Source organism: Dipodomys merriami, unplaced genomic scaffold (assembly GCF_024711535.1).
Source record: "Dipodomys merriami isolate MVZ:Mamm:240054 unplaced genomic scaffold, mDipMer1.0.p SCAF_45, whole genome shotgun sequence".
NCBI lineage: Eukaryota > Metazoa > Chordata > Mammalia > Rodentia > Heteromyidae > Dipodomys > Dipodomys merriami.
Window position 1 is genome coordinate 6,772,972 of NW_027206013.1, and position 139,478 is coordinate 6,912,449.

Genomic DNA, 139,478 nt, shown 5'->3' on the forward strand with positions numbered 1-139,478 from the left:
GAGTCAGTAGGATTGAGAATTCAAACATAGCCTGGGCTACGAGACCTATCTCAGAAAACAAAAAATAAAGGTAAGATTTGAAGTTATCATTAACTCTACATGATTAGGAATATTTTAACTATGTTGTATTTTCAGGAGAGTGGGTATTTGACCAATTCTAGGTACGTCTGGGTCCTGCAGCTCTTGAAATATAGGACAAGGTAAACTTCTGTCACTACAAACTGCTATAGAAGACTGCTGTTGCCTTAAGTTCAGTTAAGCTGCTCCAGGGTTTCTTATCCCTGAGCTAAGTGATTAGATCAGATCTGGGCATGTGACCCTGTGCAAGAAGTTGAAACACCAGAGAATGTAGCCTCCTCTACCTGGAGTAGCCCCTGCCAAATGACTTGTGGCTGTGTGAAGAAAGATGTGAATCTCAGAACTGCTACATCATGAGGGTCCCCTTCCATGAATCTATACCAAGGGCACATTCCAGCATCCAGAAAGAGGGGCTCCAGTGAGTACCTTGGGATAAGACTGCAGGGTGGCACATTCCTGTAGCCCTAGTGAACCTCCTTCATGGCCAGAAGAATGTACCAGCAAGTACACCAGGATGTTTTGCAGCACTGCCTGAGGCCTCTTGTCCCTTGAACTGTAGTGAACCATGTGAGTGAGCATGTCTGTGTGTGTGTGAATGTACTCTGAACTCAGGCCTGCACATTCTTGCTTAAGCTTTTTTGCTCAAGGCTGGTACTGTACTGTTTTAGCCACGCCTCTACTTCCAGCTTTTTGCTGGTTAACTGGAGATAAGTGTCTCAGATTTGTCTGCTTAGGCTATCTTTGAACATTGATCTTCAAACCAGAACACAGATTCAGAATGCAGATTCCTGAGTAGCTAGGATTTCAGGAAAAGCCACAGGCACCCAGTTTGGGTTTTGGGGGTATTTTTTGTTTTGTTGGTTGTGGGGCTTGAACTCTGTGCCTGGGCACTGTTCCTCAGCTCTTCAGCTTAATAACCTTATGCTAAGGCTCTAGTGCTTGGGCCACAGTGCCACTTCTGGCTTTTTCTTCTTATGTGGTGCTGAGGAATGGAACCCAGGGCCTCATGCATGTGAGACAAGCACTCTACCACTGAGCCACCTTCCCAGCCCCTGCTTTTGTTTTTCTTCAAATAGACATCTTGCTATGTTGCCTAGGCTTGCCTCAAACTTTGGGCTCAGAGTGACCCATCTTGCCTCAGCCTTCTCAGTAGTGAGTACCACAAGCTTGCTCCACAGCACCCTTCTTGGGGGCTCTCCATTTTGATCATTTATCAAAATGATCACCCTGTCCTTGCCATCTCCAATCCAATGTGTTGAGCCTGTCTTCAAGGAGAAGCTTTCTACTCTCTGTCCTGGTTCTTGTGTGCTGTCCCCAGATTCCCACCGAGGAGGGCCGGTCTCATTTCCATCCACCTCCCCCCTCACCGCTGCCTCAGCATTCCCTCCACCTTATCTTTCCTGTGAAGTATTATATACTTAGTCACCATCTGCTTCCTATACTGGGCTATAAGCTCTGTTGGGCCAGGACTTGCTTTCATTTGTATGTGTTTTTTCTTCATATTTTTGTGCCAGTCCTGGGGCTTGAACTTGGCTTGGGCACTGTCCCTGAGCTTTTGTGGCATTCTACCACTTGTGCCACAGCCCCACTTCTGAATCCTTACTTCTGAATCCTCTTTCCCCCGCTTCCTCCCCCCCTCACCGTGTGTGTGTGTGTGTGTGTGTGTGTGTGTGTGTGTGTGTGTGTGTGTGTGTGTGTGTGTGTGTGTGTGTGTGTGTGTGTGTGTGTGTAATGGGAGATGTGTCTGTATGTGTGTGTGTGTGTGTGTGTGTGTGTGTGTGTGTGTGTAATGGGAGATAAGAGTCTCATGGACTTTTCCTGCCCCAAATGGCTTTGAATAGGATCCTCAAATCTCAGCCTCCTGAGTAGCTACCATTACAAGCATGATTGGTAGGATTCTTTTTTCTCCCTTCCCCTTCTCTTTTCTTTCTCTCTGTCCCTGACTCAGGGCTAGACCTTCGCCCTCCCCCCCCCCCGCTTTTTTTTTGACAGTCTAGGGGCTTTAACTCTGGGTCTGGGTGCTGTCCCTGAGCCTCTTATTGAACCACAGTATCATTTTCAACTTGTTCTGAGTAGTTTATTGGAGATAAGAGTCTCACAGGCTTTCCTGTCTGGACTGGCTTCTAACTATGATCTTCAGATATCACCCTCCTGAGTAGCTAGGTGTGAGCCACCAGCACCCGGCTTCCTTCACCCTTTCTATTCCTTCCACTACAGTTAGAAGTATATTAAAGAAAAAGCACTTTGAAGTTTGAAAAAGTAAAGAAACTTAAGAGATTGACTGCTATGCCCTGCAGGCTTCAGAGACAGGACTTTCTGACTCACCATGTAATTATTGGCATTTCTGCATTTTGAAGAAGGCAAATAAAATTCTTAAAAGTTAAGCAATTTTGTGCAAGAACACCCAGTTTGTAGAGGATACAGAGATGTGGCAAAGTCTTGGGAGCTATGTGCTCTTGAGTAAATTAGGTTAACGCCCTACTTCAGCCACAGGCTGTGGTGGAAAACAATAATGAATATGCAAATCATAAATCTGTCACTCCTAGTCTCTGTTTACTGGATGTCTTCTTGGGCCACAGGCTTAGCACACAGTGTCACACCAAATCTCAGAGCAAGTCCTCCAAAGGGTGTTTTTGTTTTGAAGATTTCTATTTCACAGATGAGAAAATTACCTCAGAGAAGCTGAGCACACATGCTTATAGGCCAGCTACTCGGGAGCACGAAGCAGGAGGATAGGATCACTTAAGCCTAGGCCTTTGAGCCTGAACAAGACCCTATCTATAAATAAAAATAAAGACCCAGCTCCTGTAGCTCACACCTGTAATCTTACCTACGGAGATTCTTATTGTGGTTGGAAGCAAGCTGGAACAAGAAAAGTAAGATTTGGAGCTGTGACTTAACTTTGAGCAAAAAAGCTTAAGGACAGCACCCAGGCCATAAATTCAAGCCCCACCATTGGCACAAAACAAAAAAGCCTCACAGCAATTTGAATGATTCAGTGTAAGACAAAGCTAGAGCATCAGGCCTGAAATGGAGTAATGTTGCCCTGAGCCAGTGGCTCACTCCATAATTCTAGCTACTCAAGAGGCTGAGATCTGAGGATCACATTCAGAGCTACCCTGTGTAGGAAAGTCAGTGAGATTCTTATCTCCAATTAACCACCAAAAAACTGGAAGTGGAGCTCTGGTGCAAGTGGTAAAGCATTTAGCTTGAACAAAAAGGCTAAGGGACAGTGCTTAGGCCCTAAGGTCAAAAACCCCAGTGCTGGCACACAGAGAAATGGAGTACTCTCTATCTAGTTTTCCAAAGATGGACAGACAGACACCTAAGTGCCCTTTGGTGTGTCCCTAGCCCAGCCCAAACACTCCTGGGGTATCCAGGCCCTTTGGGAGCTTGGACCTAAAAGCCTACCGTTTTCTTGAGCCACAACAGATTTCAATCATCGTCCCAGACTAAGGATTTGAGTTCAGAATAGCGTGTTGCCCCACTCCCATCTGTCACTGCTGTTTGTGGCAAGCCAGAAGCCTACGGAATGTGAAGACTACAGTGAAATCTGCAAGAATTTCTGAGCCACGTGGCATCAAGGAAACAGCTGGTGAATCATTCAAGGCTTAGGCTCCCTCTTAGAGCTTGTGTTGAATTCTTTGAATCCTGTCTCAGGCTCTGCAGCTGTGACCCATCCCTTCCAGTCTCTCCTTTTTGGGCTTGTCTACTTCAGGTCTGTAGGGGAGTGTCAGATGATACCAAGAGTGTATGTAATATATTATGTAAATCATAGTGTACTGAAGTGAGGAACTATCATTATAACTATAAGATTGGACAATCCCCAGGATCAGAAGTTGGCTGGTGGGGGCTAAATTCATGTAGATAAAATTGGTCTAGGCTTCTCAACATAAGTAGTTGGTGAGAGCTAGATTCAACTACTGGCTCTACCATAAGCTAGTTATAAGACCTTCAGCAACTGACTTTGCTCTTCGTTCCCATGCCTATAAAATGGGAAGAATAAGCCAGGCACCCTTGGCTGTTACACCTGTAATCCTAGCTCAGAAGACTGAGATCTGAGAATCACAATTTGAAGCCAGCCTGGGCAGGCTGCTATCTCCAATTAACACTCAAAAACTGGAAGTGGCATTGCAGCTCAAATGGTAGAGCAAAAGAGCTCAGGGGCAAGCTGGGAGTAGGTGGCTCACACTTGTAAACCTAGCTACTCAGGAGGCTAAGATCTGAGGATCATGGTTCAAAGCCAGCTCCTGCAGGAAAGTCCATAAGACTATTATCTCCAATAAACCACTCAGAAAACCGGAAGTGGCACTGTGGCTCAGGTAGTAGAGCATTCACTTTGAGCTGAAGAGCTCAGGGACAGTGCCCAGGCCCAGAGTTCAAGCCTCAAAAAAAAAAAAAAAAAAAAGGCTCAGGGACAGAACCTAGCCCCTGAGTTCAAGCCCCACAATGGACAAAAGAGAAGTGGGGGGTGAGGGGGGAGGGAGGGTAGATACAAAAGCTACATCACTCTCTATATGAAATATCCAGAAAAGGCAAATCTACAGACAAAAAGTAGATTAGCAATTACCAAGGATGGAGGTAGGAAAGTGGTGGTGGTGTGGAGTAACTGCTAATGAGTATGAGTGTCTTCTTGGGGTGATAAACATGTTCCAAAATTAGATTGTGATTAAACAATCCTGAAATTATGCTAAGACCCATTACTTACATGTTCTGCTTATTGAGACAAGCTCTAAGTAGCACAGGTTAGCATTGACATTGCAATCTTCCTAGCTCAGTCTCCTGAGGATTCAAGTTACAACATATGCCATTATGCTGACATTATTAGTAGTAGTAGTAGTAGTAGTAGCAGTAGTGCTTGTATAGACACTAATGCTCAGCTTTCTTGGTCACTCACAGCTAGTGCTCTACTACTTAAGCCACACCTCCACTTCCCTCTGTGGTGTGTGTGTGTGTGTGTGTGTGTGTGTGTGTGTGTGTGTGTGTTAGTACTGGGGCTTGAACTCAGGGCCTGGGCACTGTCCCTTCAGCTTTTTCGCTGAAGGTTGACACTATCACTTGAGCCACACAGCTCCACTTCTGGTTTTGTGGTGGTTAATTATGGAGACGAGCACTTCAGACTTTTCTTCCCAGGCTGGTTTTAAACTGTGATCCTCAGACCTCAGCCTCTTTAGTAGCTATTTCAAGTATAAGACACTAGCACTGAAATCCATCCCAGTTTTTTGCTGGTTAATTGGAGATAAGAGTCTCCTAGTCTTGTTCACCAGGATTAGTTTTGAACTGAAATTCTCTAGGTTTCACACTTTTGAATGGCTAGGATTACAGATGTGGGTCACTAGTGCCTGGCTATTATTATTTTTAACTTATTTTGCAGTGCTAGAGATCATACCCAAGCATTGTACACTTTGAACTAGTGAATTTGGGATATGTTTATTATATGTCAATAACTTTGTTGGGAAAACAAATGACTTTGGTCAACTTCATGTTTGCAGGGCTGGTACTCTACTAGTTGAGTTCAAGTTTCCAGCTGAAGGTCATTATTTTTATTATTATTTTGTTGTTGGTTATGGAGCTTGAATTTGGGGCCTGAGCACTGTCCCTTAGCTCTTGAGCTCAAGTGAGTGCTCTACCACTTGGGCCACAGCGCCACTTCCAGTTTTCTGGTAGTTTATTGGAGATAAGAGTTTCACGAATTTTCCCACCTGGGCTGGCTTTTGAACTGAGATCCTCAGATGAGTCTCCTGAGTAGCAAGAATTACAGGCATGAGCCACTGGCGCTCAGCTTTTTTCTCTTTTTTCTTTTCTTCTCCCTCCTTCCTTCCTTCCTAGACTTGAAATTTGGTATCCAATGCTTTTTGCTCATTGGCCACTGGCCAGTGCATTGCCATCTGAGCCATGCCTCCATCCCTGTCATTATTCCTTTTTTGTTGTTGATTGTGGGGCTTGAACTCAGGGCCTGGGTGCTGTCCCTGAGCTCTTTTGCTCCAGGCTAGTGCTGTACTACTTTGAGCCACAGCTCTACTTGCGGTTTTTGAGTGGTTAATTGGAGATAAGAGTATCAAGGGGGGCTGGGAAGGTGGCTCATTGGTAGAGCGCTTGCCTTGCATGCATGAGGCCCTGGGTTCGATTCCTCAGCACCACATAAGCAAAGAGAAAAAAGCCGGAAGTGGTGCTGTGGCTCAAGTGGTAGAGTGCTAGCCTTGAGCTGAAGAGCTGAGGGACAGCGCCCAGGCCCAGAGTTCAGGCCCCATGACCGGACCCCCCCCCCCCCAAAAAAAAAAATTCGGCGTAGGTGGTTCACATCTGTGATCCTGGCTCCTCTGGAAGCAGAGATCCTGAGGATCATGGGTTCAAGCCAGTCAGGGCAGAAAAGTCCAGGCAGCCAAAGAGCTGTGCTAGAGACAGGGCTCAAGTGACAGAGCACTAGCCCTACAAGCATCAGACTCTGAGTTCAAATTCTTCACCCTTTTCCCACCCCCAAAGTCTTCCAACATGCTAATTTAAAGTTCCAAAGTCGTGAAGAAGGGGGATGGGGGAGCTGCCAAACCTCTAGCTCAGGCCCTGTCTAGATGATGTTCAGTATCCTAGGGAGAATTCCTGAACTCTTGTCTCAGAATTCTCCGAAAGAACGGAGGAACAATCCCCACCCACGCCCTGGGGTACAGTGGAGGCCGGGTCCCCAGCAAGCTGAATCCCCGGGGAAAGCCCTAGGCCTTTACCTGAAAACCACTAGGGTGACAGGCGGGGCCCTGGCCAACCCGGAAAGGCCAGAAGAGCAAGTCCAGGTGAATTCTCAGGTGATCGGCAGCCCGGGGTGGGGCGGGGGAGGAGGGGTCCTGATGACGGCTGTCCCGCCCCCTCACGTCGGGCCGGTTGGCGCCAGCTTAGAAGTGGGCGGGGCATGGAGTTCGCGGCGCCCATTGAGCGTAAAAGAGGGAGCTCCCCGTTGGGCCTAGAGCTCCGCCCCCCTTTGCGATGGCCAATGGTCGCGGCGCGTGGGCGGGGCGTCGGCGTCGGCGTCGGCGGAGGCCCGGGAGCTGGAGCGTCTGAGGTGGCTGAGGTGGCCGCTGGGGCTCGGGCGGCGGGCGCGGCCAGGATGGCGAAGAGCAGCGGAGAGAATGGGCCGCGCGCGCCCGCGGCCGGGGGAAGTCTGTCGGGGACTCGGGAAAGCCTGGCCCAGGGCCCCGACGCCACAACCACTGACGAGCTCAGCTCTCTCGGTTCCGACTCAGAGGTCAACGGCTTCGCCGAGCGCCGCATCGACAAGTTCGGCTTCATCGTGGGCTCGCAGGGCGCCGAGGGCGCGTGAGTAGCGCTCGGGGGGTCGAGGCCTGGGTCTGGGCCGGCAGCGCGGGACCTGCGCCGGGGTGGGTGGGCCTGGAAACGGACCTAGCCTCGGTCAGGACCGACCAACATGTCCCGGTCCCCCCCCCCCCCCGCAAGCCAGGGCCACAACCCCTTCCCTCCCCACGGACCCGCCCTGGTCGGTCGATCGGCACCCCTGCTTCCGATCTGGGGACCCGCAGGCCAACCCCGCCTCCTTCCTTCCCCATCCCCGTTTCCCCCACCTCCCCCAGACAGACTGTCCCGAAAAGGACTGACAGTGCCCTCCTCCCGACACAAGACACTAGCCCCAAACTCAGGCGCCGCCACTCGAGCCTTAGGGATCACAGATGGCTGCCCCCTCCCCAGCTCGCCTAGAGAATTCAACATCTGTCTCCTCCCCCACAGACCCACTGCCTCCCTGTGTTCTCGTCCACCCGGGAACCCTAGCAGACTTAAAAAAGGATCCACTGCTGGGCCCTGTTCCCGTCCCCCACATCAGATCTCTAATTGGGCTGCCACTGATCAGGTCCCCAACAGACAGTCCCCTCCTGGCTTTTCCCCCTCGCATCCCTCAAAGGCAGATCTCTCCATCCTCACAGGCAACAGGTAGACAGACACTCCCCCTTTCCAGTAGCTACTCAACCTCCTCCAACTCCAGGACACACTGTCAGCCACTTAAGCCACTGGAGTCAATTGGCACACTACGGGGATGCTGGGGGGCGGGAGGGAATATACTTCCTCCTCAAAACCCAGATCTGGGCGGGGAGGGGTGCGGGTCAGTAGGAGGGGAGAAAACAAGGTCCCTAATTTGGGTAGCACTTTCAGATCCTCCACCCTTGAGCACCCAAGCACTTAGTTGGCCCGTGGAGAAAGATGAGGAACCTTTCTCAAGCTGGGCAGGACGGAGCTCAGTCCTGAGCACAGTACTCCCAGGTGTGAACTGGTAGTCCCCTTAGGGAAGATAGTTCCTAGACCCCATTCCCATCCCAACTGTCTTGTCACATGTGACAAGTATGCACAGAACTGACACTGGCGCCCATTCAGCAGAGACAGCCCCCACAGTTAACAGTGGGACCCTATTCCAGCCATGACCCCACCCAGAAGCTCCCATTCCTCCCTTCTCAGACTAGGCATGACTGCCCAAGAGTTCCCCAATCTTTCTCATGACTTATGGAAATGCTTTGACTAAGAATCCAGTCCCACACAAGCCACCCCAAGGATTCATTCACCAGGCCTCCTCCCTAGGAGAAATCTAAGCCCCTCCCCTCAGGGGAGTTGCTTCTGGTCTCCTGGATCTGTCTCCTCTAGCACTCTTTCTTCCCCACTTGTTCACAGCAGGCTAAGCTCATCCAATCCCAATCCAGACTCAAGAGAGCACCCCTTATTCTTATCCTTCCCCCTGATTTGAGGTTTTGTCTCAGTTTCTTGGAATGAACTTGTGAGAACCAATAGGGGACTTAGGATGTAGTACCATGTAACCAGGAACCAAGGACTAGGGAGGGGTGGGATCTTGAAAACTGAAAGGAATTCCCAGTTTCTTTTGGGAGGTCTTGGAAGTAAAAGCTCAGATTTGTTGAATTGTAAGGTATGAGATTTCCTCCTGCATATTTCCCAGGCAATTGACAGATCCCAGGGTACAGAGCATGGTGGTATAGTTGGGAACTGGCCAGCTTAGGAATCACACTTGTTGGCTATGCCACGTTGGGCAAGATCCTGAACCTGTTTACCCACTGGAAAGGGCAACAGTCACACCTACATTCACCAGTAGTGAAGGGATTAAGTGAGAATCAGGAGTGTGAGGGCACCTGCAGAGTGACTGGTACAAGTAGTGGCCCAGAAAAGGTTTGTTTCTTTCCTTTTCCTTTTAAGGGTCTGAGGAATGAGAAGAAAAATGAGGGCGTACCTCTGGTATTTCTGAGCAGAGAGGCCCCAATGGCAGCACCTCCCTTTGGCTGTAGTCTTCCCCAACCAGTCAGCCAGACATCTGTGTCTCCCCCTCCTCCACACCATAAACTCAGGATGTGGCTCTGCAGATACCCTTTAAGTTCCTGGTGTCTGTAGGCTGGGGCTGAAATGGCCCACAACTGTCCCTGCCTCACTTGAAGCCTGTCAGCAGAGTCTCTGATATTGGAAAGCTTAGATCTTCCTTGATTAGTTTATGTTGTGGTTCTGAAGAAGCCAAGAGTAAGTTGTGGGAAGTTTCAGGGTGACCGCCCTGAACCCAGTCTCGTGGTTGAGGGCTAGGAGTCCATGTGCTGGCCCACAGAAGTGAAACATTAGCACTGATGGGTATGGTGGAGATGGTGGAGACTCTGGCACCAGATTAAAGATCCACTTTAGTCACCCTGGGTCAAAGGTTGTCTCAAGACAAAACTGTTTTGATAGTTGCAACGGGCTAAAAATGGGGAAGAAAAACAGGCTGTTTTGCTCACATGTCTGTTACCTGGCAGGAATAGATGATAAAATCATAGATTGGATGAGCTGGAAGAAATCTTAAGAGATTGACCAGTTTCACCCTGCTTTGTTAGACAGAAGAAACTGAGGCCTAGAGAGGAGGAACAGAGCCTTGTAGTGACAGAACGCCCAGGTTAGGACTCATATGCCTTTACCATCCATAAATGTGGCCCTTTGGCTCCAGCAAAATGGGTATCGGACAGACAGGTGAAACTGAAGGTACCCCATAGGAACCTGCCTGCCCTCACCTTTGCTGGTTCAGCACTTTTTTTTTTTTTTTTAATCCCTTCAGCAGTGTAGGAGGTTGACCAGGTGGTTGGTGGAGTAAGAATGTGTTGTCATGATCAGCCTGATTGGCTGGGTGTAGGAGCCAGGCTTATTCACCTTGCTATTGTCATTAACTCCTGCCTGGGAGTAACACTCAGTGTTTATTTACTGCATCCCGAGTTAGAAAGCCAAAAGGTCTTTCTCATCCTACAGGTAGCTTTAAGAGTAGTGCTAAGCCACTTTAATCAGTTAGGAGCAAAGCTTGGAGTTAACCCCAAAATTTCTGATGCCAGGCTTATGCCTTCCTGCTTCAGCTTCATCTAGACACCTTGCTAATCTGCTCTGCTGGAAACCTCTGGTGGGACTGAAATGTTCCCTGCTTGCTTTTTTGAACAGTAGCCAGAGGCCAGAAAACAGCCAGTCACAGAAAGAGGAGCTGGCCACAATAAGTTCTCTTGGCTTAGCTGGAGAAAATCCTAAGAAGACCAGGTGTTCTCAGCTGAGAAGCTTGGGAGGATCAATGTTCTCTTTCCTATCAGGTGGGAGTAGGAAGAACAAACCTGTGTGAGGAGGAGATAGTAAGGAAGGGAAAGAGGGATATACAGTGGATACCAGGTCTTCTGGTATCCTGGTGATGGAAGAGGCGAGCTCCTCTCCTCTGCTCCTCTGCTTTTTCCTGCTTGATTATGAAGACTGGCTGCCTGGGTCTGCAGCCTCCCTCCCAGCCTCCCTCTGCTCAGTCTGTAGGCCAGATGAGGTGAGGAGCTTTGCTCTCTGGGATCCTGTGGGCGTTGGCTTCCTGTTATGGGAGCAAAGGATCTGAGCTGGGCCGAGGGAGAAACATCTGGAACAGCAGTGTTGGCTTCGTCAAGTCTCCTGCTCTCTGGGCTTTCTATTTTTCTAGCTGATTAAGGCAGCCCTACAACTTTGGAAATCATAAAACAGGCTTAATTGGCATCTCTGTAAATTGGTCTGAGGCCAGAGCCCTCCTGGCAAGCTGGAACCTGCCTCCTTCGCTTTCCTGCCACTTTTCTAGTCTGTAAGCTTAGGACATTCACTTTTCTTGGGTGCTTACAGATCCCAGGAGAGCCTGGAGCTGGTAGTGAGTCCTTGGGTGGCCCATCTGGAAAGAGGCAGCCCCACATGGCAGTGGGGGGCCTGGCCGGTGAATCTAGACCACAGGCCCTCCAATTTTCTCTCCCCTTTGCTTTCTTCCAACCTCAATAGACAAGCCAGTTTCGTAGCCCTGTGGGTGTTCTAGGCCTCAGACAAGACCTGACTTGGTGTAGGAGGGGGGCCAGTATACCAGCTGCTGTTGCCCTGGGAAGGTGCCTGTATGTCCGCTTGCTAGGAAACCCTAAGCTGTGGGAAAGAGATAAGGTGGTGGAGACTGCTTGATGTTTTGTCCTCTCAGCATCTGGTCTGAAACAGGACCTCTGGGGGGCAGTGAGGCCTAGCATAGATCCAGTCACTCAATCTGTTTCCACTGGGGTGCCGGAAAAAAGATGCCATATGCTCCCTCCTTATGAGCTCTGGAGTCCGGCTGTCTGTGTGATCTTGGATGATGTGTTACTTCACTCGTGTCTTCAGTTTCTCATCTTTGAAATAGTTATAAGTATTCACTTAGGCCAGGTGCTTGTGGCTCATGCCTATAATCCTAGCTAGTCAGGAGGCTGAGATCTGAGGATCACAGTTCAAAGTCAGCCCGGGGAGGAAAGTCCATGAGACTCTTATTTCCAGTAAACCACTCAGAAAACTGGAAGTGGCACTGTGGCTCAAGTGGTAGAGCATTAGCCTTGAGCTGAAGAGCTGAGGGACAGCACCCAGGCTCAGAGTTCAAGCCCCAAGACCCTTCCAAAACAAACAAACAAAAAAAGTATTCACTTTGCAAGGTAGTTGTGAGGTTAGATAAAATGATGTTTGGAAAAAGCCGACATTCACAGAATTGTTCCTCTGAATGTCCTTGTCACCTCTGGTATAGCTAGGGATCTTGCCTTTTCATTTGCTTTCTATCTCTGGCCCTGATGATGAATATGGGAGACTCAGCCCCTGCGGGCAGCAGCGAGCCCTAACCCAGGTGATCTCGAATTTCCCTTGAGAAAGGGATGTCTTCTTTCTGTGCATGAGCATACTATAGACTGCACAGTGCCTCATATTTTCCCACTGCTAAATGGCAGAGCTAGGACTAGAACCTGTTTTTCCATCTTGAGATTTCAGTGACTGAATATAGCAGGCTGGGTCTTCATGATCCCCAAGGCCCTCATATCCCAGGAAGGAGTTAGCAGAAACCAAACTACATCCCCAGCCAAGCTGGAGGACGGGCAGGACTTAGTACAGTGGAAGTCCAAGGCTGTACTTGTCCAAGTGGGAGAAAGGTCCTTGGGGAAGTGCTGGAATCATGGCCTCCGCCTCCCAGCAGTCCGAGTGCACATTGCATTGATCTTAACCCCCAAATACTGCAAAGTGGTTGTCTGACTTGGATATCCAGTCTGGGCTCTTTGAAAGAAGTCTTTACATAGACAAGGCAGGCACTGTAATAACTCAAGAAAAGCAAATGTTCTGAGCTTATCCAAATTAGAAAAGTGGCAGGAAGGAGGGAGCCAGGACTTGTACCAGTGAGGTGTCTGTTTAAATGTGGAGTCAGATCAGAACAGGGTTCTAATGCTCTTCCAGTTACATGGCACTACCCATTTGAGCCCCCAAGCCCAGAAGGCATTTCCTACTTGAGTGGGACAGTCCATCATTCACCTGGCAGTGTCCTAGCCAATCACTTTCTTTATCTTGCAAACAGCATACTTTGAGGACTAGGAGACCTTCTTTAGCAGATTAGTCTGCCTTTTGCAAATCCGTTACTATTCTGGGCTCAGAGATCTTCTTCCCTGGACGGGGAGAAAACTGCTACACCAACACTCCTGTTACTTTATCTGCTTAGAAGCCCCCTATGCAGGATTTAGGGGGCAAGGCCAAGTTTGATTTTGTCTTACCATCATCTTTTCCAGTCTGCTCTACCCCATTCTGTTTCACTGTGGCCTGTCCAGTTCCTCAGAGGCGATCACAGCTTAGCTTCTCACTTCTGCTCAAGTAGGCGAAGCCGACTGGGAGAGCAAGGCAAGGCTTTATACCCTTCCTCACTTAACCACTTTAGCAGTGAGCTTATTTCCCAGACAATCTGTGTGCCCTTTTCTCTGTCAGACCCCGTGATAGGAACAAGGAACACAACTGTAACAAGCTGCCTCTGACTCATTGCCCTCAGACTGCTTAGAAAACAGAACCACAAACAAATCTTTACAATGTTGAGCCATGCAGGCTGTAATTGAGGTGTGTGGCTGCTCTCTAGGAGGAAGCAGCCAGCTCTTCCTACAGGAGCCTAGAAAGAAGTGGCCTTTTATCTAGGACTCAGAAGGGGCAAGCAAGCACATTCCATTGGATAGAAGGAGACCCACATGCAGGCTTCCACCCAAAAGCTAGCTATTCAAGTCTGGAGTGTAGTGAGAGCTAAGATGATGAGAATAGGGTAGGCTGAGGAAGGAGGTTGAACCTTGAATGCCAGGCTGAGGCCTTTTGATGTTCAGAAAGACTAGTCATGAAAGATAGAGCCAGATCACAAGTGGTAAGGCTGTTGGGAAAAACCAGAATAGGTCAGAAAAGTTTCGGTGAGATCTGGAAATGGTCAAGAATTATGAGCAGAAATGGGGCTTGGCTGTGTGACTGGCTATGTGGATTCATGGGCAGTTGGTAGGTTTCTCACAGAGCCCTATCCTGAACTTCTGGTTACAGGAAGGCAAGGCTGGCTGTGCCTTCCTCTGCAGAGGGCAGTGGGCTGCTGTTAAATCAGTCTTGTCCTGGCACTGGGCTTCCCAAGGTGCCTGGTCTGGCCAGGGCATGTCAAGGAGCTCTTTGTCTCTCTCCAGCAGGCCAGTGGGTTGGCTGACCCAGTTGGGGAGGGAATGGGGAGAGTAATACTGTTCTGTAGACTCTGCCTGGTAAACATATTGGATGGCAAGGAAGGTGCAAGGAGAGCCAAGCTCCTTTCCAAGGAAGGAAGAGTGAAGCCTGAGGACAGGGAACACCTACCTTAGGGTGATATGAGATTTGGGCCTTTGAGCATAGCAAAGAGAGTCTGGTGACAGCTGAGGGCCAGCTTGACCTCACCTGGTATGTTTATTCTGTTCTTGGATCAGGTGCAGTGGCTGGAACAGGAGGAAGTGAGGCAAACTCCTCAGCACTGAAGGGTACCACCAGTGGTTCTTGGAGAGGAGAGATTCTGCCTAGAAGTGTGGATTGAGGCTTTGTGTGAGCACAGGAGTAAGGGTGTTGGAGCCAGCGCCACCCCCTCTCCCCCTACCCATGTGGTTTGTGACTTAGGCTTGACCTGTAGGCTCTGTTTTTCATCTAGAACTTACTATTTGTGCAGCCTGTGCAAGCCTGAGAATAGAGACCAGTCCTACCTGCACAAGACTTCCAACCTAGCAGGAAAGTTGGATTAAACAAGTAGTTACAGGTGTGACTGTGTACAAAGGATTGTACAGCTCAAACAAGATAACTAGGTTAGGAGCAGAGAGTAAACAAGAGATGGCTGAGCAGGAATCAGGAGACCCTAGTCTTGGGTCTCACTGAGCTACTCATTGGCTATGTGACCTTGAGAAAGTTGCTTTGTGTGTGTGTGTATGTGTATGTGTATGTGTATGTGTATGTGTATGCGTACGCGTGCGCCCGCGTGCACATGCACGTAACACACACATGAGTTCTAGGGCTTGAACTCAGCCCTGGACACTGTCCCTAATGTTTTTTGCTCAAGGCTAGTGCTCTACCGCTTGAGCCATACCTCTACGTTTGGCTTTTTGGGGATGGCTAGAGATAAGAATCTCATAGATTTTCCTGCCTGGGCTGGCTTCAAGCCTCATTTCTCAGATCTCAGCCTCCTGAGTACCTAGGATTACAGGTGTGAACCACTGGCACTTGGTCTGAGAGGTACTTCTTGTGGGGCTCTTCAATGTAAGGGGTCACCATAGCACACCTCCCATAAGCCATGCTTCCAGCGTGTACTGCCCTTGTGTGAGGGTCCCGCTGAGTGCAGGACAAACCTCCCTCATATCTCTGCCAGTGCGATCCGGTTGAAGGACACTTTTATTTGTTTAGCTCTTCAGTCTGAAGAAGCTCTTTAGCAATGGAAAAACGGTTGAATTTAGATTATTCTACTTTGTTTATGGATGAGGAAACCTGCTGAGCAAATAATAGAAATGGACCTAGCACCTGAAATTTCACTCCCAAGTTTCCATCTCATAGAAGCAGGTGGCCACTAATATGTCCTTTACATATGTCCTATCACCCAGCCTCAACTTCTTTTTTTTTTTTTTTTTTTTTTTTTTTTTGGTCGGCCGTGGGGCTTGAACTCTGGGCCTGGGCGCTGTCCCTCAGCTCTTCAGCTCAAGGCGAGCGCTCTACCACTTGAGCTGCAGCGCCACTTCCGGTTTTCTGGTGGTTTATTGGAGATAGGAGTCTCACGGTCTCTCCTGCCCGGGCTGGCTTTGAACCGCGATCCTCAGATCTCAGCCTCCTGAGTAGCTAGGATTACAGGCGTGAGCCACCAGCGCCCGGCTCAGCCTCAACTTCTAACAGGCTTCTTGAGTTGTTTTTGTACTGAGGTTATTTTGTTGTTGTTGTTTTGGCTTCCCCTCAGGTTCTGGGGCTTGATTCTGTTCCTGAGCTTTTTTTCTTCTTCTTTTTTTGGGTCTGGTCATGGGGCCTGAACTCTGGGCCTGGGCGCTGTCCCTCAGCTCTTCAGCTCAAGGCTAGTGCTCTACCACTTGAGCCACAGCGCCACTTCCGGCTTTTTTTTTCTGCTTATGTGGTGCTGAGGAATTGAACCCAGGGCCTTAAGCATGCAAGGCAAGCGCTCTACCACTGAGCCACCTTCCCAGCCTCTGTTCCTGAGCTTTTTTGCTCACAGCTAGCACTCTACCACTTGAGCCACAGCTTCACTTCCTATTTCCTTTTTTTCTTTTTTTGATCAGTTGTGGGGCCTGAACTCTGGGCCTGGGTGTTGTCCCTGAGCTCTTCAGCTCAAGACAAGTGCGCGCTACCACTTTGAGCCACGGTGCCACTTCTGGTTTTCTGGTGGTTAATTGAGATGAGTCTCACGGACTTTGCTGCACAGGCTGGCTTTACCCCTGATCCTCAGATCTCAGCTTCCTAAGTAGCTAGGATTACAGGTGTGAGCCACTGGCACCCAGCTTGTTTTTTTTTTTGGTCAGTCTTGGGGCTTGAACTCTGGGCTTGGGCGCTGTCCCTGTGCTCTTCAGCTCAAGGCAAGTGCTCTGCCACTTGAGCCACAGTGTCCGGAAGTGTCCGGTTTTCTAGTGGTTTATTGGAGATAAGAGTCTCACAGACTTTCCTGCTCAGGCTGGCTTTGAACTGTGATCCTCAGATCTCAACCTCCTGAGTAGCTAAGATTACAGGCATAAGCCACCAGCACCTGGCTTTTTTTTTTTTTTTTTAAGTGAGGGATGTTACAGCTTCTATCTACACACAGTCCCTTACATGTACCCCAAGACATGGTTAGCTCCTTACCGGGAGCCCAGGGAGGCAGTGAGAGCCTGTGGAACTTCTATTCTTCTGTGTGCTGTGGCTCTGGATGCTGTGTGTGGAGAGTGATCCTTCCTAGGCCTCCTTTGCTTCTTTCCTTTTCCTCTGTCTTTTTTTTTTTTTTTGTACCCATACTGGGGCATGACCTCAGGACCTGTGCTGTATCTTTTTCACTCAAGGTTACTGCATTAGTGCTTGAGCCATAGCACTTCCAGTGTCTATTGGTGGTTAATTAGAGATAAAAGTGTCACAAACTTTTTTGTCCAGGCTGGTTTTTGTCAGGCTGGCTCTGTAGTCCTCAGATCTCAGCCTCCTGAGTAACTAGAAGTAACTACAGGCATGAACCACTGGCACCTGGCTCCTCTCTGTCTTGACCTAAACTTGGGTCTAACAGAGCATATTAGTAGACCTAGCTTCAAGTCCAGCATCTGACACTTTCCATACATGTGACTATTCTGAATCAGGGGTATGATTGGGATAGGAAGATGTTATGAGGATTAAAGGTGATGGACATGGTGTTGGAAAGGCACCCAGCACAGCATAAGAGCTCTGGGTCTGTGGTCTGTGGCCTGTGGTGCTCTCACTTGTGCATTACTCTCTGCCTTCAGTGTAATCGTGAGAAGCAAGTCTGCATGGGTGTGATGATCTGGCTTTTCTCATATGCTTTGTCCACCCAACCTAGGGTCTTGAGGGGGGAGAGTAGCACGAGCCAGTCCCCCACTCAACTTGAGATCAGAAGCTTCCTGGCCCTCTAGGGCAGGTTGAAAATCCCCTCCCCCCCCAATTGGTTCCTCATTGAGTCATTTGCAGCTGGGCCCTCACACAGCCATGACTGAGAGCTTGCTCTTCTCTCTCCTTGGCTGGTGAACAGAAGCAGAAGTAAGAGCAGAGGTGGGGCCTATAGAAAGCTTCAAGCCAGCATTTGGCCAAAGACCTGCCTGGGGCCTCTGCCCTGCTGGGTAGTAACACTCACCTAGGAAAGAATCCAAGTTTGCTTCATAATTATCACCACCCTCCTCCTGTGTGGATTTAGACTTTCCTCAGGGACTTTCTGTCCCACCTCTGGATAACTCCTCCAACCTCCCAGAATTCTCATGGTAAATGCCATTCACAGAGGAACGTGTATGTTGGGTAAAGCTTTCACCTACCCTCACCTCATTTAATCGTGTGAGATGTCTCCTCCAATCCCCATTTTATTGAGTCAGAAGTCAAACCCCAGAGAGAAAATTGACTTACCAGGCATCACACAGTTTGTGGCTCTGAGTCCACTGAGCTCCAAGCTCAGGCAGACCAAAGCCAGAGGCCAGGGCCTGGACTCATTCTTAGTACTGTCCACACTTGCTTAGAGAAAACCTAAGTTTTCTCTTTTATAAAAAGGGATCATTGCCTGATGCTGATGGCTCATGCCTATTAGTAATCCTAGCTACTCAGAAGGCAGAGATCTAAGAATCACAGTTCGAATCTAGCTCTGGCAGGAAAGCCCATGAGACCCTTATTTTCCAATTAACCACCAAAAAGCCAGAATAGGGTGGTAGCACAAGTGGCCGAGTGGTAGCCTTGGGTACAAAATCTCAGGGACAGTGCCCTGACCCTGAGTTCAAGCCCTAGGACCAGCCAAAAAGAAAAAGCAAAAAAAAGGGCTGGAAATGTGGCTCAGTGATAAAATGCTTGCCTTGCATGCATGAAGCCCTGGATTCGATTCCTCAGTACCATATACACAGAAAAAGCTGGAAATGGCACTGTGGCTCAAGTGGTAGAGTGCTGGTCTTGAGCAAAAAGAAGCTCAGGGACAAGCCGAGTTCAAGCCCCAGAATTGGCAAAAGAAAAAAAAAAAAAGTGGGGGTGGGGAGAAGGCAGGATTAAATGAAATTATATCAGTTAAGTGCTGAGTGGTGCCTGGTACGCCACAAGTGCCTGGTAAATGTTACAACAGACATTCAATTAAGCTAATTGACTATTAGAACTATAATGTTGTAAAAAGCCATTGATAAGCAGATCTGTGCTGGGCCCTGTGCAGGCTTTTGAGCAAGACCTGGAGCTAGGAATGGCCTTTATCAAGCTCTTGCTATGGATAAAAGCTTGGTCTCCCTGGATTACAGGTGGAGATTTGTATTCCCAGCCCACTGCTGAGAACACCAAAACTAAAGAGGCCTGAAGTCCCAAAGCTAAGAAATTGGTCACCACACATTTAAGTGTCAGCCAGGAACCTGGATACACTGTAGAGATAGAGCTGGCAGAGCCTCTGCCCTGCAAGAGTACCTCCTTGTGGAATGCTGCCTCAGCAGAGCGGAGGTCTGGTAGGGGAGCTGGACCCGCTCTGCAGGGCAGCTCACATTCCCTAGGCAAGCCATGCCCTTCCTATTAACTTACACTTTGCACATACTGGGCCTTCTGCCTGGTGTGCCCTTTTCCCTTTCTCAGCCAGTCACTTCCTGTTACCCTTCAAACTCCAGTTTGTTACCTTTGAAGGGATCTCTAAATACCTGTTCCCCACCTCCCTCCCAGGGACTTCTTGTAGGCTTCTGACACCTTTCATGTGCTCCGTGCTCTTTTACTTTTTTTCTTTCTTTCTTTCTTTTTTTTTTTTTTTTTTTTTTTGGGTCCGGTCATGGGGCCTGAACTCTGGGCCTGGGCGCTGTCCCTCAGCTCTTCAGCTCAAGGCTAGCGCTCTACCACTTGAGCCACAGCACCACTTCCAGCTTCTTTCTTTTTGCTTATGTGGTGCTGAGGAATCGAACCCAGGGCCTCATGCATGCAAGGCAAGCGCTCTACCACTGAGCCACCTTCCCAGCCCCCTTTTACTTTTTCTTTATGTGTTAGCTATTTACTTACCTGTCTGTCTTCTTTGCCCAGTTGATTTCCTATATTCGTGGATTCAGGGTCTGGAGCACAGGCTCTAGAGATGTGTGTGGAATGTGATGAGGTGCTGATGGTGCTGCCCCTGGAGCACTTAGCAAAGGTGAGGCATCAGTGAGAAGTAGTTCTGAATAAGGCCTGTAGTGATCAAGTTAGAGATCAAGGGAGCGGGATGGTGGCTAAGGGAGGGAGACCTGTACATAGGACCAGGGGGTAAAGGAGTGATGTACAGAGGACAGGAAGACCAGACAGTCAGGGCCTATGGTTTCTGTTGGAGAAGAAAGGGCAGTAATGGGGACCACAAAGGAGTTTAGGCAAAGGAAGGGCCTTACAGAAGCAGTGAGCCAAGGCTAAATCTGATGAGATCTATCAATAAGACCTAATAATTTAATAAGTATGGGTGGGGTTGGAGGTTCATTTGGTAGAGCTAATGCCAATGAGCCAGTAAGCTAAAGTAGCAGGTACTGAGTTTGAGTCCTAGTCTCAGAACTAAAAGAAAAAAAAAAAGGAGAAGTGGAACTGTGGCTCAAGTGGTAGACTGCTCGCCTTGAGCTGGAGAGCTGAGGGACAGCACCCAGGCCCAGAGTTCAAGCCCCACGACCAAAAAAAAAAAAAAGAAAAAGAAAAGTAAGGATGGGTAAGGGGTTTCATACATAAGTCAGGGTCCTCTCGGGGTACTTTCGGTGAGATCATGACCTGAGGACCCGATCCCTGGCAGGGATTTCAAGCACCATTCTGCTGAGCAAGGGTCTGGGGTTTGGGGAAGGATTGTCTCCTGTTGAGAATGGTCTCTGTAGCTTCCTGCATCTATGCCCTGGGGATTGTTCTGGGCTCTCTCATACTTGAGTATGCCAGATGAAGGGGGATTCCTTGGCTTTTTGTTTTTCTGTCTTTTTTTTGTGCTAGTTCTGGGCTTGAGTTCAGGGCCTGGGCACTGTCCCTTAGTCTTTTTGTCCAGGCTAACACCCTACCACTGGAGCCACTCCTCCACTTCCAGCTTTTTGGTGGTTAATTATAGATAAGAGTCTCATAGGTTGGCTTTGAACTGTGTTCCTCAGATCTCAGTCCCCTTGAGGAGCTGGGATTATAGGCGTGAGGCACTGGCTCTTGGTGATTCCTTGCTTAGTTTTTGGAGGCAGCAAAGCTGGTGCCTAAATAAACCATTTCTTGGTCTCATGGAATGGGGTGGAGCTGAGCAAATGGAGAGCTGGGCAGAGGCCCAGGGCACCAAGGCCAGTGGAGGGTGGAGAGAACCTGTTTACCATTGTGCACTGACCCAGGCCGGAAGGACTAGAGCCAGGGAATGCCTCATGGGAAGGAGAGGCAGGACCAGCACTGGCCTGCACTGGGAAGGAGGAAGGGAGGGAGGGAAGAAGGGTGAAGCAAGCCAGATTCTTTCCCCTAGATGGGCGCCTTTCTCCCACCAGCCATTTCCAACACAGAGTGGCTAAGCTTCAAGAAGGAACACAGGCTGTGTGGACCATCACTTTTCTACACCACTTGCTGTGTGGCCTTGGGCAGGTCACTTATCCTCTGGGCCCCAGGCCTCTGCAGCTATCTGGGAAAGGATGGCTTACCAGGTGATCTCGCAGGCTTATTTGCCAGGTGTTTTCACACCAGCCTTTCTTCTGCACCCTGCTTTCCCATCATCATTTCTTATAGAACTGGCCTAAAAAAACAACTTATGCTTTTAATCATTACCATCTCTTAGGGTAATGAACTTGAGATGTTGTCGCCCAGTGTACAAAGTAGGTCAGTCTTCTGGTATCCTGGAGAAGATGCTCCCCCACCATTGCTAGCTCTGGGTCTGTGACTGGCTATGTGATCTCTGCATGTCCACTTTTTAATTTTGTTATTATTATAAAGGTGATATACAGAGGAGTTACAGTTACATACGTCAGGTATTGAGTACATTTTTTTTTTTGTAGGTGGTGGGGCTTGAACTCTGGGCTTGGGCACTGTCCTTGCGCTCTTCAGCTCAAGGTGAGCTCTCTACTGCTTGAGCCACAGCGGCACTTCCAGTTTTCTAGTGGTTTATTGGAGATAAGAGTCTCACGGACTTTCCTGCCCGGGCTGGCTTTTTTTTTTTTTTTTTTTTTTTTTTTTTTGTCGGTCGTGGGGCTTGAACTCTGGGCCTGGGCGCTGTCCCTCAGCTCTTCAGCTCAAGGCGAGCGCTCTACCACTTGAGCTACAGCGCCACTTCCGATTTTCTGGTGGTTTATTGGAGATAGGAGTCTCAGGGTCTCTCCTGCCCGGGCTGGCTTTGAACCGCGATCCTCAGATCTCAGCCTCCTGAGTAGCTAGGATTACAGGCGTGAGCCACCAGCGCCCGGCCCGGGCTGGCTTTGAACCTCGATTCTCAGATCTCAGACTCCTGAGTTGCTAGGATTACACAGGTGTGAGCCACTGGCGCCCGGCTTTGAGTACATTATTTTTTGGACATTGTCACCTCTTCCCTTACCCTCTCCCAGTTTTTTCCCTCCCATCCCCATCCACAAGTTGTATAGTTCATTTTCAACATAGTGTGTAGTGAATACTGCATGTCTACTTGTGTGTGTGTGCATGGGCTTGAACTCAGGGACTGAGCCCTATCCCTTACTTTTTTTCTTTACCGTCCCTCCTTCCCTCCCCCCTCCCTCCCCCCCTCACCCCTTCCTTCCTTTCTTTCTTTCTTTCTTTCTTTCTTTCTTTCTTTCTTTCTTTCTTTCTTTCTTTCTTTCTTTCTTTCTTTCTTTCTTTCTTTCTTTCTTTCTTTCTTTCTTTCTTTCTTTCTTTCTTTCTTTCTTTCTTTCGTCCTGGGGCTTGAGCTCAGGGCCTAGGCACTGTCCTTGCACTTCTTTCACTCAAGGACAACATTCTACCACTTGAGCCACAGCACCACTTCCTGCTTTTTCTTTTCTTTTTTTTTTTTTTCACTGTATTGCTTAATTTTTTGGGGGGGAGGGAGGTCGGTCATGGGGCCTGGGTGCTGTCCCTCAGCTCTTCAGCTCAAGGCTAGCATTCTACCACTTGAGCCACAGGGCCACTTCCAGCTTTTTCTGCTTATGTGGTGCTGAGGAATCGAACCCAGGGCCTCATGCATGCAAGGCAAGCGCTCTACCACTGAGCCACCTTCCCAGCCCTGCTTTTTCTATTCATGTGGCACTGAGGAATTGAACATAGGGCTTCATGCATGGAAGGCAAGCACTCTACCACCAAGTCACATTCCTAGCCACTCTCTTACCATTTTTGTTCAAGGCTGATGCTCTACTGGTTTCTTTTAAATAGTTAATTGGAGATAAAAAGTCTTACAGACTTCCCTTCCTGGGCTGGCTTTGAACTAGATCCTCAGAACTCAGCGTCCTGAGTTGGTAGGATTATAGGCATGAGCCACCAGCACCTGGCTTACATATCCTTACTGATTTTCTACACTTGGGGTGTGGACTTCCTCAGGCATCCTTTTCTGGACATACAGCTGTGAAAGAATACTATTCTTCATGCCTGTCCTTCCTCAACTTAGAGGGTGGTAAGAAGAGATGGGAATGTGACAATGTCTTACGTGTGGCACTTTATATATTCAGGTTGTGTACAGGTTGATGACTCAACCATACTGTACTGTAGTGTTCTTGACTCTTGAATGGAGGTAATACATGCTACTTCCTGGGGGAATTATGTGCCTGTATAGTACTTAGCAGAGTTGGCCCGTGGCCATGTCATCTTTATAGCTGCCTTCTCAGGGGGTGAGGGTAGCATGGCCCTGGTGTTACAGATGAGGAACTGGAAACACAGTGGAGAAGCCCTTCCCTGTTTCACACAGCTATAAAGTAGTGGAGCTGGGATCAGAAGCCAGCAATCATAGTTTGTTTATTTATTTATTTTGTTGGGGTCCAATCGTGGGGCCTGAATTCTGGGCCTGGGCGCTGTCTATCAGCTCTTCAGCTCAAGGCTAGCACTCTACCACTTGAGCCACAGAGCCACTTCCGGCTTTTTTCTTTTTGCTTATATGGTGCTGAGGAATGGAACCCAGGGCCTCATGCATGCAAGGCAAGCGCTCTACCACTGAGCCACCTTCCCAGCCCATAGTTTGTATATCATTGAGTAAATTACATAATTTCCCAGGCCCCAATTACTTCCTAGGGAAAAGTGCTCTGACTACCTCCAAAGGCTGTGTATACGGTGTGACTAGTCAGATGGAAAACATAGAAGTTCTAGTTATAAGTATCAGTCCCCTAACAGCTACCATTTGCTGGCTACCCACTAGGCTAGGCCCTTGTATGTACATCTCTTCTTTAAGCTGGGAGTGTGGATTATGGTAGAGTGCTTGTCTAACATGCATGAAGCCCTGGATTCGATTCCTCAGTGAAAAAGCCAGAAATGGTGCTGTGGCTCAAGTGGTAGAATGCTATCCTTGAGCAAAAGAAGCTCAGGGACAGTGCCCAGGCCCTGAGTTCAAGCCTCAGGACTGGCAAACAAAAAACAAAACAAAAAAACCCCCATCTATTCTTCAGTGCCAGCCTAGGTATACATTCTACCATTAAAGAAGAAATTAAAGCTTTAGGAGGCCTCCCAGCTAGCAGATGGAGGAACTCAAAATAGTTAACTTAGGGCTGGGTCTGGTGACTCATGCCTATAAATCCTAGCTACTCAGAAGGCCGAAATCTTAAGGATTGTGGTTTGAAGCCAGCCTAGGCTGAAAAGTCTCTGTGAGACTCTTAGCTCCAATTAACCACACAAAAACTGAAAATAGAGCTGTGGCTCAAAGTGGTACAAAGTGGTACAAAGTACTAGCCTTGAGCAAAAAAAAGAGCTCAGGGACAGCACCCAGGCTCTGGGTTCATGCTCCACAACCAACAAAACAAAAAAACAACAGCATGGGGGCTGGGAAGGTGGCTCAGTGGTAGAGCACTTGCCTTGTATGCATAAGGCCCTGGGTTCGATTCCTCAGCACCACATAAGCAAAAAGAAAAAAGCCAGAAGTGGCGCTGTGGCTTAAGTGGTAGAGTGCTAACCTTGAGCTGAAGAGCTGAGGGACAGTGCCCAGGCCCAGAGTTCAGGCCCACGACTGGACCCGCCATAAAACAACAACAACAACAAAAAATACAGCAGCATGGATCATTGACTTCAAGGTTCCTACTCTGGGTATTTTCCCCTTGACTTACTCTAAGAGTGAGATGAAGGTCATTAATCCTAGCTAGGTGTCGGTGGCTCACACCTGTAATCTTAGCTACTCAAGAGGCTGAGATCTGATGATCGCCATTCAAAGCCAGCTCCAGCAGAAAAGTCTGTAAGACTCTTGTCTCCAGTTAACTACCAAAATCTAGAAGTGGAGTTGTGGCTCTAGTGGTAGAGCACTAGCCTTGAGCTCAAAAGCTAAGGGATGGGTCTCAGGCCCTGAGATCAAGCCTCACTATGTCAGGTCTACACACAAAAAAAGCATAGCAATCTTAGCCAGGTACTGGTGGCTCAATGCTTGTAATCCTATCTACTCAGGAGGCTGAGATCTGAGGACTAGGTTCGAATCCAGCCTCAGTATGAAAGTCTGAGACTTTGCCAGCCGCTGGTAGCTCATGCCTGTAATCCTAGGCTGAGATATGAGGATCGTGGTTCAAAGCTAGCCAGGCAGGAAAGTCCATGAGACTTTTATCTCCATTTTTAACCACCAGAAAACCAGAAGTGGCTTTGTGGCTCAAGTGATAGAGCACTTGCCTTGAGCGAAGAGCTCAAGGACAGAGCCCAGGCATAGAGTTCACGACCCACAACTGACAAAAAGAAAGTCTGAGACTTTTATCTCCAATTAACACCAGAAAACCAAAAGCAGAGCTATAGCTCAAAGAGGTAGAGCATAAACTTTCAGCCAGAAAGCTGAAGGATAGCACCCAGGCCCTGAGTTCAAGCCCCACAACCAACCAAGGGAAAAAACAAAGAAAAGAAAAAGCATAACAATCTTGTGATCTGACTTCAAGGTTTCTGTTGGAGATGTTTTTGCCTTCATTTGGGTTGGATTAGGAAGTGAGACTTGGAGGAGGGGCTTAGATGGTTCTTTGGGACCAGAGGATACATGAGCATTGGTGCCATCCCTTGAGACTGTCAACCTAGAATGCTTGGAAGCAGGTATCTAGGAGGACAAGGAAAAGGAGAGACCAGTCTTGGGAAGCCTCTAGCCTCTGGGTTTTGGAAGGAAGCAGAGGAACTAGGAAATTGCACAGCATTGGGTCCATGAAATGTCACTGCTACCCTAGGCCATGGCACAGCACAGCTATGCCTTGCTCATCTGGGACCTTGGCAGGATCTGGGATCAAGTACCACCTTTGTCTTCTCTCAGCCTTTTCTACTTGGGAGTCAGGGGTCATGGCATACAGAAGATTGCTCAGGAATCCCATTTCCAGCCGTGGTGGTTCTAGCCAGCCATGTCCATCCAGCCTGTTGGCCACACTGAGTGTTGTTATGCAGAGGCAGGCCACTTTCTGGGCTTCCAGACACTGGAGTTAGGGGTTAGACTGTCTGAAGCCCCATCTGGACAAGGGCCTGATTTTCCCCACAGACTTCCCTTGGGGAATTGGAGTCAGCACACCAGTCACTGTGGCAGAGGGGAAGCCCTGGTTAGCTGCTTACTAGCTTGTGACTTTGCCCAAGTCATATAATCTTTCTGGTTAGGTCAAGTCTCCCATGGGCCAAATGGAAATAGGAGTTCATCTATGACGGCTCCCTCTCATTGGGCATTAGAGGAACAAATCAAATGGCTGTATGCAGAAGCTGCTTGTAGTCCTGAAAGCAATACACATGAAAGTAATAATATCATGCAGAAGACCAGGCCAGAATCTGTTGTACACCTACATGGTATACAGCGGGAATTTTGGCAAAAGAGGGAAACCTGGTCCAGTTGGGGAGGGACAGTGCTGAGTAATATGAGAAAGCTCATGTTTAATGAAGTATTTATTTCAGACTTCGTGCTTTGACCCATTCATGGATTGTTACTAGAATCAATTTTAGGAGATTGTGATCTGTATTTTTCTTTTTTTTTTTTTTTGGGTCCGGTCGTGGGGCCTGAACGCTGGGCCTGGGTGCTGTCCCTCAGCTCTTCAGCTCAAGGCTAGAGCTCTACCACTTGAGCCACAGAGCCACTTCCGGCTTTTTTCTTTTTGCTTATGTGGTGCTGAGGAATCGAACCCAGGGCCTCATGCATGCAAGGCAAGCACCCTACCACTGAGCCACCTTCCCAGCCCCTGATCTGTATTTTTCTTTAAAAAAAGAAAAAAATTAGTTATAATAAATTGAACTGAAAATATCATTGCATTGGTGCATGTGAAGACAACTTGTTTCATAAAACATATCTCAGTTATATGTTTGTATTATGCACTCAATATGAAGTAGGTCTCAGCTGAAAGTGTGACACATGGCTGGGCGCCAATGGCTCACATCTGTAATCCTAGCTACTCAAGGAGGCTGAGATCTGAGGATCACGGTTCAAAGCCAGTCTGGGTAGGGAAGTCCCTGAAATACTTATCTCCAATTAACCACCAGAAAACCAGAAGTGGTGCTGCGGCTCAAGTGGTAGAGGGCCCCCTTGAGCTGAAGAACTCAGGGACAGCACCCAGGCCCAGAGTTCAAGCCCCACAACTGACAAAAACAAAACAAAAACTTAAAAATATTACTAATAGCTGGGCACCTGTAATCCTAGCTACTCAGAAGGCTGAGATCTGAGGATCACAGTTCAAAGCCAGCCCAGGCAAGAAAGTCTGTGAGAGTCTTTTTTTTGGGGGTGGGGGGTCCGGTCATGGGGCCTGAACTCTGGGCCTGGGTGCTGTCCCCGAGCTCTTCAGCTCAAGGCTAGCGCTCTACCACTTGAGCCACAGTGCCACTTCCGGCTTTTTTCTTTTTGCTTATGTGGTGCTGAGGAATCGAACCCAGGTCCTCAGGTATGCATGACAAGCACTCTACCACTGAGCCACCTTCCCAGCCCTCTGTTAGAGTCTTATCTCCAATAAACCACCAGAAAACCAGAAGTGGCACTGTGGCTCAAATGGTAGAGCCCTCACCCTGAGCTGAAGAGCACGGGGACAGCGCCAAGGGCCAGAGTTCAAGCCCCACAACCAAAAAAAAAAAAAATCTTACTAAAGTTGTTTTGTACTAGGACTGGTACTTGGATTTGGGGCATGAACACTATTTCTTAGCTCTTTCATTCAAGGCTGATGCCCTTCCATTTGAGCCACAGTTCTACTTCTGGCTTTTGCTGCTTAATTAGAGATAATTCTCTCATGGACTTTCCTGCCCAGACTGGCTTCAAACTGCAATTCTCAGATCTTAGCCTCTTGAGTAGCTAGGATTATAGGTATAAGCCACTGGCACCCAGCTCCTTCTAAGTTTTGGATTCTATTATAAAATAAAGAAAATTATACTATGCTATTATTATTAGTGACATGTAATAAATGCACGTAAAGCATTGAACAGAAAATTAGTGAGCAATGTATAATGGGGTCCTGATGGGATAAAGAAAGAGCATTCTAGGTAGGGATTGGTAGGTGACAAGGCTAAGCATGACTGTACCCCATGTGAAAGGTCTAAGAATTGTGGGACCTGGGAAGGAGGTGTTGAGATAACACGTAGAAAATTCAACAATAATGAAGCCCTATCCCTGATGGAGTTCTAGTAGACCATAGGCCCATGAGAAGATTCTTAGGCTCTGTAGTTGCAGAAATTCAGGAAAGGAGTTTTCTGCAGAGTGAATGAAGCCTAGGACTTGTCCTCATGAGCCATTTGGTTGCCTACATGGGGTCATTTGCTCTTTCACACTAGCTCATGTCTTTCTGTACTGCTAGCAGGAAGCCACCTGAGGCCTTTACATCCTTATACTGTTTACAGGGGACACTCTGCCTGCCACCCCCACCCCCTCAGTCCTAGCTTTATTTATTTATTTTTCCTAGCTTTATTTTATATCTCTTCTTTGTGTATCATGTCAAGATGAATTCACAGGTGTAGACTAGGGATTTATATCTGCTTTCTTATAATTGGTAGTACAAACAAATAAGAAGACAAAAATTAATCAAGCTGTAGTGGCTCTCACCTGTAATCCTAGCTACTTGAGATCTAGCTACTAGCTATTGAGGATTGCAGCTCAAAGTGTATCCAGGCAGGAAAGTTTGTGAGACTCTTATCTCTAATTAATCACCAAAAAGCTGGAAGTGGAGCTGTGGCTCAAGAGGTAGCGAGCTAACCTTGAGTAGAAAGATCAAAGGGAATGTGTTTAGGCCCTGAGTTCAAGCACCAGTACCAGCATGTGAGCTGGTACACACACACACACACACACACACACACACACACACACACACACACACACACACACACACACACACACACACACACACACACACACACACACACACAAATGTATTGGTACATCTCTTACAGACTCATGTTTACCCCCTTTTCTTTTTTTTTTTTTCTTTTTTTTTGGTTCTAGTCATGGGGCCTGAACTCTGTGCCTAGGTGCTGTCCCTCAGCTCTTTAGCTCAAGGCTAGCGCTCTACCACTTGAGCCACAGCACCACTTCCGGCTTTTTTCTTTTTGCTTATGTGGTGCTGAGGAATGGAACCCAGGGCCTCATGCATGCAAGGCAAGCACTGTACCACTGAGCCACCTTCCCAGCCCCTACCCCCTCTTTTTTTTAACTTATTTCAAAGTAGTGGAGTATATATACTTACATTTCTTTGTTGTACTTTTTGTGGTTTAAAATTTTGTAGGTTTTCATGTAAGAAACTATTTGACAATATCTAAAAAAGTAAAAGATTAATGATAGCCAAGGAACCAGAGGCTCAGAGAGGAAAGAGACCTAAGGAGGGTATAAATCAAATAGAATACATACTTAAAACCAGCAGTATCTTAGAAACCAGGAAATATGGTCGTTTGTTTTGTACCCTGTTGAAATTCCGGTTTGAGGTTTGACATTGGGGCTGCCAAAGCTGTTATCAGGCATCATGAGAACAACTCTTGAGTGTTCCTCTATGTATCTGCAGATGGGAAACTGGGTGTCTCTGGGGCCCTGCAGGTCGATTTTACCAAAAAAAATCAGGCCCCAGGCTCGATGTATGAAACAGGCATGGATTTAATCAGGTGAGGATTCTTTCTGGAAACTGCCAATCTCAGCCGAAAGCCTCATCCTCTCTGAGCCTGTTACCTCATCTTCACAATATGGCAGGTGGGGTGAGGGGTAAGGATTATATCAGGCGTTATCAGATCATAACTGCCAAAGCTTCCTGTTGATGCTTGTGGGCACCCGATCCTTTAGTGAACAAAAAGATTCACCCCTGACTTGTTGCACAACCAAGTGCATTGTGGGTGGTGGAAGTCACCGTGGTGGGGGAGGGGCTTGGTTTCTATTTGTGGGTGTTTAGGGGTTGCCTGAACAGGCATGTCCCTTTGTAAATTACCTAAAGTCTTCGGCCTTGCTTTTCTCTTAACAAGAAGAAAAAGGAGCTGGGCACCAAGTACCTGTGGCTCTCGCCTGTAATCCTAGCTACTTTGGAGGCTGAGATCTGAGGATTACACAGTTGAAAGCCAGCCTAGGCAAGAAAGTCCATGAGACTCTTATCTCCAATAAACCATTCAGAAAACCGGAAGTGGCGCTGTGGCTCAAGTGGTAGAGTGCTCTGAGGGACAGCGCCCATGCTCAGAATTCAAGCGCCACAACTGACAAAAAAGAAAGAAAAAAAGATGTGTCTTTGCTCTCTTTAGATGGAGAGAAGGCAGCAGTATGAGGGAGGAGGTTGTCAGTGTGTTGAGGTCTTTTTTTGTCCCTGCTACAATTCCTCTATTGCTGTTGAGCTCTGAGGCAACTGTCAGGCCTAGGAAGTTCCCAGATAAACCACACTGAAAAAGAGGATCTGCCCTTTTGCGTCCCAAAGGCCTCGGTCCTGCCAGGATCCCTCCCTCTGCTCTTCCAACCAGTAAGAGCCAGAGCTGCACATTTCCTTCCGGCACAGAGAGAATCAGAAACTCCAGGCCTGGGCCAGGCTCCAGCTCCACCTAGTCCTGTTACACAGAACTCCTGACAGCTGCCTCAAAGTGCCTTCCACCCCATGCCTCTTTCTAGAAAGCCAGTTAGGGCCAGTTGGGCTAGGAACACCTGGAATTGAGATCCAAGTTTTCTTGGTTGGCTTTGAGCAAGACACCTTCCCTGGCTATCTTACCTCCCCTAACTGCTGTTTCAAGTCATTAATCTTTTATTTTTCTCAGTACTGTCAAGTACTTTATTTTTCTGTATGTGCTGGTACTGGTGCTTGAACTCAGAGTCTTAGGCTCTCTCACTTGGCTTTGTTGCTCAGAACTGACTCTTTTTTTTTCTGGTGATAAGAGTCTCACGGACTTTGTTGCCCAGGCTGGCTTTGAACAGTAATCCTCAGATCTCAGCTTCAAGAGTAGCTAGGATTACAGGTGTGAGCCACCAGCATCCAGCTCAAGACTGACTCTTTACACTTTAGCCACACCTCCACTTCCTCAAGTTCTTTCTTTTTCGTTTAAGGCCAGCGCTCTACCTTTTGAGCCACAGCTCTACTTCTGGCTTTTTAGTGGTTCACTGAAGATGAGATTCACAAACTTTCCTGCCTGGACTGACCTTGAACCTTGATCAGGTCTCCGCCTCTTGAGTATTTATGATTACAGGTGTATTCTTACTTGTTTTGTAAGAAGTAATGTTTGAATATGTAGGCTGTAAGATTTAAGTCTCCTTTTTCTGATTGCTTCTCAGAAGTCTTTGAACTTGAATTCTCAGTTTTACTCCTTAGAGTAAGCCTACTCAGCTGATGTACCCTCTGACTAGCCACCCTAGAGACTACCACCCTAGACCACCTCTGTCTGCTTTAATGCTGACCTGCCTGCCTGCCTCAGTGCCACCAGAACAACTCCATGAAGCTCAGGAGTCATAATCACGTGGGCATAGCCTTGCAGCCTTCTCTGGGCTGACACTGCTGTGCAGGCTGCTCAGTCAGTAGTTGTACAAATATAAGCAGTGGTGATGGAAAGGATTTTGAAATGTGTTACGACTTTCATAGGTGGAAACAACTCAAAGAACATTTTGGTGAAAGGACTGGCATGAGTAAAGGTTGAAGGGGGTGGAAAAGGCCAGGATGTAATTGAAGGAAACTCTGAGTAACTAGTTTGGCTCATATGCAGAGGTGAGCTGTTACTTCTGTACTTGTTTGGCTAGTTTTTGTATTCAGCTCAGCTCATAGCATGCAAGCCCTCTGAACAAGCTTATTTATTTACCAAGGCAGGCCCAAGACAGGAATGCTTGACTGGGCGCAGACACACACACACACACACACACGCACACACACACACAGACTGGGTGCAGACACACACACACACAGACTGGGTGCAGACACACACACACATACACACACACACACAGCTTCTGCCCCAGAGAGGCATGGTGTCGGATCTGATGTCTCTCTGGCCTGTGCCTTCCAGAGAGGGCTAGCATTCCATCCCATCTGTAATGAAGCATCATGAACTAGGTCATCCTGAGGGAAGTAAAGTCCAGAAGAGGATGCGAGACTGGCTAGGCTAGGAGCTGAAGCCAGGGCCTTTGCTTCTCTTGGCATGTGTGATGATTCTGCCCTTGACTCCACAGGCTGGAGGAAGTCCCCCTGGAGGTGCTGAGACAGAGGGAGTCCAAATGGCTGGATATGCTCAACAACTGGGACAAATGGATGGCCAAGAAGCATAAAAAGGTGAGAGGCGTGGCCTCGGGTTGTGGGCTGGGACTTGGCAGCTTGGGGATGGGGAGGAAGATGGAGGTACTTCATGAGCTCAGGTGAGCAGGGGCTTCTCCATCCACCAGAATGCCTTAGGTGGCCCGTATTGGCCAAATGGGAACAGAAGCTGATCAAAGGCAGAGGGTAGGTTGGGCCCTGGCAGGTGACTTCAGAGTCACATTGAACTTTGGGCTGGAGTTAAACTTTGAAACTACCCTTAGCCAGTAGCCCTGCTAATAGCTGCTTTTGCTCCAGTCCAGCTGGGAGAAGTCCAAAGTACTTGCAGTCCATTAGGGAAAACTTGCTACTACTGACAGCTAACCTGTGGGGAGCATTTTGTAGGGTGCTTGGTCTAGTAGTTAAGGTGCTTGACTGGATGATGTGAATAGTAGTGGCACCATCACTTTTTTGTTTGTTTTGGTCTGAACAAAAGCCTCTCACACTCAGCTTCAGTTTCTCTGGCCAAGTAGGAGGGATAAACCTGTTTCAGGACTCCACAGGGTGGCAACTGTGTTTTTGTAGACTACCATGGGGGACAGGTTTAAATTCAGAGCCTGTGCTTGAGGCAGATGGTCTTAAGCCAAGCCCCCAAGCCAGTACTAAGGCTTGAACTCATGTTCTTATCAGCTTGTTTTGCTCAAGACTTGTACTGTACCACTTGAGCCACACCTCTACTTCTGGCTTTTTGCTGGAGTTAGAGATAAGAGTTTTTTGGGCAGGGCACTGGTGGCTCACACCTGTAATCCTAGCTATTTGGGAGATTTAAGAGCTGAGGATCGGGGCTGGGAAAGTGGCTCAGTGGTAGAGCGCTTGCCTTGCATGCATGAGGCCCTGGGTTTGATTCCACAGCACCACATAAGCAAAAAGAAAAAAGCCAGAAGTGGTGTTGTGGCTCAAGTAGTAGAGTGCCTTGAGCTGAAGAGCTGAGGGACAGCGCCCAGGCCCAGAGTTCAGGCCCCATGACCGGACCCAAAAAAAAAAAAAAAAAAAGGATTTTATGTACCCTGGCTAGCTTTGAACTACAATTCTTAGCTCTCAGGATTAGCTAGGATTACAGGCTTGAGCTACCAGCACCACGTCTTTTGTGCTTTTAGTTATTTTTCAGATAGCATCTCATTGCTCTGGGCCAGCACCATACCAAAACCCTCCTACCTATAACTCCTACATAGCTAGGATTACAGATGTGCACCACTTTTATGAGCTTATGAAGATAAGATCCTGCTTGCTAACCTTTTGCCCAGACTGGCCTTGAACTGTGATCCTCCTGATCTTTCCCTCCCAAGTAACAAGTTGTAGGCATGAACCACTGCACCCATCTCTCATAAAAAAAATAGTTATATAGTTATATATGTATATAAATATTACACAGGGCTGGGAAGGTGGCTCAGTGGTAGAGTGCTTGCCTTGTATGCCTGAGGCCCTGGGTTCGATTCCTCAGCACCACATAAGCAAAAAGAAAAAAGCTGGAAGTGGTGCTGTGGCTCAAGTGGTATAGAGCTCTAGCCTTGAGCTGAAGAGCTGAGGGACAGCGCCCAGGCCCAGAGTTCAGGCTTCATGACCAGACCCCCCCAAAAAATATATTACACACACACACACACACACACACATTTGTTTGTTTGTTTGTTTATTTATTCATTTATTGTCGGTTGTGGGGCTTGAACTCTGGGCTTGGGCGCTGTTCTTGTGCTCTCCAGCTCAAGATAAGTGCTCTACAGCTTGAGCCACAGCGCCACTTCTGTTTTTCTAGTGGTTTACTGGAAATAAGAGTCTCATGGACTTTCCTGCCTGGGCTGGCTTTGAACTGTAATCCTCAGATCTCAACCTCCTGAGTAGCTAGGATTACAGTGTGAGCCACCAGCGCCAGGCTATATTTATATTTAAGGCAGTATTTTTTAACTGTTTTCTTACCTAACTTTGGGCCCTGACCGTTTTTCCTCAGGCTCTAACCTTGAGCTATAGCTTACTTCCAGCCTTCTCTTGTGCTCTCTGATATCTCTTTTTGTTCTTGCCTCCCTGACAAATGAGGATTCCTGAGGGCAGTTTTGAGGAGCTCCTCTCAGCAGACCATTCAGCAGCACTTCCTCTTTGTTTCTATTGTTGAGTCCAAAGGCTGCTATAGTCAAGCTTCAACCTATCCTCCCCAGAGTGCAGATCTAGATAACCATCACCCCAGGGTGCCCCTCCTGCTGCCTCAGCTGCAGCCCCCCCCCCAGGCCCTGCCCTGGGGGCCTTTCCTGCCTGGCTGTGGGGGTTTCCGTCTGCTCTGGAAGTCTTGGCACAGGAAGTACAGTACCTGTTTTAGAGGTGGGCTCAGACCCAGTACTTCTCTGGGACTCATCCTTAGTCCTGCTGGGAGGGTATCTTCCTCCCTGCTACCAGCTTGTGTCTAGGATAGACATCTGGGTCTGGAGAAAAGCGGGATAGTAGTTTTTCTCCCCTTGTTCAGCCCTGTCCTAGCCCCCTCCGGTGGGGGGGCCTGCCCTCCCAGAGTTTAGCAGGCAAAGGTGTAGCTTTGGTCAGCTATCATTAATGGCTTCCTTTTTCAGGGTGTTGCATTAGAGATTGGTAATGCCTTGCGCTTTTTCTGGGAGCACTTTGTCATAAGTTATCCTAACCTTCCCAAGGCAGGCTGGCTGGCATGACCATCTCCAGCACTATTGGGCTGAGAAGAGATGAAGGCCTGCTAGGAAATGTTGCCTGTGTTTCCATCTCTCCACCTCCAACCCCCAGCCCAGGCCTGCCTGTGGGTACAGCCACTTGGGGCACCTGGGATGGCCTGGGAGCATTTCATGGCTCCTCTGGAGTCTTCTGCCTGTGACAGGAGGCTGTGATGACCAGGCTGCCCCGTGCTGAATGAACTTGCTCAGTGTGTATAATGGAGGGCCTGTGGTGAGGGGCTGTCCCATGTTCCATGGCTAAAGCCTGTCTAAACTGGTTTCCTTAGGGTGACCCTTGTCCCACTGTAGCAGGAAACTGTTTCCACAATCCAGAACAGTTCCCTGGACTCCCTTCTCTCCCCTTTTCCCAGGCCGTCCCAGAAGCTCTCACTTGGCTCTTCCCACTGCCCACAGCCTTGCCTGCCTGTCTCCTTCCTGGTTCTTGACTCTCTCTGACCCTTGGAAAGTTTTCCCTTGTTTTTAATGGTCATCAGGAAAGCCAGGACCTCTGCGCTCTTCTCCTGAGTGCTGCTTGTAGAGTTGTGAGAGGGGCTTTCCAGGTGAGGGGGGAGGGGAACTGAAGCTCTAGGGCCTCTGGGATGAGGGAGGAGAGGAAGCCTTTACTTACTGAACATAGACTCCATCAGGCCCCTCACTGAGCAGGTTTTCCCCTGTCTAATGGGATTCTAGTAGTAGCTAACATTCTGATTTGAAGCTAATGAGAACTGATGGGGCTGAGATCAGAGAATTCAGCCCACATCAGCTATTCTTCTTATGACCCAAGCACCCCACTTCATCCCAAACCAGGCAACTTAATGCAGGGGGAGGCAGTGCCATTGGCCCCTATACACTCTCTACTAGCATCCTGCAAGCTGCAGGCCTCTGCCTTTGCCATCACCTACTAGGTCAGAGCTGCTGCCTTTAGAACTTCATTCTGGCTCAAGACCAGGGGGAGCCTACTTCCCCCATCCATCTCTTGAGAATCAGGGCTGGATTCCACCAGCCTTGTAGTACAGCCTGGGAGAGGCAGGGTTTCTTGGCTGTGTGACCTTAGTCATTCTCTACTCTAGGGAAATTTTCAGTTGTCTCATTTTTAAAAGGCATGGTAGATTTTCAAAGTGGGTTTTAACAGCTACCTGAAATAGGCAGTAGCCACCCAGGCAGCTAGCCCGATTGGTCATAGCTGCCTCAGGCATGCCCTCTGCCACTTCTCCCATTCTATGGGTGACAGGGAAGATCCAGGCCATTTTAGCAAGCACTAGGACCAGGGTTTACTGCCAACCGTCCCCCTTCCATGCCCCACCTCCTCCCCACAGGTGAGCTGCCTTTTCCCCAGGCTTTGGCTCTCAGGAGTTCAGGGTTTAGGAGAAGAGAGGAGATTCTCAATGCAAACAAAGGGGAGTCACTTGAGCAGCTCCTATGTTTCTTTTGAGTTCTGCTGAGATTTCTCTCTTCTGGGCTAGCTGTATCTTGCCACACAAATGTTTAAACCAACACCCTCTGGGCACATTCATTTATCCCGTGTGTGTGTGTGTGTGTGTGTGTGTGTGTGTCTGTGTGTGTCTGTGTGTCTGTGTGTTACTGGGGTTTGAACTCAGAGCCTCATACTTGCTAGGCTTGCATTACCACTTAGCCATCCGTGTGTGTGTGTGTGTGTGTGTGTGTGTGTGTGTGTGTGTGTGTGTGTGTGTGTGTGTGTGTGTGTGTGTGTGTGTGTGTGTGTGTGTGTGTGTGTTACTGGGGTTTGAACTCAGAGCCTCATACTTGCTAGGCTTGCATTACCACTTAGCCATGTCTTTAGCCCATTTTTTTGCTAGTTAGTTTGGATATGGAGACTAATGAACTTTTCTGCCTAGAACTGCTATCCTCCAGATGTCAGCCTCTTGAGTAGCTACGTTTACAGATGTAAGCCACTATTCCTACAAGGGTTTGTTCACAGTGCCTCCCAGAACCAATCTGTTAGATACTGAGGGATGGATGACTGTGGCAGTCCTCAGGAATGCCTGTATTGTCACTGGCCCAGGGGGACATGCCCTCTGACCTCACCTGCTGGCATCATGACTCACTGCAGTCCTCTGCCCCACCATAGGAGATGTGTCGGAGCAACCATAAGAAAGTCTTCTGTTCTCTCCCTCTCTGTTCTTGACTTTGTTCACTGAAGGCCCACCAAGCCAGAGCAGAGGGGCCTGGCCAGAGGCGCTACCAGAGTGGATGCATGTGCTCAGCTGTTCTTTTGACTTTCAGATCCGTCTGCGATGTCAGAAGGGCATCCCGCCTTCTCTGAGGGGCCGGGCTTGGCAGTACCTGTCAGGAGGCAAGGTGAAGCTACAGCAGAATCCTGGCAAATTTGAGGTGAGTTTCCTGCCCTCTCCCCACCAATCCTGACATGTCTATGGGCTGTATCTGTTCCCATGGGAGTGACTCCCCCACCCTCATCATCCTGGGCCTTGACAAGGTAGGAAGTAGATGGAACTTTGGGTCCCATGCCCCACTACCCAGCAGGCCAGATTGGCCAAGCCCTGAGGACCTGTGACTCCTGAGGCCTCTCTCTTCTGAGGCTCCAGCCTGAGCAGAACTTAAGGAATGGACACATCTGCCACTCCTCATTTGAGCTTTTTTTCATTCAACAACCAAGTGGTTTGCTTTCTCAGGCAAACTCAGTTCTTGGTGATCAGGAGGGAGTCTTCAGATCATGTCCCTGAATGTCTTAGGTCGATTTTTTTCTCTCTCCAGTACTGGGGCTTGAACTGTGGGTTTGGGCGCTATCCCTGAGCTCCTTTTTTTTTTTTTTGGTCGGTCATGGGGCTTGAACTCTGGACTTGAGTGTTGTCCCTGAGCTTTTCAGCTCAAGGCAAGCACTGTACCACTGGAGCCATAGCACCACTTCCAGTTTTCTGGTGGTTTATTGGAGATAAGAGTCTCATAGACATTCCTGCCCAGGCTGGCTTTGAACTATGATCCTCCGATCTCAGCCTCTTGAGTAGCTAGGATTACAGGTGTGAGCCACTGGTGCCCAGCCCTCAGCTCCTTTTGCTCAAGGTAGGCACTCTACCACTTGAGCCACAGCTCCACTTTTGGCTTTTTTTGTGATTAATTGGAGATAAGAGCCTCATGGACTTTCCTTCTCCTGGCTGACTTTGAACCACGGTCCTTAGATCTCAGTCTGGTTTTTTTTTGTTTTGTTTTGTTTTTGGGTCCAGTTATGGGGCCTGAACTCTGGGCCTGGGCGCTGTCCCTCAGCTCTTCAGCTCAAGGCTAGCGCTCTACCACTTGAGCCACAGCGCCACTTCCGGCTTTTTTCTTTTTTCTTATATGGCACTGAGGAATTGAACCCAGGGCCTCTGGCATGCAAGGCATGCACTCTACCACTGAGCCACCTTCCCAACCCCGATCTCAGTCTCTTGAGTACCTAGGATTATAGGAGTAAGGCCATCAGTGCCCATCTGTCTTGAGTCTGTGTACTGGGTCTTTAGTAGCTTACCCAGCAGGGGCACCCAGGATCTTTCACACGACCTGGTTTCTTACCTTCTGCTCTGACACCTGCCTCCACATTTGGCCAGACCCCATCCCCTTGAATTGCTTGACAGTCCATCAGTCCATCAGCACTGGGGTGGCAGAATCCAACCACTGTGCCCTCTGCCCACCCTCTGCTGCTTCAGCCCCATGGACTGGCCAGGATACAAGATTTCCATTCACTGAGCTGGGCAGCTTCCCTGGCCTGCTCCCCTAGGAGGAACTCTGCAGAGTCAATGGTATCCCCAGAGTTTCCCTGGTTTACCTGCCAGTTCTAGCCCCAGGCATCAGGGTTTGTTCCGAGCTCTTAGGACAGATGAAAGGCGGTGAGTGGAACTGCCAGCCCCCAGCTCTTTGTGGATGTCCTCATACTTCAGTGAATGCTCCTTTCTGACCAGACCTGTTCTCTGAGAAGGTAGGCAGGACAGAGCAGCAGCCTGGTGTTTCTGCTGGTAGAGAGTGTTGAGAGCTATTTGCTGGCAGTACTTGGTCCTGGAGGAAGGGATCTGGTGAGACATCTAGCTGGGGAAACCTGGAACCAGTGCGATTGGACATTCCACCCCTTCACTCCAGAGGCTTCCTCCCAGTGGATCTATCTCCTGCCTCCTGAATCAGGGGCAAAATGGGAGGCTCAGGGATGGAAGCCTACCCTGACCAGAGCCCAGGAGTGAGAACTGAGGAAATGGGGGCCTGGGCAGCCTCCTAGATACACTGGCAGCAGGTGTGAGTGTGTCAGCAGCATGTGCAGAAGAGCATGGAGCTCCGTGTGTGTGTGTGTGTGAGAGTGTGTCAGCAGCGTGTGCAGAAGAGCATGGAGCTCCGTGTGTGTGTGTGTGTGAGAGTGTGTCAGCAGCGTGTGCAGAAGAGCATGGAGCTCCGTGTGTGTGTGTGTGTGTGTGTGAGAGTGTGTCAGCAGCGTGTGCAGAAGAGCATGGAGCTCCGTGTGTGTGTGTGTGTGTGTGTGTGTGTGTGTGTGTGTGTGTGTGTGTGTGTGTGTGTAGTTGAAAGGCCTTCTAAGTATCCTAAGGCTGAGGGCCCCTACAGCAGTCCTGGGAAACCCTAAGAGTGTTTAGGAATATACCTGGAAGGACTTGGCCTGTGGATGATCCAGAGGAAAGCAAACGGAGATGAGAAGCTCTCTGCTACATCATGATCATGAGCCGTAGCCTGGGCATGAGAGAACTGTAGTGGCAAAGCATACCTGGGTATCAGGACCGCCTGTGTACAGGTAGCCCAGGTGCCTGGCCATCTTTGCCAGGGCAAGTTCTGCAGCTCTGACCCTTCCATGCTTACCTGGTTTTTCTCTTTGGCTTTACCTCATGTGATGGTACCAGCTCATCTGCCAGCAGTTACACCTGCCTTTGGTGCCGAGACCTTTCTCCCTAGACACCCTGGAGAATCTCCCACCTTACCAGCCCACTGTTGTTGGATGCCTTGGGCTGCTGGGAGGCCAAATGAATACATCCTGGAAACAGATTTTTGAAGTCTTTGAGTCCCTGTATATCATATGAACTACCAGGAGAATCTGTGGGGGCCACTTCCTCTTCTGCGAAAAGCAAACCTGCATTGTATTCAGATAGTGCCTGGTATGCACAGGACACACACAGTTTTCATGGTGCTCCCATCCTTGACACCCATCCTCCCTCTCTGGACAGTCCAGCGTGTACTTGCTCAGTTTCTTGTACTTGCTCAGCTTCCCTGCTCAGCCTTCCTATTTCGTCTTCTTTTTTAATTGAGGTATGAGTCTATAGGCTAAAATGCCCAGATGTTGAATGTACAAATCAGTGAGCTTTGACAGCAAATACACATCTGTGTAATCAACATGCAAATCAAAGTAGAGAACCTTGCAGCTGAGCAAGAAACCATTTTTCTTGCTGTCTTAGCTTTGTTGTTTCTTTCTAAAGGAACACTTGCTAAAAAAAAAAAAAAAAAAAGAACAAGCCAGGTGCTGGTGGCTCATGCCTGTAATCCTAGCTACTCAAGAGGCTGAGATCTGAGGATCGAGGTTCAAAGCCAGCCTAGGCAGCAAAGTCCCCGTGAGACTCATCTCTAATTAACCACTAGAAAACCAGAAACAGTGGCTCAAGTGGTAGAGTGCTCGCGTTGAGCTGAAGAGTGCAGGAACAGCGCCCAAGCCCCACAACCAACCAAAAAAAAAGAACAAGAAGAAATGTTCAAAGGAAGTCCAAAGAAGAAACTAAAACTTTTGAAACCCCAGCACCTAGAGAAGCCCCTGAGGCTTTGACAGATGTCATGTTCTTCCTGAATTGGTGACACCCTTGGCCATGGTGGGGAGTGCTAGTAGTGGAGAAGCTGGGGTTGGGGCGCTCAGTCATATTTGCCTTCCAGTTCCACAGTTCCACTTCCTCCAATTCTTTGCCCACAAGATCTTGAGCCAGGGTCTTTGATTTTACCTTCATTGTCCTCATCTATGCAGTGCCTTAAGGATGCAATAGCATCCCTCCATACACTGAGTCCTGACTGATATGCCCAGAGGTGATTTCACATTCAGCTGGAGTCCTCTTCAAAGTAGGATGACTGCTCAGGCTTCCCAGAGCTCTGCCTCACTTTGGCCAGGCTTCAATCCCCACTTTCTAGTCCTACCATGGGACTAGATAGGTCTGGTTTCTGGTAGAGGGCTCGTGGAACAACCATGTCCCCCCCACGATACCTCTGCTGTCCTCCCTAGTCCCTGATGTGTGCCCTTGACCCTGTTTTTCTAGGAGCTGGATCTGTCTCCTGGGGATCCCAAATGGCTGGATGTGATTGAGCGTGACCTGCACCGGCAGTTCCCTTTCCATGAGATGTTTGTGTCCCGAGGCGGCCATGGGTGAGCAGGCTGGGCCTGTGGGCTGAGCTGTTATTCTAGGCCCTTGTCCTGGGAGGTGAGGGGGATAAGGAGAGAAGGTAGTGCAATGAGTTTGGGGTACGCTGGAAGCCCAGAAGCCAGCTGTCCAAAACTTGGCTCTCCACATTAGCCTTCTTTGGCTAGAGTTTGGTGGTTCTCATAGTGTCCTTTGACCCCTGGGGCACCTTTCGTCATTTACTCTCCAGACTGCTGAGCTTGCTTATTCTGACTGTCTAGAAACAGGGACAAGAGGGGGTTGGGTGGGCAAGGGGACAAAACTCCCCAGTGAGGGCCCGCCTCCATCTCCTGACCATCCTTCCTTACTCCATATCTGTTTGCTGTCCTGCCTTATGCTCTCCTTGTATCCCTTCTTCACCTGGTCACTGTGGAGTCCACGTGCTATAGTGGGAGATTGACCACTTGGTGACCACATTCAGGTCACCTCCTCCTATCAGGGAAGATTTTGTACATGTGTAGGTGTGGGCGTGGGTGTATGGGAGGCTTGAACTCAGGGCCTGGGCACTATCCTTAATTTTTTACTTAAGGCTGGTCCTCTACCATTTTGAACCACTATTCTACTTCCAGCTAGTTAGTTAGAAACAGCAGACTTTTCTGCCGTTGAATTCATGATCCTCAGATCTCAGCCTCCTGAGTAGCTAGGATTATAGGCATGAGCCCATGGTGCCTGGCAGAAAGGGCAGATTCTGAGGCAGGTCTGGTCCTGTGGGCACAGGTGAAGAATTAGGCAGCAGAGTCACATCTGTCCATCATGCCCTGTCTGGCCTTTCCACAGCCAACAGGACCTGTTTCGTGTGCTGAAGGCCTACACGCTATACCGGCCTGAGGAGGGCTACTGCCAGGCCCAGGCTCCCATTGCTGCCGTGTTGCTCATGCACATGCCCGCTGAGGTACCTCCAGGCCCTGGGTTGGTGGTGGGCAGGTGGGTGGGGACTGCCTGCATCAGCAAGGCCTCATGTCTTTCTTGTCTGCAGCAAGCCTTCTGGTGTCTGGTACAGATCTGTGAGAAGTACCTGCCTGGCTACTACAGTGAGAAATTGGTGAGTGCTTGTTTGTCCTGGGCCCCACCCAAGGCTGGTTACTTTTTCTCTATAGCCACTCCAGGCTGAGTGAAGTCCCTAGACTTATGAGGCTCAGGTCTTCTAGACCTAACATGGTCGGGTACATACTTGCCTCCATCTCTGCTTCCACCACTCTGGCTACTGGGCAGGATAGAAGTTTCTCCAGGGCACCCAGTTCCTCTTCATCTCAGCCCTGGTTTGGGCTTAGTTCAGTATCTATCTGCAGCACTATTCCACTGTCTTTCCCTTGAGAACCTCCACTTCCCCTCAGCTTTCTACCTGGAGAACTTGCTTTGACCCTGACAGGTGGACCCTGTACTACTTCTGAGTGTCCAGTCTTGGGCTCCACCTCATTAGCCCCCAGGTACTCTGAGGCCGTTTTTCACAGGAGCCCACCTCTGTCTAGTTTGCTCCTTGCTGGATCTCAGTCTCCTCCAGAAGTCAGCACCCTACAGGCAGCAGCCACCAGATGAATAAATGAAGGCCTGGTTCTAGTCCCCCTCCCTGTGGGCCCTGTTCATGACCCTATGGCTTTGATGTTCGTTCCCCCCCCCCCCCCCAGGAGGCGATCCAGCTGGATGGTGAGATTCTCTTCTCCCTGCTGCAGAAGGTGTCGCCTGTAGCCCACAAACACCTCAGCCGGCAGAAGATTGACCCCCTGCTCTATATGACAGAGTGGTTTATGTGCGCCTTTGCCCGCACCCTACCCTGGAGTTCCGTGCTGCGTGTCTGGGACATGTTCTTCTGTGAAGGTGCTGGGCTGGGCTGGGGAGAGTACCAGAGAAGCCCCGAAAGGCCTGCTTGCGCTCACCACTCGCCCTCCACCTCCATGCAGGCGTCAAGATCATCTTCCGGGTGGGGCTGGTGCTGCTGAAGCATGCGCTGGGTTCCCCTGAGAAGCTCAAAGCCTGCCAGGGCCAGTATGAGACCATCGAGCAGCTGCGGAGCCTCAGCCCCAAGATCATGCAGGAGGCCTTCCTGGTCCAGGAGGTGTGGCCCACCACTGCGCCTTACCACTGAATGGGAGGGGGAGGACATGGAGGGGATCTTCGGAGGGGTCCTGGTAGGCCTTTGTCACCCACTCCAGGCTACTGTTCAGTGGCTCAGGACAAAACTGGGGCGGTCCTCATCCTCCTGGCTGGATAAAGAGAAGGGGGCATAAATGGGATTAGGGTTTTTCCTATCCAGTAGGAGTAGAGGGGAGCTATAACCTGCATCCCTCAACCCCTCAGTTTCTTTTGTTGGTGGTGGTGATGGTGGTGATCATAGGGCTTGAATTCAGGGCCTGGGCAGTGTTCATGAGCACTTTTGCTCAAGGCTAGCACTCTGCCACTTTGAGCTACAGCTCTACTTCAAATTTTATGGTGGCTAATTGGAGCTAAGAGCCTCACAGACTTTCTTGCCAGTGCTGGCTTTGAACTGCAATCCTCAGATCTCCGTCTCCTGAGTTGCAAAGATGGTAGGCGTGAGCCACCAGCACCTTGCTCCTAGGTTTCTTTGTGTGTGTGTGTGTGTGTGTGGTGTGTGTGTGTTGTGTGTTGTGTGTGTGTGTGGTGTGTGTTGGTACTGAGGCCTGAACTCAGGACCAGGACCCTCTCACTTAGCATTTTTTGATCAAGGTTGGCACTTTACCACTTGAGCTATATCTCTGCTTCTGGCTTTTTTGATGATTGATTGGAGATGAGGATGAGGATTTTTCTGCCTGGGTTGACTTTGAACCAAGATCCTCAGATCTCAGCCTCCTGAGTAGCTAGGATTATAGGTGTGAGACACCAGTGCCTGGCTTATTCTCCCCATTTTTTCCCCCCTTGGACGATACTTGTCTTGGGGTTGTGACGAAGAGACACATTCTTCTCCAGATGGGCCTGAGGTCAGAGCTGATGCTGTGCAGAAGCAGAGGCCGTCTTTGTACTTGCTTTACCAGCAGCCGAGGAGGGCTATGGCTTATACCCTCATTGTCCATGTGAGGAATAGAGGCTCACGGAGGCAGCATCTCAAAGTGATTCCCTCAGTCACCAGCCAGAAAGTATAGTGGAGCTGGGATGTAAGCCTAGGCAGTCAGGTTGCCTTGGGCAATGGGGGGGGGGGGAACGACGTTGTTCTAGCCCAGGTGCTCACCTGTCTGAGCCTTACTCTTCCTGCCCAGTAGGGAAGGCCAGTGGCTCCTTGAGTGGCCTGAGGCAGGTGCCTGGTACAGAGTTTTGGGACTTGTATTCACAAAGCCCATCTTGCTGGGGTCAGCTGTCAGCAGTCAGAGCTGGGGGAGACAGCAGAGAAAGGAAACTCAGCTGGGGTACAGATGGGGATCGGCCTTCTTCCTGCTTACCTGGCCCCTCTTCCCACCACAGGTGGTTGAGTTGCCCGTGACTGAGCGCCAGATCGAGCGGGAGCACCTCATCCAGCTGCGGCGCTGGCAGGAGACTCGGGGAGAGCTGCAGTGTCGCTCCCCGCCAAGGCTGCATGGTGCCAAGGCCATCCTGGAAGCAGAGCCTGGCCCCCGACCCACCCTGCAACCCTCGCCATCTATCCGCCTTCCCCCAGATGTCCCCTTTCCCGGCTCCAAAGCCAAGCCACCCAAGCAGGTCCAGAATGAGCAGCGGAAGCGGTCGAAGGCAAGTGGGCAGCCGGACAAGGCCCTGGCACCCAGTCAGGACACAGTGGTGACTGCCGCAGGAGATGCATGTCCCCCACAGGAAGTGCCCCCAAAGGACCCAATTTCCCAGCACCTGACCCCTCAGGACTCTGCTCCCCAGAACTTAGTCTGCCATCGCTCCCAGGAGAGCCTGACTTCCCAGGAGAGTGAAGACACATACTTGTAACCCTGGCAGCTCAGACCTCCAGGATGGGGTCTCAGCACACCTGGGTCGAAGACTGACACTCCAAGCCTTGCTTGCCCGCTTGGCCACCAGATCAGGACGGATTCTGGTTGGCCCAGCAGATTCTGCCTGAGTCTCTTATTTATTTTCTCTATAGAGCGGAGCTCCGGTGGCCTAGCCAACATCAGCAGAAGCGAGAGCCTAGTGATGGGGCCTCATTCAGCCCCTCCTCCTGGGGGAGGTGCTTCCCAGTGCTAATGTCCTGACTTGAGGGGGGTCGTGGGGTACTCTTTGTGTAAAATAGAAACATGATTTTGTACAGAAATAAACAAGCTTGTGTAGAGAGCTGGTGTATAGCTTAAGAGCAGGAATGCCCCTGCTTGGCATCTCTTCTTCACCAGGCCTTACAGAGCCCCTCGTCCTGGCCCTGGTCTAGCAGGAGCTGGGTCCTCCGTAGGAGCTTCTCTGAGAAGTTTCTTTGACAGAGGAGTTGCCAAGTTCAGGGTGAGCTGATCTGGACCCTTGCTTTCTCTTCTCCCATCCCTGCTGCATCATGTCCGTCCACCATGGACAAGGGATAATGCTGGAGCCCAGCACTGGGTGAGAGCAGGGCATGATCCAGGCCCTGGTCCCTCCTCTTCACTAAGGAGGCGCCTGCCTTCCTTTCCCCCTCCCCTGCCCTCCCTTCCCCCTCCCCCTCCCTCATTCCTCTTCTCTCCTCTCCCTCCCCTCCCTCCCTCCCATTGAACTCAGGGCTGGGCACTGTCCTTTCACTTTTTTCAAGGGGCGGCACTCTACCACTCAAGTCACAGCTCCCTTTCCAGCCATTTAGTGCTTAATTGGGGATGAGTCTTATGTCCACGTTTTGAATCTCACTCCTCAGCTCTCAGCCTCCCAAAGTGCTAGGATTATAGGTATGAGCCATTAGCACCCAGCTAAGAAGCTGCTTCCTTGCCCTCCCAGGCCAGTCCTGTTGCCATTGCAGGATGGAATTCTGAGCACTCCTAGCACCTGGGGTGAGGCATTCTGAATGTCCTCGTGTTCAATCCTGGCCTTCCTCAGCAGCTGATGAGTGAGGAGAGACATCTGTTTACTGAGTACCTACCATGTGCTGGGCTGGGCTAGATATGCCTGACATGAACCACAGGCTGAGTGCGAAAGGAATCCCTCTTCCTCTGTGAGGAACCTCTTGAAGCCTCTCCATCTAGTTCTAGATGACCTGCCTGCCATGGAGTTAGGCACTAGGTCACAATCTGATGACAGGCAATGGTGAGGACAGGGTGTCCCTGGGAGAGGCTCCCCTCACCCCCCCCCCCCCTCTGCTGAGGAAGCAGCTTTTCCAGTCAAACAATAGCGGCTGTTCCTGGCAGAAGACCAAGCAGGGCCTGGCCATAGCGGGAGGGGATGGAGGAGGGAAGAGCCTCCCTGGGAGCTTTCATGCATCGCCCCGTCCTGGAACATCTTGTCCTGATACAGCTGGGGATATTGAGGCTAGGGAGGTGAATGGGCAGACTACCGATTTCCTGCCTCCTGCCCCTCACCCCTGTGGTTTCCCACCCCATGTGCACCTGCCATGGATGGCCTGAGCTCAACCTCTGGAACATTCTCTCCCTCCCCCCAGGAGTCAGGGCAAGATGTTGGTGACTGCAGCGTTCATGGAAACATCCCTAGCGTGGTAGCTTCCCATTCTGCGTGTTGGCCCAGGCAGGCTGGATACCAACGAGGCCTGAGGTCTGCTTTTCCCCTACTTAGGTACAAGGCCTCAGACCTAAAGTTTCAGTGTATTAGGACAGACATGCCCCCTGGAGCATGCCCGGCCTTGCCTAGGAACCAACCTGAGCTTGCTGGTGCTTGCTTGGCCTTGGGGTCGTCTTAGACCTGCAGAAGCCTGATCAGATCTGGGGTGTCTGCCAGTGTTTGGAGGAGGGGAGATGTGGATGTGCTCAAGCCAGTTGGGTTCTGCTGACGGCTACAAGCGTCTTTGTGAAGGCCTCTGTGGCGCTTGCTTCTGGCCTGGTTTTCCTGTGAAGGGCCTCAAGCCATAAGTTGGGGCCACCAGCATTGCCGACCCCACAGCATGTCGCTGGGAGATGGCTAGGGCTCTCCTTATCTCTGAGCACTGGTGGGGAGCTTTCTTCTAGTCTGGAAGTTGGGTGAGCAAAATGGCACCGCTGTAGGCCCCCACGCAAGTTGGGAAAGGGAGTATATCCATGCCAATGCTAGGCAGTCCTTGCTGTGGACCTGGGGTAGGTCACCCCCTGCCCAGCTAGCTTTGGAGGCCCCGCCCCACCCCTCCCAGCTCTGCACGTGGAAAGGTGGAGAAAGTGGAGCAAATCACTGGGCCATCAGGGTCCTGGGCCTCTGTCCCCCCCAGGCCTCTCATCCCCGGCCTTTAGGGCCTGCGTTCAGGTCCCAGCCGAACTAGAGTTCTTTAGCCCCTTCCGTATCTTTAAGACGGCAACCAGCAGGCCGAGGTGCACGCCTGAAAGAAACAAGCCCGTGCTTCCGGCACATTCCCGAGCCCCGCCCGTCAGACGTCTTGCGGAAGGGGGGGGGCAGCCGCGCGCGGGGGCGTGGCCAGGGCGGGGCCTCAGGCCTCGCGAGAGGGCGGGGTCACAGCTGAGCCAGGGCGCCAGGGGTGGAGCCATCCGGGGTAGGGCTCGGCCAGCGAGTGAAGCTCTGGTTCGGGGAGGGGGCGTGGTCACTCTCATTGGCTGTGCTTCTGGAGGGGCGTGTCTATCCGGGAGGACGCTGGGCGGGGCCACAGCGCTGGGCGGGCCCCGCCGCGTAGCGGGTGGCGTGGATACCGCGACACCGCGGCTCCTTTAAGTCCCGGGGCGCCACCCCCGCTGCCCCGCCCCCAGCCTGGGTCTAGCAGGCGGCGGCGTCGGGGCCGCGCTAGCCGCGATGGAGCTGCACATCCTGGAGCACCGGGTGCGGGTGCTGAGTATCGCCCGGCCCGGTCTCTGGCTCTACACCCACCCGCTCATCAAGCTGCTGCTCCTACCCTGCCGCAGCCGGTGCGCGCCCGGGCCGGGGGCTGGGCTGGGGCTGGAGGATGAGGGTCGCCTCGGAGCGAGGGGGAGAGGGTGGGGAGGCACTCCCCACGCCGGCCGCCATCCGGCTTGGTCCTACCCTTCCTGGGACGCGCCTATCCGGCCCCCGTCCCGGGGCCGGGGCCGGCCGGCGCAAACAGCCTGGGGTGGGTCCCGCTCCGCTCCGCAGGGGGCGAGGCGGGGACCGCCCTCCACGGCCGTCTGCGGACGCCTCTCATCAGGTTGGAGGAGCTGATGGAGGAGGGCAAGGTCCGGTGCCCCTGGGGCTGGCGTCCCGGGGTGCCTGAGGCCCCCCTTCCCTGGCATGGAGGGGCGGGGGAAGGTCTGGAGGAGGCTGAGAACTTCGCGATCCCAAGGCGCGGCCTACACCCCCATTGCTCAGTGGAGGAAACTGAGGCCGGGTGTGGGGGGGTGTCAGGAAGTCCACTGGCAGTGGGAGCAGAGTCCGTTCTCCCTCTACCCCTCTGCTGGGGTTTCCTCCCCGGCTGAAGACCCTCCCTCACCCCTATCAGGTGCAAATTCTTCAGCCTGACGGAGACTCCGGAGGATTACACACTCATGGTGGACGAAGAGGGCTTTGCAGGTGGGATCACTTGTGCTCTCTGCCCAGGATCTCAAGTCCTGAGAAATCTTGGACCTTAAAGGATCTGAGTTCGAATCCACCACTCAGGGGCTGTGTGTCTTTCAGCAAATCTCTTCCCTTCTCCGGGCTGTGTCCAGTTATGTAAAATGGGTGTCGTTGGAGTGGGGGTGTCTACACAAGGTCTCTCATGAGGGCCTTAAAAAGTTAAGATCTATGCGGGGCTGAGGGTAAGAGAGGGGCAGTAAGCCTTAGGCCGGCACAGAGGCCCGGGTGAACAGCTTCAGGCAAGAGTTGGGGGTTCCTGCAGCAGTTTTGATCTCCTAGACACTATTCCTCTTATCTCCTTCGAGTTGGTCAGCTCCTCCCCTGCTGGTCTGGGAACTCCAGGAGTCTGAGGGTTGGGGAAGGAATGCAGGAGCAGGCAGCCATCCCAGAGCAGGGTCCTGGGGGCCTCCTGGCTGTGCTTGGGCGAACAGCAGCCTCTCTGGCCCTTGTTCCTGCTCAGGACTGGACGCTAGCCCTGGTCCCTCCCTGGGCCTTGGGGCTGACATGTGGCTTCAACTCTTGGCTGTCCAGGCCCATCCGACAGGCCTGGAGGCTTCAGCCAGCCAGCTGGAGTTTGGTCTAGCCTTCAACTCCCAACTTCAGGCCTTAGTTTCCCTGTTTGTATTGCTGGGCAGTCAGTCTGCAAACAGAAAGCATCTCTGGCCAACATGATCTGCTGGCGCCTCCTGGTGGTGTCAAGTGATCATGAACAGGCTGGAGGTGTAGATCCCATTTTACAAACAAGCTCAAATCACTTGCCCCACATCAAGCAGCAAGTAAATGGCAAAGCTGGGATTTGAACCCAGTTCTGAGTCTGGATTTCTAATTTTATGGGAAAGGTTTAACCCTATTGGACCAGCTCTTGAATCACTTCTTTTTTTGGGGGGGGGGGTTCCTGTCGTGGGGCCTGAACTCTGGGCCTGGGTGCTGTCCCTCAGCTCTTCAGCTCAAGGCTAGTGCTCTACCACTGAGCCACCTTCCCAGCCCTCACTTCTTTCCTACATAGGGAATTTCAGAACCCTAGCCCCAGTCTCCAGCCCTGTCCCGTACCTTGCTAGAACCTCCCAAGGCTCAACCAGGAAAACTGAGGCTCAGAGAAAGGCAGGGCTACCCCTTCAGGCTCGGATCAGGCCCGTGCATCTCGCCCACAGAACTGCCCCCATCTGAATTCCTGCAAGTAGCTGAGGCCACGTGGCTGGTGATGAATGTGTCATCTCACAGTGGCACGGCAGTGCAGGCGGCTGGGGTCACCAAGATTGCCCGCTCCGTCATCGCACCCCTGGCTGAGCACCATGTGTCTGTGCTGATGTTGTCTACATATCAAACAGACTTCATCCTGGTGAGTGTCTGTAAATTCTGGGGCAGGGCAGGGCAGTCAAGGATAACGGGGGGGGGGGGGGGGAGAGTGAGGGGCATATCATAATGTACAATCTTTCTATGGCCCAGGTTCGAGAGCAGGACCTGTCAGTGGTAATTCATACCCTGGCTCGAGAGTTTGATATCTACCGTGAAGTGGGTGGGGAGCCTGTGCCTGTGATCAGGGAAGATTCCAGCAATGGCTTTCCCCGTGCCCAGCATGGTGAGGTCTGCCCCTTGACATGCCTTTGTTCTCCCCGGTGTGGGTGGGCCCATGGGTGTGGGAAGACAGGCACCCTTCCCTTACGAAGGGTGAGGCTCCAGGAGAGCGAGCCCACGCCCTGCCCCTTTCCCTAAAGTTCTGCCCACTCCAGTCCTTCCCCTGACTGGCCACCAGAGGTCGCCCCAGCACCACAGATGCCTTTTGACCCGATGACCCTCTTACCTCCAACAGGGTCCAGCCCTACAGTGCACCCCATTCAGAGTCCACAGAACCGCTTCTGTGTCCTCACGCTGGACCCCGAGACGCTGCCATCCATCGCCACCATCCTCATCGATGTACTCTTCTACTCGCACAGGTGGGCCGAGTGTGCACCTGGTCTCTGTTTTTCTGGCTGGTCCTGGGGACTGACCTCTGGGCCTGGGCGCTGTCCCTCAGCTCTTCAGCTCAAGGCCAGCACTCTACCACTTGAGCCACAGCACCACTTCCGGGTTTTTCTGCTTATGTGGTGCTGAGGAATCGAACTCAGGGCCTCATGTATGCAAGGCACGCGCTCTACCACGGAGCCACCTTCCCAGCTCTGGTCTCTGCTTTCACACCAGTGTTACTAACTCACCTTTGTCCTGTCCATCCAGTCTGCTGCTTCTGTGCTTGGCCTTGTTTCTCTGGGTTCCTGAAAGCCAGAGAGAGCTGCCAGGGCCACCCATTCTAGTCCCTTCCCTGGGGTCTGTGGGCCGATGATTAGGAGATGGAACTTGCTGGGTACATGGCAGGGCCCTTGATTTGGGGCTTTCTTCAGTGCCCCCAGAGAGGCAGCCTCTGACGGTCTCGAGTCCAGCTCCATCCCATTTTTCGCCTTCTCCCTCATCGAGGGCTACATCTCCATCGTGATGGATGCCGAGACACAGAAAAAGTATGTGACCTTTGACCCAAGAGGTGGATGGGAAGGGGTGGGGGGGGCACAGACCCTAAGCCAGCCCCCAGGGAGGGAGGGTACCAGGCTCTGCGATCAGCAGGCAGGTCAGCTAAAGGGTCCACCAGGAGATGGGGTCATGGGTGACCCTGCCCACCCCCGCCCCCCCCCACACACCTGTTCCTCCAGGTTTCCCAGTGACCTCCTGCTGACCAGCTCATCCGGAGAGCTGTGGAGGATGGTGCGAATTGGTGGACATCCACTGGGCTTCGGTGAGAGCTACTCGTTTAGGGGAGGGGACCTTGGGTGGGGTGACCCCTGCCACCAGTGTGAGCTACATGTACCCTCCTGAACCCCAGATGAATGTGGCATCGTGGCTCAGATTGCCGGACCCCTGGCTGCTGCTGACATCTCTGCCTACTACATCAGCACCTTCAACTTTGACCATGCGCTGGTGAGCACCGCAGGCCTGGGGGCCAGGGAGAAGCCTGGAGGGAAACTGAGGCCTGGGGAAATGAGGGAGCCACAGAGGCGGTCCCAGCCGGCCTGGATTCATTCCCTGACCTTCCCTCCCGCCCTTTCTCCCTGCCGCCTCCCCCCAGGTGCCCGAGGATGGCATCAGTAGCGTCATCCAGGTTCTTCAGCGAAGGCAGGAGGGTCTGGTATCAGAAGGTTCCTAGAGACCCCAGCAGGCGCCAGCGCCTCCTCTCCACCGGGCTTCCAGAGACTTCTCTGAACTATTTTCTCAAGCTACGGAATGAGCCCACTCCCCTGCTCCTACAGCATGGGGGGGAGGTCCCCTCATTCCGCTTTCTGTATGTAAGCTGCGTGCAGGTACCAGCGCCCGGGGACCCAGGCGTGCTTTCCCGGGGCCCTGGGCAGGTGCCCGCCCCCTCCCTGCTCTGCCCACGCAGGGGAACCTGGTGCTTGGGGCTTATGCCTCCAACCCGTCACTCCCCGTGGGCTTTCGGCATTTGCACAGTCCCTGCTCGAGGCCTGAGCCATCTCCCCCTCCCCCTGGGGCCAGCTGGCCCCCTGGGCACGGCTGTCTTCCAGGTCTGGCCCGTTGTCTCGCTGGCCAGGTGAGTTCTGACAGTGCCTTAAGGAAAGTATTTTTGCATCTCTCCTTTTGTTTTTTTAAACTGTTAATAAAAGACTTTATATTGACTAGATTGTTCTGTGTTCTTGGTTCTCCTCTGAGTTTCATTCTCAACCATGGCTCGCTCACTCTCTCTCTCCTTCCTTCCTTCCTTCCTTCCTTCCTTCCTTCCTTCCTCATGTGTTTTGGCTGCATTAGGGCTTGAACATAAGGCCTAGGCACTGTCCTGTAACTTTTCCATTCAAGGCTAGTACCTACCACAGCTCCACTTCTGTTTTTGTGTGTGTGTGTTTTGCTAGTTAATTGGAGATCAGAGTCTCATGGACTTTCCTGCCTGGTCTGGCTTTGAACTTCCATCCTCAGATCTCACCTTCTTGAGCAGCTAGGATTACTGAGCCACTGACATTCAGCTTCCTTTTCTTTCACCAATAAAGGATTTGAACTCAGGGCCTCACATTGGCTTGGCTTGCTTATTGATGGCAGGTGTTCTATCCCTGGAGCCATGCTTCCAGTTCTACTTTTTGCCAGTGAGTTGGAAGTAGACGCACAGACTTTTCTGCCCAGGCTGGTTTTGGACCAGGCCTCTGGATCTCAGTCTCCTGAGCAGCAGGGATGATAGGTGTGAGCTAGTCAGGCTCTGGGCCTCTCCTTACCTCCACTCCCTTGAGCAGTGCATGAACCACTGGCATGATTCAGATGAGGAACTGAAGTCAGAGGCGACATGACACATGGCTCCCACACAGGGCTGTCTGCTGCTCAAGTCTAGCTTCTTTTCTCCATTCCTATTGCTTCCAGAATAACCCAGAAAGTTGTGGGCATGGGCAGAGAGACACTCAGACTACCTGCCTAGAGTGTCCTTGACCTGGGTGTGGAGAAGCCGTCAAGAAGATCCCTGAGCACCTTTCTCCAGGTGTCCCTTGCTTACTTTTGGACCAAGCCTGAGTTCTTTGTTTTCTTTTTAGGTTCTTGTACTTGAACTCGGGTACTGTTGCGCACGAGACTAGCATGCTACCACTAGAGTCACAGCAACCACTGCTGACTTTCTGGGTGGTTCCTTGGACATAGGAGTCTCACAGACTTTCTTGTCCAGGCTGGCTTTGATCCATAATCCTCAGATCCTAGCCTCTTTGAGTAGCTAGGATTACAGGGATGAGCCACCAGCATCTGGCCAAGCCTGAGTTCCAGCTGTCCCTTTGATGGGCCTTCCCAGAGCTCTGGTGGCTGGGCCTGGGCACTGGGCTTCTGCCCATGGCTAGGACAACAACGCATGTCCTTGAAGGTACCCAGAGCTGGCTCTGTCCCACAATGCCCAAGTGGGCATAGGCTCCTTCTGTGCCTAGATTTTTGTGCCATAATGGGCCACACACCCCTCAACAAGGCCTGGAACCCCCATCAGCCGGTCAAGGGGGCCCCCAGATGCCCTGGGGGGGGTTATCAGGCAAGCTCAGCCCCGCCCCGCCCAGGCTTGGGAAGGGAAGAAGGGCGTGACTTCTGCGTACTCAGAAAAGCCAGAACAAGGGGCCTGACCTCTGGCAGTGCGCCCGCTCTGGTCCTGGGGACCCCAGGGGATGACACCAGCTGAGAGCGCAGCCATGGCCTGGTGAGTGAGCGGCAGAGGCCTGGGAAGGCCTCTTCCTTCCAGCCTCAGTTTCCCCAGGTGCCCAGAAATGTAGTAGCTGCCCCTTTAGAGACCCTAGACGGGAGAAGTTCCTTGGAGTCAGAAGCAGAAAGTTCTGGAGGGTTCTGATTCTGTTCCTGAGGGCCTGTGAGATGGGGAGCCTAGAATGGGGCCGTCAGCCACATCTGGAGCGCTCCTGACCCTGGCTTGGGGTGTCTGTCTGTCTATCTGTCAGTCACTGCTTTGGGTGTTTGTGATACCCTGGTTCTCAGAGGGCTTCAGGCCACACCAGGCCCCTTAAACCAGGTCCCAACTGGCTGTGGGATTTGGGGGGTTACTAATGGCCGGGCCTGGGCGAGATGGCCACGGCATACCCCCAGGAGGCTGGTCTGACTCAGACCCAGGGGTGCATGGCGGCCTGCCCACCCACCTGTGTCCCTGCCTCGTGTCTGAGTGCGCCTGCGCACTGTCGGGCCTTCTGGGGTCCCAAATCGATCCACTGCAGGTGTGCGGAGGAGACCCAGCAGGGGTCGGAGAACGGGCTGAGGGAAGTCAGTGACTCCAGGGGGCTCCGCTCACTCAGGCTGGGGCTCAGGGGCCTGCTGCCTCCTGTGGGGTGGGGAGGGGGGCCGCATGGCCGGCCTTAGGGTGACTTCAGGCTAAGGATTGGGGACATGGACCTCCCAGGAGCCCCCAGGCCTCCCACAGAGGCAGAGATGGAAGCCCAGGGACTTGATCTCATGATACAAATGGGGTGGGGCCGGTGCGGGGAGGAAAGTATGGCCCTGGGAGGGTGAAGAAGGGCCAGAGGGAAACCTCAGCCACAGCCTGATTCTCTGCTTGCTCAGCCCCCTCCTCACACAGAGGAAGCGAATTCCCACAGACAGGTGCAGCCCAGGCCTTCCAGACCCGTGCTCCATCCCTGCCCCAGGGGGGCCCTTGGGTCCTGTGCTAGCCCAAGTGGTTCCTTGATCCTCCATAGTGGTGAGAGAAGCAACGCCATGTGCCCTTGGTGTTCTCCTACCCACCATCCCAGGGGAAAGACCTCAGAAGGAGCAGCCTGGGGGAACGGAGTCCACCTGCAGCGGGCTGACCACAGGGTGAGTAGCGCGTGGTGAGTGGAGGGCAGGCCCCATTCATGCATGTATTATTCAGGGTGGTCTTCCATGATCCTCCTTTCACACAGGTGCAAATGAAGCCCAGAGAGGCTCAGTGGCTTCCTCAAGGTCACACAGCTGGACACAGGCAGACACTAGAATTCCCCAAAAAAGGTTCACTCCGGAGAGGAGATGGGGAGTCTCCCTGAGGTGTGTTGGGGGGGAGCTGAACCCCAAGCGATAGCAAGGTTTTGCAAGATCCCTTTGTCATGGCAGCTGTGTGCGTTGGTGGCGGGGTGTCTGCTGCCGGTGGCAACGGGGGTGTGGGCAGGCACGCGAGGCCTGACCTGGGGCGGGCACAGGGCTGGGTGGGGATTGGGCAATGGCTGCGGTTTCTGTCTCACTTTCCCAGGCTTGCCCTGGGTTGGATGTCCGACACAAGGAGGCCCCCGGGGGGGGCGGTGCCCAGAAGGTTCTTCCCCGAGGGGACAGGGGATGCCGTGTAGGACACGCGTGCCCGTGGATGGGCGGTGCCGCAGGGCTGTGGTAGCAGTGTCCACGTGTGGAAGAGACGGTCCTTCAGGATGGATGTCGGTCAGCACCGGCTGGGGGCCTGCCTCGTGTGTGTGTGTGTGTGTGTGTGTGTGTGTGTGTGTGTGTATGTGTGTGTGTGTGTGTGTGTGCATGCATGCACACTGCCAGTGGCTGGGCTGCATGTCTTTGATATATACGTGTGTGTGCATGCACACACACACACACACACACACACACACACACACACACACGGCTGAGGTCAGTACTCTTCAAGGCTGCAGGTAGACTAGTAGGACTAGTAGGAAGCAGGGCTCCAGGAAGGGCCTGGGGCCTCCGACTCGTTCTTGACCCCTCTTGAACCCTTCCTTGTAGCCTGACTCACTGTCTGAGCCCTTTGGTTTTCCTGGGGTTGCTCTGTGCTTTGTTTTGATTTCATTTGCCACTGGGGATGAGTGAACCCGGGGTCTTTCACGTGCTTAGTAGGCACTCTATCAATGAGCTACCTATTCAGATCTTGCTGTAGTGTTTTTAAGTCTGCCTTTCATTTTTAAAAAATGTGAAGTAAAAGCTATATAATATAAAAAATTTAAAAAGTGAGACAAGAGTCCCTCTTAGCTCAGACTAGCCTCAAATTTTCAGTCCTGTCCCAGCCTCCTGAGCACTGGGATTATAGGTGTGCATTACCACATCTGGCTAAAAAATGGACTGATTTTGGTTGACTGATAGAAAAGTTTGGAAGCTATGATAGCTTCTCAGGAAGCTGAGATTTGAGGATCAAGGGTTCAAAGCCATCCTGGGAAAGAGAAGTTCATGAGACTCTTTTTTTTGGTCAGTCGTGGGGCCTAAACCCTGGGCCTGGGCACTGTCCCTCAGCTCTTCAGCTCAAGGCTAACGCTCTACCACTTGAGCCACAGCACCACTTCCAGCTTTTTCTGTTTATGTGGTGCTGAGGAATCGAACCCAGGGCCTCATGCACGTGAGGCAAGCACTCTACCACTGAGCCACCTTGCCAGGCCTTCATGAGACTCTTATCTCCAATTAATCACTCAAAAGCCAGAAGTGGAGCTGTGGCTTAAGTGGTAGAGTGCCAGCCTTGAACAAAAACCTGAAGCAGAGCCTGAGGCCTTGAGTTCAAGTTCCAGTACCGGCTTAATTTAGTTAGAATCAGGGAAAGCACTCTACCACTTGAGCCACACACGCAGTACAAACTTAATCATTTAAAACCATTGAATAATTCAGCAGTACTTAGCACACTGACAATGTTGTACCACCCTCAGCTCCACGGAGTGCCAAAGCATTACTCACTCATCACCTCAGAAGCAGACGTCATGTTCATCGGTCCCTGCTCCTTTCGCTCTCACTTCCTGACTGCTCTGCGTTGACCTCTTTTGGGTATTTCATTTACACAGACGCTTACAATCATTCAGCACATGGCTTTCACTTCTTTCATTTAGCATCATGTACTTGGAATGTGGTGGTACTATGGCAATCTTTTTCAGGACTAAATAATACTCCATTATATAGCTACTCTGGGTTTTGTTTATTCAGAATCTTTTGCAGGACCTTCGGTTCTGTCTTGTCCACCCTTTAGTGATTAAGCTCTGCCTTCTAGATGTGGAGATGCTTGGCATATTTAATGCCTTAGCCCTGCCTGCCAGCCTGTCTTCCTTCCTTCTTTCCTTCCTTCCTTCCTTCCTTCCTTCCTTCCTTCCTTCCTTCCTTCCTTCCTTCCTTCCATCCTTCCCCTCCGTCCCCTCCTTCCTTCCCCTCCTTCCCTTCCTTCCTTCTTTTGGATCTAACCCCAACCCCCCTATCCCATTGGATAGCTACTAGTAGGCCTTGTCATGGGGTGCTTCAATGACCTTCTCTCCAGTCTGTCTGTCTGTCTGTCTCTCCCCTCTCCCTCTCTTTCTCTGTGCAGGTCCTGGGGCTTGCATTCAGGGCCTGAGTGCTGTTCCTGGGCTTTTTGGCTCAAGGCTAGCATTTACCAGTTGAGCCACAGCTCAAGATGAGTTTCATGGCCTTTCTTAATCAGGGTGTTTTTGAACTGTGATCTTCAAATCTCAGCCTCCTGAGTAGCGAGGATTACAGGTGTGAACCACTGGCACCTGGCTTATTCTTTCTCTCTCTCTCTCCCTCAAATAAATGCCCAGAGATTTTCCTGCAGCCTCTGAAAGAGGAGGAAAGTGCCTTTCCACAGCGTCTAGTCTGGTTCACGGCCTCAGGCTGGCAACAATCGATGGTGCAGCGCTCTGGTGTCCCAGCGCTGTGGGGACGCTGCCCCTCCCCCAATACTTTTCCAATGTCTTCCCGGCAAGGCAAAGTCTGATCCCAGCCACCTTTGCTCTCCATGCAGCCTGCATCCAGAGAAGGCCCAGGGTGGCTACTTCTTCCTCCCTCCTCCTTCTTCCCCTTCCCCTTCATCCTCAGCTTGTGCAGCAAGGGCTCCAGATCAAAGAGCCAGAAAACCAGCTCGGCCTGCCCCAAGGAGACCACGATTGTATCCCACCGAGCTGAGACACACGGGAACCGGGTGAGCTCTGGCTCTAGCTGGCACCAGGACTCAGGGGATGGCCTCACTGGCCCTCTTTGTGCTTCCTGCCCTGTGGGGCTTGGGGGAGATGAGCAGACTGGCAATGTTCATGCTCAAGCCGTGGCTTGTCTGGCACCAGTGGCTCACACCTGCAACCCTAGCTCTTCAGGTGGCTGAGATCTGAGGATCATGGTTCGAAGCCAGCCTAAGCAGGAACGGCTGTAAGGCTCATCTCCAGTTAACCAGCAAAAAAGCTGGAAGTGGAGTTGTGGCTTAAGCACGAGAGTTCTAGCCTTAAGCCAGAAAGCAAAGGGACAGCGTCCAGCAGGCCCTGAGTTCAAGCCCCAGGACCACATTAAAAACCCCCAGCTCTGTGGCTGAGGCGTGCTCTGGGCACCCCATGGCTGTTCCAGGGAAGGTTTTCACAATGTGCAGGTGCACTACCGCACCGGGGTACCAGGAAGGCCCCGCTGGGCCAGGCATCTCCCCTCCGGGATGGGGCGACACAGGCGCAACCTCAGAAAGGGGTTTTGGTGCACCCGAGCATGCGCAGGCTCGTGTGTGAGAAGCGCGCATGCGCGCCCAGCCACCCTGCCCCACCTGCTCCGCAGCCCTGGCCTGTTCCCTGGGTGGCTTGGAGATTTTGGGCAACGCCGCTATGATTTATTTATTATTTTGCCGGTGGTATTGACATTTGAACTCAAAACCTCACACTTGCTAGGCAGCATTCTACCACTTGAACCATGCCCCTAGCCTTGTTTTTTTTTACTTTTTGGTTTTTTTTTTTCAGATAGGGTCTCATGCTTTGGCTCCAGCTAGTCTTATACTATGATCTTCCTAACTCTACTTCCTGCATAGATTGGATTACGACATGCATGACCAAGCTTAGATTCCCCCGTCTCCCCCCCTCCCCCTAAGAAAAGGCAGGGCTGTCCCCTCCAGTGAAGACTAGACAGTTTCTTTGAGATCGGGTGCTGCCTGTGTGGAATTTGAGCCAAAGTAAATTCTTTACTAGGAAGCAGCAGAAATGCTTTAGTTTTCTCTTTTTTTTTTTTTTTTCAGTTAGTTTTCCTGGAAAGTGTTGCAATCTACATGGGGTGTGGAGGGGGTGGGAGCAGATTTCAAATTTGCTTATTAAAAAAAAGTCATCATAAATAAAAAAGTCAGCATCTTTTGATTCGAGGCTGCCCAGAAATAAGATCCCGTGGCTGGGGTACATTGAAAATGGTAGCAATCAATTTCCTTGGCAAGCAAAACCGGGATAGCAAATGTAGAAGGGCCTGAAAGAAGCTACTGAGGCCTGTGGGCAACTTCTAGAACCCTGGAGCTGGGTGCACAGATGTGGGTGCACATCTGGATCCTGCAGGCTAAGAACCTCAGGTCCCCACTTCCCCAAGACTTCTGCACGTAGCTACTTGTCTGTTTAAGGATTTTTTGGACACCTACTATGTTCTGAGGCCTTTGATACCTTTCAGAAGGAGTGAGGAGCCATAATCACAATGCATACACCTTCTGGAATTTCGTTTTGTTGGGAGAAACAGCTCCCAGTGAACATGTACGCCTCTGAAATGCTGCACAGAGCCACAGCTGATACTCAGGGAGGGTGGGATGAGGATTAACATAGGATCTATTGTTTCTAATGTCCTAGACACCTATTGGTCTGATTTAAATAATCTGATGTTTTGCATGAGGCTCTGAGTTCGATTCCTAGCATCACATAAACAGAAAAAGCCGAAGTGGTGCTGTGGCTCAAGTGGTAGAGCACTAGCCTTGAGCTAAGAGTGCAGGAAGAGTGCTTAGGCACAGAGTTCAAGCCCCATGACGGACAAAAAAATAATGATGTTTGAAACTAAGTGTATATTGTCATTGCTAGAAAACTCAGCATATAGGGGCTGGGAAGGTGGCTCCGTGGGAGAGTGCTTGCCTCACATGCATGGGTCCCGGAGTTTGATTCCTGAGCACCACATAACCAGAAAAAGCTGGAAATGGTGCTGTGGCTCAAATGGTAAAGTGCTAGCCTTGAGCTGAAGAGCTTAAGGACAGTGCCCTGGCCCAGAGTTTAAGCCCCATGACCAACCAAAAAAAAAAAAAAGAAAAGAAAAAGAAAACAGCATACAGCTCCACTCCTTTATGCCTTATATATTGATGGTACTGTGGATTAAACTCAGGGTCTTGTAGTAGTTAGAAAGATGCTCTTTGGAACTAGGCACCAGTGGCTCATTCCTGTAATCCTAGCTACTCAGGAGGCTGAGATCTGGGGATTGCGGTTCAAAGCCAGCCCAGGAAGGAAAGTCCATGAGACTCTTATCTCCAATAAACCACCAGAAAAACTAGAAGTGGTACTGTGGCTCAAGTGGTAGAGTGCTTGCATTGAGTTGAAGAGCACAGGGACAGCACCCAAGCCCAGAGTTCAAGTCCCACAACTGACAATTTAAAAAAAGAAAAGATACTCTTTGCTATGTGCAGGTGGCTCACGCCTGTAATCCTAGCTACTCAGGAGGTTGAGAGCTGAGGATCACAGTTCAAAGCCAGCCTGGGCAGGAAAATCCATGAGACTGTTATCACCAATTAACTACCGGAAAACCAGAAGTAGTGCTATGGCTCCAGTGATGAAGCGCTCACCTTGAGCTGAAGAGCTGAGAGACAGCGCTCAGCCCAAAGTTCAAGCCCCACGACCGACCAAAAAAAAAAAAATACTCTACCACTTGGGCCATGCTCCCGAACTTTTTTGTTGTCATGGGGCTTGAACTCTGGGCCTGGGCGCTATCCCTGAGCTCTTTAGCTCAAGGTAAGGCTCTACCACTTGAGCCACAGTGCCACTTCCAGTTTTCTGGTGGTTGCTTGGAGATAAGAGTCTCATGGACTTTCCTGCCCTGGCTGGTTTTGAACGGTGGTCCTCAGATCTCAGCCTCCTAAGTAGCTAGGATTATAGGCGTGGGCCACCAGCACACAGCTCCCAACCTTTTTTGCTTTTGTTAATTATACTCTTTTTTTTTTTTTTTTTGCCCTAGTTGACCTGGGCTTGTGTGTGTGTGTGTGTGTGTGTGTGTGTGTGTGTGTGTGTGTGTGTGTGTGTGTGTGTGTGTGTGTGTGTGTGTGTGTGTATGCGTGCCTGTCTGCCTGCCTGCCTTCCTGTCTGCCTGTCCTGGGGCCTGAACTCAGGGTGAGGGCACTGACTGTTAGCTCTTTTGCTCAAGGCTGGCACTCTACCACTTGAACCACATGTCTACTTGTGACATTTTGCTGGTTCAGTGGAGATAAGAGTCTCATGGACTTTTCCTGCCTGGGCTGGATTCAGATGGTGATCCTCAGATCTCAGCCTCCTGAGTAGCTAGAATGACAGCCATGAGCCACCAGCACCAGGCAGTATGCTCAGCTTTTTATTGGTTGATATAAGGTCTTGCTAACTTTTTACCCAGGTTGCTATGGAACCACAATCCTCCTGATTGCTACTTCGTGAGTAGCTGGGATTACAGGTGTGAACCACTGTTCTCAACTTTGGGTTATTTTAATGTAGAACAGTATTTCAGCACCCAGGGCTACTAAGAGGCTCTATCAGGCCGGACAGGACAGTGAGAGCCACGGAGCAGAAGGAAATTCCTTCACACCTATTCTCCATCCTCAATTGGTATGCAGGGCCCTGAAAGGGGATCAGTTACCCAATTTTATGTCCCCTGGGACCCATGGCTTGCTTGCTTGCTTCCTTCCTTCCCATCCTGGGACTTGAACTCAGGGCCTGGGCACTGTCCTTGAGCTCTTTTTCTCAAGACTAGCATTCTACCACTTTAAGCCCCAGCTCCACCTCCGGCTTTTCAGTGATTCATTGGAGATAAGAGTTTCCTGTACTTTCTTGCCCAAGCTGGCTTTGAACCATGATCCTCAGATCTCAGCCTCCTGAGTAGCTGGGATTACAGGTATGAGCCACCAGTACCCAGCAACACATGGTTGCTTGTATCTGTGGACAGGCCAGCTTCCAGAAGGATTCTGTGGCAGATTGTGGGCCCTGGGTCTCCCCAGCCCAGAGTGACCCCACTGACCTGCCAGATCCTTGTTCACTCTGGGGTTTATGTAACATAGCCTTTCTCAACCACCCAATGCCACCCAATGACATAAGCAAATGTGAGCCTCTTTCTGTCCCAGGACCTCTAGGACATGTTTACCAAACACATCCTGGGCACCTTAACTCCATTCCTTTCGTTTTGTTTTGTCAGTTGTGGGGCTTGAACTCAGGGTCTGGGGGCTGTCCCTGAACTCTCTTTGCTCACGGCTAATGTTCTACTTCTTTGAGCCACAGTGCTACTTCTGGTTTTCTGGTAGTTCACTGGAGATAAGAGTCTCATGCACTTTCCTGCCCAGGCTAGCTTCAAACTGTGATCCTCAGATCTCAGCCTCCTGAGTAGCTAGGATGACAGGGGTGAGCTACCAGTACCTGGCTTAACTCAACCATTAATGGTCATTTGAATGTCTTTTCATTTTGGGGGAAAAGGCTACTTAAATCCTCTGTTCATTTTAAAACTGTTTTTCTTTTCTTGTTGTTAAATTGGTTCTTTGCTTTATTTACTTATGTTCAGTATTTTGTTTTTGCTTTTGGTGTGTGTGTGTGTGTGTGTGTGTGTGTGTGTGTGTGTGTGTGTGTGTGTGTGTGTGTGTGTGTGTGTGTGTGTGTGTGTGTGTGTGTGTGTGTGTGCTGCCCTGAACTTAGGGCCTAGGTGCTATCCCTTAGCTTTATAACCTTTTTTTTTTTTTTTTGGTTGGTCATAGGGCTTGAACTCTGGGCCTGGGCGCTGTCCTTCGGCTTTTCAGCTCAAGGCTAGTGCTCTACTGCTTGAGCCACAGCACCACTTCCAGCTTTTTCTATTTATGTGGTGCTGAGGAATCGAACCCAGGGTTTCATACATGCAAGACAAGCACTCTACCACTGAGCCACCTTCTCAGCCTCCCTTAGCTTTTTGTGCTCAAAGCTGGTGTTCTACCATTTGAACTACAGCTCCACTTTTTTTTTTCTTTGCTAGTTAATTGAAGGAAAGAGTCTCAAGGACTTCCCTGCTTTGAACCTCAATCCTCAGATCTCAGCTTATTATTATTATTATTATTGTGAAAATACCATACAGAGGGGTTACAATTACATGGCCAACGTAACGAGTGCATTTCTTTTCTTTTCTTTTCTTTCTTTTTTTTTTGTTGGTCATGGGGCTTGAACTCTGGGCTTGGGCACTGTCCCTGCACTCTTCAGCTCAAGGCAAGTGCTCTACCGCTTGAGCTACAGCACCACTTCCAGTTTTCTAGTGGTTTATTGGATATAAGAGTCTCACAGACTTTCCTGCCCGGGCTGGCCTTGAACCGCAATCCTTAGATCTCAGCCTCCTGAGTAGCTAGGATTACAGGCGTGAGCCACCAGTGCCTGGCATGAGTGCATTTCTTTCTTTCTTTTCTTTCTTTTTTTTTTTGGGGGGGGTCTGGTTGTGGGGCCTGAACTCTGGGCCTGGGCACTGTCCCTCAGCTCTTCAGCTCAAGGCTAGCGCTCTACCACTTGAGCCACAGCGTCACTTCTGGCTTTTTTCTTTTTGCTTATGTGGTGCTGAGGAATTGAACCCAGGGCCTCAGGCATGCAAGGCAAGTGCTCTACCACTAAGCCATCTTCCCAGCCCCATGAGTGCATTTCTTATCAAGCATTGTTGCCTCCTCCTTTGTTTCCCCTTTCCATTCTTTCCCATCTCCCTCCCTCGCTGCCCCCCCCAGCCAAAGTTGTAAAGTTCATTTTTGATAGAACATCTTGTACATCTCATTGTTGCAATGGGTCCACCTGTATCCCTATTTAAACAATTTGTTTTTGCCCTTCCCCTCCACAAATTATACCAACATCAAATACAGTGAAAACAGGGGTTATACCGTGGGGCCGGGGGGGGGGGGGAGATCTCAGCTTTTTGAGTAGCGTTCGGCTGTTTTTGTGTTTGGACACAGGCTCTGGCGAGGTAGCCCAGGCTGGCCTGAAACGCTCAATCTTCCTGCCCCTGACTCCCAAATGCACCAGACCATCGGAGACCACCATGCCAAGCTCATGGCATTGCATTTTTCTGGGGGGAAAAAACGGAAGCTCAGAACGAGGCTCTGATCAGGCCAAGAACCCTGGGCTCAGAAGCAATGAGACCAGAACCAAAATGGGTTCCTCCGGGCAGCAGGGTGCCCCCTAGGTCATTCTAGAACGCGTCCTTGTATTCGAAGGGGTAGGACCCTCACAGCCAGAGCGGGACAAAGAGGCTGAGAAACAGCAGTTCTGAGGAAACAAGCCGATCTTCTCTTCCTCTCCAAATCACGCGGCCCTGACTGACGTGACCCAGGAAGAGGGGACAGCCCAGGGCCTGTGGTTGGGGATCCTATTTATACCGGCTGTTGCAAGCCTTTCCTGCTGGCGACAGGGACGTCACTGAGCACTGACCTCACCAGAAATGCTGACGCATCTTCCTTCACGCTCCTTCCAGATGGTTGGTCTGTCTGGAGGCCAGCCTCCATGCCTCCAGGCCACTCCCTGTCCTCCTGTGTGTTATCCAGCTCTGGACCCTCCTCTGGGGTCTCCATTATATGGAACCCCACATCTCTACCTCCTTCTGCAAGTTATTATGGGCTGGATGCATCCTATCTCCTGTATCATCCAACTCCTACCTCACAGTATCTCAGATATGGCTGCCTTTGAGACAAGATCTTGAAAGAAGGTTAAATGAGGTCATGGGGGGCCTCCATGCAGTACGACCCATAGCTTTACAAGCAGAGATTAGGAGCCAGGTGTTGGGGGCTTACACTTGTGATCCTAGCTATGCAGGATGCTGAGATTAGGAGGATCGAGTTTCTAGGCCAGCCTGGGGTGGAGGGGAATTATCCTGAGATTCCAACTCAACCAATATGAAGCTGAGTGTAGTGGTACACACCTTTCATTCCCAGCTTCTTGAGAAACATAAATAGGTTTAAGTGATAGAGCACTCACCTTGAGCTGAAGAGCACAGGGACAGCGCCCAAGCCCAGAGTTCAAGCCCCACGACTGACCAAAAAAAAAGAAGAAAGGAAAGAGAGACAGAGAGAAAGACAGACAGAGAGAGAGAGAGAGAGAGAGAGAGAGAGAGGCAAGCTAGGCGCTGATGACTCACTCCTGTAATCCCAGCTACTCAGGAGGCTAAGACCTGAGAATCACAGTTCAAAGTCAGCCAGGGAAAGAAACTTCTTGAGACTCTTATGCCCAATTAACCACACACACACACACACACAAAACCAGAAGTGGAGCTGTGGCCTAAATGGTAGAGCACCAGCCTTGAGCAAACAAAACAAAACAAAACCAAGAAAAACAAGTCAGGCCCTGAGTTCAAGCCCCAGGACTCACACACACACACACACACACACACACACACACACACACACACACACACACACACACAGAAAGAGAAATATTCAGACACAGATAAACATATAGACCGACAATAACAGCCAGCCAATAACAAGCTAGAAGGAACCAACCTCAGGTGCCTTGGTGCCAGATTGTCAGCTCCCCAGCCAGGGCTATTCTTTTCCATTGTTGAAGCCATGCAAACTCTTGGCGCAGGGTCCCAGGGCCACGCCCACTCCCGACCACGCCCACAACAGATCACGCCCACTACGGGCCACGCCCACACCCTGGTCTCAGAGCCAGAAGGTTCAACCCATGGCTGATGGAAAATGTTCTTAGTTCCCTGGGGGAGCTCTCTGCCTGGAAACATTTACATTGTATTAGGAATTACAAAAAAAATCTAGAGATGATTTAAAAATCTACTGGACAGGATTTTGGTGTCTTTTGGGGATGCTGCAGCCCATTTCATGTGAGCACCAACTGCTTACCAGCAAACACACACACATGGTCCTTGACTTTGGTGACTTTGTTCCTTGTCCCCGGGATAGCACCCCCATCCCCCTCCCAAGCACATTATCCCGAGCTTCCACCCAATCCTTTTTATTGTTATTACTATTGTTGTTATTTTGCAGGTCCTGGGACTTGAACATGGGTGCTGTCTCTGATCTCCTTTTTGCTCAAGGCTAGTGCTCTACCATGTGAGCCACAGTGCCATTTTGGCTCTTTCTGTAGTTCATTGGAGATAAGAGTCACGGACTTTCCTGCCCAGGCTGGCTTTAAATAATGATCCTCAAGTCTCAGCCTCCCAAGTAGCTAAGATTACAGGTGTGAGCCACTGGTGCCTGGTTATTATTTTTAATTACTTACTTAATTAATTGTCTTTTGATGCCAGGCTTGGGGCTCGAACTCAGGGCTTGAGCTTTATTCTTGAGCTTTTTTTGCTCAAGGCTAGTGCTCAACCACTTGAGCCACAGCACCACTTCCAGCTATTCTGGTAGTTTATTGGAGATAAGTCTTATGGGCTTTCTTGCCCAGGCTGGCTTTGAACTTACAATCCTCAGATTACAGATCTCAGACCCTCCTGAGTAGGTAGGATTACAGCTATGAGCCCCAGGCGCCTAGCTCTTTTTATTATATTTTGAGACAGGGTCTTGCTGTGTAGCCCAGAGTGACCTAGAATGCTCTATCCTGTTTCTACCATCTGAATAACTGGGATTACAGTCATGCACCACCTAGTCTGGCCTTTAGCTCTCTCAGGAGTCTTCAGGGTGGCCTCAGGCTGGGCAGGCTTACTTCTATGCCTTCCAGATCCAGAGGTGTCATTAAACAGGGGAGGAGGAGAGGAGAGTGTGGGGGTCAGTCATGAGGAGAGGTTGGGGGGTGAGGACCTCTCTAGCCAGCTTCAGCTCAGGTCTTGAGTAGCCCCTGGACTTCTTGGAGCTTCTGCTTCCTCATCAGAGTAAACCAAGGGAGCTCCCTCCCCGGGGCTGCTGTGTAAAATGCAGGCCGCTCCTGGTTTGGCCAGGGTCCTGGGATGCAGCATTGCTGGGATGGGGGTGGGGAGAGGGGGAGGAGGGCAGCGGATGAGGAATTCCGAGGAAGGAAGCCACCATCTCAGGCTGTGGATCCAGAACTGGCCCAGGAGAGTGGCGAGGTGGGGGCGAGGAGGGCAGGGCCGGCGCTGGGAGCCGCAGGAGGAGCAGAGCAGCTGCTAGGGTGGGCTTGTCAGTTTTTAGGTCTGCCTGGCACCAAGTATGACCAGATCCAGTTGGTTGAATGAGCATCAGAGTTGTCAGACACAGACAGAGCAGGTGGAAGCGGCCTTAATGGCTTCTTCGCCCTTCATAGTTGAGACTCCGGTTTGGGGTTGGGAGGGTGGATCAACACAGCCCCCCCCCAGGCAAGTCTTAGGGGCCCTGCGTTGGCACCGTCCCTCCCCCCCCCCTTCTGCTGAAGGTCCTCTTTCTGGGCCTGCTAGACTTGCTAATGGAGACCTGAACCAATCCCTGAATTTTCTAGTCTAGCCTTATCCCTGGGCCTCAGTTTCCCCCCACAGTGAAGCAACAGGGTGACAGTGCGTCCAGGACTTTGGCTCTTTCTGGCTCCTGTGTCTTCAAGAAACCCAGGGACCAACCCACGATCGCTATCTTTCAGAGAAAGTGAAACCGGGGCTCCAACCGCCGTGGCAGCCCCCACCCCTCGGCTTCCCCTTCCGATCTCGCGAGCTTCCCCCATCCTGTCCCCCGAAAACTAGTACTTGGAATTAAGAGTTTCATCTCCTTTTTTAAAATTTTGTCCTTTTATGCCCATGTTTGGGCAGTGGCCCGGGAAAGGTGGACCCGGCCACACTTTTCTGCTGTCCATGTTGCAAGACACCGAGAGGTTGAATGACTTGCCTCAGGTCACACAACACATCAGAAGGCCTGCTTTTCTCTTTCTCTTCTTCTGAATGGCCAGTTTTTCCCCCAAGACCACCCCCCCACCCTCCCCAGGCTGCAGAGAAGGGGCCTGGCTGTAGGCAGTGGACTTAGTATGGGAAAATTTGGTAGGGGATGTCATACTGGAGATGTAATTACTAAGGCTAGAGCCACAATCTCGGGGCTACCAGGCTGGCTCTGGCTCTGTGCCCAGAGCCTAGTGGTTTCTGCTTACAGATGTCCCAACAACCCCAGTGGGAGGGCGGGAAGGGCATTCAACAAGGAAGATGGCTCGCCCCTTTTCTGCCCCCCAAACTTGGTGCTGTGTAAGGCCAATGGACAAGATTGGGGGGGGGGCGAGGAATCCAACGATCCGGGATTGCAAGCTGTCCCTTCTACCCTGGACCAGACCCCTGGAGATGTCGCGGGCGCTCTTGCTGCCCGCTGACTCCCAAGAAAGCTGAGGCTATATTTTACATCACTCATTCTTGGGCGTGGGGTTGCCCTCGAAGAATGAATTCGAAGAAAACAGGAGGGGGAGCAGGCACGTCGTGATGCCCAGCGCCCATTGGCCATGATGAAAACTTTGGTTTTTGGGGTTATGTTCCCAGAAGGCCTGCCCTCCCCCTCCCCCTCCCCCTCCCCACCCACCTCACGAGGTGTTGGCCAATCGCCCCGGGCCCGGGCATAAAGTGGCTGCCAGCCCACAGGGTTCCACGCTGGGAGGTGTTACCCCCAAAGGCGCGGGCCACAGTACGGGCACCCAGCTATGCGGGCGCAGATCACCCAGAGAATACTGCTCTGTAAGTACTTCCTTCCTCCTGCCAGCACCTCCTGGCTGTGCCCGGGGCACAGCTGTGCCAGCTGGTGAGGAGCAGGGGCGGCACCCTTTGCCTCTTAGACCCAGGCAGGCTTGGCACCAGGCGTTGGAGACAGGAGAGGCCAGGAAGTCAGGTAGAGGCAGGAAAGTGGAAATCGAGACCATTTGGGGGTCTGGGGTGGGAGGTAAGAGGATGAGGAGGGAAGAAGCTGGGAATAAGGAGGCAGACAGAAGGGGCCATACCTTCTGGAAAGTACCAGAAGTCAGTAAGGGTGTGTGTGGTGGTGGTGGGGAATGGAGTAAGGTGGGTTTAGATGGGGCCTCCTCTTCTTCCTCCTCCTAGCCCCAATTTTATCTTCAGGATCTGGAAGGAACAGAAAGTCAGTCAGGCCTCAGGGGACCCCCTGGGAACTCCCACAATGGTCCCCCGGCACAAGGAGCCACACCCACGGGGGGGGGGGTGACAGGCACGCACACACACACACACACACACACACAGACACACACACACACGGCCTGTGACAGTGTCCAGGGCCTTGGCGCTCACCTGCTGGAGGAGCTGCACCTGTACCCCAGGCCCCATCAGGGCAGGTATTACCCAGAGGCTCGCATGGCCCGGCTTGGTACACCTCTGTGGACCAGAGGCCCTGTTCCGCCGTGGGCTGCCACCACTGACACCTGTGAGGTGGGCCAGGGTGACCATCTTGTGGTGGTCATCCCCCGGGGTGCTTGGCCCCAGATCAACTGGGCAGCTGGTCCTCTCAGCACGGCGGCTGGCTGATAGGAAGGGGTGGATGGTGTCACTGCCTTCCGGGCCATTGCGCCACGGGGGGGGGGGGGGGGGAGGCTTCCGACCACGTGGTTGCCCGTGCCTGTGGGGGTGGGGGCAATGAGCTGGAACTGCCACCACCACCCCCCCTTTGCTACTTTCTCAGGGGTTCACAGCATTTCTGGAGGGAGAAGAGGAAAGCGTGAGAAGCTGGGTGCCCTGGGCAGAACTTAGTGTATCTGTCAGTGAAATGGGCTCTGACCTGACCCATCCCTGTCCGTTCTACAGAGAGGTCCAGGGTCTCTGGGCAGGCGACCAGCGTGGTAGAAAAGTCAGGACAGTGGCAGATGAGTCAGTCTGGGCCACGCTTGAGCTCTAGCTGGTGCGGGGGGCCCTGAAGCCACCATCCTGGTACCTCTCTGCCCCATGATGGTCGCAGCCAGGGGAGGCGGTGTGGCGTGTGTCCAGCCCGTGTCCCTGGGTGCACGCACACAACAGTGCCCTGCTTCTGCTGGGGGTGGGTGGGGGTGCACTCTCCCAGGACCTCATGAACCTCCCCCCTGAGATCCTCACTGCTGATCAGGTGACCCTGCCCCTCTGTGCCCCAGGTCTGGCCCTCGGGGTCCTGCTGCTGAGAGCCGCTGCCGCCATGCGTGGCTGTCCCAGCTCCATCCCGCACCTCCTCCTCCAGCTCCAGAATCTGCTCAATGCCACCGCCGCCAGCGACACCCTCCTGGAACCCTATGTGAGTGCCTGGCTCCTGTGGGGCTCAGCCAGAGAGGAGGTGGCAGATGGGGAAACTGAGTCTGAGTTCTCCCAACCAAAGCCCTGAGGGAATTTCCAGACTCCATCTCTCCCTTCTGGGCTCATCTGCTGGCCTAGGGACACCTGGATACAGCCAGGAACAAAACAGTCCAGCGTTCTGGAAGCCCCGTTCCATTCTGTAGGCACACCCTCATCCCTGTACCCCCAACCCATGCAGTCACCCTCAAATCCCTCCCTCCCCACCCTCTGCACCCTGACATCCCATAACCTCAGGGTTTTTGGCCTCCCCAGGGGGCCTCAGTTTCCCCATCTGCCCTTGGGGCTGATCAGATAGGGATGTGTAGTCATCCACGGGCAGGGAAGAGTAAGGGGGATCGTTCATGTGAACCCCCTGATTGCCCTGTTCCTCCCCACCCTGCAGATCCAGCACCAAGGCCTGGACCCGTCCTCCCTCCGGGAATTGTGCCGGGAGTGCCGCGGGGTCTTCCCGAGCGAGGCCGGCCTGCGGGCGCTCAGCAAGGCCGGCTTCTTGAGGACCGTCTACGCCACCCTGGGCCGCATCCTGCACGGCCTGGATGCCCTGCGCCCGCAGTTTTCAGAGACCAAGGATGCCCCGAAGCTGCAGGCCGCCAGGTGGACCGTGCTCGGCCTCCGGAACAACCTCCACTGTGTGGCCTGGCTGCTCAACAGCTCCCTGCAGACGCCCGAGCCCACGCGGGCAGACACGGACACGCGTGGGTCTCCGACCCCCAGCCCGCGCCTCTTTCAAGCCAAGCTGGATGGCTGCAAGTTCCTGTGTGGTTACCACGGCTTCATGCAGGCCGTGGGGACGATCTTCAGGGAATGGGGGGAGAGCCCCCGCCGCAGCCGGAGACACAGCCCCCCCCGAGGCCACCTGCACAAAGCCACCCGCAGGACCACGCTCCGGAGCCGGCGGCCCTGGTAGCTGGACATGCATAGTGGACATGACATGCATAGGGGCAGGATTCTGTCCCCCACCCCCCTCCCCCAGTTCCACATCTCTTCCCCAACTGCAGAGGTGAACTTTAAGGGGAAAAACGCCTAGGGTGAGGGGACAAGAGTTAGACTATTGGAGGTCCCCCATTTTTAGTGGGGTGGCTGGTCAGGCCACGAGGGCTCGACTTTCCATTGATTCAGGGGTCTGATGACACAAGCTGACTCATGGCTGGGCGGATGGGAGCCCCCCTTGCTCCCCGGCTGCCTGCCCCCCGCCCTGCCTCTCATGACTGGCACACTTATCCCAGACTTCCTTCTTTCCGTGGTGGTGAGGTTGGGAGGGGGAGGCCAGGGCCTGAGCTGGCCTCCTACACCGCTGCTCAGGCCAGACACCTAGCTGTCTGGGTGACCTCACCTTAGGCACTGGTGACAGGATCCCGGGGAGGGGGGGAAACCGGGGGCAGGAGCGTCTAGAAGGATCTAGGTATGGAGCTCATGTTCCAGCTCAGCTCCTACTTGCTGTGTGACCCTAGGCAGGTCTCTTTACCTCCCTGGTTTTCTCTGGGAAGCGTGGGGGTTGGAGGATGATGTGAGATGCCTCACCCTCTCTGTCTGGGATATAGGGACATGGTGCAAAGGAACAAGGGAAGGGTGCAAACCGAATCCCCGCCCCCCCCTCAGTCCTCCACTGCGGCTGCGCCCCCTGGTGGCGAGACATGGGATTTTTCCCATGCTGAGATGGTGTGAAACTGCTGGGCAGATTCCTTGGAGACACAAGACTAATTTATTGTTTTTATTTTTTAATATCAGTTTCAATCGGTTTCATATTTATAAGGCTTATTTATGATGTGTATTTAATGGTAATATTTTGCTAACATGTATTTAAACATTTTCCTTGTTTCTAAAGTCACTGTCTACCTGTTGCTTTTTTTTGGGGGGGGGAGTGGGAAGGGGGAGTTTGGGGGCCCAGGATTCCTGAGGGAAGGGTATTTAGGTGGTTAGAGATGTCCACAGGCTGGGCTTTGGTGGAGAAGTCACGTGTCACTCAGCTGCGCTGCCAGCCTGAAGCTATTCCTCCTTAGTTACGTGCTCCATTGGTTTGTTTTTGTGTCAGTCCTGGGGCTTGAACTCAGGCCCTAAGCACTGTCCCTGAGGGGTTTTTTCCCCCTCAAGGCTAGAGCTCTATTCCTTGAACCACAACTCCACTTCTGCCTTTTTTTGGTGGGTAGTTGGAGATAAGAGTCTCGTGGACTTTCCTGCCTGGGCTGGCTTTGAATGGTGATCCTCAGCTCTCAGCCTCCTGAGTAGCTAGGGTTACAGGCATGAGCCACCCGGGCCTGGCTGTTAACATGCTTTATGGCAGAGCCCTGGGCCTCCCTGGAGACAGTAGGGAGGTGCGGGTGGCAGGGCTACTGTGGAGGTGTCTGCTAATGGGAGTAGTGGCGTGGTATGTGTATTGTCCCTGCTGGTGAGTGTGTGTTTTTCTTCAAGCTCAAAGCCTGGGTGTTGTGTTTGTAAGGATGTGTGTGTGTGTGTAAGAGAGAGAGTGTGTGTTTGCATGTGCACGTGAGTCATGTAGATGTGTACCACTATGTAATGTGCTCATGGATCCTTTTGGGGGACAGGGACATCTGTGTCTGGAGCTCAGAGGGCACCCTAAGCATTGCAGGAGGGTGGGTGGGTGCTCACAAGGGGTGGGCACTCAGAAAGGACTGGCTAACCAGCAATGGGACAGGGTGGGCATGCACAGTAGGAGTCAGGTGGATCTATGTTCCAAGTCTCATCCATGCCCCTCCCACCGATCTGTGTGACCTTGCTCAGGTGGCTGGGTCTCTGGGCCCTTACTTCCAAACCTGGGGAACAGACAAGATCCTAACTGATCCATACTGACCTTGAGAGACTCGGTATGTGTATAGAATGACCCCTGGAAGCCAGGCACAGGTGTCCTGCACCTGTCACCTTAGTGAGTTGGGATGCTGAGACTAGGAATATCGCAGATCCAAGCCAGCTCAGGCAGAAGAGCTCATCTCCATAGATGGGGATGGTCGTTCCAGCTACAACAGAAAGACTAGAATAGACAGATCACAAGGCCTTCTAGGCAACAAGACCCTCTCTAAAAATAACCAACAGGATAAAACAGTTGAGGGTGTGGCTCAGTGGTAGAGTATGTGCCTTGCAGGGGCAAGGCCTTGAGTTCAAGCCCCAGCACTGCCTAAAACAAAAGGAAACAACAACAACAACAAAACTTGTTCCTGAGGGGCACCAGGACAACATCCTGGGCTTCCACAGGAGGGGTACCTGTTAGCCAAACATGCTGGCAGACGCAGGGGGACTCAGGGTTTAACACCCCCAGGCTGTAGGCATATGATACACTTTGAGTCTTCTTCACCATGTAAGAAAAGGGGGCCTGGGCTGGTGACAAAGCTCAGTGGTTAAGCATTTTCCTAGCATAAGTAAGATCCTGGGTTCCATCTCCAGTATGGAAGAAGAGCACAGCAGTAGAAAGCTCAAAGCCCTGAGTTCAAATCCCAGCACCAGAAATAAACATCTGCCCCCCCCCAAACACTGAAGGGAGAAAAGGAGGAAGAAATGGATCTGGATTAGTCCCCACAACACCCCTACTCCCTTGAGGGGGGAGCTGAAGTGGGGTGCCAGGCCTCTGCCATGAGTCTGACCCACTCTGCAGAAGAGAAAACTGAGGCGGGGCACCCGAGTGAACTGAGCTGGTGAGCTGGGGCGGCTCATTGGCACCCCAGACTGGTTGGACTCTAGGGCTGGAGCATCTTCCTGGCCGTCCAATCCCCGCCTTTGCAGTGTGACCCACAATTGCATGAGTCCCAGAGACACTGAGCTCCGGGGCAAGGGGCAGACAGACAACAGACAAAAGAACCCACTAGGGCCTCGGAGATTGCATGGGCCGGGCAAAGAGAAGGCAGGGTGATGAAACACACCAAGGGAAAATCAGGCGATGGGGCTGGCCAGGATGCTGTCTGGAGAGATGACGTCCCTCTGTGGTCTGACTGAGGTGCATAAGAGGCGAGTGGAACGGCTGGGGCAAAGGCTCCCAGTCTTTGAGAGGCAGATTAGGGTGAGGAAGGAGGTCATGATTTACCAAGAATGCCCAGAGAGGGGAAGCATCTGGACCAAAGCCACAGAGCATCAATCACTCTGAGTCCCAGATTCCCAACTAGACTCTGTGTGTGTGTGTGTGTGTGTGTGTGTGTGTGTGTGTGTGTGTGTGTGTGTGTGTGTGTGTGTGTGTGTGTGTGTGTGTGTGTGTGTGTGTGTGTGTGTGTGGATGTGCGCACGCGCGCTAGTCCTGGGGCTTGAATTTAGGCCCTGGGTGCTATCCTTGAGCTTTGTTTTTGCTCTAGGCTAGTGCTCCTTTGAGCCACAGCTCCACTTGGGGCTTTTTGGTGGTTAATTGGGAATAAGAGGGTCGCAGACTCTCCTGCCTGAGCTGGCTTCAAATCTCAGACCTCAGATCTCAGTCTCCTGAGTAGCCAGGATTACAGGCGTGAGCCACAGGTGCCTGGCTGTTCCTTGTCACCGATGCCAGGTTACCTTGCCTCTCTGTCCAGGCTTCCAGGCCAAGGGAGACAGAGGAAGGAAGCCTGCCCTGTCCAGATCATGCCCCCCCATGCCCTGGCTTCCCCTGGCACTGTGTGCTGCCCCCTGAGGACACTGGCCCCAGGGGGTACAGGGAGAAGGAGGGCCCTCCTTGGCTTTGGCCAAGCTGAGGTGGGGTAGCATCCATGGAAAGCTGTGCATCTTCAGCTTCCTGGAGGGGAAGAGAAGCTGGCACTGCGGTGGGTACTGGGGTTGCCCATGGAGAGGGCAGAGGGAGATCTGTGGGGGGAGATTGGAAGCCTGGGGTGCCTCTTCCCTGGGCCCCTCACCTGGCTTTGGATGGGATTGAGTGAAGGTGCAGCAGAGCCCGATGTGTCTGATGAATGGCAGACCTCTTAGGGGCCAACTGGCCCCTAAGACCACAGCTACCCCAACCCTAAGACACCCTGTACCTCAAAGCAAACACATCCTTTCCCTAAGCCCCATGCCAACTTTCTGTTTCCCTTCCCTCGAAGGTTCCAGATTCCCAGCCTATCACCTTGTTCTCCATCCCCCAGGAAGCCTGGGGTCTCCCCCACCACCGATGCCCCCTTTTCTCCCCTTTGCCAGCTGGGTTCTGGCTCCCTGGACCTAGTTCAAAATCTGACTTTTGGTTGGGCACTGGTAGCTCATGCCTGTAATCCTAGCTACTCAGGAGACTGAGATCCTCAGCCAGGCCCAGCAGGAAAGTCAGTGCAACTCTTATCTCCAATTAACCCCTGGAAAACTGGAAGTGGTGCTCTGACTCAAAGTGGTAGTGTTTGAGCAGAAGAGCTCAGGGACAGTGTCCCGACCCCAAGTTCAAGACCCATGACTGACAAAAAAAAAAAAAAAAGTCTCACAGACTTTTCTGCCCTGGCTGGCTTTAAACCTTGATCCTCAGACCTCAGCCTCCTGAGTCACTAAGAATTCTCGGTAGCCAATTTTGACTTTACTTTTGGTTACTTTTAGTGATGGAAACCAAACTTAAAGCTTCAAGCAGGCCAGACAAGCACTCTACGCCCAGTTTTTCTTTCTTTCTTTCTTTCTTTTTTGTCGGTCATGGGGCTTGAACTGTGGGCCTGGGCGCTGTCCCTCAGCTCTTCAGCTCAAGGCGAGCGCTCTACCACTTGAGCTACAGCGCCACTTCTGGTTTTCTGGTGGTTTATTGGAGATAGGAGTCTCACGGTCTCTCCTGCCCAGGCTGGCTTTGAACCGCGATCCTCAGCTCTCAGCCTCCTGAGTAGCTAGGATTACAGGTGTGAGCCACCAGAGCCCGGCTACACCCAGTTTTTCTTGCTTTGTTTTTAACCCAGAGTTCTTGCTGGACTTGAACTTGCCAACCTCCTGCCACAGCCTCTGAATGCTTGTAAGGATTGGTGAAAGGAGACCATCATGTGGTTCAGGCAGAAGAGTGTTCACTTGGGAGAGCCAAATGGCTGGATTGCACACAAGAGCAGGACGTACTTGGACTGATGGTAGAGAGGAATTATATAGGGGAGGGCAAGAAGGAGAAGTGATTGGAGTAGGTGAGGAAGTGACCTCAGAGCCTGGAGTCCCTCCCACTGCAGCCATGGGTGCCAGTGACCCGGGTGACAGGTGCTGGGCAGGGACTTCTAGGGAGGACCATGCGCAGTTTTGCACATACAGAGAGCAGAGGGAAGGGGTCTGCGTGTGCTTGCTCATGGAGGAGCCATTTCCAACAACCCCCCCCCTCCCCAGACCTACCATCCCAGCCTTTTGATCGTTATAAAGGGGCATTGATTCTCTCTGGCTACTTCCTGCTGACAAGGGGAGTTGACCTTAGAGGTAGAAGGCAGAGATACAATCCAATCCAGGAGAAGGCAGCAGTAACAGTTCCTTGGTGGTGAACATGCATGTGTGTCTTTCATGAAATCTGAAAGTCTTACAAGACAGGGGCTGAATACTAAGACAAGAAAAGGTCTTATTAGAGGGCCTACACACAGCAGAAGGGAAGGCAGCCGCTCAAAGGATCTGATACCATCCTTTCTTATCTGTGTAGTTCTTCCCAACTGACTTTGGTTGGATCCTCGTCCCCAGGACTAGCTCTGTCCCAGTGGGTCTAGGAGGTCTCTTCTTCTTGCTGGGATGTCCCATTTGGTGTTTTTGCTCAATGCTGGGATGGCATGTCCCACTTGGCTGATGGCATGCCCCACACTGGGTGGGTGGGGGTATGTGTATGACTGACAGATTAAATGAGAGGTTTTCTGGTTTTGTTTTTTACCAGTCCTGGGGCTTGCCTCGGGGGCTGGGTGCTATGCCTGAGCTTCTTTGTGTTCAAGACTACTACACTACCACTTGAGCCACAGTGCCACTTCCAGCTTTTTTCTGTATATGTGGTGCTGAGGAATGGAACACAGGGTTTCATGCACGCTAGGCAAGCACTCTACCACTAAGCCACATTCCTAGGCCCTAGTATAGTTTTTAAGTTTTAAGTTTTTTGTTTTTTTTTGGTCCTGGGGCTTGAACTCATGGCCTGAGCACTGTACCTGAGCCCCTTTGTGCTCAAGGCTAGGGTTCTACCTCTTGAGCCACAGCTTCACTTTTGGCTTTTTTCTGAGTAGTTTATTGGAGATAAGAGTCTCATTGACTTTTCTGCCTGGGTTGGCTTTGAACCATGATCTCAGATCTCAGCCTCCTGAGTAGCTAAGATAACAGGTGTGACCCACTGGCATCTGACTTACCTGGAACTTTCAAGAATAAAAGTTAAGTTTGACCAATAAATACTTGTAGGAGTCTGACTGTAAATGCTGCAGAGGGTCAAACCTGGAATAACAAAACTTGAGAGTGGTCAGGATGAGAGTTTTGAAACAGCAACAGATTAAACAACCTAGTTAAACTTTGCTTTTCTCAATTCAAGATATACTCATACTATCGGCTACTAACCTCTAACCTTCAGTAGTCTTAATTTCTTCCTTTCTCCACTTTGAGACAAATGTTTGGACACATTTGTTTGTGCCCAAATCTGATGAGCTTGAGTTTGAAATGATCCATTTTTTCTTTTTGCCTGTAGAGCTAGTTAAGTCTTTACCTTAGAAATTACACAATGACTCTCCTCAAGGCAATTTACTGTTACTTTACCCAGTCAGGCTGTTGGGGTAGAGAAGTTTGCTGGACACCAAGAGGGCTATTCCCTAATTTTTTTTTTTTTTGTTATAAGCAGCACAGGTAATAGTTGTGTGTGTGTGTGTGTGTGTGTGTGTGTGTGTGTGTGTGTGTGTGTGTTTTGGGGTCCAGTCGTGGGGCCTGAACTCTGGGCCTGGGCGCTGTCCCTCAGCTCTTCAGCTCAAGGCTAGCACTCTACCACTTGAGCCACAGCGCCACTTCTGGCTTTTTTCTTTTTGCTTATGTGGTGCTGAGGAATTGAACCTATGGCCTCATGCATGCAAGGCAAGCACTCTTCCATTGAGCCACCTTCCCAGCCCAGGTAATAGTTTTGATTGAAGTCAAAAAGCAAATAATTTCAGGAAATATTAGTACTAAAAAATCAATATTTAAGACAGATGCAATTTAATTTGGTAGAAAAGACCTTTCCTCATACCATGAAGACAGAATATTCCCCCCTCCGGTTGTGGGTCTTGAACTCTGGGCCTGGGCGCTGTCCCTGAGCTCTTTAGCTCAAGTTGAGTGTTTTACCACTTGAGCTACAGTGCCACTTCCGGTTTGCTGGTGGTTAATTGGAGATAAAAGTCTCATGGACTTTCCTGCCTGGGCTGCTTTGAACTGTGATCCTCAGATCTCAACCTCCTGAGTAGCTAGGATTACAGGTGTGAGCCACCAGCGCCCAGCCCATGATGACAGTTTTTATGCATTAGAATGAGGTTTTGAATATGTTCACACATACACATACCACGTACTTGTGCCCAAAAGTTTTAAGGTGCACTTAGGTTTTTAAAAATGAGAGTCAGCTGGGCTGGGAAGGTGGCTCAGTGGTAGAGTGCTTGCTTTGCATACCTGAAGCCCTGGGTTCAATTCCTCAGCACCACATAAGCGAAAAGAAAAAAAAGCCGGAAGTGGCACTGTGGCTCAAGTGGTAGAGCACTAGCCTTGAGCTGAAGAGCTGAGGGACAGTGCCCAGGCCTCCTAGAGGAGTTTGCCTTAAGGGAGAAATTGAGAATCCAGATTCTGAAGCGAGGACTCGGGAAAGAGCGAAAGAATGGATTTTTGTCTAAGTCCAAGACCCAAAACAAAAAACCCCCAAATGAACAGGTTTGCTTTGGGTATGCTATCTGTCTAACTGCTCCCATTTGGGGATTTTTGGATGGAGGCGGGGTGCGGGGGCAGGGTGGGGAGTGGGAAGGCCCAGATCATTCAAGTCCAAAGATGTCTGGGAGGCTTATACCCACCCCCATCCTGTGTCAGCCGCACAGGCCTGGCCGGCACTGGGGTGCAGGTGGACAGAGGGAGTTTGCTTAGAGAGGACAGAGAGAAAGATGAGCAAGGAGAGCTAAAAAGCCTAAACATGCCCTCTGACCATTTACCATTGCATTTCTTCTTTAAATGAGTCGTTTTACTTTATGGAGTCCGTTAGAGGGAATTTGGTGGGGACGTTGAGTGGGTCAAATTCTTGCATCAGGCATCCCCAAAATGAGAAGAGACTGGCCAAAAGGTGTAAGGGATCCTTCTGGTGTGGAGAGGACCAGAGGAGGAGTCACTCACCAGAGATAAACAGGAGACAGGGTGGTGGATGCATGGCCTGCAATGGTGAAGGGGAGAGGTCCGACCTGGGGTTCCTTCCTTGGGCAGTTTAGGGTTTGAGGAGGGGGTGGCCAGGAGGTGGACTGACCCTCAGAAAGAGACATGGAGGGGGTCTGGCCACTCAGGCCTCAGCACCAGATGGAAGGATTGGGGAAAGGAAACCTCCACATGGGTTCAGGCAGAGAAGAGTTTATTTGGGACAGCCAGACAGACACACAGGAGCAGGGCGGCGCAGGCAGCAGCGGCAACTGAAGGCGGAGAGAGATTTTATAGGGGAGGGTATGAAGGGGGCGTGGCTAGAAGTGACCTCAGAGCCTGGGGACCGCCCACTGCTGGGGGTGGGGGGGGGTGGGGGGTGTACATCAGTTACCTGGGCCTGGTGCAGAGGGAATGGAGGGGAAGGGGTCTATGTCTGCTTTTGTGTGGAGAGAAAACAAAGGGTCAGGGCTCTGAGATTCCAGGCGCCCTCACTGTCCTCAGACCCTACCCCAGATATTTTTGTTGTTTCCCTCTTTAGCAAGGGGTGAGAGAAATTACCCCCTTAGACTTAAACAAAATGAGCCTTGACCGACAGCTCCTAACTTGCTGGCATCCTGTTTGGTCTGAGCCTCAGTTTCCCCCTTGAAACAGTGGGCTTATCATAGCTCACTGCCTAGTTGTGACAAGCCTGATATTAGCCTCATTCCCAGGCAGGATCTAGAAGCATCTTCTACTCTTTCCCCCCCCCCCCCAGATCTTCTGTTAGTCTCTCTTCTTCCCTCCAGGCCAGGCCCAGGCTGGTGGGGGAGGGGGGAAGCGGTGAGCAAGAATTCCCATCACCCCTTTCTGGTGATGAGAACAAGGTCACAGTCCACTGTGAGCACGCGAGAGGCCCTCCGTGGCACCTCCCTGGGGCGTCCCCAAGGGCTGGGCTTCTCAGAGAGGGGTGAAGGGTTGGGCAGTTGGGGCCTTGGAGTCTGGGGTAGAGGGCGGATCAGACAGACAGGTGGCTCCCAGGGACTGAGGTGGGTTTCTGGGGGCAGGGAATGGGGCCTTGGGGGAAGGGGGGCACTGTGTTCAGCTCCAGGCCTGTGAGTCTCCTCCTCAGGGGACTGAAATTGGGGTGGGGAGGAGGGCAGCAGTTGGTGGTGCACACGGCCTGTGGCAGGTCTGAGTCAAAACACCTAAGGTGGACCCCAGCTGGTCATGCGGAGCACTGTCCAGTCATTGCCTTATGCTGGTCTGGGTCACCCAGGCACGGCTGGGCGTGGCCCAGCCAGCCATGACTCAGGCCACAGAGGCCTGGCCACGCAGCGGGGACAGGGGCATCGGGCACAGGACGCCCCCTCCCCACGCCCCAGCCCTGCTTCTCCCTTCAGCCACCCAGGAGATCCTGTTCCCACCTGTGTGGGGACTCGGCCTCAGCTGGGACCCAGGGCCCCTGTGGTCCCCAAAGCCCTGAGCTTGGGGGGGGGTAGGGTGGAAGTTGGGGGAGGCTTGGGGCCACCGGGCTCTGGACGGGAAGTCAGGTGGGGGGCGGGGTGAGGAGCTCTAACAAGATCCAGCAGGAGAAGGAAGCAGAAAGGGGCTGGCCCTGAAGATGATGGTGTCTTGCTGAAGATCTGGGGACATCTCTGAGAACTCTGGGAGCTCTGTGTGCCAGCGACGGAGACCAGGGTAAGCTCCCACAGCGGGCAGGGTAATGACAGCCCCCCGCCCCCAATTTATATTCACTGTGAGGACAGATCACTCACCCTCTTGGCTGTCAGAAGGCAGAATCTCCCCCCTCCCCAATTTCTCCTCAGCTTGAGGACAGATCACTTACTCGGCTGCCAGAAGGTTCCAGTCAAACAGCAGGGCCTCAGTTTCCCCATCTGTGTAAGGCAGGCCTTGAATCTCTCTCTCTGTCTCTCTCTCTCCTCTCAGAATGTCAAGGCCTAGCCGAAGGGACGGGCTGTAACTATGTCCCGTGTGGTCACATGAGGGGTTAAAGGTCAGAGGAGTGCCCTTAAACCAGGATGCAGGAGGGAGGCCCAAGATTCGAATCCTGGGCTCCCACGGTCACACCAATCCACTCAACCTCTAGGGGAGTCTGAACTTCTGGAATCCCAAGGAGACTGCAAGTGGCCTTTGCCTCAGAGCAGTAGGGAGGCTCTGAGCTCTTGGAAGACACCAATTTTCCCTCCCAGGGAGATGTGGCATCGGAGGATGGATCCCTGATCCTCTTGGAAAGATCCACAGTGGACTAGGAGGTGCCTCACGGGACCCAGGGGTCATGAGTCAAGGTCACGGTCCTTTTGACCACAGGCCATAGCAGCGCTTGACTAACTTAGTAAAATTATGGAAACCGTGGATCCTGGGGTTGGGATGGGGAAAGAGAAAAAGCAGAAGCAGTGTCTTTGTATAGAGCCTTTTCTGGGGGAGGGGTTGATACCCTAAACTGGAGCAGGAGCTCAGCCTCAACCTTGAAATCCACAGTCCGGGGCCTGGGGATGGGCTGCGACGAGAGTGGGAGATCATCCCCAGGGCCCAGCCTGAGTCTGGACACTGGGGTCTCCTGGCATGCTAGGCCAAGCAGGAACATGGGGAGCTTCTGCGTGTAGCCAGGGGTGGGCTACAAGCCTAAGGCTTGCTCCATGACCTTGTGCGGTTTCTGGGTCTCAGTTTATCCTACTGTGAAATGGAGCCCATTATCCCCCATCATGAGCTGTGAGGAGCCTGGGGGTGGGGGGTGGGAATGGGGCAGCCAAGCCAGCCAGGAGAGTTACCCCCTTTCTGTCACCGTCCTGCCCCCCACCCCCTTCCTTCTCCTTCCTCTCACCTCAGGGTTACAGCTGGACAAGGAGGGGCAGTTTCTCCATTTCTCATTGCTCATCATCTAGCACCCCCTTGTGGCCAGTCCTTGGGGCTGCAGCACCATGGAGGTGCTGGACAAGGCATGGTGCTCCTTTCTCCTGCCTTGGCCTGAAGCTTGTTGGCAATCTTCCCCATTCTGGGCCTCGGGCACCCAGTTCACTTCCTCAATCCCCCATTCCTGGGCTGCCCGTCCGGGGAAAGCCATGGCCCAGCCAGATCTGGGGCTGTCTGGGCTGGGGCTCTGGCTGCCTGCAGCTGGTGGGCAGTGGGGGGCGCTGCTGCCCATGGCTTAGAGGCCCTGGGAGGATGCGGCCCGGAGCCCTGCCTCTGCCTCTTCCCCAGCCGTAGGTCCCGCTTTCTAGAGACAATTCTCTTTCCCTAGAAACCTCTACCCCCTAGACTGATGGTCTTGATCCAGGCAGAATAATTGAGTGCTCCCTGCCCCCACCCCCAGCTCTGGAATCATCACAAACAAATCAGGGCTGAAACCTAAGGGTTTTGTTTGCTTATCCCAAAGAAACAAGCAGCACCCCTGGGGTTCAATGTCACACGGCTGTGCTGTGTGGCCTCGGAGAAGCACCGTTCCCTCTCGGAGACTGACCTTCAAAGTTGTGCTAGCTAAGATGAAGCGCAGCTTGGGGGTGGGTCAAGCTTCCCCGAGGGGGCGCTGTTAACCCTGTTCCTTCCATTGGGAGCTGAAGTCTGGGACTGCAGGACTCTCAGCCCCCCACCCCCACCCCCCAGGGCTGGGACTCTGCATGGTTCTCTTCCAGCGGGGGAAGACAGGCAGGTTCTGCAGGGCAGGGTCACCCTGATTCAAGAGGGTCCCCTGCCCTCCATCCCCGGGCCGGAGTGGACACAGCTGAGAACTTGGCAGTCCTGGTGGGCCACTGGGCCGCCTGGACCAGATGTGGGCTCCACCCAGAATGGAGGAAACGGAACTGGGGTCCAGGGGTGGGGTAGGGTGGGGGTGGAGGCCCAGCTGGGCAGGAGATCAGAGCCTAATGGTGTCATGGAGCTCATTGGCTGATAAAGGCCTGAGCTGCTTGGGTCCAGCAGGAGAGACACCGGAGGGGTGACGGGTCCTAGGGGACCCCCCCTCAGCCCCCTGCTGCAGGAGCATTGCCTGGTTGATCAGATCACACCTGGACCTCCCTGTCCTGTTTTCAGGAGGATGGGCTGTGTGTGTGTGTGTGTGTGTGTGTGTGTGTGTGTGTGTGTGTGGCTTTATATACTGTCCACCTCTCCCAGCCTCAGTTTCCCGGTCTGTCCAATGAGGATTCAAATGCTTCTGGCAGAGATTGGGAGCTAGGAGTGGAGATCTTGGGGCGGGGAGGAGGGGAGGTTGGAGAGTACTCAGCACTGATTTGCTTGAGGAATGTGGCACCTCTGCCTTGTACCCCAGGAAGGGCATGAAGCTGGGCTGTGAGGGACTTCCTGCAGCACCAAGATTCAGGGCTGGGGATGGTGGGGGATGAGTGTCACACCCTGCTCCCCGGACTCCTGCTTCTCTGTTCCTGTCCCATCTTTGGGGATCTTATCCCTTCCTCTCTTCCTGGAGAAGTGACAAAAAGGACTTTCATCACATCACACCCTGGTCCCAGTACCCTTAGGTCATTTCTTTGGGTCCCCCGGGGTGCTAAGGGACTGTTGGCCAGGGGGCCACAGCAGCTTCTTTGGCCCATCATCACCTTCTCCATCTGTTAGGAGGTGGAGGAGGGGCAGGAAGGGGAGGCCAGGCCTCACCTCTGCGGCCAGTTTCAGGCCGATCGAGGCATCCGTGCATCCCTGAGCCGCCCCGTTTCTGCTCGGATGATTGCCTCAGAGTTCAGGAACTTGTTGAGTGACACGCTCCCCACCCGCCCCCTCCCCCCACCGGCGGCCCACGCTGTGGTCTCTCTCTTTTGGAAAATCCAGGAGGAGAAGGAAGCTGTCAGCCTGGCTCTGACATCAGTGCTGCGCCTGGGCCAAGCGTCAGGGTGGCCGGGGTGTGGGGAGGGGCAGGGCAGGGTGGGGAGGAAACGGCCCGCTGGTGGCCCCCCAGGGGCGGGGACCGGACAGCCAGCAGAGAGATGGCGGGAGACACACACACACACACACACACACACACACACAATTCAGCATCCTAGCATATACGTGCTCAAACACACACACACAACCATATACACATCACCACACAGAATGCTCACACTGTCCTAGGCACACACATGATCAAAAACACACAAAATATTCAGTGTCCTAGCTACACACAGTGTGATCCAACACACACACACACACAAAAGCACACACACACAACCACACAGCATATTCACACCCTTGACCTCCCCCTCTCCCCGCCCCCCCCTCACCATGGTCCAGACCCAGCTAAACTCAGACAGACACAAACACATAAATAGACAACCAAAAGCTTATTCAGACCCAGTTGGACAGACAGACAGACCCAGTCGTGCCCCCCTCCCATAATGGGTCCCCAGGGTCCTTCCTCCCCCACACAGCTGCCCAGTAAGGTGGCCACTTCCTCCTCCATGGCCCGCCCCCTGGGTAGGATGAAGGGCTCACTGGGGCTGGCCTGAGCCCCACCCCCAGGGACAAGAACAGGACAGAAGCCTGGGTATATGTGTGTGTGTGGGGGGGGGCGCTGGAGTCTGAGGCTCCTGAAGGAAGTGGACAGTGAGTCTGAGCTCTGTGGGGAAGAGGAGAGTCTTGGCACGGGCTGATGCCAGCGTCTGCCCCCACAGTGAGCACCTGCCCCACCCCACTCAGCCTCGCCCGCCCGCCCCACCTCGCCCTGCCCTGCCCCGGGCCTCCAGGGCACCTCTGGCCCATTCCTGAGCTGGAAGCAGCGCCAGCGGAAGTGGGGAGCCCCGTGCTGCAGTGACCTGGGCAAGTCACTTGGCCTCTCTGGGCTTGGCTTTCATCAGCTGATACCAGTGGCTTGCAGAGATTTCTGACTGCCACCCACAGTGCTAAAGAAACACCTTTGCCGCCAGGCAGCTCACGTCTGTGATCCCAGCTACTCAGGAGGCTGAGAGCGGTGGATTGTGGTTCCCAGCCAGCCAGGGCAGGAAAGTCCATGAGACTTTGATCTCCAATGAGCCACCAAAAAAGCCAGAAGGGGTGCTGTGGCTCAAGTGGTGGAGTACTAGCCTGGAGTCAAAAAGCTCAGGGACAGTGCCCAGGTCCTGAGTTCAAGCACAATAAACCTCAAACAAACGGAAACCTTTGCAGTCAAAGATAAAACAGTCATGCAAAAAATGGGGGGGGGGGAAAGTTTATGGAGTAAGGATTGTCTTGTCTTTAGGTGGCGCCCAATGATTTTACTATTGCATTTCCTTTTTGAAAGTGCCCGCAACTGGTGTGGTGGCTCACACCTGTAATCTTAGCTCCTTAGGAGGCAGAGATCTGTGGGTTCAAGTTTCCAAGCCAGGACTGGAATGTGGCTTAGTGGTAGAGTACTTGCCTCACATGCGTGATGAAGCCCTGGGTTCAATTCCTCAGTACCATGTATATAGAAAAAGCTGAAAGTGGTGCTGTGGCTCAAATGATAGAGTGCCAACTTTGAGCAAAAGAAGTTCAGGGACAGTGCCCAGACGCCTAGTTCAAGCCCCAGGACCGGCAAAAAAAAAAAAAAAAAAAAAAAAGTTTCCAAGCTAGCCCAGGCAAAAAGTTTTTGAGACCTGCTTCATCTCAAGCAATAAAACCTGGTATGGTGGCACCTGTCTCTCATCCCAGCTCCTGGGAAAGTACAAATACAAGGGGCTCTGTCTAGGCCAGCTAGATGTGAATGTAACACCCTATGTAAAAAAGCAAGCCAAAAAGGGCTTGAAGCGTGGTTCAGTTGGTAAAGCACTGTCTACATGGAATCCATGAGGCGCCCAAGATGCCCCCTGTGCTGACTGCTATGGGTGGCCAGCAAATGTGGCCACAGATGGAGGTGTGGAGGGTAGAGCTTGGAGTGGACCTGGGCCCCACGTCATCCCCGGAGCCAGACCTCTGGCCCCACTGCCGTTGGGAACTCCTCCGTGGGTTGCCACTTCCTTTGCAATTTCTATCGGGAGATGAAGGGCAAAAAAATGCAATCACTGTGATTCACCTCCAGGGGGTTCATTCCTGACGCAGAGACAGCCAGGAAATGTCCGCATGCTGGGGGCAGCTGGCGAGAGGCCAGAGTGGCTTCTGGCTCCTCAGTACCCCGAGGGGCCACGGCTGATCTGGTGCTGGCCAGGGGTTTAGTGAAGGGGAGGGGGCGGGGAGGGCGCTGAGCACAGGCCCAGCATCTGGGCTCCTGGGGCCAGGGGATGGGAAAAGCTTTGTGTCCAGTGTCCATGCCACTGAATCTGTGGGAGCCACCTGCTGTCCCCAGACCTCTGTGGAGATCCACAGAATAGAAGGACCCAGCCAGCAGCCACGGGGGACCCAATTCTAAGAAGATTGCACTCACAACCACGCACCCCCCCACCCCCCGCCCCGGGGCCTGGACCCAAGCCCCTGGCTCGGGCTGAATTTTGAGTATGTTCTGTGGCCACTCCGCACTCTGCTTGGAAGGGCTGCCCACTTCTTGTCCCCCAGAGCCACTTTGGGTGGTGGAGACTTTGCCTTTAGAAGGTAAATCGAGGCTCAGAGAGGGAATCAGTTGGTTAGGACAACACAGCTAGTGCAGGCTATAGGCGGGATTTGCACCCAGTCCTACAAGTCTGTAAGATCCACATCCTCACTGCCCACGTGGCCCCAAAGTGACCTGTGAACTTAAGGCATCCAGAAGGTTCCACAGTGCTAAGGGTGGGGGTGGGGCACAGGAGGGACCCCAGGTAGAACTCCATCCTTATTTCCCAGGGGTCAGGTCACAAGGTGCTCTGTGTGTGTGTGTGTGTGTGTGTGTGTGTGTGTGTGTGTGTGTGTGTGTGTGTGTGTGCCTTTTTAACATCAAGTGCCAGGGCTGTGCTAGGAAGATCTTTGTTTGTTTGTTTGTTTGTGGCAGTCCTGGGGCTTGAACCAGTACAAGGGCCTTATTTTCTCATCTGGCTTTAAAAAAATATTATTTTACACTTTTTTTCTCTTCAGGCTAGGTTTCTGACCACTTGAGCCATACCTCCAATTCTGTTTATTTTGTTGTTGTTGTTGGTTAATTGGAGATGAGAGTCTCTCAGACTTGTCTGTCCAGGCTAACTTCAAACCTCTATCCTCGGATCTCAGCCTCCCAAGCAGCTGGGATTACAGGCGTGGACCCCAGGGCCTGCTTTGGGCTAGAAATTCTTGAGTTTCTCCCATCTCCTCTAGCCACCTGCTCCCCCTCCCCCTCCCCCATGTAAGGGACGCCTCCCTCAGCCCTAAACTTCCCAGCAGGCACTTGGCTTTGTAAGAAGGCCTGAGATCCTAGCCAGGCAGGGGGAGGGGGGGACTGAGGGTGTCGGGTGGGGGGGCCGCCTGCAGCGGTGTGGGGGGGTGATCAGTATCTGGGTCACTGGTCTTGGGGAATTCCCGATGCCCAGAGAACTGCTCACCTACTGAGTAACTGCCGCCTGCCCACGCAGGATGCAGGAGGCCCCTCCCGTCACCCCCTGCCAGTCCCCACCGGCTCCTGAGTGCCCCCAGGCCCAGGAAAGAGATCCACAGACAGACAGACAGGCAGGGGGCTGGCCTCCACCCCCGCAGGGGCTCAGCAGGGGGCAGCTGGTGATTCAAGCCCCTCTGAACTAAGCACTAAGCTGTGTCCCCATCTTTGTTGGATGGGGGGGGGTGTGAATCAGCTCCTGGGGGTGATGAGATAGGGTCAAGACTATCGTCAAGCTCAGGCTTTGTGGGGGGGGGTGGGACACAAGGGGTGCAAGCACACTGCCCAGTCCCCTCTTTCCCCTCTTTCTGGGGGCATCATCCCTGAGACTGGAGAGTGTGGTGGGGTGACGAGGTACCCCTTTTTTCCCCTGCTCATTTGGGCCCTGGAACATCTCTTCATCTTTTCCTTTCCCTGGAGGTGGGGTGGGGAGGGTCCCCGCAATCTGCTGGGCCTGGAACCATGCTGAGCTGGGCCTTCCCAGTGAACTCACTATGTAGGTGTCACGTTCCCATTTCACAGATAAGCAAAACGGAGGCCAAAGTCAACCAACCACTTCCTCAGAGTCCCGCGGCTCTGAACTGGCAGAGCCTCCCTCCCACCTGCTTCTGAATGAGACAGAAGCCCAAAGTCAGACTGTGAGATCTGTGTGTCTCTTCACCACGCGACTGGACAGAGATCACTTTGGGGACGCACAAAATACTTCCAGAAACTACTCTTGGAAAGTATTTCTTTCAGAGGCAGGCACTGGAGGTTCACGTGTGTAATCCTAGCTACTCAGGAGGCTGAGATCCAAGGATCGTGGACAGGAAAAGTCTGTGAGACTCCAATGAGACACCAACAAGCTGGAAGTGGAGCTGTGGTTTAAGTGACAGAGCACTAGCCTTGAGCAAAACTGTTCTGAGACAGTGCCCAAGTCTGAGTTCAAGTCCCAGGACCAGCAGGAGGGGCAAGGTTGGCTGAGGAGGGCAGGTGGGAGGCAGGAGAACATTCTAGAAGTTAGAGTATGAGGTGTTGCCCAGGCGGGGGCCTGAACTCCAGAGGTGTTACTGCTGTTGACTCTGTATGGACTGTATTTGAGTTGTTCTTTCTTTCTTTCTTTCTTTCTTTCTTTCTTTCTTTCTTTCTTTCTTTCTTTCTTTCTTTCTTTCTTCCTTCCTTCCTTCCTTCCTTCCTTCCTTCCTTCCTTTCTTTCTTTCCTTCTTTCTTTCTTTCTTTCTTTCTTTCTTTCTTTCTTTCTTTCTTTCTTTCTTTCTTTCTTTCTTTCTTTCTTTCTTTCCTTCTTTCTTTCTTTCTTTCATACTGGGATTTGCACACAGGGCCTGCTTGTTGGGCTGGTGGGCTATCCCTTGAGCCAGGCCTCTGGTCTTGCTTTTTTTTTTTTTTTTTTTGGGGTCCGGTCGTGGGGCCTGAACTCTGGGCCTGGGCGCTGTCCCTCAGCTCTTCAGCTCAAGGCTAGCACTCTACCACTTGAGTCATAGCTCCACTTCCGGCTTTTTTCTTTTTGCTTATGTGGTGCTGGGGAATTGAACCCAGGGCCTCAGGCATGCAAGGCAAGCGCTCTACCACTGAGCCACCTTCCCAGCCCCTCTGGTCTTGCTTTTTTTGCCTATCATTTTGGAGATAAGAGTCCAGTGGACTCTTCTGGCCTCACAATGCAATCCTGTAAATCTCCAACTCTTGAGTTAGCTAGGATTACAAGCGTGACCTACTTGTGCTTGACGTGGCGAGGTGTTTTATTTTGAGATAGGGTCTCACTAGTTCTTGAACTCAAGAGCATTCCTGCCTGAGTTTCCCAAGGGCTGTGATCACAGGCATAAATTACCATGGCTGGCCCTATGTGTGAACCTTGAGCAAGTACCTTCACTTTCCGTGCCTCAGTTTCCCCAGGTGAAAAATAAGTAGTTGTGACATTCTAGTGCTGGGTCAAAGTCATCTCCCCAAAAGTAAACTAATTTGGTGGCAAAACCCATGCCAGGGGGTCCCGGAAGGCCCCAGGCTGGCCTGCATGCTTGCTTCCTAGAGAGAAGAGGTAAGTTACAGGGGAAGAGCGCCCAGGGCTATGAGATGACTGCTCTCCCTCAGGCTGAGGGGGTCCCCATGGGGACCCCAACTGTGCTCTTCACCCAGAGGCTTGTCACCTCCTGTACAGGCCCAGACTTAGGGAGCCAGCTAGGATGAAATCACAGCTGAACGAGGCCGGGCTGGGACTGCCACTCCAGGGTGGGGCCCCGGGGTCACAGCCCTGGGACATGCAGCCAAGAAGGGAGGCTGCCTTGTGCGGGGAGCAGGGGGAGCACACACACACACACACACACACACACACGCCCCAGAGGGAGGGAAGAAAACAAACTCCAGCCGTAGAGCAGCCACGTTGCAGGCGCCTTCCGGAGACTTTCAGAGAGACCCTGTCCGGCCTCCGCCCAAGAGAGGCCCAGCACAGGTGGAGCCCAGACATGGACATGAGAGGGAGGCTGGGCTTGGGGAGCCGAGGGGCCCAGAGCACTTGGGAACCATGGCCTAAGTCAGGTACTGTGAGAGGGAAACTGAGGCACGGGGGGGGGGGAAGTGCGCATTGGGGCTGGGTTAATGACTCCATTCTCAGGGTCAGCTAGACCCTGCTCCTACTTCCTGTTTCCTGTGGGGTGGAGCTGAGGTGGGGGTGGATGGGAGTAGTAGGGTCAGCTTCCGGGAGCCGGAGGGCAGTGTGGGCCTGCGAATCCATGAGGAAGGGTGTGGGGGAGAGGGCATGGGAGGTGGGGGGAGGTACAATCGGCACTGGGCACATCAGAGCCCTTAGAGATTTGGCCTGGACCCCTCAAATACATTTGAGATGTCAGTTAAGGTAGCCAGGCCAAGTCCGGCGGGTGTCAGACATCTGGGGAGCATGTCCACGGGACAAGGGAGGGACCCGGAGTTCCTGATCTGAGCCATCCTTGTGTGGGAACGGGGGTGTCTTGGAATCCAGGGTTGCACAGCCATCCCTCTCCTGGCCCCCTCGGAGGGTGCAGACCCAAAAAGGTGTTAAAAACAGTCCACCCCTGAAGGGTCCCCCACAGCCCCCCCTGGGGGAGGAAGAGGCTCAGCGCATGGGGGTGCAGGGAGATGGCGGGAGAGACGCCAGGGCTTTACAGCCTCCTTCCTGCCAGCAAGTGCCGTCTGGGATGGGCATTTTATACCCCACAGCACCTGCGAGGTGTCCTCAGGAGCAGGGCACGGGGCAGGGTGTGTGTGTTCAGGGCGGGCACAAGGGCGGGTCCTGGTGCCAGGAGGGAGGAGCAGGGTAGGTCTGCAGTGTGCCCAAGGGGCAGGGGGCTGGCCATGGTGCTGGGCCCAGCAGTGACGCGGCCAGCAAAGCTGTGAGCACTCCCTAGTCCTGGAACTGATTGTCTACTTGGGTTTGGGGTCAAGGTCAGGTGGGAAGGTCGCCCAGGGGACTGAGATACCTCCAGGTGTAGGGATATAGGGATGCCGGCAAGCTGGCAGGGCCGTCCTGGGTATGTGTGTTTGCTTTCCTTCCTGCCCCCCCTCCTGCCACCCTCCCCCCTCCCACCACCCTCATCAATTGTGGGACTTGAACTCAGGACCTGGAGCTTTCCCTGAGCTTTTTCACTCACCGCTAGTGTTCTACCACTTTGAGCCACAGTGACACTTCTGGTTTTCTAGAGGTTACTTGGCAATAAGAGTCTCACAGCCTTTCCTGCCTGGCCAACTTTGAACTGTGATCCTCCTAACTCAGCCTCCTGAGTAGCGAGGATTACAGGTGTGAACCATTGGCACCTGGCTCTCTTTTCTTTTTCCTTTCCTTTCTTGCAAAATTTAGGATACACACACACACACACACACACACACACACGCATGAATGCACACGTGCACATGAACACACATACACACAAATTAATACCGAGGATTGAATCCAGGGCCTCAAGTATGCTAGGCAAGAATTCTACCACTGAGCCATGCCCTCAGCCTCTTTTTTTTTTTTTTTTTTAAATGCCAGGGCTTCAACTCAGGACTTTGTGCTCTCATTTAGCTTATTTGCTTTGTTTTTTTTTTGTTTTTGTTTTTTTTTTTTTTTTTGTTTGGCTGTAGGGCCTGAGCTCTGGGCCTGGGCACTATCCCTCAGCTCTTCAGCTCAAGGCTAGCACTCTACCACTTGAGCTACAACACCACTTCCAGCTTATGTGGTGCTGAGGAATCGAACCCAGGCCTCATGCATGCAATGTAAGCACCCTACCACTGAGCCACCTTCCCAGCCCTCATTTGGTTTACTTAGCTCAAGGCTGGTGCTTGAGCCATACTTCACTTCTAGCTTTGTGGTGGTTCATTGGAGATTAGAATCTCACAGAGTTTTCTGCCTGGGTTAGCTTTGAACTGTGATCTTTAGCTATCAGCCTCCTGAATAGTTAGGATTACAGGTGTGAGCCACAGGCTCTGGGCTCCGGATTTTTGTTTTGTTTTAGAGATAAGGTCTTGCTAAACTATTTTGTCCTCTAGATCTTTCTGACTTCACCTCTTGAGTATCTGAGATTACAGGCCTGCGCCATCACTATTGTCTTTCTATCTCTCTCTTTTGTGTGTATGTATAGGAAATGTATCTCTTTGCTGGAGAAAACAGAAGCATTGATAAGGAAACACTCTTGCTCACATAGGTAAAATAGGGTGCGCTCAGGACAGCAAGATGGTTGTAGGGTCTCCAGTGTGAGCCTGGAAGTGTGCAGCCAGCCTCCAGCCTCCTGCCCCAGGGCAGCCTGCCCTGCCCTTGACTGCGTCCCTCAGCAGTCCCTGCATGCACGTAGGCCTGGTCGCCACCATTCCTGACTGTCCCTCCTCATATCTTTACCAGCCCACCTGGCCGTGGCTCCCCCACGACCCTCTCAAAGAGAGACTCTAGAAGCATCTTTTGGAAGCCACCCTTGTTCCCCAGGGCTCCAAAAGATTTCTCAGCAAGGTCCAGGAAGGCTCCCAGATATGTCTTAGTGCCCACAGTCATCCATCCTGCTGGAGGAGGAAGCTGGGGTCTAATTTGGGGTCTGAAAAGGGGTCCCTTTCAGAATAGACATATTGAATCCTCTTTCCAGAACTCCCTCCAAAAACCATCTCAGGTTTGCTCCCACCCCATCGTCTCAGCCCTGCCCTCGCCTGATGATATAGGGATGGTGGTCAACAGAGGGATGGGCCGATGGTGGCCAGGGGTCCTGACGTTCTCAGACTCCCAGAAAATCTGCTCCCTTTGGATTTCCCTCTTTGCCCAGTGGCAATGTGAATGCTTAGAGCACCCAGGTCCTGTTACTTTATTACACTGTGTAAAGTCCAAGCCAGGCCCCAGCCCCTCTTCCTGGAAGTTGCCTCTCTACCAAGCCCTGGCCTGTCTCCTCCTACCACCCCCCCCCCAAGGCCCCCTGATTAGGGGGCCACAGTTACCAGCCTCCATCTTCTTCCCAGTCTGTCTCCACCTCCCCAAATCCAGGTGAGTCACAAGGACATCTGGGGTTCCCAGATGGGGGACCCCCCCACTCTTAGAATGGGCTTGAGCACCTCTCTCTCTCTCTCTCTCTTTCTCTTAAGCCCCTTCCAACAATGTCCAGGGCAAGTCACTTAGGGAAACCACAGGGCATTTTTTTTGTTGTTGTTGTTTGTTTTTTGGGCGGCGGCGGCGATAGGCTTCATTATAATTTTATCAATCACATTCTTAAGAGGAAAAAGTTGGCCCTCCCCTCCCCCATCCTCCCTCCCCCCCCACTCTCACTTTCTTCCCATTCATAATTTCCTATGATGCACCTCAAACAACTTCCTGGACTGGGGATCCCGGCTAAATATAGCTGGTTCTCTCTTACAACACAGGCTCGTGTATATAAATCAGGCAAATTTCCCATCCGAGCATGAACCTCTGAGCACAGCCGGCACCCAAGGTCTCGTCCAAGGCCCTCTGGAGTCCAGCCCATAATGAAGGTCCTGGCGGCAGGTAAATCCACCCCGCGGCGAGCATGGGGACAAACAACTTGGGGTGCTGAGTGAGCAGCCCCAGGATGGGGCATCCCCCCCTCCACTCCCTGGCTGCGGACACCCGGCCCCCCCCCCCCCCCGGCTGGTACCCTGTGCACCTCCCGATCTGCCCCCAGGCACTGGGTGACCGCATTTAGTCCCAGACACCTCGTGCCCAGCCCGCCCTGGACCTGCAGGTTGGCGGCAGTGAAGGAAGGGGGACCCTCCACACCCCGTCGCTGGCCGACTCCTTCCTTCCTTCTCCTCCTCCTCCTCCTCCTTGATCTGCCACGCTTGCTCTCCACGCTGCACCAGAGCGTGGAGTCACTCTCCCAGAGTTACCCTCCCTCCTTCTCTCTCTCTTTTTGCTTCTTTCTTTTTTCTTTCCGCTTTCTCTTTTCCACCGAGTCCCGAGTCCCGGGCTGCTCCATGGGAGGAGCGCAGGGCGGCCTGAGCAACTTGTAAACTCCGGCCCGGGACAGGAGCAGGTGCTGCTGCTTAATATCTGCTACTAACTTGGAAAAAATCCTGTGCTCGGAGACGCTAGGTGAGAGGAGGATGCGGGTCCCCTCCCTCTCCCCCCAGCCATCCCGGGGTGTGTGCGTGTGTGAGGGGGCTCCACACTTCCTGAGAAGTGAACTTGAATGCCCCACTGTCCTTTCTGTCCCAGCCTGGAGGGATGGGGGTGGGGGGTGGGCGGGAGGTCCCCAGCTTCACTGGTGGGCTCACTTCTGCCCCTTGTCACCCCTTCTCACCTTCTGGAAGGGGGTGACCTGGGGGGGCGTTGCTTGAGAATGAAAGGAGGGGCAGGTTCCTCAGGGGAGGGGCATCGGGGACAAGCCTTGACAGCTTCCCGCTCCCCACACCTTCCAATTTCTTTTCCTTCCCGTCCCTCTCCAACTGGATCACCAGAGCTGGCAGGGGAGGGAGGGCGGAGGGAAGGGGTGAGGCGGTCAGGGGATGATCCTCACCCTAACCCAAGACCACAGGGAGCAGACTTGAGGTCTATGATTGTTTTGGGGGTTGGATTGTGGAGACCTGCAGAATCTCAATGGAGGTCCGGATCCATTTTTTTTTTGGGGGGGGGAACAGAGGTGAGGGAGTAGCAGAATTAGGTAGCAAGACACCCAAAGGGGGCAGATTCGAATGACAAGCTTGGAGAAGGAAGGTGACAGAAACTCTCAGCCGGCCACCCTGAGGTCCAGGGAGTTGCAGGGCGGGTAGCTGGGGGTGGGGGTGGGGTGAGAATGGACAAACAGTCCAATCTGGACCAATTTCGGAGGCAGGAAGGCCCTGGCCAGGGGAGGCCTCATGTCCCCTGGCATCTGCTGGACGTGCGGAGGGTTGAGGTCCAGCCAAAGTCTAGCAATTGTGGCTTTGGAGTTGTCTCTGGGCTGGACTCTTGTGTCCTGGAGGCTTCTAGCAGGTGCTCATGGCTCCAGGCTTGTACAGTCCAGCACAGAGCAGGCAGAGACAGGAAAGCAGCACTGAAGACCTGGAGACTGGGAGACAGAGGCGGCCATGCAGGAGTAGGGATGAGGAGGAGGAGGAAGGGGAGGGGAGGAGAGACAGGCGACCCTTCCCCTCAGCCCCTTCCTTGCCCACCCACCCCAGGCCACCCTCCCACCTTGCTCCTCACGTTCTTTCTTCTCACGTGTTCCCAGGAGTCATGCCCCTCCTCTTTGTGCTGCACTGGAAAGACGGGGCGGCCAGCCCCCTGCCCATCACACCTGTCAATGCCACCTGTGCCACCCGCCACCCGTGTCACAACAACCTCATGAGCCAGATCAGGAATCAACTGGCCCAGCTCAACGGTAGTGCCAGCGCGCTCTTCATCCTCTACGTAAGTCACCTGCAGGGCCTGGAGGGAGGGGCTGGCAAAGAGAGGCGGCTGTGCTGATTGGTGGGAGACCCCTTTTAGGACTGGAAGAACACCCTAGAAGGGGCTTGGTGAAACCACACCCAGATTCCCACAGCTTCCTCCCCATACCTGGCCCATACCTGGCCCAGACTATAGACTGCAGAATTAGGAGTCTTTTCCTAAGGTAGCCTGGATGACAGGTGGGGGGCTGGCAGGCTCTCCCAAGGAGCCTGTAGGGCTCAGATTGTCCAGGAATGTCCAAGTGTGGCCCGTGGCTCACACCTGTCATCCTAGCTACTCAGGAGGTTGAGATCTGAGGATGGTGGTTCAGAGCCAACCCTGGAACATCTGTGACTCTTTGTCTCCAGTGAACCACCAGAAAACTGGAAGAGGCATTGTGGTTTAAAATGATAGAGCTCTAGCCAGGAGAGAAAGAGTTCAGGGACAGGGTCCAGGTCCAGAGTTCAAGCCCCAGGACCAACCAAAAAGGAAAAAAAAAAAGAAAAGAAAAGAAAGTGCAAGTGTGTGTGTGGGGTCCCCGCGGAGGTGACACCTGGCAGGCCACATTTCCCTTCTGTGCCCGTAGGGCGGTGGCGATGACAACCACTCATCTTGGCCTTGACCTTGATAGTTAGCAAGTGTGATGTCTCCTGATCGCACTCTGCTGGCTTCGGCTGTCAGCAAGGAGCTAAGTCTGCTTGCCTTTGGTGGGGAAACTGAGGCCTAAGGGTTAGGGGTGACAGGCGAGCACGTCAGTTCCTGACCCTTGTGTCACTTTTCTCCTTAGTACACGGCTCAGGGAGAGCCATTCCCCAACAATCTGGATAAGCTGTGTGCCCCCAACATGACAGACTTCCCGCCCTTCCACGCCAACGGCACGGAGAAGGCCAAGCTGGTGGAACTGTACCGCATCGTCGCTTACATGGGCGCCTCCCTGGGCAACGTCACCCGAGACCAGAAGACCCTGAACCCCACCGCCTTGAGCCTCCACAATAAGCTGAACGCTACCGCCGACTCCCTGCGCGGGCTCCTCAGCAACGTGCACTGTCGCCTATGCACCAAGTACCACGTGGGCCACGTGGACGTGGCCTACGCCCCGGACACCTCCGGCAAAGATGTCTTCCAGAAGAAGAAGCTGGGCTGTCAGCTCCTGGGGACGTACAAGCAGGTCATCAACATAGTGGCCCAGGCCTTCTAGCCATGGACCCAGACATTTCAGGGAGGAATGGGGTCCAGATGTGGGGTGAGGTCTGGGGCATGGCAGGGGGGGGCTGCTGGCAGACCCCCTCCCCACAAGGGCTCCCCAGCCAAGCAACTCTAGTCGGGTGTGCTGTGATGAAATTTCTATAGGCCAGTGTCCCTTGTGGAGTGGCATCCATTTGTGCCTTTGCTGCCACAAAGGAAGACTTGGAGGAGACTCGAGTGGGCTCCAAGGGGCTGGGCTGCAGAAGGAGTTCTTGTCCTTTTAGAAGTTTTGTGGGTGGAAGATGGAGAAGGGATTTGGGTGGGTAAAGGAGTAGGATAGTGTCTTCTCTTGAGCATGATCAGAGAGAGTTCAGGCCTAGGATTGGAGGGTTCTAGAAGGTCATATGTTCAGGCTCTAGGGGAGGCAGAGGCCACCTTTGGGTCTGGAAAAATGAAGATGCTGGAAGGAAGACAGGGCCTGAAAAGCCTTGTTCGTCTTCCCTGCAGTCTTTCGGTATATCCTGATACGTTCCAGGGTGGCATATGTGCAGGTGAGGAGAGACAGGTGGCGCAGGCAGGTGAGGGGGTTCAGAGAGGACCAGAGTCCTTCTGGAGATGGTCTAGAAAGGAAAGCCAGGCGACTGAGAGCCGCAGCTCACATCCATCCGAGGCCTGAAGACTCCCAGTAAGGCCAAGTCAAGGTCCTTGAGATGGACCAAGGCCACCTTCGCTCTCTTAGAGCGAGGGACAGCAGAACTTGAGGTCAGGGTCTCAGGAATGTCTGAGGCCGAGAGTTCAGTGTGTCTATTTATTATAATGTTCTATTTATGTTAACTTATTGGTGCTTTCAGTAGTAGAGTTAATCCCCCTTTCTCTGCTCCCCAGTGAGCAGATTTAAGTAACATGTGAGACCCTCACATTGAGATGAGGGCTGGGACTCAAGTACCCTATCCTAGGGATCACAGAGACTGGCTGGAATCTGAGTGTATTGCCCTGCTCTCCCTCCCTCCACTAGACTTGCTTTGGGGGTGGGGTGGGGTGGGGATGTCGGGATAAGTGGCAGTGGCCTCCCGGGATTAGTTTATTGACACGTGGCCAAGCCAAGGTGCCTTCACACTGTGCTCTCTGGCGCCCCCTGGAGGCGTGCTGCAGATGCGTACCGTTCACTGTTAGAACCCAACAGCCCTTGGGGAGAGGTTGATTTCCTTCCTGATCCTCTCTAACCAGCAGCTGAGGGTCTCTGGGATGGCCTTCACCCAGCACCCAACATGCTCCTATCCAGTGGTGGCCTGAACACCCACACACACAGGAAGCTAGGGCAGCGGGGGCAACTCAGCAGCTCCAGATTGGGGCAGGGCCCTGAGATGCCTGGGAAACAGACTGGGGAGTGGTGGGTCCCTGTTTTTCCTCTCACCCCCACCCATGTCTGGGCTCCCAGGCGGAGAACCCCATCTGATCTCTCTTCCTTTGTGTCCGGGCCAGGCGAGTGGAGCCACGCCCTCCAGTCTGGAAGCAGAGGAGAGAGGGAGGGAGGGAGGGAGGGAGGGAATGAAGCCTGGGCAGCCGTGGACTGCAGTGTTCTGGCTGTTTCTCAAACCTGAACAAGGGGTGGGCTGGTCCTGAACAGTTCAGCCAGCAGGATTCTGGTTCTGAGAATGTCTGCTTTCCAATGATTTTTTTGGTTTGGTTTGTTTTTGGGTACTTTTCTCTAAGCACTTTACCTGGACAGGCAGCAGGCAGGTCCTGAGGCCTGGGGGTGGGGGTGGGGTGGGGGGGGAGAGAGAGGGAGGGCTGGGGGCTGTGTGCACACGTCCCTGCAGGGACAGACACCAAAAGCAGTGATATCTTTTCAGGGCTAAATGTGGGTCACGCCCTTGTCTGAGATTGCAGCTTCTCTTCCTCTATCTTCCTCCAGCGCAGTTCTCCTGAGTGAACTTTGAAAGAAAGAAAAGACAAAAAAAAAGACAATTTGTGTGAAGGCCAGAAGAGATAGAATTCTGTAGCCCGGGGACCAGTTAGGGGACTTGAGAGATCTCTGGGTCTCCCCTGCAGCCACACCACAGGCTCAGGACCCCACAGATTCTTGTTCTTGCTGTTGTTTTTTCCCCTTTTCCTGCCTGACAAGCCTTGGGCTCAGCCATTGCTTGTCTGCTCAGAGTAGGACTTGATTCTCACGGCTCTTTCTGGATCCTTCCATCAGCTATGTGGAGATGGGGCTGGGAGACCAGCAATGATGCCCTTGGGGAGCCCAGGCCACCCATTTACAGATGACAGACAAGGACAGTCCTGTGGCAGTTAATCAGGATTGGTGTCCTTATTTATTATTTAATATTTTTTGTAATGAACAAAGCACTGCGACTTTCCTTGTCTCCCCTCTTGCTTGGTCTCCAACCCTGACCGAAGCCAGCCAGCCCTGCCTTGCTGGCCCCACAGAGTATGAGGTTAACAGACTCTAGCGTGGAAACCATTTATTTCCCTTCAGACAGTATGGATGTTAGAATAGATCCTCAGTTTCCCCCCTCGCCCCAGATCTCTTTCTGCACTGCTAGTTCAGTGAGGTCCCTCTCCCTTCCCCCCCCAAGAGGCCTTAAGGTGTTTCCCCTCCTCCCTTTCTTCTAGAAGGGGGTCTGGTTTGGGGGTGACAAATTCCTCTTTGATGAATGTACCCTATGGGGATGTTTCATACTGACAAAATTATTTTTTATTTATTCAATGTCATATTTAAAATATTTATTTTTTTATACTGAAGGAATACTTTTTTAAAAAGAAAAAAAAAAAGAAATGAATAAAGAATCTGCTCTTGGCAAGTTCTCTGGAGTGTGTTGATGTGAGGGGACGGACTTGGGGTGGTGGTGGAGCCAGCCTGTACTTCCCCTCTCTCCCCCCCCCTCCCCCCCCCCCCGCACCCCTTGCTGCTCAGCTGGGAGGGGAAGGAGGGCAGAAAGGAGGAGAGGGGTGGGCAGAGGTGGGCTGGGGCAGGGGCTGGTGGGTGGGATTTTGGCCCAGACAGAAGAAGGTAGATGGTGTATAGAAGACGGGGTACCACAAAGACGGGTGGGCTGTTCCTGGGAGGGCTGGCATGTTATTTGACCACAGTAACCCCACTGACTTATACCCACTTAACCAGGGCAGGGTGGGGGGAGGAAGTTGAGGTTCTGAGAGACAAAACCACACACTCAGGGTCATTGGAAGTGTTTGGGGGCCATCCCTTCAGCTCCAAACTTCCCGTTCTTCCCCCTTTCACGACACTTCAGGGGTTGGGGAGATGCCAGCCACGCAGGGCCCTGTTACCCAGGAATGGTCCTTGACCACCCTGGCATCAGGGACCCGTCATGGGACGCAGGGCTTCAGAGTAGTGCAACAGGCACAAAGGATGCTGGACCGGAGCCAGGGCGGGCCACAGCCCCTCCAGCCTCTCAGGTGGGCTTTTCTGGACCCCACCAGCTCCCACATGGCACCGCCGCCCCACGCGGTTCCACACCGGGAGACCCCCTCGACAGCCCCTTTGGAGCTTTCTGAGAGTCCTTTTTAAGGGAACAAATGAGGTTTGAACTGGACAGCTTAAGACCAGGCATCTCTGAGTGGTCTCAGATATCTCTCAGGCTATGTTCTGGGGTTCAGGGCTGGGGCTCCCCACCCCAGGAATAACTGATTTTTGGAACAAAGGTCTGTGAGTTACCTACTTATGCCTGAGGCTGTGTGTGTGTGTGTGTGTGTGTGTGTGTGTGTGTGTGTGTGTGTGTGTGTGTGTGCATACTCAGGACCTGGGCACTGTCCCCTAACTTTTTCACTCAAGACTGGTATTCTACCACTTGAGCTCCATGTCTGGCTTTTTGGTGGTTGAGAGTAGAGTCTCAAGGCCTTTTCTTGCCCAGGCTGATTTGAATTGGGATCCTCTGATCTCAGCCTCCCAAGGAGCGAGGCTGACAGGTGTGAGCTACTGCACCTGATCATCCTTATCTACCCTTAACCTTTACTTGTCCCTCAGCAATGGCCCGCTGGAAGCTTTTCAAGAGAAACCTAGAAGCTGTGCGTTGGTGGCTTGTACCTGTAATCCTAACTACTCAAGAGGCTGAGATCTGAGGATCGCGGTTCAAAGCCATCTTGGGTGGGAAAGTCTACGAGACTCTTATCCCCAATTAAGCACCAGAAAACTGGAAATGGTGCTGTGGCTCAAGTGGTAGAGCACTCACCTTGAGCTGAAGAGCTCAGGGACAGCACCCAGGCCAGAGTTCAAGCCCCACAATGGACCAAAAAAAAAAAAAGAACCCGAGGCACAAGGCTGGGTCATAGGCCAGAAAATGGCAGAGACTGCTCTACCACTCAAGCCACAGCACACTTGCAGTTTTCTGGTGGTTAACTGAAGATAAGAGTCTCACGGACATTCCTGCCTGGGGTTGGCTTTGATCCTCAGATCTCAGCCTCCTGAGTAGCTAAGATTACAGGCGTGAGCCACCGGCGCCTGGTTGCACTTTACTTTGTCTGACATTGTAGAAGCCATCGGCAATGAAGGCCACCCTGTCTGCTTCACAGAGGTGGGACAAGAAGCAGAGGATAAAGATGTCACGTGACACCTGTGCTTTGGGGAACCCTGCCTGTCCCCCACATTGGGTGATGACAGCCCAGGGTGTCTGATGTCTCTGGCACCTGGTGACCTCTTTATAGGGAGGGTGGGGGCTGTGCAGGGTGAATGCTGACAGTCAGTGCTGAGTTCAAGGCCAGGGCCAGGCTGCTGGGGATGGGCAGGCAGGAGGTCCCCCTTCCCCACCCCCCCCAGAGATGGCTCCCCCGAGGGCCCACGTCACAGGGCGGATCCAGGAGCCCACCAGCCAGCTCCCATTCTGGGTCTCTGAGTCTGCCTTGAGATTGGTAAACCAGTGCTTTGCAGTTTCCTGCCTCCTCCAACGTCTCTGCGAACATGGGCTGAGGTCTCTCCAGTTGACAGAGGAGGAAATGGAGCTCCAGGAGGAGGGTCAAGGAAAACGATCTTTGTATGTGAGGATCAAACACGGGGCCTCCCTCACATATGTGAATCACAAATTCTACCACTGACCCACACTTGGAGGTGTCTACCTAAGAATTAAAAAAACAAAACAATACTGGGGTTTTAGGAGACCTTGTGGCACAGTGGTAGCATGTCGGACTCCAAGGAATACTGGAGTTCCAACTCCTGGTCTTGCTCTCACGAGGCTGGTTCTCTACCACTTGAGCTAGGCCTCCATCTTGGCTTTTTGCTAGTTTTTTTTTTTTTTGAGAGGAAGTCGACTAAACTTTTCTGGCCTTACAGCATGATCCTCCGGAGCTCAGCCTCCTGAATAGCTAGAATTACAAGGGTTAGCCACCAACACCTTTTTTTTGTAAGTGCATACACATTTTAGTTAATTAATTAATTAATTAATTTACTTATTTATTTTTGGGTCCGGTCGTGGGCCTGAACTCTGGGCCTGGGCGCTGTCCCTCAGCTCTTCAGCTCAAGGCTAGCGCTCTACCACTTGAGCCATAGCACCACTTCGGCTTTTTTCTTTTTGCCTATGTGGTGCTGAGGAATCGAACCCAGAGCCTCATGCATGCAAGGCAAGCGCTCTACCACTGAGCCACCTTCCCAGCCCCATATTTTATTTTTAAATTTAAATTTTATTGTAAAGGTGATGACCAGAGGTGTTACAGTTACATGTCAGGTAATGAGTGAATTTCTTTTTTAAAATTTTATTTGAGTGTAAAGAAGCTACAGAGGGGTTACAGTTACGTAAGGCAATGAGTACATTTCTTGTCAAGCATTGTTACCCCTTCCCTTGTCGCTCTCCCACTATCCCTTCCCTCCCCCGCTTTTAAGTAAGGTCTTACAATGTAGCATTAAAGTGTTAACCCTCCCACCTCCTGTAATGCTGGGATTACAGGCATGAAGCACCATGCCAAGCTGCTTTGAGATGTTCTTGATGTTTACTTAAGCTGATGACCATCTTGAGTGTATGGTCAGGAGTGGAAAGGGTCTCTCTACAAAGGGGCTCCAGTGTTCGTGGTAGAAGACACAGAACATGCTCAGATTTGAAGATAACGTAGGCAGGGGACTTATTTATAATGACACCAAAGAGCCAGGTTTTCAGCAGTAAGTTTGACCATCACAACAAGAGTGGTGATACAATTATTCTCTGATTTAAAACCCCCCAGTTAACTTCTATAGCTGCTTCCAGAAGGGACCCATGAAAACACTGATAACCTAGAGAATCAGTAACAAGAAAATATAAACAGTTAGAAAACTAAGACCACAGAAAGAAGGAAAATAAACGTTTTAGATCACAAGGGGCCATGTAATTATCGTGGCTGAACTTCAAAGTTCAGACTCTGAGAGTCCTGGCAGCCAAAGGAAAAAGGGAAATGTGATCTTGTTATGCGAGTCTCATCATTAGAAAGGAGGAGGTTCAGGGAGGAAAGCAGAGTCTGGGACTGGGATCTAGAGGGAATTTTCCCCCCTGGAAACCTACAGCAGGCAACACAATGGGCCCTCACCTCAGCAGTGGGTGAGTTCTTAGGGTATGGGGAAGTATCCTACAGGAGTCCCCAGTAGAGCTGAGGCCTAATATACAGAGATACCCCAAAGGTATTCCACAAGGGGCCAGGACAGCCCAGACATACGGCGAACTTTGGAGTCTTGAAGGTGGAGAATAGATAACGTGTACCTCAGGTGGAAAAAAATCCTGTTTTTCTACTAAAGCATCCGCTTGGTTTTCTTGTACTTGCTTAGACTTAGCTTGCTTGCTTATTATGTTACATTGTTACCACTTGAACCACACCTCCAGTCTGGCATTTTGCTGGTCACTTGGAGACAGAGTTTTGTGGGCATTTTCTGCCCAGGCTGGCTTCAAACCACAACCTTCTGGATTTTCAGCCTTCTGAGTGGCTAGCATTACAGGCGTGAGCCACAGGGATGGGGGGGGGTGGCGGCTCGCGGCTCAAAATCCTTTTTCATTGATGTATACTATACCTATCTAACAGACATCAGATGACCTCTTTCCTTCTGGAAGGTTCTTTGAAAGCTGGAAATGAGAGGCCAGATGCTCCAGAGGCTGTATGTGAGGAAGGGGACAGGAAGAAGATCCTATAAAAGTGTTTGGCTGGTGGCTGACCACTGGCCTCAGCATCTGAGAAACTTCCGATGCCTCCTCCAGCCTTCCTTCGCAGGAGGCCCTGGCTGGAGACCATCCTGACTCCTGACGAGGCGCCCACCCTGCCTTGGCCATATTTCAGGACTCAAATATTCCAACTATGAGGACACGGTGGAGTCCTGCTCCCTCCAGCCAGCCTGGGGCGGGGGTGTGCCAGGAGGAGCTGGTGTTCAGGGTGGGCGGCAGAGGAACCGGCTGGGGGTGGGGGTGGAGAGCCGCAGACAGGCCACGGGGCTGGGGACTCAGCCACTGGGGGAAGCGAGCAGACGGGGCCTTGTCCATTGGCCCAGAGCAAAACCACCGGCTGAGAGGAAAGTATGTGAAAAGCATTTTTATCATTCCTAGCGGCTGGGTCCCAGCTCCTGCCCAGACGGCCAATGAATCAAAGCCAGGAAAAGCTCTACCTGTCAGCAGCCGCTGTCCTGGCTTATTTTGGAGGCTCTAGAGGTCAGCGGGAATTGTCCCTTCATTTGCAAGCCAGACACAGACAGCCCATGGGTCCAGGGCTTTTGGCATCCTCGTGGGCCTGATCCTCTTGTCTCCACCACAGTTCCCAGGCTCTTATTTGCACGGCTTGTGGTAGTAAGTTGAATGGTTTCCCTTCACTCTCCGGTCTCCTGAAACCCGTGAGGACGATCTTAGTTGCAAAATACATCTTCTAAGGATCACAAAGGGAGATTCAGGTTAGCCCTTCCCACTCCCTGCCAACCCAAGGACAACTAACTTCATAAAGAGGCACACAAAAGAGAGACTAGAGTAACGCTAGATGAAGATGGAGGCCAACCAGGGATGCAGCCACAAGCCAAGGCCTGCTGGGGCCACCAGGAACAGGAAGAGGCCAGGAAGGATTTTTCCCTGGAGGCTTGGGAGGAGCCTTGGTCCTGCTCACACCTTGACTTCACACGTGGTCTTTATGCTGCAGAGGCTTGTGGGGGTAAGGAGGAGGGGGGACAGAGAGCTGTTGTCATAAGCCCATCTATTTTGTGGTAACTTATCACAGGTCTAGGACAATATTGTGGTTTGAATAAGTGTCCCCCAAAAGACTTAGTTGTCACTCTGTGGCAGTATGCAGAGATGGTACCTTTAAGAGCTGGCCTAAAGCTGGGTGCCAGGGGCTATACCTGCAATCCTAGTTCCTCAGGAGGCTGAGATCTGAGGATCAGGGCTCAAAGTCATCTAAGGCAGGGAAGTCTGTGAGACTCCTATCTCCAATTAAGCTCCAGAAAACGGGAACTGTCACTGCGGCTCAAAGTGGTAGAGTGCTAGCCTTGAGCAAAAGAGCTCAGGGACAGTGCCCAGGCCCTGAGTTAAAGTCCCACAACAACAACAAACAGGGCGCAGGTGGCTCATGCCTGTAATCCTAGCTACTCAGGAGGCTGAGATCTGAGGATCTCAGTTTAAAACTAGCCCAGGCAGGAAAGTCTGTGAGACTCTTATCTCTAATAAACCACAGAAAACCAGGAGTGGCACTGTGGCTCAAGTGGTAGAGTGCTCGCCTTGAGCTGAAGAGCTGAAGGACAGTGCCCAGGCCTAGAGTTCAAACCTAGTGACCGTCAAATAAATAAATAAAGCCAGGCAACAGTTGCTCATGCCTGTAATCCTAGTTGTTCAGGAGGCTAAGATCCGAGGATCTTGATGTAAAGTCGGAAAAATCTATGAAATGTTTTGTTGTTATTTTTGTATGGTCAGTTGTGAGGCTTGAACTCTGGGCCTGGATGCTGTCCCTGAGCTCTTTTGCTTGAAGCTAGCTCTCTACCACTTTGAGCTACAGCATCACTTCCATTTTCTGGTGGTTCATTGGAGATGAGAATCTCACAGACTTTCCTGTCCAGGCTGGCTTTGAACCATGATCCTCAGTTCTCAGCTTCCTGAGTAGCTAGGATTACAGGTGTGAGCCATCAGCGCCTAGTTTCCCTGAAACTTTTTTCTTCCATTAACCATCAAAAAGCTGGAAGTGGAGCTGTGACTCAAAGTGGTAGAGTGCTAACCTTGAGTGATAAAAGTCAGGCAAGAGTAGCTGGGCGCTGGTGGCTCACGCCTGTCATCCTAGCTACTCAGGAGGCTGAGATCTGAGGATCACGGTTCAAAGCCAGCCCGGGCAGGAAAGTCCGTGAGACTCTTATGTCCAATAAACCACTAGAAAACCGGACATGGCACTGTGGCTCAAGCAGTAGAGAGCTCGCCTTGAGCTGAAGAGCTGAGGGACAGCGTCCAGGCCCAGAGTTCAAGCCTCACGACTGACAAAAAAAAAAAAAAAGATTAAAAGCCAGGCAAGAGTGCAAGACCCTGAGTTTGAACCCCAATACTGGAACACACAGACCACACACACACACACACACACACACACACACACACACACACACACACACACACACACACACACACACACACACACACACTCCAGAACAAATAAACAAATAGAATCAAAGCACAGCACCCAACGTTAGTTCCAGGACTTTGACAACCTTGGCTTTGAATCCCAGCTTTGCCTTTTCTAGCTGCGAGAGCTCAGGAAAGTTTCCTGAATGTTCCATGCCTCAGTTTCCTCCCCTGTCACATGTCCCTCCCGTGGCTATAAGGACAAGTAGATGAGCTGAGGCCTGCTGTATTGGGGCTCCTCCTAGATATTGGGGTGGGGTGGAGAGAGGAGGGGGAAGGTGGTGTCTGAATGTCTCTGTCGTGTCTTCTTCCTTCTCATAAGTGCTGACCATCCTTGATTCATTTCTAGAATTTTCCCAAGCTTGATTCCCCCCATCCCTCACAAGGGAACCCCAACTCCCTCCCAGGTAGAAAAGAGGTTTTAAGGCAGGAGAGGGGATCTCGCCTCCCAGAGAATCGCCAGTCCACTTGCTTGGCCTTCTCTGGAGCCCTGGGGGAAACACCCCTACTTCCCAGCAGCAGTGAAGGCCCCAGGGAGGCCCGGTGGAGGGGGGCCATGAGGTCAGCCCCACGTCAGCCCCTCCTGCTCCCCCTGCATTGTGGCTGGGAGGAGGCTGCTGAACGGGTGCCAGCCTCCGAGGAGGCCTGTGCCCTGCTCAGGGCCAGACCACAGGCAATGGCGCTGGGCTGCAGCCAGGCTGGGGTGGGGGGGGGCAGCTCCTCTCTGTCTGGCCCCCAGGACCCCTCCCCGACCCCACATCCCGGCAGCCGCCCAGGCTCCTCTAAGCAGGTGAGCTCACCAGCTCCCCACGCCAGCCAGCCACCCACGTGGCGGGGTACCCTGCCACACTGCTCCCCCCATGGCAGCCCTGGCCCCCCAACTCTCTCCACTTAGCTCAGGAAGGGACCCCACACACCTGCAGGGGATGGGGGGAGGAGGGGCGGTGATGGGTGGGCTGGGAAAGAAACCCGGGAAAACGGATTTCAGACCACCCTCCTGGAGTCTGCTGGGGTTTGTGGGGACAGCTCCCCAGCCTGGTGCAAACTCTGGGGTGACTTGAGGTGCATGCAGGGTCGGGAGTTGGGACCCAGGCTGGGGTGACTTGAGGTGCGGGCAGGTTCTGGAGTGACTTGAGGTGCGGGCAGGTTCTGGGGTGACTTGAGGCATGGACAGGTTCTGGGGTGACTTGAGGTGCATGTAGGTTCAGGAGTTGGGACCCGGGCTGGTGTGATTTGAGGTGCAGGCAGGTTCGGGAGCTGGGACCTAGCAGGGAAGGCTGGTATCTACCAGGTGCTTGTGGTGGTTTCATCTTGGCTTGGCCCCCCCTTTTTTAACTTTTTGGGGTTTCCTACCAGTGCTTGGTATGATTCTAGATGCCAGGAGGTTCTGGAGGAGAGCCTGGGGTGGTTTGGGGGCCTCTGGAATGGAGTGGGGTGACACGGGCACCCCATGAGTCCCTGGGAAGTCGGAGACTCAGGCCTGAGGCGTCGGTGATGCCTGCAGTATTGCGCTGTCACACCCAGCTGGTGGGTAGAGATGAGGGGTAGCTATGCAGCGACAATCCAGGGAGCCACCACCCCTCAACCAAGAGTCATGCCACACCAGCCGCCAGCATGCTCCCCGCCAGTGTTCTCAGCCCGCATGTGGAACCAGCTCCAGTCTTGATGCCACAAACTATCGTTGTATTGTGACACACACACACAACCTAACAAGAGAAATCAAGAAACCCTGGGGCAAGGAACATAAAAGGTCCATCATCACCCCAGCTCTGGTTAGGTTTTGATATTACTGTGCATCGTACACTGACAACTTTACCTCTCTGAGCCTTGTTCATTTGCCAGGCTGGTGTACTCTGGCACAGGTGGTTAGAGTCCTACTGGCCTGGATAAGATTCTAGCTCTGTCTCTGACCAGCCCTAGGGGCCAGGATGTTTCTTCTGTGACTCCCTCCTTCCTTGTATAGAAGTGAGGACTCTCCACTTACTTTACAGGGTTGCTGGGCAAGGAATAGAAGATGCCCAGCTGCTGCTTGCCTGTTGCTTAGCCAACTCTGCCTACTGGTGCGAAGGTGTCAGTGAAACTGCGTTCCAGCCGCCTGGGCTGAAGATTGAATACAGGACAGTGAAATTCTAACCCCACAGGCTGTTTCTAATTCTGATTTGCTTCATCTGGCCCCCTTGCTTGTGTTTTATAAATAAAGCTTTATTGAAACACAAGCTTGTCCATTCATTTGCATATTGTCTCTGGCTGGTGTGTGTGTGTGTGTGTGTGTGTGTGAGAGAGAGAGAGAGAGAGAGACAGAGACAGAGACAGAGAGATAGCAGAATTGACAGACCCCCTTTGCAGTCCATGAAGCTCCAAGGAGTTAATGTCTAACTTTTTCCAGAAAAAGCTGTCTGGGCCCTGATCTCTACTTGGAAATAATCACCTGAGGGTGGACAGAGTTCATGGATTCTCCTGGCTATTGGGTGGTGGTGGTGGTAATGGGGTAGGGAGGAGAGATGTGAAGAAGAGTCAAGTAATCCAACTTGGAAAAAATGAGAAACAACGGGACTGGAGGCATGGCTCAATAGTAGAGTGCCAGCTTGGAGCAAAAAAGAAAAAAAAAAGCCAAGCAAAGAGTGCAAGTCCATGAATTCAAGCTGCAGTATGGGACCAGGAGAGAAAGAAGAGGGGTGAGAAGAGAGGGCGGAAGGGAAGAAGGAAGGAAAGAAGGAAAAGAAAGGAAGGAAGGAAGGAAGGAAGGAAGGAAGGAAGGAAGGAAGGAAGGAAGGAAGGAAGGAAAATTAAGAAATCAGAAAGCACCCTGGCCTGGGAAACCAAGACCTGGGTCCTAGGCTGGTCATTTGCTGACTTTCAAATGACCTTGGTGGTCATGTTCCCCTCTCTGGGTCGTGGTCTTACCATCTTCGTTTGTCCCATGCTGTGCAGGGCGCCGGCTGTGCAGATGGGCCCTGCTTTCCTGGGACTTTGCTTCCAGCGAGGGTAAGAGATGATGATCAAGTTCACAAACAGACGGTGTCTGGTGGTGACCAGAGGCCCTAGGGAGGACATTACAAGGAGTCTGGGCAGAGCCTGGGGTGGAGCTGACTGGTAGTTGGAGAAGTGACATCAGGGTCCCCACCTGCTGCATCTTTGACCTCTAGTCACCAGGAGCCCTGACACCTGGTAGGGGGTGACAGGGGAGAGGAACAAGGGAGCCGGGGCCCAAATCTTTCTGATCAAGGACCATGGGTGTGACAGGGACCCAGGCCTGTACCCCCCAGGCCCTCGCCAACACCCATCTCCAGCAGAATGATTTGACACCTCATCTCCCCTCCATTTTGGGGGTCCCCACATTTACAGCAAATCTGCCCTGGTTAATCTGTGAGCAGGGGAGCCGCCAAGCCTGACGTGGGGTTCCTGGCGCTCAGGAGACTCAGCACACATGCATGTTCACATGGGGGTGTCAGCACCCCGAGACAAGCCGGTGACTAATAGGGCACATGGCCAGTCGATGGGAGGTCGGGTCCCTTAAAGTACAGCGGGGGTAAAAACATACGCATGAGCTGGGCTTTAAAATTTACTGCCTAAACCTCACCCTGCAGGCATTCGTTTATTTAATTCTGTAATAAGTCTCCTTTCAGACATTCATTCAGGTGTTCGCTGTACACTGGCCCCAGGCCAGGTCCAGAACCCCAGGGAAAGATGCCAGGCACCCTTCACAAGGAGGGTATGTAGTCTATAACTCATAGGACAGCGCTTGGATAGGAGACCAGAGATGTGGCGTCTGTTTGTTTGTTTGTTATGATTTTTTTTCTCAAATCTCAGATCTCACCAGAAGTCCTTGCTGCAGGACTTCTCAGAACCTTTAGGACAGTCACCAGCCGGGGCAGGATGGAGTAAACAGTAGACTCTTGGCCAGCGAGGCAGGTACTCTGCTACTTGAGCCGTGCGCCCAGCAATTTTTTTGCTGTTGTTTCCCTTAGCTACATTCTTGCCTTCTGTGCTGTAAAACCAAATTGTGTCAGTCTATAGGGCTCACCCAGCTCTCTCCATGGAGAGAGCTTTCCCACCAGTGCCCCAGCTCCCAAAACAAATCTGTTAAGTGGCAGCTTTGGATGTGTTAGGTCGGATGGCAGCCTGCCAGATCGTGTCTGGCAAAATGGATGTAGCAGTGGATGAACACACAAGGGCCCCTAAACCCAGTGTCAAGTGTCCTATAGATAAGACAGAGGCCTGGGGCGCAAGGCCCTGCCACAGGGGGCGTGGCTCCACTGCAAGGGGCGTGGCTCCAGTGTAAGGGGCGTGGCTCCGCTGCAAGGGGCGTGGCTTAAGTGATGGAGCCCCTGTCTAGCAAGTGCTTGGTCCAAAGTCAAAATCCCAGGATCCCCAAAAATATAAACAGACAGACAGACAGACAAATACATAGAGGAGGAAAGTATGATGCAGCCATCAGCTAAGGAATGCTCCATAGCCACCTTCTAGAAGCCACCTGCAAGGGTGTGGTCTTTCCAGACTTCCACTTGGAACCCGCAGAACTGTGGGGATGTGAACCGGCTGCTAAATACCGTGATTACTTCTCCCCAACTCTCTCCCCTCACCCCTGCCCAGTGGCAGGTCCACGGTCCCCGTGGAAAGACAGCCCTGTGTCCTGTCTGAGATTTTGATCCTGGGGTGCCTGTTCCTCCTTCCTCGACATCTTCTGATGATATTCCAGTATCCAAGGAGATCACAGCTGGGAGGAATCCCTGGGGCTGCTTCTGCACTTCAGCAAGTCTGTTCCCTCTGGGGTGTTCTCTGCTGTGGTCACTTGAGACTCAGTCTGCAAATAGTCTCAAGATCTCCTGACCCCAGCCAAACCTTCTCTAGCTGCCCCCTCACCAGCTTCCAGGTGTGATCAATTCTTATGTAGCCGTGTCCTATAGCCCCTGGTGGCTGGTGTGGGAAGCCCCTGGTAAGGACAAAGTGGCCTTGGCCACTGGCAAAATGTCTCCACCTCTCTGAGCCTCCGTTTCGTCATCAGCAAACAAGAGAAAACGTCAGATCTGAAAGGAAGGAGGGAACCAGTTGGCAGGAGTGTTTGAACCTTCAGTCTTGTGACAGTCATTTTCTCAGTGCGTAGCCACAGCTGATAGGCTGAGACGGAACCTGGGGTGTCTCTGCTCTGGGCTGTGTCATCACCCGAACAACAGGCCCTTCCCGCCCAAGCTCCGTTCCTTGGCCCGTGACTCTTTCTGGGGTAATCAGCTCTGTAAGTTTATCTTTGTGGGGCTCTGTGAATTCCTGTTTATCCTGAGATCCACAGAAACAAACAGAATAGTCGGTGACCAGAATTTTCCATCTTAGCATGTGCAGGGGTAACGGAGTCACAGAGATGGTCTCAGGCCTAGAGGCCTTTGAGTCACCCACAGCCACCCATCCTGGGGGGGCTCAAGTCACCATCAGGTGTGGGAGTATTGGCTCCCAATCGCAGTTGGAAGGGAACTGCAGAAGCTCTGAGTTCTATGCTGTGGTGCTGGGGTGGCCACTGAGGGGCACTTAGGGTGTTGCACAAGAGGAAGGGGTTCAGCTGGGCGCTGGTGGCTCAGGCCTCTCATCCTCGCTACTCAGGAGGCTGAGAGCTGAAGATCACGGTTCCAAGGGAAGGAAAGTCCAGGAGACTTTTATCTCCAATCAATCACCAAAAGAGCTGGAAGTGGAGCTGTGATTCAAGAGCACCAGGCTTAAGAGAAAAAAAAAAAAAGGCTAAGGGAAGCCAGTTGTCAGTGGCTCACACATGTAATCCCAGCTACTCAGGAGGCTGAGATGTGAGGATCACGGTTCAAAGCCAACCACAGCAGGAAAGTCTGTAAGACTCTTACCTCCAACTAACCAGCAGAAAACCACAAGTGGCGTTATGGCTCAAAGTGGTAGAGTACTAGCCTTGAGCAAAGAGATCTTAGTACAGTGTCCAGGCCCTGAGTTCAAGCCCCACAAGAAAAAGAAGAAGAAAAAGAAGAGAGAGAAAAGAGAGAGAGAAAGAGAGAGAAAGAGAGAGGGGGGGTAAGAAAGAGTGTACCCCAAAGCTTGGAAACCATCAATTTGTTCAAATACTCTGTGCTTGACAAAAGAAACACATTTGGGGCTGGAGGCATGGTTTAGTTGGTAGAACCCTAGCCAATGAGTGAAAATGTCAGGTCCCAAGTTCAAGTCCTGGTCTCAGACCAAAAAGAAAACAAAAGAAACACCCTTATGCCAGCCTGGTGAGAGGCTTCAGGCCTTGCTGATGGACAGGGCTGTGATAGTCACGGAGAAGATTTGCTTAGCCAGAACATGGCCATCTGCCCATCCAGTATGGCTTCCTGGCATTGGTGACGAAGCCTGCGGTCACCTGCCTATCCAGGTCATTTCCTCACCTAGAGGAGGACGCTGCCCACACGTCCCCTTTCTCCTTTCCTGTTTGGACAAAGCAGGTGGTGTCTGGGTCACAGGCCTGGGTACAGAGAAATGGGGAGCCCGCCAGGACAGCAGACTGCTCTCCAAAGCCTTGACATGTGGGCAGCAAGGGCTGGGGTCACAGTCAAGCCCTCAAGCCAGGCAGGCCCCTCTGACCAGTGTGTCACTAGGAGGTGATGTCCCTGTCTCACGTGCATGCGTGGTATCTCCCACGCACAGGGTCCCGGATTCGAGCAAGACCCATGTGGCTTGCCATGGGTCCCCAAGGGGAAGACAGACCCCCCCATGCCTTCGAGAGGAGTGCTGGGTGCTAGCATGTAAAAATGAAGGGTGACCAGAAGGAGCCACAGGGCAGTGACACTTTGGAGTGTAAGGAAAAAGCCCTGCCAAAGACTTAGACTGAGGCCTGAGAAGAAGAGGGATCAAAGGCTGGGAAGGCGGCTCAGGGGTAGAGTGCTTGCCTAGCATGCATGAAGCCCTGGGTTCGATTCCTCAGTGCCACATACACAGAAAAAGCTGGAAGTGGCGCCGTGGCTCAAGTGGTTAAAGTGCGTGCTTTGAGCTCAAGGATAGTCCCCAGGCCCAGAGTTCAAGCCCCAAGACTGGCAAAAAAAAAAAAAAAAAAAGAAAAAGAAAAAATGAAAAAGAAGAGGGACCAACCAGGGTTCTCTTAACATGAGGCGCTCCATCACGCAAGCTGCATGGGGCTCAAAAGCCAGGTGATTCTCTTGTTTCTTGTGCAATGATAGCATCATAGGGTCCCCAGGGGATCCTACAGGTCCCAAAGCCAGCAGCTCTCAGTCCAGGACAGTGCTGTCCGGTGTCCCTTGACACAACGGGCCAAAGGATTTGGTTGTTAGAACTTTAACTGTTGGTATCTAGTGAGGTGGGGTGTGTGGGCAGGGTCACAGGGATGTTCCCAGGCAGACTGGGGTTCCAAGGATGGTCTCCATCTCCAACAATATTACTTCGTCAGTGCCAAGTTTGAGAAGAATGTTCCCTCTTAGAATTTGTTCATCCTGGGGCCAGTCATGGTGATACATACTGTAATCCCAGCCAGCCACTCTGGAGGAAGAGGTAGGGGAAAAATCTCTGTCCAAGGCCAGCCAAGACAAAAGCAAGAGACCCTACCTGAAAATAAACTGAACAAGAAGCAAGCTGGGTCCACGTGACTCACATCACTCATAACCCTAGGTACTCAGGAGGCTGAGATCTGAGGTTCAAAGCCAGCCTATGAGCAAAAAGATCTGCCCAATTCCATCTCAATGATCAGCAAAACACAAAACAAAAAATGAACTGAGCTGGAGCCATGACTCAAGGCTATATTGCATCAGCTGTGAGTGAAAAAGTTGAACAAGAGTATGAGGCCTTGAGTTCAAGCCCCAGTACTCACACACACACACACACGCGCACACACACACACACACACACACACACACACACACACACACACACACACACACACACACACACACACACACACAAAGTAAAAAGAGCCAGGAGGTATGGCTTAGCCATAGAGCACCTCCCTAGCAAGCATGAGGCTCTGAGTTCAAAATCCTGGTACCACAAAAATTAATTAATTGATTACTTAATTAAAAGACTGTATTCAAGGGGATTCCTGAGAGCCAGACATGCAGAGGCTCCTGGGAATGGTGGTTGCACAGGTGTGGAAGGTTCTTGTCCCTTCTTCGTGCCCCACCCTGGCACCTCTTCCCCTGCCCCTGGGTAATCCTCTCCCAGAAAACTAGTCAAGGGAAATTCTGTGGATGGCTCAAGCAAAAGAGCTGGACCAGAGTCAAGTCAGCACCGAGTACCATAAACCAAACAACTGGATTTGAATCTCACTGATTCAGAATCTACTGGTGTGCTGAGGTATGAGGGTACAGTAGGAAAAATGGAGTCTAGGCTGACAGCTAGATTCTCCTCTGTGTGTGTGTGTGTGTGTGTGTGTGTGTGTGTGTGTGTCCATCCTAGGGCTTGAACTCAGGGCCTGGGTGCTATCCTTGAGCTTTTTTGCTCAAAGCTAGCACTTTGCCACTTGAGCCACTGATCCACTTGTGCTTTTTGTGGTGGTCATTTGGAGATAAGAGTCTCATGGCCTTTCCTGCACAGGCTGGCTTTGAACCACAATCCTCAGATCCCAGCCTCCGAGTAGCTAGGATGACAGGCCACCAACAACCACCTTGGGTTTTCCTTTATCCTCAGACTTTCTCTGTCCACCGGGCAGCCTGTCCCCCACCCTCTGCCCCTCCCCCCCCATTTAGGGAACCCAACAGGTTCCTCACACTGTATCAATAACCCTGGTCCAAGTTCCTATAGTGCCCAAAGGTCTTCATCCTGCGTCCCCCACCCCCACCCCCAGGACCCCCTCAATCAGCACCCTGTGCACACTTCTGCCTACTTCAGGACATGTTTGATGACTCCTTCCTGCCATATCAACACCATGGACATCTGAGTTGGGGAGTCCAGGCCCCAGTCTCCCCACTGCTCTCTATGGGCCTTAGTTTTACCTTCCAGAGAATTGGTATAAGGACACCCTTCTAGGCCTCCTTTGCTTGGTGCTGTGAGGCACAGAGGGCCAGGAAAGCCACAGTGAGGGGTCAGAGCTCTTGTCCGGCATGTAGGAGGCCTGGGTTCCATCCCCAACACCGCAAAACACCGCAACAAAACAAAACACACAACACAAAACCAAGAGCCAGCAGGGCCTAGAGCCAGGCTCAGTCATCCTGCTCAAAATTCAGGACCATAAATGCCAGGGCCACAGGAATGCGGGGAGATCATGGTGGGGATGGAAGAGTGTCAGGGCCGGAGGAGATGGTGGGGAGAGGGTTGTTCATGGGGGAGATGGGAGGAAGCCTCCTTGGGGTTTGTGTGTGCACGCGCATGCGCACCTGTTTCTCTCTCACTCTGCTACCTTCTTTCGCTTCCTCCCACGGCTTACACTTCCTTCCTCCCTTCAAAGCCCTCTCCTCTGGAAGTCCCTTCTTGCCCCTTCCTGGAACCCACCCAGGGAGAGGCACCTGTGTTTCTGTTTCTATTTCCCCTCAGACACTAGTGTTTCCTGGGGAGCCACATCCCCATGCTCAGGGAGGGAGGCAGCGGCAGGGCCTGGGGATCAGAGGCCCCCCTCTATTTCCTACCCCACTGTCCTGGCTTCCAGGGCTGCTGTCTTCATTATGCTCTTGTTAGTCCTCCTTGCCTTGTGAGCTGACCGGCCATCCTCCGCCTGCCTCTGCCTCTTAAGGGCTGGGATTATAGGTAGGTTCTTTCATACCTGGCCTAATCTTTTCTTTTGCCAGCTGCCTTTATAAGAACAAAATGTTCACCCCGTACCACTCCCCCATTTAAAGTGTACAATTCAGAAGTGTGTCGAATATTCACGGATACGTGAACCATCACCATCGTCAGTTTTGGAATTCAAAAAGAACCCTGACCAGGTACAGTGGTACAAGCCTATAATTCCAACTCTCTGGAGGCTGAAGCAGGAGGATTGGAAATTTGGTTTTTGTTGTTGTTGTTGTTGTTGTTGTTTTTTGGTCTGGTCGTGGGGCCTGAACTCTGGGCCTGGGCACTGTCCCTCAGCTCTTCAGCTCAAGGCTAGCGCTCTACCACTTGAGCCACAGCGCCACTTCTGGCTTTTTTCTTTTTGCTTATGTAGTGCTGAGGAATCGAACCCAAGGCCTCATGCATGCGAGGCAAGCGCTCTACCACTGAGCCACCTTCCCAGCCCATGAGGATTGGAAATTTGAAGGCAGTTTGGGCTACATAGGAGAACCCTTGTCTCAAAAAATAAACACCGTCCTCATGCTTGGAATCCTAGCTATTCAAGAGGCTGAGGAGCTGGGAATGTGGCTTCGTGGTAGAGTGTTTGCCTAGCATGCATGAAGCCCTGGGTTCGATTCCTCAGTACCACATAAACAGAAAAAGCCAGAAGTGGTGCTGTGGCTCAAGTGGTAGAGTGCTAGCCTTGAGCAAAACAAGCTGAGGGACAGCGCCCAGGCCTTGAGTTCAAGCCCCGGGACTGGCAAAACAAAAACAAAAACAAAACCCAACAAATCAAGAGGCTGAGATCCAGAGGATCACAGTTCAAGGCCAGCTCAGACAGAAAAGCCTGTGAGACTTTTATCTCCAAAAACAATAAATAATCAGTCAGGGTGAAGATACTTCATTATTCCCTGTTAGTGTGGATATAGTCTTGAGTGTGCCAGGTTACTGGTAGCTGGACATTCAGGTGTTCAAGTGTCTGAGGGCCTGCTGTCACCACCAGCATTGGACACTAGATCTGGTGTCCTGCCTGCTGGCTCTCTCTCGGTACTGACTTTGAGTCTAGCCATCCTAGCAGGTACCATGTGATCAGCCATAAACATTTCATGCTGTTTGCTACCATGCCTGGCCTGGTCACAGAACCCTGGAAGATCCCTCAAGCTCCTCCCTTCCATGGAATAGACTCATGGGTTGGTGGTAAGAGACAACCTAAAATCCTAGCTACTCAGGAGACTGAGAGCTGAGGATCAAGTTTTGAGACTTGGGCAGGAAAAGTCCATGAAATTCATCTCCAATTAATCACCAAAAAAAATTGGAAGTAGAAGCAAGATGCCGGTGGCTCACTCCTGTAATCCTAGCTACTCAGGAGGCTGAGATCTGAGGATCTCGGTTCAGAGCCAGTCCAGGCAGGAAAAGTCCATGAGACACTTATCTTCAACAAACCACCAGAAAACCGGAAGTGGCACTGTGGCTCAGGTGGTAGAGCACTTGCCTTGAGCTGAAGAGCTGAGGGACAGCGCCCAGACCCAGAGTTCAGGCCCCATGACGGACAAAAAAAAAAAAAAAAAAAATCTGGAAGTAGAGTTGTGGCTCAAGTGGAAGAGTGTTAGCGATCTTGCACACATGCCTGGTGGGCCGGGTGGGTGTGGATGGCAGGTGTAGCTCTGGGAAGGCCTGGGGAGAAGTCTCCCTGGGGCTGTCAGCCAGTGTCCGGTCCAGGCCAGCTCTTGTCCAGCCTGGGGCTCTCCTGTTTCCATTTCCTTCTCAGGCCTTCTGCTCCTGAGTGTTTGCATTAGCAAGCAGCTGATGGCTTGTAGAAAAGCCGGGGGAAAACATTATTGTTGGAAGCCAATCGCCTTCCCTGGCACAGCCCACTGCCCTGGCGGGGCCTTCCACAGCACAAAAGCCTTCGCTGGCAAAATCGGAGCCTTCCCGGTGGGGGCTGCCCTCCTCCCCCCGCCCGCTCACCGGCCTGGGGAAGCTGCAGCCAGCTGGGGGTCAGGACGAGCTTCCTCTGGCTGGCAGGACTCATTGGCCTCAGCCGTTACCAGAGCTGACTCAACTCCTGGCCTGGCAAGGGCAGGGCAAGGGTGTCTGGCACAGTGCAGAGGTGGTACACGCTGGAGAAGGGGGAGGTAGGGGGAGGCCTGGGGAAGGTAGGGGAGAGCTGAGGGGGGCCAGGGAGGATGGCAACAGGCAAAAAGCTGCAAATGGAGCTGTGGCTCAAGGACTAGAGGGCCTACCTGGAGTGAAAAAGTGAAGACGGCCCCAAGCTCTGAGTTCAAGCCCCATTACAGGCACAAAGGAGGAGGAGAAGGGAGGAGGAGAAGGAGGAGTAGAGAGCAGGAGGAAGGAGGAAGGGGGAGAAGGGAAGGAAGAAGTATCATGGAGGGCTGGGAAGGTGGCTCAGTGGTAGAGCGCTTGCCTTGCATGCCTGAGGCCCTGGGTTCGATTCCTCAGCATCACATAAGAAAAAAGAAAAAAGCCGGAAGTGGTGCTGTGGATCAAGTGGTAGAGCGCTAGCCTTGAGCTGAAGAGCTGAGGGACAGCGCCCAGGCCCAGAGTTCAGGCCCACAACCGGACCCCCAAAAAAAGAAGTATCATGGAGATTCCCTCTCTTTCTCTGGGTGGGGGTGGGGAAGCTGATACTGGAAGTTCAACTCAGAACTTTGCACTCTGGCTTTATCCTCTCTCCGAGGTCTCTCTACCACTATGCCACACTTAACTCTACTTCCAGCTCATTTTTGGCTGGTTAATTGGAGAGAAGAGTCTTTTAATTTGTCTGCCAGGGCTGGCTTTGACCATGGATCCTTGGATCTCAGCCTCCTGGGTAGTTAGGATTACAGGTGTGAGCCACCAGCCCCTGACTGGACGCCTGTCTTGTAGATGGCCATTGACCTTGCTGTGGTTTCTCCTTGGTGACCAACCGTCAGAGCCCTGTGACCAAGGCTGCCTTATCTCCAGCCTCCAGGGTGTCAGGATGGCTGCACAAAGCACAGCTTCAGATGGGCAGCTGTGATAATCTGGGTCTGTGGGGTCCTGATAAACCCCAGCAGTGTGGAGGGGAGCAGGGGGAAAATCCCCCCAGGCCACCTCCTGCATTCAAGCCCTGGCTCCTCACGCTCCTTCTCCTTCCTCAGAAGGCTGGTACCTAAAGACCCAGACAGCTGAACTAGCAAGGCCCAGGCTCCATCAACCTACTCCAGGTATCTCCAGCTTTACCTGGGCAGGGGCCGGCCCTGAGTCTCAATCACAGACCTGTCATGGCCAGTCGGTGTGGCGCCTCCATTTCCCACCCTCCTTCAGACAAGATAACGCGAGACAATTCATGATCTCTGGTCGCTAGCCCCGGTCCTGCTGCCGCTGCTGGTTATTCTGTCTGGAATTCTTCTTCTTCCCCTACCCCTTTCCCCCTCTCCCCCTCTCCCCTCTCCCCCTCTCCCCCTCTCCCCCCTCCCCTTCTCCCCCCTCTTCCTCCATCTCCTCCTCCTCCTCCTCCTCCTCCTCCTCCTCCTCCTCCTCCTCCTCCTCCTCCTCCTCCTTCTTCTTCTTTCTTCCTGGTACCAGGGATTGAACTCAAGAATCATGCTTTCCCAGCTTCTTTGCTCTCAGCTGGTGTTCTACTACTGAAGCCACTCCTCCAGTCAGGTTTTTTGCTGGTTATTTTGGAGATAAAAGTCACTCTGATGTGTTTTGTTTCTTTCTTTCCTTTTTTTTTTTTTTTTTGCTCAGGGTTAGCTTTGAACTGTGATCCTCAGATCTCAACATGCTGAGGAGCTAGACTAAACAAATGGGAGGCTCTCAGCCAGGAATTTGTCTTCTTTTACTATGGCTTTTCTAAACCTTTCTCCTCTTCAAGGCCAAGTTCAATTCCACTTTCTCCCCAAGGTCATCCAGGACCTTCCCTGTCTTTGACACTGGAGATGCTGGTATGAATCAGACCTATGGGAGAAGAAAACAGGGGAAGGTGGCACTGTGGTAGATTAGCCAGGGGGTGTGGATGGTGAAAGGGTAGTGACTTTGACCATCCCCCCCCAAAAAAACCTCCAGATCCTTCTCTTCTACACTGTGAGTAATTCATTGCTATCAGCCAGGCATTGGTAGTTCATGCCTGAAGTCCTGGGGTTTCAGCTACTCAGGAGGCTGTGGCCAGAGGATCACTTGAACCCAGGACTTTGAAACCAGATTAAGCATCATTGTAAGATCCTATCTCCAAAAAAGGAAAAAAAAATCGACCCTAAAAAAAGAATTCCAAATAAATGGGATTGGAGGGGCAGAATGTGTCTACTGTCCATCCCCATGCTCATGGCAGAGGTTCGAGTGGACACTGCAATCCCAGCTCCTGATCACGGGTCCCTGCCATCCCTGGAACTCTAGGGGCTTCCTGGGATGCTGTGTGTAGGTTTTTGCTGAACTTCACCCTTGTTAGATGGTAAGTGCCTTAAGAGCAGCAGATGGTTCCTGTACCTCCCTGTGCTGGGGGTCAGCCAAGGGTGGGAACTGTGAGGAGCTTTATTAGGGTGGTGATGATGATGATGGTAGCAACCACTGGTTACTGACCATCCAGATCATCTTTTTGCCCGGGTTGTGTCAGGCAATCTCCTCCCTACTTACCTTGGCAGCCCAAAGACAAAGTGTGTGTGTGTGTGTGTGTGTGTGTGTGTGTGTGTGTGTGTGTGTGTGTGTGTGTGTGTGTTTGAACTAAGGGCTTGGGCATTTTCCCTGGGCTTTTTCATGAAAGAGGGTGCTTTACCATTTGAACCACGCCTTCACATCTAGCTTTTTGGTGGTTCATAGGCGATAAGAACCTTGTGGACTTTCCTTCCCAGGCTGGCTTTGAATCTTGATCCTCAGATCTCAGCCTCCTGAGTGGCTAGGATGACAGGCTTGAGTTTACTGGCTAGGAAATGAATCTTACGGTGGAAGGGAAGGTCTTGTCCAAGGAGGCTTCCTGCCTCAGTTTTCTGCTCTGTACAGGAGCCTGCTCTCCTCTCCCTCTAGGTGGGAGAGAAGGTAAACCATGTCAGCAAACCTGATGTCAGTGACAATAACTGAGGCCTGGCTGGAGGGACTCAGACTCACTGGAGACCACGTCCAAGCCCAGAGGCTAGAAAGGAAGAAGGACTTTGAATGGTGGATGCACTGGACAGTTCAGTGCTGTACCCTCCTGCCCCACTGCCTCAACCCTGCTTATCTCATAGCTCTGGCCACTCCAGCCATCTTCCAATCCCTGTCAAAGAGGAGCTACAACCTGGCTCTGTCCTCCTGACTCCCATCAGGCCCTTGCTCTATAAGGCAGCCTTCCCCAGTCCCCACCTGAATGACATCATCAGAAGCAGACAGAGCCCTAAGCCTCCAGGGTGACAGGCTCCTGAAACGACTGGATAAGTCTGCCAGTCTCTCTTGCCACATGCTTGGGTCCTCCATGTTCTCTCTGTTCCCCTGGGATCCATGATCAGAGTACACAGGTGGTCCTCAGGGATGTGCTATGAGTGATGGACTTGGAGCAAGGACTGATGGGAAATTCTTTGTCTCTTCCTTGACCATCTCAAAGCCCCCTGTGTGGGGGATGGAGTCTCTTGGTTCTGTGCAGGATCTCCTAGGGCCTGAAACTTTATTTTATGTATTTTTTTTTGTTAGTGTGTTATCCTCGAATCTCAGACTCCAGAGTAGATAGGATTATAGGCATAAGCCACCAGCTCCTGGCAGGCCTGAAACTTTTACAGCAGGTGACCTGTAGGCTTTGGAACTAAATGAAATCCACATGAGAGAGTTACTCCACCTGTTTGTCTGTCTGTCTGTCTGTAGTGCATCAGAAATTCCAACAGCCCCTTCTTCATGGGTGTTAACTCTGTAGTCTTACACAAATCAAAGCTTACAATAACTTCGACTATAATTGCTATTACTTTTCTGGTAATGAGTCAAAGCGACTTCTTCCTCCCAATTAATTTCTTTGTCCTTTAACATCGAGAGCCAGTCTTGGTGACAGGATTGGAAAAGCCTGGGAGGAAAGCCAAAGTCAGATACTGTCATTCAAGTTAGTGGAGCTGGGCGACCTGGGGACATTCACCTGCTCGAGCAGATGGTTATCAGAAGCACTTTCCTGACCAGGATGGGAGGAAGATAAAAAAATAAATGAATGAGAGCCAAGTGCTCACACCTGTAATCCCAGCGAAGGCCCAGATCTAAGGATTATAGTTTGAAATCAGTGTGGGCAGGAAACTCCATAAGACTCTTCTCGCCACTTAAACACTCAAAAACCAGAAGTAGAGCTGTGGCTCAAGTGGTAGAGCACTAGCCTTGAGCAAAAAAGCTCAGGGACAGCACCCAGGCCCTGAGTTTAAGTCTCAGTATTGGCGCGTGCACACACACACACACACATAAACAAACAACACACACACACACACACACACACACACACACACACATACAGAAGGAGGATTTTTCACTTTACAGATATTCACTTTACAAATACTCACTACTATATTCCAGGTCTGGCTTTGTCCTAGGCCAGGGCGAGATGGTACAAGTCCTCTTTCTGGGGCCAAGAAATGAAGGGATTAATGCAAATCAGACAAGCACCCAGGAAAACCCCGTGGTGCTGTTACAGCTGAACATGTGGTGGCCACAGGGCCTCGGTCATTTCGGCCAGCAACGTGGTGGGTGTGGCTCATTTGCCCTCTCACAATCTCTTTTCAAAAATGAATTAGGCAGAAAACTACACCTTCCATAGGGCGCCAGTGCATGGATTAAGAGGGTTCCTGCGTGTAAGGGTTTAAGTGCCACCTCAGACGCATCTGAGATATCACTGCGTTCTGGTTCCTGTGGATGCTTGGCTGTGACCTTGGCATGACCTTGAAGCCTGGCACCCAGAAGGTGCAGATGTGATGTTATCTTTCAGCGGCTCAGCGGTGGAGAGCATGTTCACTTCCTACTGGGGCCTATTTTTACCTATGCATGCAGGATCACATCAACATAGTTAAAGGTTTGACAAGAGATGTTCTAAATTATTAATAGTAGGACATACTTTTCCCTTCAGTGCTGGAGGTTCAATCCAAGGTCTTATATGTGAAAAGTTCTACTATTAGAGCCTCTTAGGGTAGAAGTCTGAGGGATTTCTTCTTTGAGATTGTTTACCATTATATATTTTATTATATATTGTGCTATCATTTATATTTACACATATATTTACACATTGGCATAATTGATCAGTTTTTATTTGGCTATCTTTCTTGTGGTAAAGCATATAGGATATAAACATTTCCATTGTAGCCTTGTTTGTTTGTTAGAAGTTTTATTTAGCTGGATGCTGGTGGCTCACACTTGTAATCCTACTGACATGGGAAGCTGACTTGAGAGGATCCTGGTGAGGTTAGTCCAGATAAACACTTGAGACCTTCTCAACCAGTAGCTGGGGGGCAGGAAGGCTATGCACCTGGCTATGTGGAGGTTGAAATTGGGGAGATTCAAGGTTCAAAGCCAACCTGGGCAGACAAATTTGCAAGACTCCAACCCAACTGAAGTGTGATGGCGTAGGCCTGTCATTCTAGTCACATGGAGAAGCCTAAAGCAGGTAGATGGAAATTCAATGCATATGTGCAAGCAGGAAGCAAAGGTAACAGTGCAGAAAAGGGCTAGAGGCATAATTCAAGTGGTAGAGGGCATTTGCCAGACAAGCATGAGGCCCTGAGCCCAAACCCTGGTACTACCAAGAAGAAGAGGAAGAAGAAAAAGAAGAAGGAAGAGGAAGGAAGAGGAGGAGGAAGAGGAGGAAAGAAAAAAGAAAGAAGAAGAAGAAGAAGAAGAAGAAGAAGAAGAAGAAGAAGAAGAAGAAGAAGAAGAAGAAGAAGAAGAAGAAGAAGAAGAAGAAGAAGAGGAGGAGGAGGAGGAGGAGGAGGAGGAGGAGGAGGAGGAGGAGGAGGAGGAGGAGGAGGAGGAGGAGGAGGAGGAGGAGGAAGAGGAGGAGGAAGAAGAGGAGGAGGAGGAGGAGGGAGAAGAGGAGGAGGAAAGAAAGAAAGAAAGAAAGAAAGAAAGAAAGAAAGAAAGAAAGAAAAGAAAGAAAAGAAAAGAAAGAAAGGAAGGAAGGAAGGAAGAAAGAAAGAAAGGAGGAGGAGGAGAAGGAGGAAGAGGAGAAAAGAACGAAGAGGAAGGAGGAGGAAGAGGAGGAGAATATTTGATAGATCACTTTTCAAATAAAGAAAAAAAAATCTACAGAAAATAGTGAATAGCTGCAGAAGGCAGAAATCTAGAGTTGCCAGCTCTGATGCTGACTCTGACTCTGGCTTCAGAACCAGAGCCAGGGGTCAGTGGGGTGAGAATGGGGTAGGGGCACCCACAAAGCAGCCCAGGGTCTCCTGCATCACAAGGAGGAGTCAGCCCTCCGGCCAGCCGGGGCTCCAGCCCTGCTGTCCCACAGCGAGGACAAAGAGGAAACTCAGCTGAGGCCAGTGACTCACCCGCGACTGAAGCCAGGCAGGCCCTGTGTCCCCAGCCATTCAACCTGGGCAGTGACTGTCTCTTATTCCCGCTCCCCTCAGATAGCGCCCCGCACCCAGGCTTGGGGATGACCCAATTGGACACTGAATTGGCCCCGGTGAGTAAGGAGGGCCAGACAATCCCTCCTTTCATAAACTCCCTGCTGACTAACTACCGCCCAGTCAAGTTGGCCCTCCTACCTTCCACCCCAAAACCAGTCCTGGGCCAGGAGCTGGCTCTTGGGGTTTTCAGGGAGCCCCCTCCCCTCAGAAGCCAAGCTGCTTCTGTCATGATTTGTCTCCATCCCAAGTTTCTCTTGTCAACCCCAGGGCCTTTCCAAGCCTTCTCCTCTCTGGGCCTGGATGCCACACCTCCAGATCACTGCAGGACTAAGACAATCTTTGCCTCGGAACTTTGTATCATTCTCTCTTCCTCCTCCTTCCAGCCTTTCTCCTCAGGAAGCTATGGCCAGTCACCCAAGGCTGGGGAACCCCACAGATGACCCCAGCGAGGGAATTTTAGTCCCCCCAGCAGGCCTCAACTGTCCGTATGCATGCAGGGGCATCCTGAGACGTGTCCAGCACCTTCTGGGCCTGCTAGAAATATACAGCTTGGACAGGAGTGGGTTATGGGTTCAAATCCTGACTCTACCACTCACTAGCTCAGTGACCCTGGGCAGGTAAATAAGTTCTCTGAGCCTCAATTTCTATATCTGTTGGGGGGCGGGGGGGGGGCAGGGGGAAAGCCAAACACTGGGTGGTTCATGCTTGTCATCCTAACTACTCAGGAGGTTGAGATCTGAGGATTATGGTTCAAAACCAGCCTGGGAAGGAAAGTCTGTAAAATTGTTATCTCCAATGAAGCATCACAAAAACGCGAAGGAGAGCTGTGGCTAAAGTGCTAGTCTTGCACAAAAAAAAAAAAAAAGCTCAGGGACAGTCCCCAGCCCCTGAGTTCAAGCCCCAGGACCAGAAAAAATGAATAATTAAACGATGTGCAGAGAGGATCTTAAACCTTTCCCTCTAGGTAGGGTTGACCATGAAACTGAGGGCTCAGGAAATAGGGCTGAGGTACCTGGGGGAGGGGGAGAGGAGGGCGTGGTGAGGAGGGCGGGGCTGGTCAGGGCGGATCTGCATATTTCTCTGGCTGTGGTGAGCACGGGAGCCCCCATGGTCCAGGGTTGACAGGCAGACGCATGGCCGCCATTCTTCTGTGACTCACACTGAGCGCAGGTGGCCTTGCTGCATTAAGGGACAGCATGACACAGTAGAGGGCCAGGAACACTGAATGGTCTGGATCAGGATCTCCCTAGCCTTAAAAAATAATTATTTTTATTTTTTAATGGGGCTGGGTGGGAAGGCCTGGCTAGCTAGTGGCACTAATGAGTTCAGTGAGGATCGAGGCAAACCTGGAAATGAAGAGCTTGGCGGCTTCCAAGAGGCCGCTTGGAAAACCGGGAAAGGCTTTGGCCTGGGAGGCCAGGGCTGCAATGGGGTCCTAGCCACGCTTCCCACCAGCTGTGTGGCCCTGGCTGAGTCACTGGCCTCGGAGTGACAAGGGGCCTTATCCACAAAGGATCGGCCGAGGTGAGATGGGAGGGCTCGGCAGGCCCTTCCCAGCTCTGACTGTTCTGTAACTTTGCAGCCATCTCTTTAAAGATGAAAAGCTAAAACAGAGCTGAGCTAAACCAGATGTGATGGATAATAAAGCCAAGATAATCAGCCCAGTGGTTTTCCTCTCTCCAGTGCCCTGCGTCAACAAGGGCTTGGGTGAATTCTAGCATTTGCTCATTTTGATAGGCAATCAAGACACCATCTGGGGGCCTGAACTTCCAGAAGACAGTAGAATCACAATTTCCATCTTCACTCCTTCCTCCTTCCTGAACAGCTGCATGCGTGCCCAAATCCACGGGGCCCAGGCTGGCTCCTGGCACCAATGGCTTCCAAAATGTCATTTCTTTGCTTAGAACCCCACCACCTCCTGACCTTCCACAGTTAGCTGGAATCTGGGGATGCTCACTCCCTCAGGAGATAAGGGTTGAGCATGATGGTACATGCCTGTAATCCTAGCTACTTGGGAGGCAGAGGTAGGAGGATCTTGGTCTGAGACCCGCCCTGGCTAAAGCTCAAGATCCCATCTGAAAAACAAACTAAAAGCAAAAAGACTGGAGGTGTGGCTCAAGTGATAGGGCATAGGGCAATTGTCTAGCAAACCAGAGGTCCTATGTTCAATCCTCAGTACTACCAAAAAAGCAAGAAAAGAAGAGGGGAGGAGGGAGAGATAAAAGAAATGGGTGTTTTTAGTTCCTGGCACCAAAATGGAAGCTTCTGGGCATTTGTGTCCAAGGGAAGTCCTAGAGGTATGAAAGCTTCATGGGGTGGGAGGTAAGGGGGGGGGGGGTTAGATGAGTTCCTCTGTGTGTGTGTGTGTGTGTGTGTGTGTGTGTGTGTGTGGTGTGCACACTTGCAAGCATGTGCACATGTTGCTCATGCCAGTACTGAAGTTTGAACACAGGACCTGGATGCTATCTTTACTGTCCTGGATGCTTTCCTTACTCAAAGCTGGTGCTCTACCACTTAAGCCACTGCTCCACTTCTGGCTTTCTGCTGGTTAAATGGAGAGGAGAGTCACGGACTTTTGGGCTCAGGCTAGCTTCGATCTGTGATCCTCAAATCTTAGCCTCCTGGTAGCTAGGATTATGGGCGTGAGCTCGAAGTCGTGTTTAAGGATGACAGTTTCAGCTGAGCTGTGATCACACACACACACACACACACACACACACACACACACACACACACACACAGATGACAGTTGTGAAGCTCTGCATTTTGCAGAGTTCACTGGCTCTACTCTCTTAAGCTCCAGGACATGTTTTAAAGCCCCTGCTTTCTAATCAGTGGTTTCTCGCCCTTCCCCTGAGCTCAGGGCTCTGAGCATCTGGGCTTGGAATGTGCCCGTGGGCGGGCTGGGGGAGCTGTGCCCTCTGTCCCCATCTTCACTCCAACCTGTTGTCCCCCAAACCTTTGACAAACATCCTGGCGTTGGCCTTCCAAACCTCGTCTGCCTAGGCTGGCTCTGGCCTGGGGGCAGGAGGGGGGGCAGCCAGGAGCCCACGGGAGCCGCATTCCGGGCATTCCTGCCTCCTTCCAGCTCCTGGTACTGCACAGCCACTCAGCCTGGGGTGTCCACACATTCCCGCTGACGCATAGGTGGGTGAGCAAGGCTGGCTCCACAGGTGGGGGGAATGTCCTGGGCTGCTGTCTTCATGGAGGTCCCCAATTTCAAGGGGGAAAGTGAGGATGGGAGGGGGGAAGGGAGGAATGAATGGCAGCCAGAGTGAGCTATTTCTGCTTCGGGCGACAGTCCTCAGACCTTACATCCTCAGATCCGTGTCACCATCCCTGCCCACTCAGCCAGGGTCTCAGAGCAAGAGAAAAAAAAAATGCAAATCCTGAGTCCTTTCCCTGAAGTTGCTTAGCAACAGTGACCTCGGCCGCCGGGATGTCATCTCTGGGAGTTGATGACGTGAGACTCACTTCCGGGCAGGCGGGCGGGCGAGTGAGTATGTGATCACCCTTGTTTAGTCCCTCGGGACAAATTGCATGGTGGGAATGTCCCCTGGAATTCCGGATGGAATTGCTGGGTGAATTTCCCCCACTGGATGGGGGGGGATGGGCAGTGACTGAGCCTCCCCTGCACCCCTTTGTGACAGCATCTGGGGAACAGGGACCAAAGGGAAGATGGGTGATTTTCTTTTTTTTTTTCCTGACCTCCGGACTGGCTGATAACCAGACGGCCTGAAGTTCCTCCTGCCCTCCCAGACTCTGGCTGAGGCCCAAGTGTTTCCCAAAAGAGGGAACTACATGGCCTCATGGGGTCACGGGAGGGGGGCTCCCCTCTCCCCCCCAACTGGGGCTTAGCCCCCATCTTGGCCCCGCCTATCAGCTGGCTTCCCAAGGGAACAACATCTCCCGGTGGTTTTCCCCCAGCGATTTCTGAGATTGTGAAGTCTGGGAAAGATGCTGCATGACCTTGAGCTGGTCACTGGAAAGTGGAGGCCGGGCTGAGGTCCTGTGGGTGACAGATGCTGGCTGCCTGGTGGGCGCTAAGAACATTCTGGGTTCCCCAGTAGACTTTCATGCCTGTCCCTCCTTAGTAAGACATCATTGGGGTTAGGAGGCAACAATCTGGGTTCAAATCCTCCCCCCACTCCCACTTGTGCAGGCTGGGTGACTGTAGGTAAGATGCACAGGCTCTCTGATGACGCCTCCTGTCTGTGGAATGGTTAGACAGACCGCCTCCAGAGCTGTCTTAGGGATTAAGCAAGACAATGATGGGTTTGCACAACTCCACACCCGGGAAAGCACTCACAAGACGCAATGTTGATTTTGTCCTCAAGAGATAAAAGGCTTGCTCATCTCGGCTGAGCTGTCTATTTTCAGGATGGAGAAACTGAGGCGCAGTGGCAGTGGCTGTCTGGGAAGAGAACATTGCCCTGTTCCAGTCAGCACCACAGAACCGCGCAGAAGGAAGCTGCAGCGAGTCGGGGGGAACGTCCCGGCGTCAGCTCCAGCCCCTGGGGCGGCTCTCAGGGCTCCTGCCAAGAGCTGGTTTGGCAGCCACTCTTTCCTTTCCTGTTCAATTCCAGATGTTCCAACAGCAGTGCTGGGAGCTCTCTCAGGTTCCGCCTCTTTGGATCCCTCCTTGGAGCTTCTCTACTTTTCCCCAACTGACCATTGTGTTTTCGAACCACACACACACACACACACACACACACACACACACACACACACACACACACACACACACTTACATCTTTCCCGCCACTTTTAGAATCATCCAAACAGACGTTCCAGAATCTTCTGGAAGATGCTGGAAACATCTTGATGAGTGAGACTTCACAAATGGAGGGCTTAGACAGCCTTGGGTTAGAAACCACATGACCTACCCTGAGTGTTTATGTTTGGGCTCTGGAAAATGGGGATCCAAGGGTGAAAAAAAAAAAAAGAGAATGAACTCTCACCTTCCTAAACAAGTGTCTACTATGCACAGACATTTCTCTCAAGCCTGCAAAAGTGGGTGGCCTTCACCCCCTTTTTTGGATGAGAAATTGAGACTCAGGAAAGTCACGTCACTTGTTCCCTGAGTGACTAGGTCCAACCCCAGAGCCTAGCTCTCCCCATGGCCGGTGATGGACAGAGCACTACCTGGTGGCCCAGGCATGGCTCAGGGCTTTGGGAATTCTCTATTGATGGCCCAAGTGCCAGGCAATGAACTTCAAGTTAAAACCTGGTACAATAGGAAGTCATTGGCCTTGTCTGGTGAAAGAAGAGAGACTCAAACCAGCTCTGTTTGAAGCCTGGGCAAGAAAGGGCACAGGGCAGGACTGCAGTAAGAGAGCTTAGCTAGCATGCTTGAGGGGCCCTGGGTTCAATTCCCACCACACAAAGAAAGTAAGCAGGATCTGTTGGCTGGCCCCTATACTCCCAGCCACACTCCTAGTCTCAGCTTTCTACAAGTTTGGGATGACAGGCATGCTGCACAACTGCACATGGCCCGAGGACCGAGAAGGAGTTTTTGAACGTTTTGTGCCCATGCTGGCCTCAAACCTCAATCCTCCTATTCTCAGCCTCCCAAGTGGCTAGAATTAGAGGTATGAGCTACGGGGGCCTGATTTTTGAGACCTCAGTGTGGCGCATCAGGTATTTCCCAGCACGACGGACAGATCTTTTAAAATACACAGCGATTCCTTGTCCTGGAAAACTGGCTGGCTCTCACTTGGGGCCAGTCGCTTTGTTAGCCAGGTCCAGCCTCCGGGTGTGCAGAGAGCCCTCCACTGCCTTGGAACCTCAGAAGCAGCCTCTTCTGTCTCAGGGCAGATGAACTTCCCTGGCTCAGGCTTTGTTTTGGTTCGTACAGATTCTGAAGTTAAGGCCTCCCGCCTCTGATCCTCCACCCTGCCCCTGGGACCCGGTTCTGATTCTGCGGAAAACCCTTGATTGAGGTGCTCAGCTCGCTTTCTCTGGCTGGGTGTCCCAGGCAAGGGGGAAACACCTAGGGTCCAGCCTGTTTTGTCTGCTGAGATTTAGGAGAGGGATTTGGTTTCCCCACCAAGGTGGCTGGCTGGGGTCCCAGCAGCCATTGTGGGTCTGGGCTGTTTGTTTGTTGAGTATTTGTTACTCAGGGTGGGTGGGGTGAGGCAGAATCCATTGTAATTGGAAGCAGAAGACTGGGATTGAACACTTGTGCAGATACAACGCCTCTGAGGGGCCAGGGCGTGTGATGGTGTAGAGGACTCCGGTTAGTGTGCGCACGCGCACACACACGCACATGTGTGAGAACTAGGCCTGGAACTCAGGGTTTAGGTACTGTCTTTTAGCTTTTTCACTCAAGGCTGGCACTCTACACCTCAGCCACAGCTCCACTTCCAGCTTTTTGCTGGGTAATTGGAGATAAGAGTTTAGTGAACTTTCCTGTCTGGGTTGGCCTCAAACCATAATCCTCAGATCTCAGCCTCCCAAGTAGCTAGGACTGCAGGCAGGAGCCACCAGCACCCAGATGAGAGCCTATATTTTGCATGTGGTTGGCCAAAGAAGCCCTGAGTGCAGTTAAAGTTCTTTTATAAAAAAAACTAAGGCCAGCTGGGCGCTGGTGGCTCACACCTGTAATCCTAGCTACTCAGGAGGCTGAGATCTGAGGATCATAGTTCAAAGTCAGCTCGGGCAGAAAAGTCCGTGAGTCTCTTATCTTCAATAAACCACCAGAAAACCAGAAGTGGCACTGTGGCTCAAGTGGTAAGCACTAGCCTTGAGCTGAAAAGCTGGGGGAAAGCACCCAGGCCCAGAGTTCAAGCCCCATGACCACCACCACCAACAACAACAAAACATTCTCAGGGATGGAAAGGTGGCTCAGTGGTAGATTGCCTGCCTTGTATGCATGAGGCCCTCGGTTTGATTTCTCAGCACCACATAAGCAGAAAAAGCCGGAAGTGGCGCTGTGGCTCAAGTGGTAGAGCGCTAGCCTTGAGCTGAAGAGCTGAGGGACAGCGCCCAGGCCGAGTTCAGGCCCCATGACCGGACCCCCCCCCAAAAAAAAAAAAAAAAAGAATGCTTTACTTGCATCCCATCCCGAGCCTCTGCTTGTACATGTGGCCTCTTGAACTCACAAAGACCATGGCGTCTTAGTTTTGAACTATGCCAGCAGCCTGCCCAGACCCTCCCTGGGTCCACCAGACCGAAGGCTTCCTGAGGGCCAGGCCTGCAGCACTCCCGAGCCCGTTATGGCTCCGTAGCCTGGCCCAGTGCCCATGGCCTGGCACACAACAGGCCTTGCACATACTTGTCAGATGACTGAAGGATGAGGTAAGCCACACCGATGCCGGTGCACAGCCCTGGGAGACAGACAGTAATCCAGCCATCCGAAGGAGCTTTGAGCCAAAGTTCTCTCGAGCCAAACTTGACTTCCCTCTGACTGCCATTCTGGAACAATCCACCTCAGGTGTACCAGGAAAACCCTGTGTGTGAAGGCGGACATTATCCTCCTGTAGAGGCTAGGAGCCAAACTGAAGCTTGTTCCCATAATCATGTCTCATATCCTTGGGCTGCAGGGCCCTGCTTTGTGAGGCCAACTTCACCAGGGTGGACACTGTTCTGTTGTTTTCTTTTCTTTTTGGTGCTGAGGCTTGAACTCAGGGCCTTCTACTTGCCAGACAGGCCCTCTACCATGTGAGCCGTTCCACCAAGCCCTGTCTCTTGAATTGGTTGCTTTTGAGCCTAGATCTTGCTTTATATCCAGATCAGCCTGGACTTTGATCCTCCTATTTGCGTTTACCCTTCTGGCAGTGATGCCAGGCATACGCCACTGCAGCTAGCTATTTGTCAAGGTCAGAGTCTTGCTGGCTTTTTTTTTTTTGTCTTGCCTAGGCTGGCCTTGAACATCTATCCCATAATATCTGCTTCCCAAGTAGCTAGGATGACAGGTTTTTTTGGTCGGTCGTGGGGCTTGAACTCTGGGCTTGGGCGCTGTCCCTCAGCTCTTCACTTCAAGGTGAGTGCTCTGCCACTTGAGCCACAGCACCACTTCCGTTTCTCTAGTGGTTTATTGGAGATAAGAGTCTCATGGACTTTCCTGCCCTGGCTGGCTTTGAACTGTGATCCTCAGATCTCAGCCTCCTGAGTAGCTAGGATTACAGGCGTGAGCCACGGGTGCCCGGCTAGGATGAGGTCTTGAGGAACCTGGCCCCGATACAAGCAATTAAAGAATTCACTCTAATATGTGTATAATGAAGTATGTGTGTGGGGAACCCAACATATTCAGGGAGAAAATTAAGATGAATTTATTTTGCTTTTCTTCCTTTTTTATTTTTATTTTTTTTAATGTCAATCCTGGAGGAGCATGAACATGGGGCCTATCCCTTTGCTTTTTTCATTCAAGGCTAGTGCTCTACCTCTTGAGCCACAGCTCCACTTCTGGCTTTTTTTTTTTTTTTTTTTTTTTTGCTTAATTGGAGATACGAGTCTCATGGATTCACCCAACCTGGCTTACAACTGGGATCCTCAGATCTCAGCTTCCTGAGTAGCTAGGATAACAGGTATGAACCACTATGCTGGGCCATTGATTTCTCTGAAAAAAGTTTAATCTCCAGGATAGCAATCAAGTCCAGAGAAAGCAATGTTTTTGTAGGAGGTCCCTGAATTTTAGATATAGCTTGGCCTGCAACACTGGGTCCTGGGAGCTTTGTGGAAGGCCCTGACTTTGGTACCTGTGAACATGGACATAGGAGTTTGGTGGATCTGGTCCATGAGGTCCTGCTGGATCAGGGTAGACCCTAAATACAGGAGAAACACTCTTAGGAGGAGAGGAAGATTTGGAGATCTCCAGACCTACAGAAATAAAAGCCACGTGAAGGCAGAAGCAGAGATTGGAGCATGGGAAATCAGGGTGATTGCCACAGATTGCCAGTGTCTCCTAGAAGCCAAGAAGGAGGCAGATTTTGCCAGAAGGAATGGGCCCTGCTGCTTCCTTGATTAGGACCTTTGGTCTCCAGAAGAGATGTTCCCGTGTATCTGGGGGGGGTGGGGAGCACTAGACAGTTGTGTGAAGTTTGTGCTATCTGGGACACTCAGGAATTGGGCATCATTTTATGCAGTCCTGTGGTTGTAACCTTCAAAAACCTAAAGAGCCAGCTACACACTCCTGCTGCTCCTAAGAGGGCTTAATACAATGACTGGGCCCCAAAGAAACAAAAGATAAACAAGTTTGAAGCCTTCACCTGGGCCCACAGGCAATTGAACACTCTACCATCTCGATAAAGAAGGTTGCAGCGTTCTCCTAGGAATTGTTTTTCTTCTTTGCTGTGTATGTTGGTTCTAGACCTGGGGCTCAAACTCAGGCCCTGAGGACTGTCCCTGAGCTTGTTTTGCTCAAGGCTAGTTGTGCTCTGCCACTTACCACAGCTCCACTGCCAGCTTTCTGGTGGTTCATTGGAGATAAGAATCTCCTGGACTTTCCAGCCTGGACTGGCTTTGAACCTCCTAAGTAACTGGGATTACAGGTGTGAGTCACCTGCATCCGGCTTCCTGGGAGATTTTAGAAGAGATTTGAATAAGATAGATATTGTCAAATAGGAAAGTAAAATTTAGAAGGTTAATTTTTTTTTAATGACACTAGGGTTTGAACTCAAGGCCTAGTACTTGCTAGGCAGGTAGAAAAAGCCAAGCAAGAGCACAAGGCCCTGAGTCCAAGCTGACTCAGAGAAGAAGAGAGGGAGGGAGGAAATCAGGGCTGGAGTTTATTTTATTTTATTGCTAGTTCTGGGGCTTGAACTCGGGGCCTGAGCGCTGTCCTAAGCTTTGATGCTCAAGGCCAGTACTCTATCACCTAACCACAGCACCATTTCTGGCTTTTTCTCAATAGTTTATTATAGAGAAGAGTCTCACAGACTTTCTTGCCCAGGCTAGCTTTGAACTGCCATCCTCAGATCTCAGCCTCCTGAGTGGCTAGGATTACAGATGTGAGCCACCAGTGCCTGGCCGGCATGGCTGGACTTTGAGGGCCATTGTGGAGAAGCGCGCTGACAGCCTGGCCTGGTTTGGTGGATAGTTACTATGGACACACAGTAAGACCATCAGGGGGCCTTTCAAGAAAAAGATCTGTGCTGAGCGCCGGTGGCTTACACCTGTCATCCTAGCTACTCAGGAGGCTGAGATCTGAGGATCACAGTTCAAAGCCAGCCTGGGCAGGAACGTCTGTGAGACTCTTATCTCCAATAAACCACTAGAAAAATGGAAGTGTTGCTGTGGCTCAAGTGGTAGAGCACTCACTTTGAGCTGAAGAATGCAGGGACAGCACTCAGGACCACAGTTCAAGACCCACAACTGACAAAAACAAACAAACAAACAAAAAAAAAACCTGTACCTTAAAGGTAGCTTAGTGAGAAAGTGCATACACATACATACATGTAAGTAGTGTGCTCAGATTCCAGGCCAGCTGGATTAAACCAGAATCTCTGAGAGAGACATTGGGCACTCAAACATCTGTATAGTGGCGGGGGCTAGGCAGATGGTTCAAATATAGATACAGGTCTGAGAGCAAAACTCTACTATTTCTGTTTTTATTCTTTATTTATGTATTGCCTTTTGTTACCATCAGTGCCAGGGCTTGAACTCAGAGCCTGAGTGCTCACTTGGTTTTCTTGCTCATGGATGGTGCTCTAGCACTTGAACCACACCTCTAATCCAGCATGTTGCTGGTTAATTCGAGATGGCATCTTTTCTGCCTGGGCTGGCTTTGAACCATGATCCTCCAGATTTCCACCTCTGGGATCACTAGGATTCTTAGACAGGAGCCATCAGCATCTGGCTTCTGCTATGTCTTAGTTCTCCCTGAGCCAGCACAAACTGGAAAAGAACACACATCCATCCATGTGGACAGAAACTCCAACCCTACCCTCACCCCTTACCCCGACTCCTCTCTGGGACAAAGCCTACCTAGAGCTCTGGTCTATGAGACCAAGTCCCACAGCCAGGCTGGAGTTACTCTTTTGGAAGAAGCCAGGGCAGGCTCTAGACTAGGGGGTAAGAAGATATGCTTCTTACAAATCTCCCAGAGAGAGGAGGGAAAGCGAACAGGATTGCTCATTTAAACGAGTAAACTTCCTGTGGCATAAAACAATGAGCCATTGAAGCTGGGCTGGGGAAAAGTCCCCCGATGGAATGGAGGCTGAGCCATCTGGTGTTACAGCATTTATCCTCGACCTCGCTGGGGCTTGAAGGGAGACAGGCAGAGCCAAAGACAATAGCCCCAAACCCCACAAACACAGAAAACCTCATTCCAGTTTCCTTAAGGGAGCAAGACAGACTTGTCACCCACCAAGTGACGTCAGAGGCAGGTCTGAATCAAACGCCACCCCTCCCCCCATGCCCAGTGACCCCCCCACCCCCCCACCCCCCCTCTCTCAGCCCAGATTTGTCCCCTCTTGTTTCTTGCTTTATGACTTTGGTTTACACACCGAGCCAACAGGGAAGTGTTGCCACTGTACTCAGTGCATGCCACTGAGTACTTCCTTTGTCAAGGGGTTGATCCTGGTACTGGCAAGGATGTCAGGTGTGTGTGTGTGGGGGGGTCACCCTCCCACCCACCTGCTCCAGGGCCCCATTCCCCAGGGGAGGAAGAGGAGGTGGGGGGGAGGGGAAGGGATGGGGAATTTTCTTACATCACTTTGCCTTGCGTGCTTTCACTCACAAAATCCTGAGTCATGATTGAAGAGAGCTGTGTGGCCTCCAGGCTCTGGCTGAAATCAGAGGTTTCTAGATTTGGAAGAGTGTATTACAGTTGCGTTGATCTGCTCTTGGGGCTGAAAGTAATCGAGAGGATTACGTGTGCGCCCAGTGACTCCGTGCTGGTTTAGTAAGCGCATGGCATCACCCCGGTGAAGAGGGTTGACATTCGGGTGAGTTTACAGAAAGGGCGGTCTCTTCTGTTTGTTTGAACCCAGATTCAGTGAAAGGAAAAGTTTTTCTTTCCCATCCCAAGAGCAAATGTGAAACACATGTTTTCCCTTTGGACTAGGTCAGGACGTGGCTCCCCGGAGGCCCCCCCGCCTCGCCCCCACAGCTGGCAGTTTTCAAGCTTTGCAGAAAGTTGCTTCTCTTTGGTGGCCAAAGCCAATACAGTGTGAGGCTTTATATTTCCAGACTGTGAGCTCACGGCAAGAACCCAGCCTGGTCCCAGGTCACAGTGTGGGGGTTCAATTGCTTTTTTCCTCTTCCTTCCCTTCCTTCTCTTCCTTCTCTTCCTTTCTTCCTTCTCTCCCTCCCTCCCCTCCTTTCTCTATCTTTTTGCTCCAGGCTAGCATTCTACCACTTGGAGCCACAGTGCCCCTTCTGGTTTTCTGGTGGTTAAACTGGAGATCAAAATCTTCTAGGACTGTCCCCCCCCCCCCCCCCCCCCCCCAGTCCTAGGGCTTGAACTCAGAGCCTAGGCACAGACACTGAGCCTCTCGCCTCTCTGTGATCTTACCACTTGAGCCACAGCACCACTTCCGGCTTTTTCTGTTGATGTGGTACTGAGGAATTGAACCCAGGGCTTCATGCATGCTAGACAAGCACTCTACTACTAAGTCACATTCCCAGCCCCAGGGCTGGCTTTGAACTGTGATCCTCAGATCTCAGAGTCCTGAGTAGCTAGGATTACTGAACCACCAGCGCCCACCTCTCTTTCTCTCTTTCTATCCATCCCTCCCTCCCTCCTTCCTTCCCTTTTTTTTTTCTTAATGTGTGCTAGTCCTGGGGCTTGAACTCAAGGTTTGGGTGCCGCCTCTTAGCTTTTTCCACTCAAAGGTGGCACTCTACTACTTGAGCCACAGCTCCACCTCCATCCTTTTGGTGGCTAATTGGAGATAAGTCTCTCATGGACTTTTCTGCCTGGGCTAGCCCTAATCCTCAGATCCCAGCCTCCTGAGTAGCTAGGATTACAGGGGTGAGTTGTTGCACCTGGTTGTAGGTTGGTTTTTCTGGATGGTAGATTGCTCCTTGCCCAGGTTGGAAGTAACGCAAACCTCCCTCGAGGAGTGTGACCTGCCTTTGACTCACGGTGACCTTGGCGGGCCGGCCTCCTCTCCCAGGGATCCCTGCTCCTTATCAGGGAGATGAGTCTTCCCAGAGCCTCTGCTCTGAGGCAACAGCTCAGCTATGTGACCAGCTTGGATGAGGCTCGGGTGTGAAGGACTCTGAGTTCCCTGGGATGAAAGGATCATTTATCTCGGAGATAAGTGAAGAAGAAGAAAAAGAGAGAGAAAAATCTAGCCAGAACTGGGTTTTTTTTTTTTTTGGATTATGTCAATAATTCTTTAAAAATCAATATTCCTTTTACTCTTGGCTGGCATTAAATTGCTACTGGAATAAAAGCAGCCCATGGACATTGGGATGTGAAAAATCCGGATTGTATGGGCGGGAAGAACTGGGAGAGGATATGGGAAGGGAGGACATTGTCCAAAAAGAAATGTACTCATGACCGGACTTATAGAACACAAACACAAAAACCCCTGGCTTGTGTCTCCTCCTCTCCCACCAGTGAAAGCAGTGTGCCCAACAGGTTTGCTTCTAACGGGAGGTTACATTGCTCCTGCCTCTGATACCATCTTTGTCTCCAAGATTCAGTTGAAACCTGAAGCTCCATTCCCATTGGATTTGGCTTCAACCTGCATTCTTTACCCCTCCCTCCAGCTACCTACAATCCCACAAGCCCCCAGGATATCACGGATTCAATCCCACAAGTCCCTGGGGTGTCACAGGTTCAATCCCATAAATCCCTGGGGTGTCACAGGATTCAATCCCACAAGTCTCTGGGGTGTCACAGGTTCGATCCCACAAGCCCTAAGGGCGTCACAGGGTTCAATCCCATAAGCCCCGGGCGTCACACAGTACCTGAGGTGTCCTTATGGACTCCCCTACACCGGCAGGTGTCTCTGTTCAGATTCAGTGGCAAAAGAGCCTCTGCTACTCAGAACAACTTTTTGTGCAGGTCCTGGGGCTTGAACCCAGGGCCTCACCATCTCCCTTAGCTTTTTTATTCATGGCTGTTGCTCTATCACTTGAGGCGCATCTCCACTTCCACCTTTTGGGTGGTTAATTGGAAATAAGCATCTCTGGGATTTGTCTGCCCAGGCTGGTTTGGAACTGTGATCATCCTATCTCAGCCTCCTGATGAGTTAGGATTACAGGCATGAGCCACCGGAGCCTGGCTGCAACCTGATTTTTCTGCCAGTCTCTCCGCTAGAAACCTCCTTTTTTTCTTTTCTTTTCTTTTTTTTGGGGGGGTCTGGTCGTGGGACCTGAACTCTGGGCCTGGGCGCTGTCCTTCGCTCTTCAGCTCAAGGCTAGCGCTCTACCACTTGAGCTACAGCACCACTTCCGGCTTTTTTCTTTTTTCTTATGTGGTGCTGAGGAATCGAACCCAGGGCTTCAGGCATGCAAGGCAAGCGCTCTACCACTGAGCCACCTTCCCAGCCCCTAGAAACCTCCTTTCTATACCTCTCCCAAATCTACTTCATCAGAAAACCGGTCGTTCCTAGTGCCTCCTCCAGTCGAGAGCACTGGAAATCCTTCCTCCGACAGTCCAGCCCTGACTGGCCCGTCCAGAAGTGGGGTCCTACTGCTCTCTTGCCCACCTTCATCTGTGTCCCTCCAGATGC

The 139,478-nt window shown here is 51.9% G+C and overlaps 4 protein-coding genes across 6 annotated transcripts; all 4 read left to right on the top strand.

Moving 5' to 3' along the window:
- The first annotated feature begins 6,749 nt into the window (after positions 1 to 6,749).
- Positions 6,750 to 45,550, top strand: Tbc1d10a (TBC1 domain family member 10A). Of its 3 annotated transcripts, none has more exons than XM_069994551.1 (9): positions 6,750 to 6,875; positions 32,171 to 32,270; positions 37,196 to 37,303; positions 41,188 to 41,294; positions 42,106 to 42,220; positions 42,305 to 42,370; positions 42,954 to 43,143; positions 43,227 to 43,381; positions 44,740 to 45,550. In XM_069994551.1, the coding sequence occupies exons 2-9, from the start codon at positions 32,226 to 32,228 to the stop codon at positions 45,208 to 45,210; spliced, it is 1,257 nt and encodes a 418-aa protein (XP_069850652.1). In that variant the 5' UTR covers positions 6,750 to 6,875; positions 32,171 to 32,225; the 3' UTR covers positions 45,211 to 45,550. The 3 variants fall into 3 exon arrangements, with proteins under 3 accessions (XP_069850652.1, XP_069850650.1, XP_069850651.1); XM_069994549.1 differs by lacking the exon at positions 6,750 to 6,875 and adding an exon at positions 7,103 to 7,383; XM_069994550.1 differs by lacking the exon at positions 6,750 to 6,875 and adding an exon at positions 7,105 to 7,383 and having other exon boundaries at positions 42,999 to 43,143.
- A 2,520-nt stretch (positions 45,551 to 48,070) lies between these two features.
- Positions 48,071 to 52,547, top strand: Castor1 (cytosolic arginine sensor for mTORC1 subunit 1). Its single transcript, XM_069994552.1, has 9 exons — positions 48,071 to 48,227; positions 48,776 to 48,846; positions 50,043 to 50,230; positions 50,338 to 50,470; positions 50,702 to 50,825; positions 51,267 to 51,380; positions 51,570 to 51,652; positions 51,740 to 51,834; positions 51,983 to 52,547. Exons 1-9 carry the CDS (start codon positions 48,115 to 48,117, stop codon positions 52,058 to 52,060), a joined length of 999 nt encoding a protein of 332 aa, XP_069850653.1. The 5' UTR covers positions 48,071 to 48,114; the 3' UTR covers positions 52,061 to 52,547.
- Positions 52,548 to 70,186: 17,639 nt separating this feature from the next.
- Osm (oncostatin M) lies at positions 70,187 to 72,201 on the top strand. Its single transcript, XM_069994229.1, has 2 exons — positions 70,187 to 70,384; positions 70,826 to 72,201. Exons 1-2 carry the CDS (start codon positions 70,187 to 70,189, stop codon positions 71,348 to 71,350), a joined length of 723 nt encoding a protein of 240 aa, XP_069850330.1. The 3' UTR covers positions 71,351 to 72,201.
- An 8,434-nt stretch (positions 72,202 to 80,635) lies between these two features.
- Positions 80,636 to 97,403, top strand: Lif (LIF interleukin 6 family cytokine). Its single transcript, XM_069994792.1, has 5 exons — positions 80,636 to 80,672; positions 81,216 to 81,324; positions 93,899 to 94,019; positions 95,704 to 95,882; positions 96,688 to 97,403. The coding sequence occupies exons 3-5, from the start codon at positions 94,001 to 94,003 to the stop codon at positions 97,096 to 97,098; spliced, it is 609 nt and encodes a 202-aa protein (XP_069850893.1). The 5' UTR covers positions 80,636 to 80,672; positions 81,216 to 81,324; positions 93,899 to 94,000; the 3' UTR covers positions 97,099 to 97,403.
- The last annotated feature ends 42,075 nt before the right edge of the window (positions 97,404 to 139,478 follow it).

Bases quoted from the DNA above. Each gene is read 5' to 3' on its own strand.
- Tbc1d10a (XM_069994549.1), top strand. From the start codon at position 7,175: ATGGCGAAGAGCAGCGGAGAGAATGGGCCGCGCGCGCCCGCGGCCGGG. The intron at 41,295-42,105 runs GTGAGCAGGCTG...GCCTTTCCACAG, and splicing joins GTGTCCCGAGGCGGCCATGG to CCAACAGGACCTGTTTCGTG. The intron at 42,221-42,304 runs GTACCTCCAGGC...TCTTGTCTGCAG, and splicing joins TCATGCACATGCCCGCTGAG to CAAGCCTTCTGGTGTCTGGT.
- Castor1 (XM_069994552.1), top strand. From the start codon at position 48,115: ATGGAGCTGCACATCCTGGAGCACCGGGTGCGGGTGCTGAGTATCGCC. The intron at 48,847-50,042 runs GTGGGATCACTT...TCTCGCCCACAG, and splicing joins GGACGAAGAGGGCTTTGCAG to AACTGCCCCCATCTGAATTC. The intron at 50,826-51,266 runs GTGGGCCGAGTG...GGCTTTCTTCAG, and splicing joins GTACTCTTCTACTCGCACAG to TGCCCCCAGAGAGGCAGCCT.
- Osm (XM_069994229.1), top strand. From the start codon at position 70,187: ATGAACCTCCCCCCTGAGATCCTCACTGCTGATCAGGTGACCCTGCCC. The intron at 70,385-70,825 runs GTGAGTGCCTGG...CCCACCCTGCAG, and splicing joins ACACCCTCCTGGAACCCTAT to ATCCAGCACCAAGGCCTGGA.
- Lif (XM_069994792.1), top strand. The intron at 95,883-96,687 runs GTAAGTCACCTG...TTTTCTCCTTAG, and splicing joins GCGCGCTCTTCATCCTCTAC to TACACGGCTCAGGGAGAGCC.